Raw genomic sequence first — 137,524 nt, forward strand, 5'->3', positions numbered from 1 at the left:
TCCCCAGCTTTAATAAACATACTGTCATAGTCACCTGGACTTGTGAAATTTTTCCTGCACCAAAGCAAGACCCCTCACACTACCGGCCACCCTGAGGCAGACCCGCTCAGGGCCAGGTCCCCTGACCTGTAACAGTACAGCTCTGGGCTCATGTTTTGGTGTGAGAGACACCAATAGGACAAGCCCTCCTAGTCCGACCTCTGCTGCACTTTAAACTGACCTCTTACTTGGGCATATTTTTTTTGGGGGGGTGGGCATATTCCAGTCCTTAACTGGTGGGACTTCACACCGCTGGTGGGCGCCCGGCTCTTGACGCCCTGTACTGCTCTTTCCTGAGAGCCCCCGCTGTGCCCTGGACGCTGCCCCATGACGGGGGGCAGGTGGCCATGTCCTCTTCTCACTCTCCTTGCCGCCCACCTGCCTTTGCACACCTCCGCTGGACTTTCCCTCTGCCGCCTCCTCCAGGCTGCTTCCCAGGGTTGTGCCCTCTACCATCTCCCACTCGTCTAGAGCCGGGCTTGGGCCATTCGGGGGCGCTGGGGTTTTCAGCACCTTCCACTGGCTGGCGACCTCCAAATCCATGCCTCCCACCCCGTCTCGCTGTGGGCAGGACAGTGCACCTGAGAGGCAGGTTCAGAAATGAGTTCAGTTCATTCACGTCCTGGCCCCGCAGAGCCGCTGCAGGGCCTCAGCTCAGCCCTTAGGGCAGACTGCCTGCCTGCGGGCACCTGCAGGCGTCCTCTTAGGCGCCGTCTCCCCAAGGTGCCTTCCCTGACCTCCTCCTTGCTCCTCTCCCCCCGCTTGCAAGACGCAAGGTGCCCCGGTTTCGCAGCCAGCTGCCAACAAGACAACCCCAAATCCACTCCCGAGCTACTCCAGTGCCCTGCATGGCCCGGCGCACACAGCAGGCGCTCAGTAAGTGCTGCGCCTCCTTGGCCTGCAGCGCCGCGTGGGAACCCTTGGGGGACGGTGGAAACTCGGGGTCCGCGTCGTCTCTGCCCAGAGGCCTGAGCGGCCCGGGGTCACGCTGCACAGACCCGGGGCGCCGCTAGGGGGCTGCGGAGCTCTGAGCCCAGAGGGCTGTGAAGGCCCAAGATTCCGTGCGCGCGCGTGAGCTGGGCGAGCCAAGCTCCCAGCAGGCTTAGCGAGTCGCTGCGGGGCGGGGCGGGGCGGACTGCACGTGGCCCTGGCGTGGGCTCTGGCGCACTCTGATTGGAGGGCCTGGCGTGGGGCGGGGCCTTGGGCACGTCGTCTACGCCGAGCCGCGTTCCCGCCGTCCTCCCGGAGTCGTCGTCGTCAGGTGCCGCCGCTCTGTGGGGCGGTTGAGGCGGCGGCGAGGCCGGGCTGCGACCATGCTGCGCAAGCTCACCGTCGACCAGATCAACGACTGGTTCACCATTGGCAAGACCGTGACGGATGTGGAGCTGCTGGGCTCGCCGCCCGCCTTCCCGGCCGAGGCGGCCAGGGACGAGGCCCAGCGCCGGGACCAGGCCCCTGAGGCCGCCCACGCCGCCCCGGCCCAGGCGCAGGCGCGGGCCCAGGCGCAGGCGCAGGAGCAGGCGCGGCAGGGCGCGTGGGGGAGGTAGGAGGCCCGGCGAGGCGGCGGGTGGGCGCGGGGCCCGCACCGCGGGGACTTGGGGCCCGTGGGCGCGTCCCTGGCGCCTGCCGCCCGGGTGGTGCCTGGCCGTACCTCCCAAAGCGAGCTGGCCGCAGGCGAGCCCCCTCCTGCCACCCACACCAGGCCGACCTTTCCCTACCGGAAGCGGAATTCTAGTTTTTTATCAATAGGCTGTTCTTCTAAGAGCAGCTTAGGTTTACATAAAAATGGAGCACAAAGGACAGTGCCGCGCGCTCCTCCTCGCCCCCCCCCCCCCCCCCCCCCCGTTGCCAACGCTGCAGTGCGCTGCGTTTGTTACAGCCGATGACCCGGCGTGGGTGCGTGATTAACAACGCTGGTGGGTTTGGACAGACGTGCGAGGACGTGTGCCCCCCGTTGGTGTCGCGCAGAGCAGCTGCACCGCCCCGGAAACGCCGCTGCTCCGCCCGTTCGCGCCCCGCCCCTGGCGGCCGCTGACCTTTCCAGCGGCGAGGTCCCCAAGGTCCTCCCCTGGGCGTCCCGGCGGGCAGCCTTTTCAGATTGGCCGCTTCCCCATTGTCTTTCCGTGGCCGGAGAGCTCACTCTTCTTTTTTTTCTTTAATCCTCACCGAGGATGTTCTCTCCGCTGCTTTTCAGAGAGAGGGGGAGAGAGAGATGCATGTGAGAGGGACACATTGATTGGCTGCCGCTGCAGGTGCCCCAGGCGGGGCTGGGGAGGGAGCCTGCAGCCCAGGCCCGTGCCCTGGGCCTGTATGAACCCAGGACCCTGCAGTCCTAGGGCCCACACGCTCTAACCACTGAGCCAGACCTGCCAGGGCTCACCGTTTTTTTTTAAAAAAATATCTTTATTGATTTCCGAGAGAGGAAAGGAGAGGGATAGAGAGAGAGAAACATCAATGATGAGTCATTGATCGGCTGCCTCCTGCACGCCCCAGACCGGGGATTGAGCCGGCAACCCGGGCATGTGCCCTGACCGGGAATGGAACCCCAATTGCCTGGATCCTAGGTCGTTGCTCAACCGCTGAGCCACGCCCGGCTGGGCGGGCTTACTTTTCTCCAAGGGCTCAGTAGTACTCCATGTGTGGCTGCACCACAGTCTATCCCTCACCCACTGAAGAACTTGGTGGCTTCCAAGTTTTGGCAACTATGAGTAAAGCTGTTGTAAGCACCCACGTGCAGGTTTTTATGGGGTCAAAAGTTTTCAACATGAGTAACCACCACGGAGGGTGACTGTTGGATCTTTGGTTCGGTTTTATGAATGCTCGGCCCCTTTCTATTATTTGACTTAAGTAGCTGTTGTCTGTTCATGTGATTTTGGTGGAAATAAAAAGGCATTAGAAGATGCCCTCTGTTTTTAGAAGACCTAGATCTCTCTGGTGGGTAGAAACATCTGCTCCCTCTTTCAAGGCCCGGTGGGGAAGCACCTCTAGCTCCAGAGTATCTGCCTCGCTGCTTGGCCCCTCCCCCCGAATTCAGCGCCCTTTACCATTCTTTGAGAGACTGGGTTTTGGTTTTCGATTTTGTTAAGTTGATCTTGTCTGTTGCTCTATCTGATCTGGTGGGTCAGGTTTTCAAGGCCTGTTTCAAGCCTTTGCAGAGTCAGGTGCGGCTTGGGATCTTCGGTGAACTTGTTTCCTGGAGGCAGGGAGGGGACAAAGAGACCGTGTGCAGCTTTGAAGCGGCTGCTCTGTCCATGCTTTTGCACACTTGGTTCCCGAGCACTGCTCCGCTGAGTGACCCCGCAGGCTGCTGCCTCACTGCCTCCGCTTGCTCCCTAGGCTCAGAGGACCAATTGACACTGCTGCCAGCCACTGTGACGTGGTACTGGGAGTTGCTGACCTCTCAGAAACTGAAAGTACATATTTAAGTGCCTCTTTGACTACTAAGGGCCAGGTTTTAGAATTTCCAGTCCTTTATGGAATGAGACTTTTTCCCCCCCAAATATATTTTTATTAATTTCAGAAAGAGGAAGGGAGAGGGAAAGAGAGAGACATCAATGATGAGTCTTTGATCTGCTGCCTCTTGCATGCCCCCTACTGGGGATCGAGCCCACAACCTAGGCATGTGCCCTGACGGGGAATTGAACCGTGACCTCCTGGTTCATAGGTTGACGCTCAACCACGGAGCCATGCTGGCCAGACTGAACTGAGGCTTTTGTAAAAGCAATAGAAATGAAATTTCAGAGTAATGAAAAGACAAAATACAAGCCCCATTTTAAAAATTATTACAAGCCTGGCCAGGCGAGGCTCAGTGGTTGAGCATTGACCTAGGATCAAGGCGATTGGGGTTTGATTCCTGGTCAGGGCACATGCCCGGGTTGCGGGCTCAATCAATGACTCATCATTGATGTTTCTCTCTCTCTCTCCCTCTCCGTTCCTCTCTCTGAAATCAATAAAGATATATTTAAAAAAAATTATTACAACAAATATTTTAAAAACCTTTTTGTCTAACATTTAGTTTATTGTTATTAGGTAACTTTACCATTAATTAAAGTATTTGAGTATCCATTTTGTACCTCCTACCCATAGCTGGAGAGGAGGGATTGAGAGGGAGACAGGAAGAAGACAGGTAGCAGAGCTACGTCAGGAGTTGTCTTCCCTCTCTGTGAGCACTTCGCTGGTCACCTGAGTAGTCAGCCCTGGCTGGTGGAGGGCACTGGGGTTTTGAGTAGAGCTGTGATGTGGTATGACTGCAGCTCTAACAGGGTCACTGCTGTGTTGAATGTACTGAAGAGGGCCTGGGACAGAAACTGGAGGTCAGGGAGGAGTTTGTTGATACCACCTGTATCAAGGTTGTGTATCAACTTGGTTGCTCCATGGTGTGCAGATAATTTGGTCAGATATTCTGGATGTTTCTGTGAAGGTATTTTTTGAATGAGATTAACATTTAAGTTGGTAGGTTTTGAGTAAAGCAGATTACTTCCCATAACCTGGGTGGGCGTCATGCAGTCAGTTGAAGACTTGACCTCCCCGTAGCAGGAAGGAATTTAGATCTCAACATAACTGCTTCCTGGGTCTCCAGCCAGCTGGCCCACCTACAGATTTTGGATTTGCATCTTTACAGTTGTGTGAGCTAATTGCTTAAAGTAGACCACTCTCTCTCTGTATGCACACACACATCCTGTTGGTTCTGTTTACCTGGAGACCCCACCAATACATCATCCAAGCAAGAGATAGGGTGGGGCTTAGATCAGGATGGTGGCATGGGGGGTGGTGAGCAGTGGTGGAATTTGGGATGTTTTCTAGGAGTGGCAAGGACTTTGTAGTTGGGTCAGATACAGAATGTGAGTGAGGAAGCAATCATGGTTGACAATGAGGTCTCTGGCTGAGCAATTGGAAGGTGTTGCCATCCACTGAGAAGGGCAGGATTGCAGTGGACTGGTGGATGGTGGAGTCCCAGGAGTCTGATTTTGAACATGTTAACTTTGAGATTCCTGTTAGACTAACAGTAAACGTGGCTGAGGAAGGAAGTCTGGGTGGAGCTAGACATTTGGGAGTTTAAGGCTTTGAGACCAGTTAGATGAGGTCACCCAGGTTCTGTGTGATAGATCCTGGTGGGTGGGTGCAGAGAGGAGAGGTCCAAGGATCCACTTGAAGCATTTGAACGTTTAGAGGTTAATGAGATGGGATGAGCAAAGGAGACTGAGGGACAGCTCGGAGGTCAGAGGAACACCAGGTGAGGGAACCACTTAGGTAACAGCTCTTGCTGTGTTTTGCACGAGCATCTCTTAGTGCTTTTATGAGGTTGCTTCATCTATTGTTTTCCCCACCTTAGAACTTCTTGAGGGTATAGATTAACCCCCAAATCTCCATTCTTTGTTCCTGGCATATAGTAGGAATTCAGATATCTGTAGGATGAATGAACTGCCTTAGTATGTCCTGATTATTGACTGCTTATGACATACCAGGTCCTTATTCTAGATGTGATGAAAGTTGGCTTTTTCCCTAAGGCGTGTGTGTGCAATCAAAAAATATCAAACTATCCCGGCAATTCTACCACACATATTTCCAGAATAAGAGTGTCTCACTGTTTACACTGCCAGCAGCTGAACTAAATAAACCACCATCATCTCTGGCCTGGATCGTTGCACAAGTCTTTTATTTGTGGTTTCCTGGTATCCCTTCCTTGCCCCAGTAATTTATTCTAGCACTGAGAAGAATGCCTGGCCTGAGATAGGTACCCAGTTAATTTGTTGAATGAACAAATTCTTGAGTAAACATTCACACCTAAGGTTTGAGCTCAGGTGTGACTTTTGGGGGGATAGATTGCTATGGGAATGAAATTTAGACTCATTGTGGCTTACTGGGCAAGTGTCCGTCCCCCTGGCACCTTCCTCATCTGCTGCTCCCTTCCTCTGCTCTCCCACCACGTTGGCAATTTTCCTGTGTCTTTTTCTTAAGATTTTTAAAAAATTGATTTTTAGAGAGAGAGAGAGGGTGAAACATGGATGTGAGAGTGAAACATCAATCAGCTGCCTCCTGTTAGCAGCCGTGTTGGAACTCTTGCTGGCTGCTTTCTGGTTTTCTGCCCAGTCAGCAGCTGTGTACGTGGGGGACATCAACCTGTCCCACAGAGAGTTCCCACTCTGAGAAGTCTTACAGCAGCCAAGGAAGCCACAGGCAGTTACGAAAACTGAAGGACGGAGCAGGAATGAGAGGTGTCTCTGTTTAGATCACTTTGGGTTTCTCATATGCCTGTCATCAAACTCTGGTCAGCTTGACCCCTTTTATTACACGGTTAGGACTGAGACCAAAGCGAGGCCCTTTCAGTGGTGTGTGGGGGGAACAAGTCAGGAGGGGTTTTGAAGCCTATTTAGCTCCAGTCTTGATTTGTTCCTTCTTTTTAGATGAAACCCTCCAAGTCTCCAAATATAAAGTTACAGACATTAGGTTCCTTGGAATTATCTTTAAGAGTAGCAGAGCTCTAGCACTGGATCATAAAAATAAATATGACTAATGAATAGTTTTCTATTTTAATGAAATTATGGAATTTCAAATTAGGTAGTAAATATTTTGCTTTTTTTGGCTTTGTTAATTCTCACATGGGGATATTTTTTCCATTGCTTTTCAGAGAGAGTGGAAGGGATGGGGGGTGGAGAAAAACATCAACGCAAGAGACACCGACTGGTTGCCTCCCTGCATGAGTTCCCACTGGGGCCAGGGGCGAACCACAACCCAGGTACGTGCACTTGACTGGGAATCCAACCTAAGACCCTTCTGTGCATGGGCTAGAGTTCTAACCATTGAGCAACACCGGCTGGGGCTATTTTGCCATTTTAAACAAGCACCCTATTGGTTTAAAGCATATGTCAGTATTGTTTACTTGAGCATAGCAGCTACTAATGTTAAACCAGGCATCTCTTTTTTCCTGATAGGACACAGCTGTGTTTTTATACTTTCCCTTAATCTAGTTGAGATTAAAACGAATGTGAGTGTCAGGAGGAAGCTTTGTCTTCACACTGCTGCTGTTCCTGCCTCCTGAGTCTCCCCTCCTGCTGAGAGGGTGTCAGTGTCAGAGGAGAGAGGTTCCTTACCACTCATCTCTCTTGTTCTACTCCTACCTTCGTCTTAGAATCAAAGTCAGGGTTAATGCCAAAGTTTCACACTGAATCCGCCAGATTTCATGCTAAATAAATAAATGCCTTAGTTCCTGTGAGGTGTTGGGAGATGTAAGAAAATACTTCAACATTTTCTTCAAAATATTTAGGAAACATTTTAGTTTTTAAGAAACATTGCATTTTTAGAGAGGCTCAAAGAGGAACATGGATCTAAAACACAGGACACATCCTCAAGCATTTTAACTTTGACCTCACAACAGAGAGACACGTGAAGTCATATCACCTTATTCTGAATATAAGCATCTGAGGTGCAGTGGTCCTGAAATACCTCTGGTCAGACAGCCTAACGGGGCGGGTAGTAATACGGCAGGTTCCACGCCTGGTGTGAGCATGTGGGCAGCCTGTTCTCCGTGTGTCTGTCCACGTAACTGGAAACAGTGGGAATCTCATCCTTGTCTGAACTTGGGGCGCTGTCCCCTGGGCATGCAGGGTGAGCAGGGCCCCCCACGCCCCCTGCTGCCAGGCCCCCCAGCTGCCTGCCTTTCTCAGAGCTACCCAGGGCGTCTTCCAGAACTTGCTTGAAGATGTAGACGATTTCCCAGGGCAGCACATCATTCTCTGCCAGGACTTCTCGAAACCTAGAGGGAAGGCAGTGATGGGTAATCAGTTCAGACAGTTCTTTGCCATTTCCCTTTGTCTCTGGCATGCAGCTATGTAACGAGACCGTGTAGCGCTCCCCACCTCGCGGGTGTCTAGTAAAGAGACTTCAATGTGATTTGAACACATTTCCTAGCTGGTGAGATACCAACAGATATTTCTGTCCAGCCTCTCAGGGGTTCCAGTTGCTGGGAATTTGATACATGGGATGAAAGAGTTTACATGATAAAGGACAGTTTCTAGTCTGAATATGTGAGGTGTCAGACTGATGGGACAAGTGTCGCGCGGAAGAAGGTAGGCTGTTACCTGCTGAGGATGGTCCCTGTTTGGCAGGGCTGCACTTGTGAGCAGAGTGCTTCAAGTTGTCTTTGCTCCCTTGCTGGGATGGTCGTGTGGGGGTTCTGGTAGGTTCTCAGCCAGGTGTAATCCACGCCTGTTCTCTTCACTTTGTGTTCATCACTGATCTCTTGTATTAGTCTCTCTCGCTCCTTCAGATGCCATTGTAGCTCCCGGAGCAGTGTCTTGGTAACTGCATCCGAGCCAGGGCGGTGTGTGGGTGTGTAGGGGTTGTGTTTTGGCCATTTCATCCAGCCAAAAAGTGGCATTTTTAGCCTGTGGAAATATTCTCACTCATTTATTTGCATCATATGTCATGGTTCTGATGAGCAGATATTTGTCTCTTCATAATAAATTTGCCAGAAAAGTGAATGAATTTTTCACTCGTTACATATACAGGTCAAAGTAAGATTAGAACATGGATTAAAGTCTTTTGATTTCTAACTAGGTCAGTGCCAGAAACCAAACTTTGAAAATACTGTCATGTAGCTAAGCAGAAATGAAATATACAAAGTTAGACATAATCTGCAGACTGAACGTTTTTGAAAGTAACACTTAACACTTGCTTTAAAAGTTCTTAGGAGGCTTTAAAATATTAATGTGCAGTAAAGTGCCATCCTTTACTCAGGCTCTAGACAGACAGGTGTAGAGCTTACCTGCTACTTGCGGGTCCGATGTGGTGGTGGTGACTGGTGATGCGGCGGGTCTTACTCCTGCACGCCTGCTGCTCCTGGCTGTGCCCCTGCTGAAGGATGAGCTCCTGACTTACCCACGGAAGCTGTATTTGAAATAAATAACTTTCTATGTTAGGAATGAGGTTGTGAAGTCTTCCTGTGGAGAGAATGCTTATTAATTCACCTTGTAAGCAAGCTCGCAGAAACGACAAAAATAACTTACTACCGAATCTTCACCAATTATATAACGGTTTGCCTTTTGAATGTGGCTCAGTCATCTGGAAAGATGCCGGCAGCTCTGGTTCTGGACCTCGATGCGTTCGGACATGTGGGGTAGGGAAGTGAATGCCAGCACTGTGGATGTGCCCCCAGGACGTGAGGACTGTCGCCTGCTGCGCCGCCTGCTGTGTGCTGCTGCAGGTCACAGTTCAGAGCTGTATTTTTGTGCCTCTGGAGCTCTAAAAATAGCCATGTTGCTTTGATTCTTCAGTTTAACTTTCAGGCCAGTTAGAAGCCAGGTCACTGTCCTCTGTAATGAAAGCAGGAAAAACAGATCAGACTTGACTATTGGCAAAATGCACACACTGAGAAAGCTCCTTATAACGGAGTAAAATAGGCAGGGATGCTGAGCTCAGTTGCGTATGAACTATTCAGTAGATGTGGCATCTGTACTTGCTTTTTTCCTAAATGGTGGTGTGTTTAAGCAGGTTGTAGTTCTAGAGGACATTGTATGCACGTACGTAGATAGCTGACAGACATTGTAATCTCTCCATAGACGTGGCGATGAGGCAGAAATAGATTAAGGTCAGGAAAAATGGAGATGTGAGAACATGATTCATTGTAACGGTCACCTCCTGTTGGGCGAGCACCGTGTGTAATGGGCGGGGGCTATCTGCTGAGGAGTGGACAGGACTTCTGCTCTCCAGTTCTGTGTCCCCTGATGGCTGTGGCTTTTCCTTCTATGATATTTAAGAACATTCTCTCTTGCCTTTTCCTCCAAATGAACTGTGAGGAATGGACACAGTTCACGTTAGACCTGCGTGTCGTGCGTGATAGGGAGTGATGTGTGTGGCCGCCCAGCAGCTCCCACTGCTCACGGGGTAGAAAATGCCAGATGTCAGACTTGGTTATCTTCAGCCGGAAGGTTTTCACATTGTCCACGGTTCTTGGAAAAGTTGTCCTGACAGACTGTCCTATCAGGCCTCCTCCTGCAGGACTGTGACCCCTGCCACTGCTTCCTCTGAGTGACCTCCTTCTATTGCTGCATTTTCTATGTTTGTCTCAGAAATGATAAAATCTCGGGATGTGTTGGATGTGGAACAAATATGGGGTTTCTGCTCAGGGCTCTGTGCAGTCTTGCCTCACCCCTTCTTACATGGCCCCTTCTGCTGTGCCCAGGGCATGCCTTTTGTCCCGGCCAGGCCTGGTGCCCTCATGCGCTGTGCCCTCTGCCCCTCCTTCGGCTGGGTCCCCGTGCAGACCTGCCTGGCCTCTCATTTCCTTTCTGACGTTTGCTGTTTGTCACCTTATCATCCTGCCGGCATTGCGTCTCTCCTCGCCCCCTCATCTCTGGCTGCTGCTTCTCTGGGGACCTGTCACCGTCTGACACACCGCGCTACCTCTCTTCCCAGCCAGACTGCAGGCTGCAAGGACAGCATCTCGGGACAGTGCTGGCCTGCAGTCAGACCTCAGTGATGGCTTCGCTGAGTGAACTAAAGAGTAGATATCAGGGAAATGGTAACCAAAACAATGCTGAAGGGCCATTAGTATCACATAAGAGATGACCCTAATGCAAGCAGCATTTTACTAAAGTGAACCTCAAACTTACTTATTTTTCAACCCTCACATCACATGAGGACTTCTTCCACTGCTTTTTGGGGGGGGGGGGGGGGGGGGAGAAACATCGATGTGAAAGAGAAATTGACTGGTTGCCTCCTGCAGGTGCCTCAACTCTGGGCGGGGAGTAGACTGCAACCCAAGTATGTGCCCTTGACCAGAAATTGAACCCGAGACCCTTTAGTGTGTGGGCTGACGCTCTAGCCACTGAGCCACACCAGCCAGGGCTCAAATTTCAATATTGGTATCACAGTCTTTTCTCTGACAGCAGTGAGTTCTAGTGAGACATTGCTCACAAAAACCCAGTTATATTTATACATAATTTTCATGTCAAAGTGCAGTTTTCTCACTGAATGTTTTGGACATTTAAAAAAATTTGGTTTTAGAGAGAGAGAGGAAGAGGGAGAGAAAAAACATCCATGAGTGAGTGAAACATTGATCAGCTGCCTCCGGTATGGCCTGACCAGGGATTGAACCCACAGCCCAGGCATGTGTCCCCACCAGGAATCGAATCAGCGACTTTCTGGTGTATGGGATGACGCTGAAGCAACTGAGTCACACTGGCCAGGGCTGTTTTGGACATTTTTATGTATTAATGTGAGTACAACCTCACATGGCATTCTTTAGAAGTGATAGATTAAGTAAGAGTATGCCATAGTTTATCTTGTCCCTCTGTTAGAGACTTTTTTTTAGGCTTTACTATCACAGATATGATGAAAAGGTACCCTTCCTTCCTGGAATCTCTTAGAACCCTCCCTGTCACAAGTGATTATCTGATAGACCTGTTATACCTCCTTCTCTGGGAGGACAGCTTCATGAGGGCTAGTATCTGCTTTGTTTACTGTGTGCCTCTGGGTCTGAGACTGTGCCTCCCATGTGCTGGTGACGGCCAGCAATCGCTGAATGAACCGAGGCTTCGGTGCTGGCCTCTGCACACGCCTCTTGTTCCCATGTGCAAATACTGCTCTGAGGAAGACACGGAGGGGACAGGTGCTGTCTGCAGAGCTGTGGGTTCTAACAGACACCGGCAAGTGGCCCTCCCCTCTGAGGAAATGTCAGACCCATTTACCACCTTCCCCATAATCTAAAGGTTGTTGTTGTTTTTTACCAATTTGAAAGATGAAAAACATGATTTCTCATCATTTAAATTAGCATCTACTTGGTAAATGACTGGGTTTGAGTGTATTTTTACTTGTTTATCAACCATTTGCATTGCTTCTGTGACCTAATGAAAAGCATTCGAGAGTTCCTCTGGTGCAGGGGGATTCCGTGGTGTTTTGGAAACTGTACTAACGCGTGATATTGTTGCAGGCCACTTAGTCAGAAGAGTAAGGAGTTGGAGTACATTAGCAAGTACAGACAGCTGGAAGCACAAGAATTTGACATGCATGGTAGTGACCACTCAGCCAGCGGGCCAGGTAATGGGCATCGTTAGCTGTTCCAAAATAGGATGTGTGAGCTATTTACACGTTAAAACTCTAAATTCTTTTTTAAAGTTGAATTTATTGGAGTGACATTGGTTACTAACATTATATAGGTTTCAGGTGTACAGTTCTATAACACATTATCTGTACATTGTGTGTTCATCACCCCAAGTCAAGTCTCCTAAAACATTAAATTCTTAAAAGTCTAAGAAATGTAGTATTTTGGTGAATTCACACTGCTTGTTAATTTGGGATTTTGGGGGCTAAATTAATCATTTTTTTCTCTTTTAAATATAGTTCCTGAATAGTCTGTTCTTTGGAAGATTAATAATGGTTCTTTGCTACTAATTAGAAATTTATTTAAAAATTGGTATTGTTTTTTTTGTTAAGTCCTCACCAGAGGATATTTTTTCCATTGATTTTTAGGGAGGGAGGGAGGGAGAGAGAGGGAAACATCAATGTGACAGAGATGCATCGATTGGTTGCCTCCTGCATGCGCCCTGCCTGGGGATGGCAATTTACCTGCAATTGAGGCACATGTTCTTGACACAATCAAACCAGTGACCCTCCGGTGTGCAGGTTGAAGCTCTAACCACTGAGAATGCCAGCCAGGGCTGTAGAAACTTATTTTGAAAATTTAATTTCATGGTTAAATCAGTAATGCAGGAATTAAACTTATTTTCTATAACAAACAGTGTCTAGATTTTAAGATAAGTAATGTTAGTATGTTATCCAGTTAAAACCCATCACATCCTGTTTGGAACCTCTAACCACTGAATTTTTATGTTAGACTTCATAGTGGAGTAGCTTTGTGAACAGAAACTAGCATGTTTTACATTTCCAGATTTTTCTAGTTCATGTAAAATATTTTAATGTTAATGACCTCAGATAAAGAGACAACAGAAAACTAAACAGCACATTTTGAGGTTGGGGTATTTCTCGTGTCTTTGACATGTGTGGTCTGTGATTTGCCTTAAATTATCCATTGTCTCGTCCTTGAGAGTATAGCCCCAGGGCTTTCCCCCTCTCCTGCCTTTGGCTTGCTGCTGTCGCTCAGATGAGAGCCTCATAGCAGTGAACACTCTCTGGTCCCTGTCCTCCCTCTGGCGCTGGACAGGGAGCAGGCTTGATCTGTGCTGGTCTGCTTCCGCCGTGACCTGGAAATGCTGGCCTGCCTGGTGTTGCGTGGAGGGAAGAGCGTGGTGTAGGCACCACGTTAGGGCTTCTGGGCCTGCAGTCAGGGAGGTTAAGTCCGAGGTGCTGTCAGGACGGCGCAGTGGACCAGGGCTTCAAGGCTCAGCAGAAGTACAGCTGCTGCCTTTTTGTCAGCGTCTCTCCCTTTGGAGAGCCCCTGCCTCTCCACGCTTGCCTGCACCCTGTCTTCCAGCAGAGTCTGACCCAGGAGCCCTTCCCTCGTGTCCTCATTTACCCGCTGGGTGGATTCTTACCCTTCCATAGATCATGTGAAGAAGACCTGTTATTTATTTTTCTTAGCTTTATTTTTAAATTATTTATTGATTTTAGGGAGAGAGAAGGAGGGAGAGAGAAACATTGATTTGTCGTTCCACTTACTGATGCATTCATTTTGATTCTTGTGTGTGCTCTGACTGGGAGCGAACCCGCAACCTTGGCATATCCAGACAAAGCTCTAACCGACTGAGCTACTGGGCCAGGGCCGAAAAAGGCCTGTTATTGATCAAGACACCTCCAGCATCAAGAATGGGAAGGCGTGTGTGTGTGTTTCCCTGTTTTTGTAAATATCTCTGTTGTGTTTGTGGGCTGGCCTGGATACCCAGCCTCCATTCAGAGTTCCAGATGCTTTAATGACACATAGGAGCCCTTTGTAAGTTAGCAGATGTTCACATGTGGGGTTTGCTTATACTCCGTGTTTGAAGGTAGTCTGGTTGGCTTTAAGGACTCTCAGCTGAGAGTGCTTCTGGAGGGGGACTGGGAGAGGCTCATGAACCAGCTGGGAAGACAGGGAGGCAGCGCTGATTGTGTCTCACAGACTGAGAGGAGTCATGGAAAGAAAGTGAGGTGTGACAGTGGGAGAAAATGCTGGTTGTGGAGAGTTTGGCATCAGTAGTGAGACTGAAAAGATTAGAAAGCTGTCCAGGGCAGGACGTAGTGGGTGTCCCCAAAGTCAGTGTTCTCTGATGGCCCAGAAAGAACACGTATCCACAAAGAAGCTACATTTGCTCTGAGAGATTATAACAGCTCTGGCTTTTATTGATTTCAGAGAGGAAGGGAGAGGGAGAGAGAGATAGAAACATCAATGATGAGAGTGTCATTGATCGGCTGCCTCCTGCACACCCCTTGCTGGGGATGAAGTCTGCAACCCGGGCATGTGCCCTGACTGGGAATCGAACTGCGATCTCCTGGATCCTAGGTCAATGTTCAACTGCTGAGCCACTCCTGGGCCGGGTGAGGACCGTTTTTAATCAGCGAGTACTGCGCTTTACAGGTTGCGTGTCGCTGAAGGTAGTGCTGATGCTGAGCCTATAGCATCGGTGCTGTGACAGAGGGTTGGAGAGTGCACTACTGACATAAACTACAAGTAGTGGGGACCCTGCTCACACTGTTCCCTGTCGAGTGTGTCTTTTTGTATGTGTGAGAGAGTATGGTGTATGTCTAGGTTAGAAATCACATTGGGTTGTTTGCCTTGGTTTTTTTCAGATAAGAAATAGCATTGTATTTGTTTGTTTTGTCTGAATCCAGGTCCAAGGCCACCTTTGACTAAATTAAGCAATGTTACGTGCATCCCAGAGACAACGTATAAATATCCCGATTTGCCTATAAATCGATGTAAGGAAGAGGTAAGAGTATTCTTGTCATGATGTGATTTTGCTGTGCGAATAAATGCTGAGGCCCAACACTTTTGTTTTATAGTCAGAAAGTGTCAGGTGCCAGGCGATTGCCCTGGTGCGTGCAAGGCTCTGTAGAGCAGAGGTGGGTGCCCTGGGTGGCGGGCGGAGGTGGTTTGTGTGAGCACCACGTCAGGGGGCTTCCTTGGGCTGTGCTTAATTTGTTCAGCACCCGGAGCTGGTCTTCTCACATTTGGTTTGTTGTCTAGTCTTCCCTCTGGAGTAGCTCCGAGCAAACACCTGCACACCCCAGGAGAGTCTCACTTGATTCACTGTATGTACTAGTGGAAGACACAGTCACAGATAGAACACAAATAAGTGTTCCAGATTTCATTTTTATTTTGCTTTAGATTGCACCACACAAAGTTGGTAGAGTAGATACACTTCATTAGTTTTTATTATTTTTTAAAAATCCTCACCCGAGGATATTTTTTCCATTGCTTTTTAGAGAGTGGAAGGGCGGGGGTGAGGGGGAGAAACATCGATGTGAGAGAGACACATGGATTGGTTACCTCCCACAGGCACCCCGACCTTGGCCGGGAATTGAGCCTGCAACCGAGGTACGTGCCCTTGGCAGGAATTCAACCCGGGACCCTTCAGTCCCCGGGGCCGATGCTCTAACCATTGAGAAAACTGGCTAGGGCCACTTCATTAGTTTTTAGAGGCCAGTGCTCACATTCAGTGGTATTCCTTGACCACAGCACTCGCTGAAGAGAGAGGAGCTTACAGAAGTGCAGGGTAGCGCAGGGCCCTGGTGGGGGAGCTGGAGTTAAGGATGCCCCTTGCTGACTTTAAGTGGGACAGTGGAAGTTAGTTGTTTAAACACGTGTCTGGAGGGCTTTAAATGGGATTTTAAAACCACTTGAGTGTAGTAACATCTGTGTTTTCATGTTTTTCTCATTAGAATTTCATGTTTCTCAGTAGAATTATTTAAAAACTTTAGAAGTTTAGACTTAGAGCTAGAGAAACCCCACTTCGGGGGTTTCATTTTTCTAGATGAAATTGGGATGTAGAGAGCTGAAGATGTAGAGAGCTGAGATATAGAGAGTCTGGCTTTCCGTAGCGTAAGGGTTGCTGTTCATGGTCACGCTGGTTTTAAATGTAGTGAATGTGTATCCTTCTTGCTCTCCTTTGTGATGTTTAGGTGATCATTAATTTAGCTTTTAAAGATGAAAGGAAGATAAATCCTGAGAGTCTTCTCCAGATAAAGCTTCAGTTCATAGGTAACACTGTGTTGTTAATTTGTAGCAAGTCTGAAAGACTTTTTTTCAATTCCAGGTTATTTCTTTGATAGAAAGTAATTCTGTGGTGATCATTCATGGTGCCACGGGCAGTGGTAAGAGCACTCAGCTGCCCCAGTACATCTTGGACCACTACATCCAGTGCTCTGCCTACTGCCACATCGCGGTCACCCAGCCCCGGAAAATCGGGGCCAGCAGCATGGCCCGGTGGATCAGCAGAGAGCGCGCCTGGACTCTGGGGGGCCTGGTGGGCTACCAGGTGAGCTAGACCCAGAGAGAACCACTCTCTCCTGTGCACATTTTATCCAGTGTGAGCTGATGGTGGGATCTCATTATTCCCTGCTATAAAGTAAAACAAGTCTAGTTGATTATAGAGCAGAACGATGGCATAATTTAAAAAATAATGAAACTCTGCCTGGCCGGGTGTTGCTCAGTGGTTGAGCATCAACCTAGGATCTAGGTGATCGGGGTTTGATTTCCAGTCAGGGCACATGCCCGGGTTGCAGGCTCAATCCCCAGTAGGGGGCGTGCAGGAGGCAGCCGATCAGTGACTCTCATCATTGATTTTTCTATCTCTCTCTCTCTCTCTCCTTTCCTCTCCCTGAAATCAATAAAGATATATTAGAAAAAATAATAATGATGAAACTCTGAATTTCTTGAAAATAACCTTAATTTTCCCCCCAGTTGAATAGGAAAGAAGTGGGAGTTTTCAGACTCACTACTATAATTTTAGAGTTTTAGTTATATTTTTGTATGTAGATGTCTTCATACACAATTGTCTTAACGTAAAAATGATATAACCAGTGTGACTAGACAAGCCAGGCCCCCTCCCACCCCAAAATGGGAAAAATCAGCCAAATTTTACCTTTAATTTGAATCCTGTATTTTTTGTGATCGACAGTTGTACTTGATTCTGTGTCTTTCCCCCATGATACAATGGACGTGGCCTTCTTTTGGAGTTAAATGTAGCCATTTAAACCTGAAAAGTTTCTCTTTTCCCCTTTCCTTCCCCAAATCTAGGTGGGGCTGGAGAAAGTCGCCACGGAGGACACCAGGTTAATTTACATGACGACGGGGGTCCTACTGCAGAAGATCGTCAGCGCCAAGAGCCTGGTGGCGTTCACACACATCTTCATAGACGAGGTGGGTGCTCGCTGTCCCTGCTGTGTTCCCTTCAGGGTCTCAGTCACAGGAGAAGCTGGTACGGGGACCTCCTGATGCATGTGCGAAGTGGGATCCTGGGGCCAGCCTGGTGACCCGGGGAGAGGGTGGGTGTGTCAGGTAGGAACTCCAGAGTGCGGAGGTCGTGGGACCTGACTACAGAGGATAGGCCATTCTGGGGCTTTCCATGATGGGGCTTTTCTCAGATACGAGAGAGGATGTTCTGGAGTCTGTGGGTAGAAGAAATAAGAATTTATAATGGCATTATTAGGATTTCCAGCCATTACACTTGACTGTTAGGTACCATCTGTACTTTCCTCTGTACTACCACCCCACACTCTGCTTCAGTGGGACTCGGAGGTGGCAGGACCCAGAATGGTTGCCCTAGACCCAGTCAGCAGGCCTGTCACACCAGAAGAAAGATCTCCTGCTCTCACATGCAGCAGCTCATCTCTCCACTTTGGCAGAGAAATGTCCCACAGTAGAATCTTACTGTCCCCGTGTGTCCAGGTGTTCAAGTGCTAGAAACATAGCCCCATGTCATGGCCCTTTGCTGTCAGCTGACTCTGGGACAAGGTGGCTGGGGTGGCTCCAGGTCCTTGGATAGGCCCAGCCATGAAGGCCTCTGTGTGATGAGGGCCACGGAGCAGGCGCTGTTCCCTGCACTCTGCAGCCCTCTTGACTGAGCGCTGCCTTCAGGGCCAGCCTCCCATCAGTGGACCTGCAGTCCACCAGGTCATGGGATAGGTCCTGTCAGGCAGGGCACTGCTGCCCCAGTGCAGCTCGCACCCTGCAGGCACTTGCTGAAGTAACAGTGTGACTTGTACCTGTAGAAGCGTGGGGCTGGTCCAGTGGTTCTCCATGCTGGGGCCAGATGGGGGGAGGATTTTGGCTGTCACAGTGACCCAGGACACTGTTGGCATCGGGTGGGCAGGGCCAAGGATGTTAAACATCACTCTACCCAAATGCTATTAGGGTCCCAAAGAGAAGTGCTGGGAGACAGGGACCCACACAGCCCCTTTTAGGCTCTTTGGTTTATGGTTCCGTGATCTAGAGAGCTGACTCAACACCGACCCCCTTCCCCACTCACTCAGCGATGTCTGTGTGCTTCTGGGTGCCATGTGTGGTGCCCTTTCTTATTTTGTAGGTACATGAGCGAACTGAAGAAATGGACTTCCTGCTGTTGGTAGTCCGGAAGCTTTTAAGAACAAATTCGCGTTTTGTGAAGGTAAATTTGATTTTTGAATAACAGAAATATTTAGTATTAAGATTTACTGTGTAGTTTTGTTTCTCTTTATTTTAACATAAACAGTGACTCTTAAAATTCGCTGCCATGTGTAGTGCTCCAGATCTTGCTAGCAGGCTGGCTAGGGTGTGTGCTCCTTAAGGTTAGAGTATGGAATACATTTTGGTTATTATGTTGCACTAAAAACTTTCTACAGCCTGTAAAAATGATCTAGTGATAGCTGACTATAATAAAATGCTATGAGCACCACAATTTTAAAGTTGTGAATATGTCTGCAATCTCTGTTTTGAAAATAGCACCAAAGCACGTGGAAGTTGGAGAACACTCAGATGCACTACTATTTCAGAGACTTAAGTTATGAGTTAACTGAAGGGTTCCTGGGGGTGGTAAATATTGTTTACACAAACAGGAAGGTGCGAACTAGGCCAAAACAGTGGAAGGTTTTAGTAACTGCGTCTGGATGTAGGCCTGCCGCATTGCCAACAGAGGCCACACAGAGGCCCTTGGGAGCCGCCTGGTGAAGGGTGGCAGTGACTGGGCTGTCCTGTCACTCATGAGGGGCTGGGAAGGGCCAGCTGTTGGTGGAAACCGTGCTAACTCCAAAGAGTTTGTGTTCAAGTGTTGCATTGTTGATTGGTTTAGGGAAACATTTCTTCTCTCCCCACCCCCAAGATGGGAGCCTTTAGCCTTCGGTGTTCTCACCTGGGGAGACTAAAACGCCGGAACTGACATTTGCAAGGCATTGTCTTACTGCTCAAGGTGACTGCAAAATGATGGGAGAATTTTGCCATTACATTCCTTTTGGAATTTTAACTTAAAGGTGACGTTAAAGATTGTTCAACAAATCAGAGCATTTCTTGATTGTCATTTTTAAGACCTTTTTGCTCTAAGATAATTACTTGATATTTTAAATTTTATTAATTTTCAATAGTAAAGAGAGTTTAAGAGTGTCATGGGTCTTTAAAAAGTTGCCCCCCTGCTGCATGGTGGCAGGACTCTTGCACCTGCTGTATAAGTTGTAGCAAATGGCTTGTCAGTTTCAACATCTTTATGGTTTATTTGAAAATATATGGAGCAGAGTATTTTCTAAATATAGAACCTTTATATAGGATGTATGTAGTTGGCCAAGAAATTAGAATTCAAGTTCTACATGGTTTTATAATCAGTTTTTTGAAACTCTCAAAAATTCCTTTCTTACTACTTTTTAAAAAGGGATTCAGGTGCAGGAGCTCGGTCAGGTGGGCCTTTACACTAATCTGTGGAGGCCACTGGCTCTGTCCACTCCCCAGCCCATTGACCCCAAGGTCGCTGCTGGCTGACCGACTCAGATGGGCCCCTGGACAAGCAGGTGTCTGTCTGAGGAGAGGTGAGGGCCACTGGGGGCGCGAGGGGCTCACATGAGACAGGGCCAGGGCAGAGCTGCTCTACGTCTCAGTCAGCCTTAGGTTCGCATCATCTGCTGTGACAAAGTGTGTCCTTTGGGGCCACTCTAACACCCAGGTGCTTCTCAGAGCCTCCTCTCCACCCTATCTCAGAGTAAGTCCTGTTGATGTGGTTTTTACCATTTGTCTGAAACGTTAAAGGGGAAAATACAGGTGTTTTGCTTACCCAATAGCTGTACTGATAATGCTTACATTTTACCTTCCCACTGAGATTTACATGGCAGAATCCTAACTGCCAGGTGCACTAGGAAATCAGTAGCCAGCAGGTGGCTGTGTTCACCCCCTACTGGGCGTTTGGAGTCTGTGAGTGGCGTGGACCCTTTGTGGTATGCTGCAGGGCTGCTCCTGGCATTCTTGGCTGTGTTTTGTAAAGACATTACCACTCCTTTTGGCAAAACCGAGTACTGCAGTCTGCAGGTGTGGGGGCTCCTCTGCTGCTGTACGGCTGTCTCCTGGGCAGTCCTGTCCTCTTGGCTGCTTTACTCCCTCCTTTTTCTGGAGTGCGCGGTCCAGTCATTTGTTCTGTTTAAATTGGCTTTGAATGCACAGTTTCCTTTTAGAGAAACAGTTACAGCTTTATTAGAAATAGTGTAATTTCTCACTTGATCAGTAATTGATTAAAAGTTTGTATCTCTGAGCATTCTTTAAACTACAGTAATCGGTGCCACAGGAACGGGTTAAGTCGGCATGTTCTGTTGGCATCTCAGACATCAAAGCAGGAGACCAGCCTGGGGTTTGCCGAGCATCACGTTTCAGTCCTTGTGATTCTCACTCTGCTTCTTCCACGGTACCCCTGCAGGTCATCCTGATGTCAGCTACCATCAACTGCAGGGAGTTCGCCGACTACTTTGCGGTTCCTGTTCAGAACAAGATGAACCCCGCCTATGTGTTTGAGGTGGCTGGGCAGCCCCACTCCATTGAAGAGTTCTATCTCGGGGACCTGGAGCACGTGCCACGCAGCCGGGTACACCGCCTGCCCTCAGGGCTCTGCTCTCTGGGGATTCTCTCTGGGGGATGGTCCCTGAAGAGCCTCCAGACTACTCTGAGGGTTTGATCTGCATTGGAGATGTTTGTGATGTCAGGGAGCAGGCACGTCTGCTGCAGTGAGGGGCTGACCAGGACTCCCCTCATGTAGGAGGAAGCCTTTTGTCAGATTACGTCAGGGAGGCCCAGTGATGGCCATTAAAATGCAGGGTGTTTTTTCAACTTTTAAAATGACAATAATGCAAAAGAACAGGAAAGTTGGGAGAATTTTGTAGTGTGGATTTTATCTGCGCATCGCCTGGATCCTACGGCTCACTTGTACACTGAACCGGCAGGGTGAGGGCACTGACACAGGTGCACACAGTCCCCACACTTAAGTGTGTGGTGCACTGCTATCCCCGGATGTCCTTTACTGTCCCAGGACCCATGTTGCTTCCTGTCGTCATGGCTCAGAGGCCCTGGGCTGAGGATTTCTCAGACTCTCTCACTCTGGGTGACTGAGTGTCTTGGGACTTCTCTGCTGTAGGACGCCCGCTCTGGGATGGGCCTGAGGCCGTCCTCACGGTTACACTGGGGTTATGGGTTTGGGTTGGAACCACAGAGGTGAGGTACCACTTTGTCCCTTCACTTACCATCTGGGCTCCTCACTGCTGCGTAGATCGTGTTACAAGTTTTTGACATTACAGGACCTTGGTTAAAGTCCCCGTTTTGTTGTTATTCCCATGGCCACTATCCCTTTGCTGAGGCGCACTATCTGCCCCTGGGAGCACCAGCCTCTCCCCTGTGTCATGCTAGTCACCCGCCTCCTCCTGAGGGACCTGATCTGTTCACTGTCCCCCTCTCCTCACAACGAAGCTCCTCTCTGCTCCTTTTCTTGTCCACATGTAAACAGAACTGCGTGTTTCATCTTTTAAAATATATATATATATATCTTTATGGATTTCAGAGAGAGGAAGGGAGAGGGAGAGGGAGATAGAAACATCAATGATAAGAGAGTCATCATTGATTGGCTGCCTCCTGCACGCCCCCTACTGGGGATCGAGCCTAAAACCCAGGCAGGTGCCCTGAACTGCAGTCTCCTGGATCATAGGTCAATGCTTAACTGCTGAGCCACGCTGGCCGGGCATTTGCTTCATCTTTAAAAGCACCTCATAGGTCCCATGGTTCTCTGTAGCTTTTCCCAAACTTTGTCTCAGCTCCCAGCATTGACCCCCCCCCCCACGTGTTCCTCACTCCCTGCCCCCTCCTGCACTCAGCTAGTGGCCCCACTATGTGCACAGCTCTCCGCCCTGAACTTGCCTGACCTCTGTAAGGGACCACACACTGTTGGCCCTTTGCGTTTCATGGAAAGTCACACTGTCCTCTGGTCCCATGGTGCCCTCTGGTCTTTCTGGCACCCTTTCTGGCTGTACTTTCCGTGCCCTTCCCTGTCCTTTCCATGTCCTTTGGAGGGTCATTTTCATCCTTTGTGTTCAACTTTCTTTATTGAGAAAACAAACACCTTTAGGAAGTGCATGAATTCTTAGTGGTTTGTGATCCTGCTCCGCTGCAATCCTTCCCTGCCACCTGTCCTTTGGCTTGTTGCTGACTCCCATGTGCTGATGTCTCTCGCTCTCCACTGGGGACGAGCTTGCTGGCCTGGCATGATTGTCTCCTGGGGATGGCAGCGTGTAGGGCACCGAGATCCTAGCTCTGGACAGGAACCCAGGTGCTCTGCCCCATCTTGTTGACAACAGAGTATGTGGACTCTGCCGGTGGGGATGACAGGCTCCCCCCACCTTCCTAGCCGTGCTCTCTGCTCTGCTTTTTCGCAGCACTGCATGTTGCTCATCTGCCTGTCGGTCCTCTCTGGCCATGCTGGGTTTCCTCCCGACTCCGCACACGGAATCATGTGTTTCCTTTGTCATCTGGGTCAAGGTGGCTGAGAGACAGCAGGCTGTGGCTGGTGTCAGCAGTGTGTCTCCAGCGTTCTCTGGGCTCAGGTGCTGAACTCCGGTAAATTACTTGTGAAGCGAGGACATACTTTTCTGTGCTTGTCTGTTGGAAGCAGTTCTAGAGGATAGCTCATGGTTGGAGTTTGAGAGAACTACCTTTTTCCATTTCTTTTTGTACAGTGTGTTGTAAATATTGTTTGGATAAAGCGGAAAATTATTTAAGGTAAAGGTTGACCTTTAAAAATGGACTTCTTAGACATGCTTCTTCTAAAGTATTAAATAAATGTCCATTTGTGATATGTTAGTAGAACTGTAATAAAAATGAAAATGGAGTGTTTGACTCTTAGCCAACTTAATTGACTGTGTTTGTGGTAACGTCTGATCCCCTGGAGGGTTCTTTTGAGGTGTCCTTGAAAAAAATCAAATGTGGCGTCTTATACACAGTGCTTGGTAGTAAAATTATCAAACAACAGAAGTTTTCTTACTCTTGGGAAAAACCCAGTATGGCTATAAAATAGATTTTATGGAAGTTCTCGGGAGAGACTTGCTCAGTGGAGGCCTCAGTCCCATGAAATCTATCAGCTTAGAATGTAATTGTCACCTCACTGGGGGTGCAGCGGGGCTGCCTCTGGTCGAGCCCCAGTGTTCGGAAAGGTGCCTGAGGGCAGTCAGCGGTGACCAGGGCTCCGTCTGACTTCAGGACACAGTTCAAAGTGTCTGGTGACAGCGACTCCTAAACCCTTGTAACACGCTACGTGCAGCAGTGTTACTGCTGTAAATTGGCAGGTAGGTGGGGCAGTCCCTTCTTCTGGGACTTGTGATTTTTAAGGATGAGGTTGCCATCTTGGGGCTCCTGGAGGTGAGAGAAGGCAACTCTGGGGTCACAACCCCCGGGTTCCATAGGCGTTTGGAACAACTGATTCTGTCTCTTCAAAGTTGGTTCCCTGGAAGACCCTTCCTTCTGATCTTAGACTCTGACCCACCCTTGCTCTAGGGGTGGGGTTGGGAGTGTCCTGTGTGTGCCGTGTGTTGTTGTTCAGATGCTGCAAATGGTACGGCTTTTCTTTGGGGCATTTGTCACAGCGACACACTGAAAGGAGAGCTGCCCATGCAGCCTTGGTGCCCTGGTGACCCACTTGTTCAGCTGCTTCTCCTCCTGTTTCAGCTTTCCCCCCACGTCCTGGAGGAGCCAGTGATCACGAAGGACATGTATGAGGTTGCCGTCTCCCTGATTCAGATGTTCGATGACATGGACATGAAGGAGAGCGGGTAAGAGACCCTCCTGCTGCACTGTGTTGTAATGTGCAACAGCTCAAAGGTCAGGCTACTCATTTAGAAATCTTTTGTGTTTTTTAATGTTAACATTTAATTGTAGAGACTTTTTCAGGAGTCACTCTCTATATTTAAAAATTAAGTTAGCATCTTGCAAATTTTCACTAGAAATTTACACTTTAGAATTAAAACCATGCCAAGTGTGGTTTTAGGACCGAAAGTTTTGAAAGCTAGAAACCACAGCCTGAGGACGGTTTTCCAGACCCAAGACACACTGTCTGTTGCAGTCCCAGGGGCAGACTGCAGACAGCCCCTTTCCACAGTTTGCATCTCTCACATGGGTGGGTTCCCGATGCCGAGACTCCTGTGGTCTAGACGGCTGCTCGATCCCCTGGCTCTTCGGAACTGGACACATTTCCCTGAAGAGCAACAGTAGGTTATAAGTGGTGGTCACAGTGTGCAGTTTTGACGATAGGATGCTGTATTCTGGACCTTCACTGTGCTCATGTCCCTAAACTCATACATGAAGTTTGTACATTGGAGCAGCACCTGGTGAGCATGCAGATCTCACCTCTGGTGGCTGAGGCACTGTCATTGTGGGCTGTGGAGATACACACACCTGCATGTCCCTTCTTGTCACCAGTTGTGAAAGGTAGACAGACTGGTGTGTGCAGTTACTTAGTGTCCTGTGTCCCTTTTGGGCTTACTCCAGCCACCCCTCCAGCCCCCGTGCACCTCAGCGCTAGTTTATCTCTTTCTAAAATTCCCACAAGTTTTTGTTGTTTATATCATCAGTTGCTTAGATTTACCCAAATGGATACCGTTTTATTGACTCAGAATTCTGTCTTACAGCCTAAACTCTCCTTCATTTTCATTCTTCCTAAAGCATATCCTTCAGAAGCTGCTGTAACAGTCTTTCGGTAGCCCTGACTGGGTAGCTCAGTGGGTTAGAGCATCTTCCCGATAGGCCAAGGTTGTGGGTTCGATTCCTGGTCAGGGCACATACAAGAGTCAACCAATGATGTATCAATAAATTGAACAACAGATCGATGTTGTCTCTCTCCCCCTTCCTCTCTCTAAAATCATTAAATAAAATTTAAAAAGTCTGTTGGTAAATGTTAATTTTTTTTTAGCTGAAAATGTCTTTATTTAATTCTCATTCTTGGAATGGTTTTATTAGGTATAAAAATTTAGGTTGCTATTTAATTCTTTCCATACTCCTGCTTTTTCTAATTTTTTATTTGACTTGATTGAGATATAATTCACATACAGTAAGCACACTCTTTCCTTGCTTTGGTGGTATTTTCCCATAATTGTCTTAGGGTGAGGAGTCACCTTTTGGTCTGCCTGTTCCTGTAGGAAAGTGCTTTTTGGTTTGGCTGACTTCCAGCCACATTCTGTCTCTGGTGTTGTGCAGACTGACTGCTGGGGGAAGCTGTGGGTTCCCTCCGCTCATTTTCCTGCCCCTGCTGTACTCACGGAGCCTGAACGTGGGTGATGCTGCCAGACAGCCTTTCACCTGATTCCGGTGCGCTGCGGGGCTGCTGGGTCAGCTGTGTGACGTTAGTGTTCTGATTTTATCACTTGTTCGTATTTATTCCCGGGGCCATTCTGTAAAGAGGAGCTTCCCTCTCACTACCCTGCCTCTTTTCTCCTCAATGCTCTCCTCTCTCTCTCTCCTGATGTTACAGTGGACTCATGGGTTTTTCCCCCTTTAGACTTTATTTTTAGAGCAGTTTTAGGTTCACAGCAAAATTGAACAGAGAGTAGAAAAAGTTTTCATATTCCCATACAACCTCCCCTTTTGTCAGCATCTCGCATGGGAGCATCATCATTGCCCAACGTCCATGGTTTATACTTGGGTCGCTCTTGGTGGCGTATGTTCTGTGGGTGTGACAAGTGTACAGTGATATGTATCCACCATTGTGGTATCACTGGTTTCACTGCCCTGAAAATCCTCAGTGCTCTGCCTGTTCATCCCCCACCCCTGTAACTCGTGGCAACCATGAATCATTGTATTATTAACTTATTTAGTCCATACCCGAGGACATGCTTACTGATTTGAGAGAGAGAAAGAGAGAAACATCAATCAGTTGCCTTCCCATATGTGCCGGGACTGAGGACTGAACCTGCAGCATTTTGCTGTGCCAGGACCATGACCCAGCCAACCGAGCCACACCGTCCAGGCCCATTGATTGTTCCGTTGTCACCATAGTTTTGCATTTTCCTGAATGTCATAGAATTGGAATCATAGAGCACGTAGCCTTTTCAGATTGGCTTCTTTCACTTAGTAATATGTATTTCAGGTTCTTCCATGTCTTTTCATGGCCTGACAGCTCATTTCTTTTTATGGCTGAGTGTTATTCCACTGTCTGGTGGACCACAATTTGTTTATTCGTCACTTACTGAGGACGTCTTGGTGGCTTCCAAGTTTTGGCAACTGTGAGTAAAGCTGCTGTAAACAGCTTCTTTGAGTAATTACCAAGGAACATGATTTCTGGATCCTATGGTGAGAGCAGGTTCAGTTTCGTAGGAAACTGTCAGCCTGTCTTCCGTGGCTGCCCCACTTGCATTCCCATCAGTAGTGAGCGGGAGTCCCTGTTGCTCCACGTTGTTGTCAGCACATGGTGGTGTCAGTGCTCTCAATTTTGGCCATTCTAATACCTGTGCAGCGGTGTCGCATTGCTTTAATTTACAGTCCCGATGATGTGTGGAGGACATTTTTTCATGTTTGTCATCTTTGGTGAGGGGGTGTCTGTTCAGGTCTTTTGGCCATTTTTAGTTATGTTTGTTTTCTAGTTGTTGAGTTTTAAGAGTTCCATGTTTTAGATCACAGTTCTTGTATGTCTTTTGCAAATGTGTCTCTGTGCCTTGTCTTCTCATTCTCTTAAGATGTTGATTTATTTCAAGTGTCAAAGTTAGTTACAGTCAGTTTTCTTTCTTGGCAATCAGTTGTCCTAAATCTGGCCAGTAGGAGCCTTTGTAGCTGGCTCCTGTGTCATGTGAGACGTGGTGTTTTCTTGCTTTTGGGCATCAGCGGTTCCAGGCTCTTCACCTTATTTTTCTCTACAGTAGATCAGGGATCAGTGTTGCTGTCTTTTCAGAGAGCTAGGTTTTGGCACAGGGGGCCTGCCAGGCTAGCAGAGGAAGGTCCTCACTGCTCATGGTGGTGCAGCGGTGGGAACCTGGGAGGCCGGGGGTGGGGAGCGATTTGAGATCTTGCTCTGTGGAAGTGCCTCCTAGTGATGGTTTGGGCCCCTTAGAGCTCCTCCTACACACTTCTGTTGGTTTTAGAGAGAGGGGGAGGGGAGAAACATGGATTTTATTGTTCACATGTTTATGCATCATTGGTTGACTTTTTTTTAATCTTCACCTGAGGATATTTTTTCATTGCTTTTCAGAGAGAGAAGAAGGGAGAGAGAGAGAGAGTAACATCAGTGTGAGAGACACTGATGGGCTGCCTCCCGAATGCACCCTGACCAGGGCTGGGGGGTGGAGCCTGCAACAGACGTATGTGCCCTTGGCCAGAATCGAACCCGGGAGTATGTGCCCTGACTGGGGTTGGAACCCGCAACCTTGGCCTATCAGGATGATGCTCTAACCACCCGAGCTACCTTGCCAAGGCATAGAGTTTATTTTAAGTGTTTTGTATTTGAGGTTCTGGATTATGATAACTACATTTCAAGGAAAATTTTTACAGATAGTTTTTATAGGAGAAAATAATGGGAACCAGAGGCTTGGGGTCCCCAGTGAGCCTGGGGCCTAGGACTCATCCTTGGGACCCTGCGTTTCCTCATGTAGAGAAAGTTCTTTGCATAATGCTGACAAGCGTCTCGGGACCAGAAGCTGCAGTATTAGGGATCTGGAAAAGCAGTGACTGTCTCCGCCTTGGTTAATATTTGCACACCTCACACTTTCAACAGGAACGAGACCTGGTCGGGCGCCCAGTTTGCGTGGGAGCGGGGCAGCGTGTTGGTATTTTTACCAGGTGAGTAGTTCCAGCCTTTGGGACCTGGAATTGTAATGCCCGGGGAGAGGCTCAGCGTGTGTCCAAGCATGTGTTAGGAAAATTGTGTTCTCCGTATGGGCATATTCTTTTAGACCCTGAGAATGGGAACAATTGTGATTTTCAGTTTGACTTGTATTGTCACCTTTGTATTGCTTAAAAGGTTCACAAGGAAGAGTTTTTTTTTTTAGAACTTTTTTTTTTTTTTTTAACATTATTGATTTCAGAGAGAGGAAAGGAGAGGGAGAGAGAGAGATAGAAACATCAATGATGAGAGAGTCGTTGATAGAGCCCACAACCCGGGCATGTGCCCTGACCGGGAATTGAACCCCAATCGCCTGGATCCTAGGTCGACGCTCAACCGCTGAGCCACGCCTGGCTGGGTAGAGTTAATTTTTTGAAGGCAACCTTACAACCCCTGTAGAATTTTCAGTAAAATACTTGAGTTTGTTAAATTTGTTTTGTTACATGTATGTGGTTATAAATGTGAGGTAGTTGTCATCAATCTATGTTTAAAGTTTATTTCATAATATTAAATATTGTTAAAGCATAGTTTTGTTATTGTAATACCATGAGATTTATTAGGGTAGTCCTTGAATTTCTTTTTCAGTATCTGAGAAAATAGACTTCTTAAAATACCCGAAAAGATTAATTTATGTTAAATTGTACTTTTTCAAAGTGATGTGTTTGATTTTTTAATGGAGTGGCACAGCTCAATAACACACTGTGATGGTAACTCGGCAGTTTTGTTGCTGAAGATTCTGTATGAGCGTGTGTCTGTTCCAGTGCCAATGGGGAAGTGGCATGAGTGACAATCACTGCTGACTCTGGAACCAGCTTGAATGTAAAGCTCTGGTCATGGCTGCTGTGGTTGCTGTGAGTTAGGGTTGTGCCCACAGAGCACTGTTAGCCGACAGTGGGGTGGAGCTGCATTTGCCCTGAGAAACGTTTATGAGAAACTTCTGTGTGCATAATGCTGTGTCGGAGAGAAACGACGGAAGCTGTGCCGTGGAGGTGCTGGCTGAACACCTGGTGTGAGATCAGTGCTTTGTGTCTGCTGAGCATGGCCTGAATCATGTGCTTATAAATGATGTTCCTAGTTTGGTTTGTTGTCTTTCTGTTACGTGTTTATGGGAGCTCAGGTTTCCCATTTGCTTATTTTATTAATAGATCTTGTGTGAAGGGGTCATTAGTTTCCTGGGGCCCCTGTAAAAAAAGCGCCTCAGACGGAAGGCCTGAAACAAGAGCAATGCATTGTTCCCCACTCTGGAAGCCACAGTTCAAACTCCAGGTGCCCGCAGGGCTGCGCTCCCTGCCAGGCTCTGTGGAGACTCCATCCCTGCCTCTTTGAGCTTCCAGAGCTGCAGTCCTCGCAGTCCTTGGTGTGGGGCCACAGTATCTGTGTCTCCACCTCCACCATTACATGGCATTCTCTCTGGCTCTCTTCTTAGAAATTTTAACATTTAATAGTAATACTATTTCATAGTAATAACATGTAATACTTTTGAACTATTTTTTGGTTGTAAAATTTTTCATGCTGGTAGGAAGTTAGGTAAATCAATGGAAAGAAAAGGAAACATAAAATTATGTGGTTGGCAGTCACGGCAGCCCCTGCTGTGGGAAGGAAAACACAGAGGAACATGTGTCATCTTTCTGAGTGTCCAGCACATCTTCACTTGTTTTGACACACTTAGCGGAAAGCAGAAAGTGAACAAGTGAATTGGTAGGGCCTTCCTTGAAGAAGATGTCCTCTTAAAGGTTGGTTTTTACAATAAATACAAATCTTTTCTTTCTCTCCCCTTTTTTCTTCCCTAGGTCTGAGTGAAATAAACTATATGCATGAACTTCTCACAAACATGATTCAAAAAAGGTGTGTTTAATGATATTGCTAATTCTCACTTAGAAGCAGTTGTATGTTTTTGCCTTAAATAATGTTGGTTATCTCAATGAGTAGTTACTCATTTTTGTAAGTTCCCATGTATACTTGTGCTTATGGACTTGTGCTCCATTTCTTTGTTTCCCAGGCTGCAGGTCTATCCTCTGCACTCAAGTGTGACTCTGGAGGAACAGAACAACGTGTTCCTGAGCCCAGTGCCCGGGTACAGGAAGGTAGGGGAGCAGGAGCCCCTGCTGATGAGGGCGCTGGGTATGCTGAGGCCAGTGTTAGTCACCTAAACAAATGCTTGCTTGATGAGCCAGGCCTTGCTTCATTTTGTCTTTGACTTTCTAAATCAGTTTTTTAGAGTTTTTCAATTTCCTCTGTCATTTCTCAATGTGTGGGACTGTTCTGGTGTCCCTGGCACAGCTCTGGCAACTTTGGTGAGAACCCTCCTGGTTTAGGAGGGTTTCTCTAATCTCAGCTTGTGCGTGAGCAATGGGGTTGTTGCATCACAGCCCTAGAGCTGCCTGTGGTGGTCAGGGACCCTTGGCTCCAGCTCTGAGTCTCCAGGGCAGCCTTGACCTTGCTGGCATCCCAGGGCTGCTATGGCCGCATGGGGATCCAGCTTGGTCGCCTCTGCCCCTGAGAGTGATCCCCTGGGGCAGGTGGTGCTGCACTGAGGCGTAGGGTTTGGAACGAGTGGAATTGGGCAGGTGACTTGGGTCTCTCAACTGTAGTTGTGTGACTTTGAGCAAATCACTTCTCTAAGCCTAAACTTTACGGTTTGAAGGTCTAGTCGGTGATGTTTGTACTGCGGAGTTGTTAGGAAGATGAATTAGTGTGTATGTGCCTGCACATACCTGTGGCACCTCAGTGCCTGACACAGGCAGTGCCCAGCAAAGGGTGCCCACACCACTAGAAATACCTGCCGCTCACCGAATATCTGGCCCATGCCAGGGTGGTCTGAGCACTTTACAGTTATCAACACACTTGGTCCTCACAGCAGCCCCAGGAGGGTGGGTGTCACCAGTATCTCCATTGTACACACAAGGAAACCAGGTGAGTGACCAGCCCAGGGTTCCATGCTGTGGAGCAGAGCTGGGGGTGGGGCAGGGTCGGCTGTTGCGGCCTTGTCCCCACCCCAGGACCTTGATCGAGGGGGTCGTGGATAGAGTAGAAGGACCCAGTTTAGAATCTGAGTCCAGTATTTACAGTAAGAAGCTTCTAAGCAATTTTTGAGTTTAAGTTTTTTAACTCTGCCTGATGGGTTCCAGTGTGTGGTAAGAGTGTCGGACCCTTTCTTTGATGTTTGACAGATCATCCTGTCCACCAACATTGCGGAGAGTTCTGTCACGGTTCCAGATGTCAAATACGGTGAGGTGCCTCCCTTTCCTCACGGTGGGAGCTGGGGTGGGGGGGCTCCTTCGCCCCGGGCGCTGTGGGAGCCCGTCTCTGAGGAGGCACCTTGGAGCAGGACTTGAGCTGCGGGGGGAGCAACGTGCAGGATGACTTCTGATGCGGGGACAGGTGCGGCTGGGACAGAGAGCCGAGGATGGGCTTGTCCTGTGCCAGGGATGCTCTGGTGCTAGAAGAGCAGTAAACAGAGGTCCTTGTTCTCATGAGACACTCAGGTGGGGGTTGGAAAGATAGGCAGTGAGTGAGACACAGATGTGCAGCCCATTACGGGGTGTGGAAGAGGAAGTGGGGAGCCTGGGGCAGGGCCATGAGGAGTAGAATTAGAGCTTCAGTTCTGCTGAGTGATCTGAGAAGATAAAACCCTTGGAGATGGGGGACCGTTGGGCAGTTTCCAGACTGGGAGTGATGTAACCAGTGATTGGTCATCAGAGTCTTGGGGACTTGACCTCGAGGCACAGGGAGAGGAGGGAGATGAGCAGGGCACTGCACTGTCAGGGAGAGGTGGACGGTCCAGAGCAGGACAGTGGCTGCAGGAGACAGAAGGAGCGGCTGGTTTTGGGTGGGTTCTGAAGGCTTTGCTGAGGGGTCTGATACGGGCTTGTGAGGGACTCGGGGGTGATGCTTGGCACCTGCGGCCTGAACTGAAGGTGGAGGCCGAGTCCGTGGCGGAGACTGGAAGGCCGGGGGTGGCAGGGCGAGGAGAGGCCTGTGTGAGCCTGGATGTGGGGTGGAGTGGCAGGTAAAGAGGAGCTCCTGGGGCAGCCAGTGGGGCCTGGACCCCGATCAGAAAGCCTTCGCGGATGTCTGTGAGCAGGCGCGTCCTGCTGACAGGTCGAGGTCAACAGAATGAACATGGGCTGAGGGATTTAGCCACTTGGTGGTCATCGGTGACCTTGACAAGCAGTTTTGGTGGAGGCAGAGCCCGCCAGGTATGGGCTCTAGGAAGGACAAGGAAAGGGGGGAGCTGGGAGCTGGGCAGACTGCCGGGCAGGGGGGCCAGAGAGAGAACTTACTTCCTGGCAGGAGACCCAACATGTTTTTGTTGAGTGATGGGAGCAGTGCAGGGGACGATGCTGGAGAGCTGCTGGCTGCACGGGACAGGGCCGTGGTAGGGATGTGGGGTGTACTGGTCACAAGGAGGACAGCGGGAGTTCTGAGGGCCTCCACTTCCTCGGGGACCAGAGGCACGGTTGTCAGTCTAGAGTGATGAGGGAGAAGGCGGTAGAGGCTCGAGGGGAAGGCATAAGATGGTGCCCTGAAGAGAGGGGCGGAGTGGATGGGGTCTCTCTGTGGGCCACTGGAGACTGGTGACCAGGAAGCAAAGGGACAGGCAGCCTGTTGGCTATTTGGTGGTCTTGGTGTGGGTGGACAGCTGTCACTGAGCAGGGCTGGGCCTGAGCCAGGTGTGTAGAGCAGAATGCAGGCTGACAGTGCTCTGGGTAGGAGGGGAGTGAGGCCTTACGGGGACACGGGAGGGCAGACAGCAGGTCCTCATAGGGACCGATCACAGGGCTCCTTGAGTCCTGGATCCGAGAGGGATGCTTGGTGTTGAGTGGAGGAGGGGAGGGGATGTGGCGGTGGAGAGATGAGGTGGCTTATGCACTGCTGGTAGTTGGCTAGTGGAGGCCGTCCAGGAGGGTGGGACCTGCGGCCCCTCAGGCTCCATATGAGGGAGTGGGAGAGCCGACGTTGCCTGCTGCAGACACCCTTCTGTAGCCAGCACGTGCTGACGGACAGGTGGGAGATGAGTAAAGGAATGCAGATACTGCGACCAGGGACCAGGCGCTCCACACATGCGCGCGTATGCGCACACACGGCACACTCCACCAGCATGTGTGCAGCATGAGTCTTCATAGATATGCACACGCTTACTTTAAAATCCATATGGAAAGGTCAAGTGCAATGGCTGGAACACTTGGGATTGGAGAGCAAACTGGGGGGGGCTTTCCAAGAAGAGTCTCGGGGGTTTCTGTCATCTGGGTTTACAGATGAGGACATGGAGGCACAGAGAGGCCGAGCAGCTTGCCCCCCAGCCCCTGCCATTCCTCTGCCCTGCCCCGTCCCCCAGGCGCCATGGGCTCTCGGGTGTAGCCCAGATGGGCTCGTCCTGTGACACGTCGGGTCCTCAGGCATCTGTCCTTGATGCCCAGAGACCCCCGTCCTTGGGAGAAGGAGCCACCACAGTCCCCGCCTGGCCCTGCTTTCCTAGAGGCTCTGCTTAGCTGTGCTTTCTGGTTGTGCACTGTGGTTGTTACACAGCTCTTTCTTACTACATCGCGCTTACGTTTCTTTTTTTAAACGACAGTTATAGATTTTTGTTTGACTAGAACTCTGGTTTGTGATGAAGACACGAATTATCAGAGTCTGCGCCTGAGCTGGGCCTCTAAGACCAGCTGTAACCAGAGGAAAGGTAAGCTTGTGTTCAGTTCACTCACACGCCTGTCTTCAGATTTGTGTTTTCTGTGTTTTTACTCTTACTCAGACACTTCCTCTATTAGAACAAGTTTTAATGTTTAAGCAACAATATCTCACGCTGTAAGACTTCACTTAACCCTGTGGCCGCCTCTGTCCATCGAGTTAGGGAACCGTCTCTGTACACACATAATGGACTATACAAAGTGGAGCGTAAACTGCTGGTGGATAGTTTCGGAAGCCATGTGGGTCTCTTTGTTAGTTTATGGTGATCCTTCCTCTTACTTTCCTCCAAGGGTTGGTCTTTCTATGCTTTCTAAAGCCTGGGTGTTGACTAGAGTAGCTCCATCATTCCTGCTTTCTCCTCAGGAGAGTTTATGAACTTGGGCATAGAGGAATTTCCACTCCACCAGCCCTATGGTCTTGCAGTGGAGTAGCTGTTCTGTGGTGGCCCTGGCCTGGTCCTGAGCTCTGCATGGACTCGCTCGTTCACTGCGCAGCAGGTGTCCGGGACAATGGAGACCACAGTGACTGCCTCCTGCACATGCCTCACGTGCAGCCACGTCCTGGGAATGCTGCAGCTGCGTCACCATTGCTGGTGACCTCTGTATTTTCACCAGCATGACTGGGCCACGGTGGGAAATGTGTGGTACTTAAAATGTGTTGATTTAGCACTTCCTCTGAGGGTAGAGGTGACTTTCAGCCCAAGGTTCTACAGACCCCATCTGATAGGAGAGAGGTTTCTCGTGGTGGGTAGTGCTTATCCTTGCATGTGCCTCTGTGCCGACACTGAAAAAACTAATGCTGAATGCCCTTCGACTTCTTTCCTATGAAGGCCGAGCGGGACGTGTGTCTAAAGGCTACTGTTACCGCCTGATACACAGGGATTTCTGGGACAACGCCATCCCCGACCACGTCATTCCGGAGATGTTGGTAACAAGCTCGGTCAATTTCAAAGTTCATTTTTTATAGACAGTTTTACTAAACAGTTTAAGTGATGTAATTTTAAGAGTTTGTAGATTCCAGAAAGCTCATGTCTGACCAGTCTGCAGCCACAGTAACCGCTCACTATCGAGCGTGGGGTGCTCTGTGGGCTCCCACACCCCACCTGTGGAGGCAGCGCCCAGCCGTGAAGGCTCTGCTCTCCCGCATGTGGGACGGGTGCCTCCCCTCTTCCGTCTCCCTCCTCCTCCCCTGCCTGCTGGCTCTCCTCCCTCTTCTCTTCTGTCTCCCCCTTCTCCCCTCCTGCTCTTCCCTTCATTTTTTTTTTTTTTTTTTTAATATATCTTTATTGATTTCAGAGAGGAAAGGAGAGGGGGAGAGAGAGATAGAAACATCAGTGATGAGAGAGTCATTGATAGGCTGCCTCCTGCACACCCCCGACTGGGGATCAAGCCCACAACCGGGCCTGTGCCCTGACCGGGAATTGAACTCTGATTGCCTGGATCCTAGGTTGACGCTCAACTGCTGAACCATGCTGGCCGGGCTCCCTTCATTCTTTCTCACCTGCTCTCTCTCCTTCCCTTGCCCCCTCCCTCTGTTTTCCCTTGCTTTCCTCTCCTCCCTCTCAGCTCCCTCTCTGAAGTACCAGTCATGTCACCAGGTTTATTGATTCAGTTACTTTATTACATCTGAATGGAAGTCTTGTCCTTTTCAGCGTTGTCCCTTAGGAAGCACAATACTGAAGGTGAAATTACTCGACATGGGTGAGCCCAGAGCTCTGCTGGCCACGGCCCTGTCTCCGCCGAGCCTGAGCGACATCGAGCGCACCATCCTCCTGCTGAAGGAGGTAGGCCTGGCTCCACTCGCCACTGTGGGGCAAAGGCTTCTGTGCTCAGTTGTGAAAGTTTCATAATGGGGATAGCTTTAAGGTATTTTGTTGTAAATAATCAGCATTTGCTTAAAAATACGTGTAATGATTAGTTAGTGATTCCAGGTTCCATACATGTGGTTTATATAAGCTTGGTTAGGTGTAATGCCAAAACTGCATTGCTTTTCCTCTCCCTTCTCCCACACTGCATCCTGCACCCTCTCCCCACACCCGGTCTCCACTCTCCCTCACAGTGTGCAGTTCTGCAATGAGACAGCATTGGCGATACTGAGTCGCTGTTATTAAACATGTCTTTATGCTGATAGTGAAGTAATTAAGCCAAATGGCGTGTGAATGTTCATCCCGTGAAGCCCGTGCGGACGAGTGTCTGAGGCTGCAGTTTTGCCACCTGATGCCTGCCCACCACACCCGACTCAGGCTGTGCTCTTGCTGCTCTACTTGCAGCCAGGACCTCGAGCCCAGATGCACCCATGCACCTGCTCTTTGTTTGGGCTCTGCAGGTTGGCGGTGCCTCTGGTGTTTTACCTTTATTTTGACATCTGCTTGGGTTTCTGTGAAATAGAAATGCACTTAATCAAGTTAAGGCAGCTCTTCTCTGTACATAGTTAATGTGTTTTGCTGTGAGTGCCAGCATGATGTGCTAATGGGATCTTTGGTTAGTGTTGTGCAGGCCCCGCTGTTAGATTATGAGTCACATAGACATTCGTGGGACTGGCCTTGAGTGTTGACGTTCTCTATAAAAATAATAAATGTGTTCTGAGTTCCAAAAATCAAATTAAAAATATTTTTTTGTAGCATCAGTCTTTCCTAAGTCGACATAGATGTCTTTTAGAGCCTGTATTCACCAGACCTGGTCTTCACTTTGTGTTTTAAACTCCCTGCCTTAAGGAAAAGGAGTGTAAGTCTGTGTTTGCTTACGGCACCACTCTGTTTACAAAGGTGGGTGCCCTCGCTGTGAGCGGGCAGAGAGAAGACGAGAATCCCCACGATGGTGAGCTGACCTTCTTGGGGAGAGTGTTAGCCCAGCTTCCCGTCAGCGAGCAGCTCGGTAAACTCGTTGTTCTGGGCCACGTATTTGGGTGTTTGGACGAGTGTCTCATCATAGGTGAGCGCAGGCGTGGAGGTGAGGGCGAGGCGCTCACCTGGGATGTGCTCTCCTCCTCACACTGGTTTCCCTTGTCAGCCGCAGCACTGTCTTTGAAGAACTTTTTTGCGATGCCTTTTAGGCAGCACCTTGATGGATACAGGTATCTAACACTCACATTGTAAAGAGCCACTTTCTTTTACTGATATCGAATGACACTGTTTGTTGTCCATTTATAGGAACAAAGTGTATTTCTCTGGCAATAGTAAGAGTGATTGCATCGCCCTGGTGGAGGCATTTAAAGTAAGTTCTCTGTGGGGGCCGGGAGAGCTGCTGCCCGTTGTTTGTAGGTTTTCACGCTATAAACATTTCTCTGTCGAAAGTATGGTCCGGGCTGTTGATGTCTAATATTAAAAATAAGCTGTTGGAAGACATGGATGTTGGTGGGAGTCCAATTTTATGAAGGTGATTGAAAATTGGTACATTGTCTGTGGTCCAACTGTGTTGAAATTGGACTTTTAGAAAAAAGTTCAAGTTACCCGTAGAGTATTTTGAAACTGAGGGTCATTGTTTTTTTAGACTTGGCAGTCCTGCAGACAGAGAGGGGAGCTGCGGCATCCAAAGGTAGGTCTTTGCATCCGGCCATGGGGGGCAGGGAGGGCTTCCTGAGGCTGCTCTCTCGCTCAGCCCAAGCTGCCTGTGAGATGGGGGAGCCTGAGCCTGAGCCAGGCCACTGCACTGTCCTCTGGTGGGGGCAGGCCACACACAGACCCGGCTGCCCTTCCTCTGGGCAGTCGTGACCCTTTTGAGTGTCCAGAGCCTCTCCCACTGGGGCGCTCACTCCTGCTGGCTCTGCTCTGAGAACCTGAAGCCTTCCCTTGGCTGTTTTTTGGATAATGGGCTTAAAAGAATTCAGCCTGTTAGTTCCCCTGCCCCCTTTTTGATCAGATTAGTTGTTCTAAATGGATAAGGCTCAGAAGGCTGCTGGTACGTCTGTGTGTGTGTGAATTTGCCAGACTTCAGGTGTCCTCACAGTACTGAGTCACCTGGCAGAGCCTTCCTTTACAGAGTTAGTTCTATTATTTCTTGGTTGCTATGTATTATTTTTGGTATGTATTTTTGGATGACAAGCATGTATTACACTGGCCAAATTAGCTCTGATTTGCTACATTAATGCTGAGTATTATGCTTTTATGTATTCAAGGATGAACTTGACTGGGGACGGTTAAATTACATTCAGATCAAGAGAATTAGAGAGGTAAGTTGTAGCACCCAGGGCAGTGAGGGTGTTCCAGGAAGGGCATCCCGCTTCCAGTGCCAGTAGGATTTATATATGTGTATGTTACCTATGTAAATATATTTGTGTAAAGTACTAGTTATGCTTTATGTAACTCACACAGAGTTATCTAGTTACCTAGATTTAGATAATGCAGTTACACACAGTTTTGAGTAATAGTCCGTTTCAGAAGCGGTAGCATCACCCTTGCCATTCTGAATGTTGGGTACTTGTGTCCTCTTTGTTTCTTGATTAGATTTGTGTGCTGGTGGGCTTGTCCCTAGGACCACCCTTGGGCTCAGGGATTGGCTAGAGGGACCCACAGAACTCAGCACAGCTGTTGTACTGTGGCTGTGGGTTCTTACAGCGAAAGGACAGTGAGGGAACCAGCAGGGGCGGAGGCCTGTGGGGGGTCCTGGGCATGACTGGCTCCCCCAGCAGTGACGCGGGACACCAGGACCCAGCCCTGCCAGCCAGGGTGCTCACCCCAGCCTTGGTGCCCTGGGTTTTATTGAGGCCTGGTGAGGGAGGTGAGGTAGGCATGGGGTGCACGTGGCTGGTCCTAGTGACTTAGCTTTAGCCCTCGAGAGGCCATGCTGAGACTGCCTGGCCCAGGCCCCTCCGTGCGTAAGTGACATGTGGCCATGAACTGCTGTGTGCAAGGCCGCAGCTGGGCAGACACTCTTGTGAGGCGGGAAGTTCCGGGGCTCAGGGGTGTCCCAGGAGCCGTACCTTCGTTTGGAATGTGCTGGGTGAGGACTCCCCAGGCCCGCTCAGTTTGTGCTTTACTGCACAGTTTACAGGGTGCTTAGCCTGCTTTACTGTGTTTTCAGAGAACTTACCCCTTTTTTTGCTGTTCATCTCACTTGAGGATACTTTTTCCATTGATTTTTAGAGATAATGGAAGGGCGGGGAGAGAAGAGAGAAACATCGATGTGAGAGGGACATCAACTGGTTGCCTCCCGCACACACCCTGACCAGGGCCGGTGATTAAACCTACAACCCAGGTACGGGCCAGTGACAGGAGTTGAACCCAAGACCCTTTGTGTGCAGGTTGGACTCTAACCACTGAGCACACCGGCCAGAGCTCAGAGGGCTTACTCTTTGTTTGATTGTACTGTGTAGATTTTTGGGGGGAAGGGGAAAGGCAGAGGATTTTAATTGATTTTTGCTTTTTTATTACTTTAGTCTTCATGTCTCTGGGTTTATTATTTTAGTCTTCCTGAGTTGGAAATTTAATTCATTGATACATTAAGTGTTTGTAAGGTGAAGCCATGAATTTCCTGTGCCCAGCCTGGACCATGTCCTACTGTTTTGTAGTGTTGGTTTCCTCCTCAGTGAAAGAGATTTTTTTTTTTTTTTAAATATATCTTTATTGATTTCAGAGAGAGGAAAGGAGAGGGAGAGAGAGAGAAACATCAATGATGAGAGTCATTGACCAGCTGCCTCCTGCACGCCCCCGACTGGGGATCGAGCCCGCAACCTGGACATGTGCCCTGACTGGGAATCGAACCCCGATCGCCTGGATCCTAGGTCGATGCTCAACCACTGAGCCACGCCTGGCCGGGCAGTGAAAGAGATTTTTAGGAGTATTTTAGTTTCCAGGGAGAGAAAAATGTTTTTAGATATTTTATTTTGTTGCTAACTTATGATTTTATTGCATTTGACCAGAGTAAGTAACTTGCATAATTTTAAATTGATTATTAACTAGGTTACGTGTGACTGTAGCTGTATAGGAAGGTGTTCAGCAACCCGGAAATGCTCGAGCTGCACGTGGTGGCTCAGCTTCTTGCCTCCCAGTCTTCCCTCCCTTCTCATGGCTGCCTGTCCAGGTCCTTTTAGTTGTTTTTCTAGTTATGGTCCCACTTGTGGTTTGTGTGGTGTTTACTCTGTAATTTGTTGATAACTTTATGGTGACTTATTTAATGATTGGCTTGGAGGCGTCTGGAGCTTTGTTCTCGTGTGTGTGCACTCGAGGTTTGGTGTTTGGTGTGAAACGTTTATATGGCAGCGGGATGTTGTTCAGAGTGACTGTTGGGTCTCTTGGCTTGTTTTTAATCACAGGAGCAGTGCACAATTGTAGCAGGGGTTTGGAAGTGTTCAGAGGACTTTAGAGCAGACGATGTGGTCCTGGTCACCTGCCCTTTTGCTACCTCCAGCCAACTGTAGTTGTGTGTTCTTGGTGGTTTCACATGTGCTTGTGTTTGGACATTGGGACATTGGGATCACAATATGTAGGAAGTTTGTGTCCGAGCATTTTTTATTCATGTTAGTTAATCTTTATAAGATGCCTGTGAGCACAGCAGCGCCTACCCTAGGTGGACCGGTGCTCTCCCTATGGGTCATGGTGTTCTTACTGCTCAGAGTGCACGGGTGCTCTGGGACGTCACAGGTCCCTCTGTTTGCCTTAGGTGGCTGAACTGTACGAAGAGCTGAAGAGCAGAATCTCCCAGTTCAACATGAGTGTAGGCTCCCGGCGGCCGGTCCTGGACCAAGAGTACACGTACAAGCAGAGGTTCATCCTGCAGGTGACGGCAGGGGCCTGTCTGCAGCGGGTCTAGTTGGGAAGCTCTCCCTCCCCTTCCTGATGCATAACACACTGCCTCACAGTTTGGGTTATACATTCACTGAGCTGATGACCTTGACCCCCTCTTGATCTCCATGGTGTTTTCACACACAGCTGAGCGACTGCTCTGATAGAGCCTCCAGTTGTCCAGAAAGTAAAAACCCTCTTAATATTACTCACCCTGTGTAGCTACTTACACTGAAAATATCATTACAACTCGAAGCTGTGGTCTGATGGGCTGGTCAGATGGAACCTTACAGGGACTGCAGAGGGAGTGTGTCCTGGAAGGTGGCTGAACCGTCATGGAGCATCTGGGGAGGGCATCTGCACGTGTTGGCATGTCAGCACGTTAGCTGAGACAGGGAGCTGAGCTTGGGGCCATTACTGGAAGAGGGGTGCATTTGTGCTGGTCAGGTTGCTGTAGGGCAGGCGTATGCCTCAGAGAGTATTTTTACTGAAGAGGGACCTCTGCAGAGTGCTCTCCACAGGTGGACCTGGTGGGGCTGCTGCTCTGATGTCGTGCACTTGCTGGGTCCCATACCAGCCGCGGGAGTGCCCGGAGTGGGAGTCCGTACACGGCACGCGGGGCTGCACCTGCCGCATCCACTCACCTGTACCCAGTTCAGCTTCCCACCTTCCCTAAAGCTCACGTCAGAAGTACTCAGGCTCCTTCGAGGGGAGATTGTGCCTAGTGCTTGCTGTTATGGTGAAATAAACCAGAATTGTGACTGTGCCTGAGTATAAATGGTCTGGTTTTTATAAGAACTGACCTTTTACCACATAGGTGTCACATCTTCTGGGAGGAGTGAGATGGCTGTAAAGTGGTGCTGTTACTTCATGGAAATAAATTTCTCTTCCAGGTTGTGTTGGCAGGTGCTTTCTATCCAAACTACTTCACTTTTGGGCAACCGGACGAGGAGATGGCGGTGAGGGAGCTGGCCGGCAAGGACCCCAAGACGACCATCGTGGTAGGTGGGGGGCAGGCCGCCATCCCCAGGAGAGGGGCTCCACCTCAGTGTGGCCCACACAGCATCTAGGTTCACCAGTGGTTTCTGTGTGTGCAAGCCCTCGGTGCATTTCCCATTGTGAACGTTAACAGCTTGCTGGCCTGGCATAGACGTCTTGCTCTTCTGCACACCTGGCCTTAGAGCCTCAAGAAGTTACGTGCTCGTGGCTATTGCTGAAGCCATGTGCCATTTTGGAGGGATTAAAGCACTTCTCTGTGAGGTTGAGCACATTTTGCTGATCCACAGCTTTGTTTCACACAAAGTGAAAGGTGGTTTGTTGGCTGCCTGGCACTGCAGTCTGTACCATGGTCCCCAGACCGGAGCGCCCCTCATATTTGAGGGCTTCACCCACAGTTGCCAAACTAGAAGGTGTGGCCCTGAAACAGCCTGGACCCCTGTGGGGTTAGGGTGAATCTTATGATCAGCCCCAGGGACTGACCATCAGGCCAGCCTTGTGGACGTCTCATCAGGCTGAGCCCATGATGGCCTCACCTAGTGTGGGGCTGCGGCGGGCATGCGGGCGTTGCTGGCTCTTCTTCCTGTCACTATTGCATCACCACTAGTACAGAAAAGGTGGGGCTGGTGGGGAGGGGTCACAGACGGGGAGCAGCACAGGGACCTTGGCAGAGCACAGACGGGAGTTGGTGCTCAGGTGGGACGATACACAAACCCCCGGGAGGGATGCTTACCTCACAGGGCGTGGGCTTGATCATCAATGGGCCCGGCCTTCTGCTGGCTTCCCCTCAGCCCTTCCTGGTATGTCTCCCACCTGGGCACAAGGGGTGGGCTTGCCTCCTGCACCCACCATGCACGCTGGGGTCCCAAATTACCTTCTGTGCGCATTATAAACACAGGGATAGCTGGAGTCTACTTTGTGAAGTGCTCCAAGCCCCTCACCGGCCCTCTGAGTGGGGATTCGTCATCCCCCATTCTTTGTGCTGTGGTTGCTAAGTCCTAGGGACACTTGGTGGGGCAGGGTTTGCACTCAGACCTGCTGCCTCTTGTGGAGCTGGAATCGGCCTTAGATAAATGGGACCTGGTTGCAGGGCAGGGACTTCTGGCTTAGGACAGGACAGCGGAGGCTGCACCGGGGCAGAGGGCTTGCAGCTGCTCATTGTGGGTCGTGGTGTTGGTTTACTTCTGGCCATGCAGAGCAAATCAGTCTCTCAGTGCTAGACTTTCCAGCTGTCTTAACGGGCGAGTTAGCCTTTGTTTAACATATTTATTAAATTTAGTTACAACTTAAAAGTCACTAGTGTTTAAATACACTCATCTATGGAGTCTGCATCTCTGGTTGGCAGCAGCGGCAGCCGTGTGTGTGTGTGTGTGTGTGTGTGTGTGTGAGAGAGAGAGAGAGAGAGAGAGAGAGAGCGCGAGCGAGCTGGGGTGCATGCAGTAGCCTTGCGCGGGCGGCGGCCCGTGGCTCTGAGGAGTGCTTGCTGTTTTGCAGTTGAAGCACACGCCCCCCTATGGCTTCCTCTACCACAAGCAGCTCCAGTCCCTGTTCAGGCAGTGCGGCCAGGTCAAGTCCATCGTGTTCGACGGTGCCAAGTAAGTCGTGGGTTTCTATAACCAACTGCGGTGATGAGAGAGCCATGATGTCTTCATGGTCACAGGAGCCAGTTCTGAACACCGAGTGCTTGTGGGTGTGGGCCGGAGGCAGATATGCGTGGTAGCAGTCAGGGAGGGCAGAAGGGGCTTAGGGTGGGGGGCAGGGAGGCGGAAGGTTCCAGAGGTGTCCCCTCCATTCCTGTGAGGCCCATGCTGTGCCTGACTGACCTCTTCCTGGCTCCGTGCCCTTCTGGCAGTTGGGCAGGGAAGGGGGTGGTGATGTCCTGACTCAGGCATTTGACAGTAGGATACAAACCCATGTAAACTTGAAAGGGATGTATCGAGCAGGCACCTGCAGCTTGACTGCCCCCCTTCTGGGGTGACCAGGGAGGGGTGTCCATCAGCTTTGCTGGGTGATAAACTTGGTATTTGGAGGGAGCTCACAAAGATCCAGCTGCCCATGTGTGTGGTTTTCTCTTGTCTGTGTTTTATTTTACAATAAAATAGAAAAGCCAAAAACCTGCCATTCTGTTCTAATTATGAAAATTAAGATTTCTTAACTGAAAAGCCCATCCGTATATCACACAGAACGGTCCTTGGTGCTAGTTTAATGATGCGCCGTTGTAGTTTCATTTGTTCTGAGTGAGTGAAGAGTCACTGGTGTTTGAGGAGAGGTGCGAATGAATGTGCCTCATCTCGGGAGGGGTTGGTGTGCACTTTTCCAGGTCCCTGATGCTTCATTTTACTCACATTGCGGAGCAGGGCCTTTGTGGAGTTTTCCCGGAACCCGACAGAGAGGTTTACGGTTCTCCCTGCGGTGTACATGGCGGCTAAGATGTCTCAGCTCAAAGTTCCCCTGGAGCTCAGCGTGCACTCTGCAGAGGAGATCGAAGGCCGGGTGCAGGGAGGCGCTGTCTCAAAGCTCAGGAGCACAAGGTATTTGCAGAGGGAGGTGGGCAGGACCCTGCATTCTCAATATTTTTAAATGACTAACCTCACTTAAGCTCCCGCTAAAAGCACCGGCCGTGAAGCCAGGTAGCTCTGCCTTTGAATCCCGATTTTGTCTCCTGGTCGTGTGTACTCGGCACGTTCCTCGACCTCTCTGAACCTCAGAGCTTTTCGTCTTTCCCCCCGTTTCACTGGATACATCACTGTGTGAGTGGAAGGCGTAGGCATGAGGTGTGGTTTACCTGTGAAGGGATTTTCACAGAGGCCCACTAGCATCCCTCCTCCCAGATGGGTACAGGGGGGAGAGAAGAAAAACAACCTCCTCGTGACAGACCTCGGGACTTACTGTTAACACCTGTCCCGCCTGCCGCGTGGCGGCGTTAGCGCAGTCACCTTGCTGTGTGTAGGTTCCGAGGATGTAGGATCTGTAGCTGGGCCTTTGTATCTTCTGAGCACCTTCCCCCCTCCTCTCCCCCGCCTTCGATAACCACAAGTCTGATCTCTCTCTACAAGTTTGTTTTTGTGGGTCTTTTTGTTTTAGGTCTCACTTAGCGTAGTGCCTTCAAGGGCCATCACATTGTCATGATGATAAGATTTCCTCGTGTTTTTGTGGCTGAATAACATACGTCACAACTTCTGTACCTGTTCATTCTCTGTCGACCGCCACTTAAGTTGTTTCTGAGCCTTGACTGTGGTGAATATGGGGGTGCAGATATGTTTCAAGTTAGTGCTCTCATTCCCTTTGGCTAAATACCCAGAAGAGGGGTTGTTGGGTCGTATGGTAGCTCTGTTTTTAAGTTTTTGAGGACCTTCCATACTGTTTCCACAGTGGCTGCACCGGTTGGCAGTCCCTCAGCAGTGCGTGAGGGCCCCTGTTCTCCGCGTGCTCAGCAGCTCTCGCCTGCTGTCGTGATGATGCAGTTCTGACAGGGGTGACGTGGTAGCTCACGTGATTTTGTCTGCACTTCCTGATGACTGCTGATGCTGAGCACCTGCTCACGTATCCGGTGACCTTTGGGGAAATGTCTGTGCAGGTCCTCTGCCCATTTTTTAGTTGTTTACTCTTTTGTTTCTGAGCCACCTCTGTGTAATAAATACGGTGTCAAGGGGATTAATAGGGCTGCTGAGGGGGTTTCGGGAACTCATTTATGTAATGTCCAGTTGAGACAGTAGGGGTTCAATCTAAGGTTAGTTTCCTTTTTCTCTCCTTACAGCCCTCCATTTCCTCTTTCTGAGCAAAGTGGGGTGTTCTCTGCTCTCAGCAGACAGACAGTGGACAGGGTGGAGGACCTCGGAGCACCTGGTCACTTACCCCCACAGGCTAGCCCTTCCCTGTGAGTGGCCTTTCCATGCCCTGTTGGAGGAGGGGCGGGGCTGCCGCTGGGTCTGGTGGCTGCACTGTGGCACTCACTGCTTGGCAGCTGCCATTAAGCATGTGGATTTTCTTCTCTTGGACCAAATTAAATCTCCCGTCAGCATTGTTACAGATCACTTCGCATTGGGGCCAAGTCCTCACGGTGTGTGTGTAGGAACCCTCCATCATTTCCTGTTTGAAAGTCTATTCCAGAGGAACTTGAGGACCTGGTGAGGGTGGTGTGTGCCGTGGAGCCCACCCAATTGGGGCTGTCTGGACTCAGAGTTGGGGTGTGTTAGGGTTTGGACCACAGAGAAGACCCGTCCAGCTGAGTGATTTCACCTGAGTTGCTCTTATTTAATAAGTAGGGGCTGAAAACTGGGAAGAGAGCTGGACCAGGAGGGATCTCTGCTGTAATTCTTCCTCCTCACATTAGAGTGAAAGCCTTAGGAAGGGAAAGTTGTTATCAGCAAACTTGTATTTCATGTTCTTGAACTTTACTGTCTTACTGGATGAGTGCTGTTTCCTGGGTGTATAGGAAACAGGTGTGTGTTTCCTGTAACGTTGGACCCGGCACGGATTCCTGTCATTTCCTAAAGGTCAGAGACACTCCCCTCTGAACCACATGTTAGCAGACATCACAGGCCCTGGATTTAGAATCTACACCCTCGAGATAGAGATTCTGTAAGCTATATCCCTGCAGGGCATGTGACTCCGGTGCAGACCTCTCCAGGCCACGCAGGAAGCCAGCAGGAACTCCAGTTTGAGAGGGGTCAGATTGGTTGTCTCTGGCCTGTGCATTTAATTAGCGTGTTCCTGTCTTTTTTTTTTATTCTTCACCTGAGGATATTTTTCCCATTGCTTTTCAGAGAGAGTGGGAGGGAGAGAGAGAGAGACATTGGTGTGTGAGAGACACAGTGATTGGTTACCTCCTACACATGCCCTAACCAGGGCCGGGGATCAAGCCTGCCACCAAGGTACATGCATTCGGCTGGAATCAAACCTGGGACCCTTTAGTCTGCGGGCTGATGCTCTAACCACTGAGACAAACCGGCCAGCATGTTCCTGTCTTGTAGAGACAGTGGGCTTGTTCCTGCAGTACCTTCATATATCAGTGTGTTTTCTTTGTAACACTTGGCATTTATTGTCTGTTTTCAAAACTCCCGTTGAACAGAGTGAATGTGGATTTCCAGAAGCAGACAGTGGACCCCGTCCAGGTGTCCTTTAACACGGCAGACAGGTCCCGGGTGGTGTCAGATCTCTTCCTGACGATTGACATCACAGAGGTAGGGGTCGCTGGAGCTCTGCTCCTTCTGGAATTGTCACGTGATACACACACACACAGTGTGCACCATAGTCATCGGGGGGTGGGGGTGGTAAACCAAAACGTGGCTGGGACACAAAATGAAACACAAATATTCTTTCTAGATTCAAAGTTGAATTGAATTTTTAAAGTGTTAGATTCATTTAAAACCCTAAAAGTCAGTTTAGTCACAAGCTGCATGTAAAAATATTAATTGGCATAATGGAATATGCCTGTAAAATGGAGTCTGTCAGCGTCAGCACCGGCACCATTGCTCTGTAGGGTGTGAGATAAAATTTAAGTTGAAGTACAGGCGCTTCCTGGTGAGGCTGTAGCTGCACTTCATGGGGAGATGCCACATGGAAACTTGGCTTCAGGACAGCCAGGACCCCAGCAGTTATAGTCCTGGCAGTTGGATGGCCACCGTGGGCGGGGCTGCCCGGCGGGCCCTCTCCCTGGGACAGCCAAGCCCCTTTCCTCCCTGCCCATCGTGCTGTGGTGGTGGCGACGAGGCTCGCATCTCCAGGGCAGGGCCAGGGTGCACACGTCCTCACCTTGGCTGACCACAGAACCCCTTTCTCCTGCGCTGTTAGAACCCAGTGGTTCCTTGTGCGGCAGGGAGTATGGTTTGTGGGTGTTGGCCTGCAGTTGAACGGGTGGACTTCACCTTGCCGCGCCCTCCTCTCGTAGGTGGTTGAAGTGGGGCACTTCTGGGGGTACAGGATCGACGAGAAGAACGCAGTGGTTCTGAAGAAGCTCACTGCTGAGATAAACCACCTGAAGCTGGTGCCCCTGGCCGTCCACCCGCACCCAGACCTGGTCTGCCTGGCACCTTTCGCCGACTCTGAGGAGCAGAGATACTTCAGGGCGCAGATCCTGTATGTGTCTGGGAGCTCTGCCGAGGTGCGCTCTACAGCCTCACTCGGGGCGGGGCACTCAGTCCACGCGGTCTTCTCTGGCTTCATGTGGAAATTAGATATAGACTAATCACAGTTAGCAAAGTGCTCTGGTAGGAAAGTTCCCCCCTCAGTGATATGTGGGTGAAGCTCAGGCCCCAGAGTCCTGCGATTGTGGAGCAGAGGAGATGACCACGTGGAATGAGGGGCAGGGCGCGGGGCAGGACATGGCCCCTGTCCCCGCACTAACGTTTGTGTGCTGCCTTCACTTTGTAGGTGTTTTTTGTGGACTATGGTAACAAATCTCATGTGCACCTGGATCTTTTAATGGAGATTCCCTGCCAGCTTCTCGAGCTTCCATTCCAGGTATGGGGGGCAGGCTCCTGTGCATGTTAAAGCCAAGGGGGGGGGGGGGAGACACTTCTTGGGTCACACCAGCCAAAGTGTGTTTCTGCTTTTTTCCAAAAATACGTTGCTGTAGATATATCTGCCAGTATTGTTTTGGGAGTGAGTTACAGTTTATGGAAAGTTTTACAGTTAGTAAAAGGTTTCTGGTCATGTTGAAACCAGACAGAACTTCGGTGGTCGGGAGACACATGACACACAGCCTCTGTCAGGGTGAAGACAATCATTCTGCACCTTCATTGATGCTGAAGCAAAAGCAAGTTCCTTCCCAGCAGCCCTCACTCAGTAATGATGCTTCATAGATTTGCTTGTTTTTTGAAATCCTCACCCAAGGATATTTTTTTTTCCAGTGCTTTAAAGAGAGTGGAAGGGGGAGAGAGAGAAACATTGATGTGAGAGAGACATCAATTGGTTGCCTTTTGCATGAGCCCTGACCAGGGCCTGGGATCGAGCCTGCAACCGAGGTACATGCCCTTGGCCATAATCGAACCTGGGACCCTTCAGTCCGCAGACTGACGCTCTAACCACTGAGCAAAACTGGCTAGGGCGTAGGTTTGGTTTTTTTAAATACATTTTTTAATTGACTTCAGAAAGAGGAAGGGAGAGAGGGAAAGAGAGAGAAACATCAGTGATGAGAGCCATTGATCAGCTGCCTCCTGCATGCCCTTGTTGGGGATCAAGCCACAACCAGGGCATGTCACCTGACCTGGAATTGAACTGTGACCTCCTGGTTCATAGGTTGATGCTCAGCCACTGAGCCATGCTGGTTTTTTTTTTGTTTTTTTTTTTATGTAATACTTTTTAATTGATTTTAGAAAGAGGAAGGGAGAGGGAAAGAGAAATAGCAACATTCATGAGAGAGAAATATTAATCGGCTGCCTTCTGCACACCCCCTACTGGGCATTGGCCCACAACCTTGACCAGGTATCCAACCGGCCATCTCCTGGTGTATGGGACCGGCTCAACTACTGAGCCACACCTGCTGGGCTACAGCTGGTTTATGATGCAAGCCCTGTGAAGACACAGGGCGGGCCCTTTGCTGTGGCCTGTTTATAGACTGGTTCTGCCCTCTGCCCGCAGGCTCTGGAGTTCAAGGTCTGTAGACTGCGCCCGTCTGCGCGGTCCCTGGTGTGCGGCGAGCACTGGAGCAGTGAAGCCAGCCGGCGCTTTGCCACCCTGGTCAGGGGCCGTGCACTGCTCGTCAAGGTCTTCTCTGTGGTGCACAGCGTCCTGCATGTGGACGTGTACCTGTCCTCGGGGCTGCAGGACTTCGTCAACGTCAGGGACGTGCTCATCGAGGAGGGCCACGCTGAGCTGGCGGAAGAGTGCTATGAGTCCCGGGTACTCAGAGGTCCCTGTTGCAGGGCGGATGTGTGTGCAGGCCTGGGAGGGTGCAGAAGGAGGGGGCATGTGCGTCCCTGTGTTAGGACCACAGGTGCCGTTTTCTGTCAGCTAGGTTTCTTTGAGACTAAGTTATGGTGACTGGGTGGTGTGTGTTGGTTTCCCATGGTTAACCTATTTTTTCTTCCTGGAATGGAAATTAGAAGAGAAGATGTTCTCTATTTGGGGAGTTTTTTCTTTTGCTAATCCTCACCTGAGGATATTTTCCCCCCAATGCTTTTTCAGAGAGAGTGGAAGGCAGGGAGGCAGGGAAGCAGGGAGAAAGAGAGAGAAACATTGATGTGAGAGGGACCCATTGACTGGTTGCTTCCTGCACACCCCCCTACTGGGGTTGGGGAGCGAACCCCCAACCCAGGTATGTGCCCTTGACCAGGAATTGAACCCGAGACCCTGGTGCTGCATGTGCTGGCGCTCTAATCACTGAACCACACTGACCAGGGCCTGAGGAGTGTATTTTAAATGGATTCCAAGATTTATCTTCTCAGTGTAAGCAATTAATAAAACATTTATTATGAGTATTTCAAACATTTAAGATGTCTTTCAACTCTTGCTTTTCAAATTGGTTCTGCAGCTGCTTCTCTTGGTCTGAGGGTTCAGAGGCCCCTGCTGTTGAAGGTGGGATTCAGAATCACAGTTCGTCCTGTGATTTCTGTGGGGGTGCTGGGGTGGGCAGATATGAGAGAGAGCTGCCAACTGTCATTTCCATCTGTGAAAAACACTTCCAGCCCTCGTAACATTCCCTGTGAAGCAAACATCTTATGTACAGAAAGCTCTTCAAAAAGTGTTTCTCACTCCTCAGTGCTCAGATGGTGGGAAGGTGGTGAGGCTAACGAGCCGAGCCCTTGTGAAGCGGTCTTACTACTTGTGTTTGAATTTAAAATGCATTTGATAAAGTTACCTCCTGACACCTAAGTTTGCCAGAGATCAGCTCGGGGAAGGTCATACATAAAACATACTTTGATTAGTTTGGAATAAAGGGATTTTAATACAGATTTTTCTTTTAGTAAAACAAACTTTCATTATTTTGTTCAGCAAAGCCATGAAGCTCTCAAGGGTCTCTTTTCCAAATCAGTAGAGCCTGGGACAGACATATGTGCACCGCCCCCCGTGAAGGACAGTGAGAGGCACCTTATCCGGGTCCTGCTGGACAGCTTCTCCTCCAATAAGCTTGGGGCCCCAAACCACAAGGTAAGACCTCAGCTCGCTCTGTGGACCTCTGTGCAGGGCACATGTGGGGCGTGGGCACTGCTGTTCTGCTCTTAGCACTGGGCCTTTCCTCATGAGGGAGCCTGGTGAGCAAGAGGAAAGCCTAGGGTTGGTTTGCTGTAGGGAAATACTTGGATTAGTCTTTTTTGAACCAACCTTTCCAAAGGCGAGCTGGCCTGTAGGGGGAAGGAACAGCACAGCTCTGGTTTCCTCCTGCCCACCTGTTTGGAGAGGGACTGGCTGGGCTGTCCTCTCCCTGTCTGTCAGGGACTCAGCTTCTCCTGCACCCCCGTGCTATGGCCTCTGCCCGCTCATCCCACAGGCTGGTCTCCTATAGCAGGAAGACGACTCGGACTGACACGGTTCCAGTGCCGCCTTTTGGGCACAGGCTCTGTGCCATGTAGTGAGTGAGGCCAGTGAGACCGTGGGTTCCAGAAAAGTCCTGTAAGGCAGTTTTCCCACCAAGGCTGTGACCAAAAGCTATGACAAAGACATAGCTTTTTCTTTTTTAAAATATGAGCTGACTTTTGGGCTTTTAAGTGTGTGTTAAGTGGTATCTTGCCCTGTGTAATGTTCTGTATGTTGTGTGTGTACAGGCGATACTTCATGGGCCTTTCAACCCTTATGAGCTGAAGTGTCATAGCTTGACGCGAATATCCAAATTCAGGTATGATTCACTTACGTTTTTCATGAAATTTTACTTTTGCTTCTGTGTTTACAGAGCTTGTCAGAAGCAAATCTCTTTCTAAAGTGTGGGCTCGTGTTGCCTTTTCTCACTGCTTCTGACTTCTCTCCCAGCTCAATCTGACCCCCCATCTGAAAGCCATTCTGTGTAAGATGTTTGAGTATCTTTCATCAAAGACTCTATGTTTTCTGTTAATATCATCATTGTTACTCATTCAGCAAACCTGGGGCTGCCTGCTGCATTCTGAGGACTGCACAGTGCAGTCAGTGTCCTCCCAAAACGACAGGTCTGGCATGAGGTTCTCAAGAGAAGGGTGGTTATACAGCAGGTTGATGAGGGCCTTGTGGGGCCACAAGCACTGTGAAAGAACTTGGCGGGGGGCACCCCTCAGGGAGGATTCCAGAGAATTCGAGGCCTCAGGACGGAGAGTCGCCTGAGGTGTGGGTGGGAGGAGGTGAGGGCCAGGTGGAAATGGTCCAGTGGCAGGGTTGGGCCTTCATGGGAGAGTCTGTACTAAGTGGAGGTGGGTGGAGGGTCCAGTGGGAAGCAGAGGGGCTGCAGAGCTGGTGCCAGGTGGGGGTGCCAGTGGGAATCCCTGCTGTGCACATTTCACTGTGGTCACTCTGGCTGCAAGGGAAACGCTGGCTTCTCACGCCTCGGACCAGCAGTGCAGGTGTCCCTGGGAGCTCATTAGACGTGCAGAGCTCCCTGCCTGGGCCTGCTGGCCGAGACCTGCATTTCCAAGCCGTCTCCAGGTGATCTGTGGCACTTTACAGTTTGCATTGGATTTAAAGGCAGAAGGGTCTCAGAAAGGAATACCCTTCAGAGGCTGGTCTCTGTCACCCAGGGTGGGAGCGTGTGGCTGCACTGAATCCAGGACAGACACTGAACCCACCACTCTCCCAGAGCTTGTGGGTGTGGCATCGACATGAGAATGGGGGGCGGGGGTGAAGAGGAGGTTGCCCTAGCTCAGCTGTGCAGGGCCTCTGCCAGAGGTGAAGGAGAGCTGGGTGGACCACTCAGAGTTTCCACGGCACATCCCTCTCTCGGGTGACCTGCCCCAGATGGAGGTGGTGGCCATCACAGCTTAGGAGAAGGGACAGAGTCTGGGGAAAAGTAGAGATTGGGGCGTTGTCAGCGCATGGGTGGTTCCTGAAGCCAGGGTGTGGTTGAGATCATGTGGGGGTGTGGGAGGGAGAAGGGGCAGCTGCAGGACTCGGGGTGAAGGGCTGGTGGTCGGGGGGCAAGGAGGTGCAGAGGACGTGGATGGCAGTGTTCGGCAGTGTTCATCTGTTGGTCACTGCCTTTGTGCGGGTGACCCTGTCTTTGGAGAGGACCCGTCACGGGACGGCACCCCATGAAGTGCAGGCAGCACCTGCAGCTCTGTGCGGCCTCCTTTCAGGCGCGTTTGGATCGAGAAGGAGAGCATCAACTCTGTGGCCATCAGCGACACCCCCGAGGACCTCCACCAGAGGGTGCTGGTGGCAGCTTCCCTCTCAGTGAACGCAACTGGTGAGCGGAGCTGTTGGCTCTCGCGTGCTCTTCTCTTCCCTCGCTGCTCAGTTAGGAGCACCGTCTGTCCTGAACTCATGGACAGGTGTATGTGTCCGGGCTGTTTTCTGAGTGATAGGCTGGGGCAGGTCTGAGAAAGGGAGCACTGGCCCCTTCCTGTCATGCAAGGCTGCGGACAGCAACTCCTCACTCTCATTCATTCCTTGTTTACTCACTCCCTGCACTTGGCTACAGAGAGGAACAGTCCGAGCTTGTGGTCCTGCACAGACCTGATAGCCTAACGGGGGAGGGAAGGAGGGAACAAGGAGAGGTCCCCCGAGACTGCGTGCAGGTTGAGCGTGTGACAGGAGTCTGTGGGGTGCAATGCGAGACAGCAGGGAGCACTCTGCTGCGGGGCGTCTGTGGGGCCAGGTCAGCGGAGTCTGGGCTGGAGGGGGAGTGACTCCACACAGTGTGATCACAGGCCTGTCTGCAGGGTCCACTATGCTGCTGAGGGAGACCTCCCTGCTGCCACACATCCCCGGCCTGCCAGCCCTGCTCAGCATGCTGTTTGCACCGGTGATGGAGCTCAGGTACCACAGGCTTCCCTAAGATGAAGACCAGGCGGGAGGAACGGGTGCCTCTTCTCCTCTTGGGGAGAAGGCAGTTGTCGAAAACCCGGCTGTGAGGCACCTGTTGCTTGTTGGTGCCCCTGTGCTGGTGGACTGAGGAGCCTTTGAGATCATGGGTGGTGCTGTGCCTGACCCAGGCAGAAAGCAGCTCAGGGGCCCGGGAAGATACACGCAGCATCACATGGGAGCTTGAGTGAAACAGGGCACAGGAGACGGGGGGGAGCCAGGAGCGAGGCTCAGACGCCACGGCGATGCCACGCTGTGGTTGCTTAGTGGGCTTGAGAGTGGCTCTAAGTTTTCAGCAGGAAACCTGACCAGTGCATCTCAGGGTAGTGACTGTGAGGCAAGAAGACAGACCCCTTGCCCACTGTCGCTCCTTTGGTGCCCAGATCCACAGGACCTTGTAGAGGCTGCAGTGAGAACATTGGTGCTGAGCCCAGCTCTGCGCATGCATTTCCTGTGGGGCAGCACTGATCTGCTCTGGCGGAGAGGTGGGGGCCAGAAAGGGAATCAGGTCTGGTCGTGAGGAGCCCACATTCTGGGGGCCAAGACGAAGTGACTGCGACAGACACGGGCGTGGGGCCTGGTGCGTGCGAGGGGCTGTGGGCTGGTGAAGGGCCCTTCCTCTGACCCACTCTTTCCCAGGTGGGTTTGGGGTTGTGGGCAGGAGGAGCTCTGCCTCTTCCTCAAGTTGGGTGAAGGTGGCTAAAGGGACCCTGCTATTGGCTCGGTCCTGTCTGCCATGGCGCCTGCTCAGAATTTACTGTGCAGTCTCAAATGTTTAGTGCTTTTTTCAGTTTTAAAAATAATTATGTGTATTTTTCCCCCACTAAAATATATGTGCTGTTTAGAAAAATCTGGAAAAAGCTGAATGGGGAAAAAATGAACATGACCTTTTTTAAACATTTGGTATGTTTGTTAGACATTCAGTGTGTTTGCTTTCAGAGCTCTTATGGGCATTCACTTTACTTTGTTTTTAGGTTTGGTTTGGACGTTTCTTACATTGATGTTGTCATACTACTTCCTTTCCCACAAATACAAGCATTTTCATTCTTACGCCATCTTTGTAAATATTCATTTGATTGCATCACGTGACACACGGGCTTTTGTAAACAGTGTCCTTGTCTCTGACCTGCTCTTGTCCCACAGTCGGGGACAGGGCGCTGGTGCCCGGAGGGGTGAGTGTGTGGCAGACGGGGATACGGCTGGTGCTCTGTGAGTTGTGTAGTGGTTTCAGGATGGGAAGGTGCTAGACCCCTCTCCATGCTGGGAGTACGTGAGCCTGTCCTCCAGGAGTCTTGCCCAGAATACAGCCTTGGAGAGACTCAAAGGTGGGGGAGACCACATGATAGAAATATTCCTACGCCATCTTACCTGCCGCAGTGAGAACCAGGACTCTGGATAATGGATTAGTAAAAATATCTAACTTATAACTATATGTACTCTGTTATATCTGGTGTAAAAACTGGGTAAGAAAATGCAACCATGAAACTGGTTGCTGTGCCTGGGCTGTAGGGTGTAGGATGGGCTCACTGGTGAGTTCCATTAACGTTGAGGCAGTCATCACCAACTTGAAATACTAACTTCCTCATACGTCTCATTTAGGGTTGACGGGGACGGGAAATGCTACACAGGAGTCCTGTGTGGTTTGGGGTGGAACCCCACCACAGGGGCACCCATTCTGCCGGAGCATGACATGGAGCTTGCCTTCGACGTTCAGTTCAGCGTGGAGGATGTTGTGGAGGTGAGGCCGCATGTTCCTCTCTGGCAGCGGGTCTTGCTCACTCATCATGTTCTACTTGGACACCACGTAATGACGAGTGCAGTGTCTGCCATGGAGCTTTAGCCACAGCGTGGCCCTTGGAGCTGGAGGTGTCCATGTCTCTCGCCTGCCTGTGTTACCGAGCTCTGCTGTGCCAGGACCTGCGCCCTGGATTCTTGTCAGGGTCTCCTGGCACAGGAAGCTTTCCTGGGTGACAGATTGAACCCCAGGCGCTGTGAGTCTGTCCCAGTCTCCTTCCAAGGCAGGCTGAGATTCAGGTTAAGACAGAGGAGTAGGAAATGTGTTTAATTAAACAGTAAAAATCTTTCTTTCTGATTTTTAATTTTCCTTTTGTTGGTGTTAAGTTATGACAATGGTTATTGATGTGACTCGTGTTGTGTTAATACTCTGCTCCAAGACCATATGGATGGAAGCCGAGAGCTCCAAGAGTTTCTGAATGACTTAAACATGGAGTGAATCAGTTATAGTCGAGCCACATGAGTATTTCTGTTGCCGTTTGCAGATCAATATTCTCAGGGCCTCTATTAACAAGCTGGTGTGTGATGGGCCAAATGGGTCTCGGTACCTTGGGCCAGAGAGAATCGCGCAGTTACAGGACAGTGTTCGCCAGAAACTCCTGGGGTGAGTGCTGTGACGTGGGCTCCTCCCCTCCCCTCAGCCTTCTAGCTGTCGGGACCCTGTTTCAAGTTGTGGGGGACGTGGTAGACTGATGGTTGAAGTGGCTCCAGGTCCTGAGGCAGTGTCCAGGAGGTGCTTGGTGTCAGCACCAGCTGCTGTGGAGTAGTCACCTATAACCTGTGTTTCAGCAGGACCCGAGCAGGAGCTGGGGAGGACCCTCACGTGGGGTAATTTGAGAAAAATGGAACAGAGGGACCCTTTCAAGGAGTGCGGGCAGGGCATGGGAGCAACCAGGGTTACCGTGCCTACTGTCATCAGCGGGTCCCTAAGGGACCAGGGGAGGGAGAGACCTGCAGGCTGAGTGTTTGCCTCTGTAGAGCCTCCCCCGGGGAAGGAGGTCGGGGATGAGCATCCTGACCACCTCCTCACCACTGGCTGGACCCCCATGGCCAAACCCCACTGGATTCTGAGGGCGCGAGGCACCATTGGAGCAGCCATGAGCCTTCAGCCTGGGTGACATACAGGAGGTGGGAGTGGGTGGTGGGGAGGGGCAAGCAGGCTTCCCCCAGGCCCGTGCTCCTGCCTTACGCAGCTTCCCTCTCACAGCTCCCAGGCTGGTGGCAGGTCCCTCGGGCTGAGACGGCGTCCTGAGCTGCTGGGGCTTGGGTTGTGCACCAGCAGGGGGTGTCTGATCTCATTTGGGTGGATTTCTCCTAGTTGTATAAGCCCTTTAAAGGGTAGTCAGTGTACGGAGCTGTCTTAGCAGTTGTGGGAAAGGTTGATTTTAGTTTTGTCTCCTCACTTTTCTTCATGTGCATGCTTCTGCATAAACGTGGTTTTGACATTTAACACCTCAAAGGTGAAGGTGACCTGTTAGGTGCACGGGTCACGTCCGTGTGTCTGCACAGAGTGAACGGGCGCAAGCCTGGCACCTGGGCAGAACTGGTGGTGTCCCTACTGGTCATGGCTGCCCAGAGCTAACTCAGGAGGGGCACCCGCACGTGGTGGAGGGACCTGGGGGGTGGGTTGGCCTTGGAGACCTGCCCATGACCTGGCGGTCCTGCTCCAAATGCCAGTGGTTAGAATGTCCTCTGGTCACAACTGGACTGCATTCTGACCTTTTATTTACTTTTTTAAAAAAAATACATCTTTATTGATTTCAGAGAGAGAAAGTGAGACAAGAGAGAGAAATATTAGTGATTAGAGAGAGTCATTGATCGGCTGCCTCCTGCATGCCCCCTACTGGGGATCGAGCCTGCAACCCGGGCATGTGCCCTGACCAGGAATCGAACCCCGATCTCCTGGATCCTAGGTCGATGCTCAACTGCTGAGCCACGCCAGTTGGGCTACACTTTTAAACTCAGTGTAGTTACAGTTCTGAGGGACGGTGCACAGGATTAACTTTTCTTAGGAAAATTACAGTGGTGTTTCAGTTACTAACACAGCATTAGGTGACTTAATTCTCTTTTTTAACTTTTAGTTTGTTCTGTCAGTTGAAACCGAGAGAGAGAATTGTCCCTAAGTGGCCTGAGAAGCCGTATGAGTGGAACCAGGTGAGTGAATCGTGGGACGTGTTGTGAGCAGCTGGCCACCAGCAGCCCCAGGGAAACAGACCACTTGGGAGCTCTGCACAGGGTCTGGAGGATGCTGGGAGCAGGCAGGGCTGTAGGCAAGGGGCCTCTGCTGGGTAATGAGGACGGCACAGGTCACAGACCTGCAGCCTTTCTGGATGGGACACTCCGGGTGGTGCCCCAGGGAGCACCAGGCCCCGGTCTCGCCCTGGGGCTCTGGGTGAAACAGGAAGTCCGGGCCATGTTGGGGTACACTGGCTGTCATCTCTGTACACTGGCTCGCGCTATCATAGCCACAGTCCTTCCATGGGGCTCACCAGCAGACATTTTTTTTTCTCATAATCTTAGAGACTGGGAGTTGGAAATGAGGGTGCCAGTGTGGTCAGGCTCTGGTAAGGACTCTGCTCCTGGCAGTGGACGGCCACTGTTGTGCTCTGTGGCAGGGAGAGAGCTCTGGTCTCTTCCTCTTCTTATATGGGCCCTCACCCCGTCCTGGGGTCCCACCTGCACAACCTTGTCCAGCCCTGGTCACCTCCTGGCATCATCTGGTTGGGTTCAGGGCTTTGGCAAGTGAACCTGGGGCCCAGCTCAGCTGGCAGCCTTGCGGACTGGGCAGAGCCCACTCTGGCACCTTGGCATCTCCTATTTGCAAGGTTAGAAAATGGAATAAAATGTGGTTTCAGGGAAAGGAACCAGGGAGGAATTTTAAGCTTTAATTTTGGAGCTGGATGTCTTGATAAAGCAGCTGACCAGTCCCTCATCCTCTGGCAAGTTAATGAGGAGTGTCTCCCATCCGAGTCCTCTGACCTGCCTTCTCTCCGCATGCCCTCAGCTGGTCTCCCTCAGCAGAGCCCTTGGGAACAGTCCCCTTGCTCAAGCCAGTTCTGCTGTGACAGGGCTCTGTGGGTGACCCGGGCAGGGCCCAGCCACCTCCTTCAGGCTCCCAGTGTGAAGCTCAGCAGAGTTTCATTTTGAGCTTGTTCAACATTTTAGAAAACATACTGCTTTGTGTGCCTGTAATGAAGTCACTGTCATGTCTCCACGTAAGGAAGGTGTGCGGGTTCCCGAGTAAGTGAATTTGAAGATGGATGATCACATCTATAGGGTTGACTGTCGTCAGAGTAGAGAGCGCTCTGTAAACATTTTTTGGAAAAATCCAGGACTATTTCATGTTACCTTTCATGTCTTACTCCTCCGTCCTGTTTTACTTTATGCCGATGCCGAGCCTGACAGGTCCTTTTGTGCCCACAGGTGGACCCAAAGCTGGTCATGGAGCAGGCGGACCGGGAGGGCGGCCGAGGGAAGAACACCTTCCTGTACCAGCTGCACAGACTGATCGTGCTCAGCTCCTAGCTGCCGGCCCCACGGCAGCCGAGGGGCAAAGCCGGCTGCACACACGCCGTGTCCACGCTGCACTGAGGCGTCTCCGCCCGGCTCCTTCTCTTCACAGTTGGTGGACAGTGGACTTTCTGTTCGGTGGGAAGGGTGGGAAACCTCACCTTCTGTAGAAACAAAGTCACTGTGGGAGACGTTGGGGAATAGTCCTGAAAGACGCACTCGGACAAAGAGCCGTATTTTGCTTTAAACTGGCTAAGGGAAAGCTCGGTGCCCGCATGCTCCTGTTCTGTTCCTTATGGTGATTTTGCCCCTGCCCCTCTCCCACTCTACCACATGGCAGAAGCTGTTTCTCAAAACCATGTGGAATTTTCTGGTTCCTTTTCCATGAGGGAAAATATCTAATTTTGGTAAAAGTAACTTTAGTTTGTATGTTTTAGGTTTTTATTTAAATTACAATTCTTAGTCCACATTTTGGAGATCAGAGATTACCTGGCAACAAGTATATCTATTAAGACAATAAAAGCATTAGACTAAATTTCTGTTTCTGACAGTTTTTAATCAGGAGAGAGAAGTGTATTTTATCCTTAAAAAGTCCAGATTTTTAAAACCAATAAAGGATTATAGATTTTTTATTTTTATTTATTTTTAAAAATATGTCTGTATTGATTTCAGAGAGAGGAAGGGAGAGAGAGAGGGGAATCGTACCAATGACCTCTTGGTTCATAGGTCGACGCTCCTAGACTTTTTTTAAAAGTCAGCTCCTGTTGGAAGAACGGAGCCCTGTAACCATGGTGATGAGAGAGGCATGCTGGTTCTTACCTGTGGGGGTGCAGGGTGGGGGTGGTGGTGGGGGACACAGCAAGGATCTGGGAGGGCAGGAGGGAGGGTCAGAACCGCACTGTCAGTGGAAGCTTGTGAGGAAACACGAGAGGCGCACGTGTTTGGTCATCAGCAAGGGGTTGTGACCAGGACTTTCAGTAAACAGGGTTTTTGTAAACAGGCCAACGATGCCTGAGGGTTCCTGGCAGCATCGTGGTCTGTCAGTATCCCCATCGTGACCCTCTGACCCTGTCTTACTGCTTCTGGGCCCATCTCTGAGGGGGGACCTGGGTGGTGGGCGCCCCCGCCTCGGACAGGAGGTGCTCTGCTACCAAGATAGCAGCACACCGTCCTTCGAGATGCCCAGGGAGCCAACATGGTGGTCACCTGGAGGCTAAGTCCCTGCCCGCCCTTCCAGAAGGAAGCAGGATGGGTGACCCCGTGTCTTCTGCAGGAGTGTGAGTAGTGGTCAGAGGGGTCAGCGGGGGGCCAGCTTGGGACAGTCCTGGGCAGCCAGCATTCTGCTGGGCTGTTTTTCTTTTCTGTGTGACAGTGATGTAATGTGCTTTACTATTTGTCGTTAGTCTTCACCTGAGGATTAGGTCTTCCATTGCTTTTCAGAGAGAGTGGGAGGAGAGAGAAACATCGATGTGAGAGAGACATCGATGGGTTGCCTCCTGCACGTTCCCCGACTGGTGGCAGGAATCGAACCTGCAACCAGGTATGTGCCCTTAACTGGGAATCGAACCTGCAGCCCTTCCGTGTGGGGCCGACTCTCTAGCCACTGAGCCACACTGGCCAGGGCACGATGGGTGTTCTTTGGAGTTTCCTTAAACGAGGGTGCACTTTTGGAGACCCGAAATTAGAAACTGCCTGTCATTGCTTACATAACATTTTCTTCCTTAAATCGCCTTTCAGAGTGAGCTCCTTATACTTGGGTTTCAGTAAACCAATTCCAGTGTAGGGAGCCGCCTTTTCCTCATAAATGGGTATGTCAGGGACAGTGACACGCTGCCACCTGCCTACTTCTCAGGATTGCGGGTTTCTCCCACAGCAGGACTGAAAGCTTCCCTCACGTTAGCTCACGAACGATTAATAGTACCTTATAATAATAATACCTTATAAGTGAAAAAAGCTGGAAATATCGACGAGAAATTTAGACAAAGCAGGACTTCCAATGCTGGGGAAGCATTTTATAAAATATGATTTTATTGATTTTAAAGAGGAAGGGAAGAGGGGGAGAGAGGAACATCAGTAATGGGAGAGTCACTTCCCGGCTGCCTCCTGTGCACCCCTGATGGGATCGAGCCCACAGCCCAGATACATGCCCTGACCGGGAGTCATACCACGACTTCCTGGTTCACAGGTTGACGCTCAACCACTGAGCGCACTGGCCTGTCCAGAAGCATTTTTATAAACAGTTTGGAGAATCGTTACATACGTGTGTTGTGTGTGTGTTATTGGTTGTTTAGGTTTATTCTGGAGTAACTTTCGGTTTAACAAAACTAGGGGACATCAGCAGGGCTCCCTGGGTCCCCTCCTTTTCTGTAGAGCTCTAAACTGGAGGTTCTTTCTCTGTTTTCAAGTTGTTCAACATCTAATTTGCGTACAGCTCTGAGTCCTGGTTCATTGGATTCTGATGAACCCGCACTCAGTGCAGCCGCCTCTGTAGGTGACTTCCATCACCACAGCAGTTCCGCCCATGGTCTCATCCCTGTCACCGTGGCCTCCTCCTGCTTGTCGTACAAGTTCGTGGACGTGGAATCCTGCAGCACGTGCTCCTCCGTGGCAGGTGGCCTTTGCGCAACACGGGGTTTTCAATCTTCATTCTTCCTCCTACTGATGGACAGCGACTTGTTTCCAGTTTGGGCCCATTGTGGACAAAGCTGCCATGAACAAGTCTATAGACAGACGTTTTCTTTTCTCCTGGGTCACATACCCGAGAGGTGGGATTACTGGTCCTCAGGTGAGTGCTGCTCTAGTTTTCTAGGACACTGGCACGTTTTCCAGAGGGACTGCAGCACTCACACCCCGGCTGGTTGGAGCCTTAGCCTCTCGCTCCCAGCCGCCTTCCTGCCGGACCTGCACACGGCTGCTTTCCGGGGTGCAGTGCCAGGCTGTGCCAGCAGGGGCACTAGAGGGCACTGCCGCGGGGAGGGACAGCGGGCTCCTGCTGCCTTCTGCCCTCTGCCCTCTGCCCATCTGGGGCAGCCTCCTGCCCCCCAGCCCCAGCCCCGCACCTCCCCAGTCAGTGCTGAGTTGTAGGAGCTCTTTGTTCATTCGGGACACGGGTCCTCTGCCAGATCTGTTTGGTGAATGTTTTTCCCTAGTGGGTCTTGCCTGTTCATTTTACTGCAGTAAAAACACAGAGTTTACCATCTCAGCCATTTTTAAGTGTTGTGTATATTCACGTTGCTGTGAGATGGTCTCCAGGACTCCGCCCGATAGCACCCCCTCTTGCCCTCCCCAGCCCCCGGCTCCCACGTGGACCTTCTGGCTCGGACTTTGCATACTCTAGGTCCCTCATATAAATAGAATTAAACAGGAGCTGTCGTTTCGTGACTGGCTTATTTCACTCAGCATGGTGTCCTCAGGGTTCATCCTTGTGGCAGCGTGTGACAGGCTTTCTGAGGCCAAATACTATCCCACTGTGTGGACACAGAGCACGTTTTTGTTTTCCCACTCATCCTTCAAGGGCGTGGGGGCTGCCACCTCTCGGCCCTTGTGAGTAGTGCTGCTGCCAGCCTGGGGTTTCAGCACGTCCTCAGGGCCCTGCTTCCAGTTATGTTGGGTACATCCCAGAAGTGGGGTTGCTGGGTCATAGGGTAGATCTATTTTTTAAAAAAATATGTGCTTATTGATCTCAGAGAGGAAGGGAGAGGGAGGGAGAGAGCAGCATCGGTGATGAGAGTCATGGATCAGCTGCCTCCTGCACACCCGACTGGGGATGGAGCCCTGACCGGGAATTGAACTGTGACCTCCGGGTTCATAGGTCAACACTCAACCACTGAGCCACACCGGCTGAGCTAGGGTAGATCTATTTTTAGTTTTATTGAGGAGCCTCCACGCTTCATAGAGGGTCACCAGTTTATAACTCCGCCTACAGTACACACGATTCCCATTGTCCACATCGTCGCCAGCACAGTTTTCTGGGGGGGTTTTGGTGGGTTTTTTGCTAGTAGCCTCCTCACAGGTGTGAGGCGATGAGCTTGGTGCATTGGGTTTGCATTTCTCCGACGGTTAGTGACGTTGAGGACCCTCTCATAAGCTTTGTTGGGACGTCGCGTATAATCTTTGGAGAAATGTCTGAGTCCTTCGCCAGTTTTTTAGTTTTTGTTTAACCCTCACCTGATATTTTTCCCATTGCTTTTCAGAGAGAGCGGAGGGGGAGAGAGACATTGATGTGAGAGAGACATCAATTGGTTGCCTCCTGCACCCACTGGGACCCAGGCAACCGAGGTACGTGCCCTTGGTCAGAATCGAACCCAGACCCTCCTGGGTCGACACTAACCACTGAATCAAACAGGCCAGGGCAAGTTACTTGTTTTTTGTTGTTGTTGAGTTGTAGGAGTTCCTGTATTCCTGGTACGGCCGCTTTATCAGGTACGCGATTGGCAATATTCTCTCTCATTCCACAGGGTGCCTTTTCACTCTTGATTGTGGCCTTTGATGCACAAAACTTTTAAAGCTGATGTCCCATTTGTCTGTTTTTGCTTACTTTGCCTGTGCTTTGGGTGTCCATGGAATAACTCCTTGCCAAGCCCAGTGTCATGAAGAGTGGTTCAGAGAACACTGTAGGCTTAGGGAGCCGGGAGCAAGTGCAGTGGGAGCAGAGCAGGAGACCACGGCGCCTGACCCGAAACCTGGTGGGCTTGGCTAGCACACCCCTGGGGAAGCTGCTGTTAGGGTAGCGCCAGAGTCCCCTGTCTCCTGGGTTCAGGGGTGGCTCCCCAGAGGGAGAATTGGGCACGTGGGAAAGCTACCTGCCCACAGCCGGGGCCAGGCCGGGGCTAGGACCCTGGGGAGGAGCCCGAGGGCAGACAGGCCTGGAGCAGGACAGAGACCTGAGGTGCTAGGGTCCCGGGGGAGGGGCTGGACACTGCCCCCCACCCCACAGTCACATGTTGAAACCCTGACCCCAGCACCTCGCAATGCACCTGCATTTGGAGATCAGACCTTTAAAAGGACCATTAGGTTAAACCGAGGCCGTTGGAGTGGGTCCTGGTCCAGTCCACCTGGGGTCCTTGGAAGAGATTTGGACCCAGAGACAGCAGGGATCGCGTGCAGAAGGAGGGCCGTGGGGACGCGGAGGAGAGGGGCCTCCGGAGGGGCCAAACCTGCCCGCACCCTGCGCTCGGACCCCTGCGCTCCGCACCCTGCGCTCCGCACCCTGCGCTCCGCACCCTGCGCTCCGCACCCTGCGCTCGGCGCCCTGCCCTCGGACCCCTGCGCTCGGCGCCCTGCCCCCGATGAGACGAGCCTGCCGCGGAAGCTGCGGCGGAGCCCACGGTACAGACCCCGCCCCACGGGGCAGTTAACACGAGACTGACTCTGCCGCGGGTGTCGAAGGCGCTGCGCGGCCTCAGGAGCGGGTATGGAGCAGTCGCGTCCCCACGAGGTCGGGTGCGGCCGGGTGCCGGCGCCCCGGGCGGGCAGGTGCCACATGTGTCCACCGCGGCCGCGCGGCCGCCGTCCTCCTCTGCGGGCCCTCGCCCTGGGGTCCCCTTGCGCCCTTGCGGACGGGGAGCGCGGGGCGGGCTGGGGCCTCTGCCCACACCCCGCCGCCTGGGAGTGGACGCCGAGGGCGGTCAGCAGCGCCGGCTGAGCTGGGGCACCGGGGCCGCCGGCGTCCTCTGGCACCGCCGCCTGCGGCACGTGCCTGCGCCCGTGTCACAGAGGCTCCAGCCCCGGGGCCGCCGCCACCGGAACTGGGATCCCCGAGGCTCGGGCCCCGCCCCCGAGCAGGTGCCTCTGCGCCCGCAGGCCCCACCCTGGATGGGTCCTGACCTCCGCAGTCCCTGCCCCCCTCTGGTGCCTTCGGGACAGACCAAGCTCCACGCGCCCCCGCAGGCCCCGCCCCGCAGGCCCCGCCCCCGCAGGCCCCGCCCCTCCCCCGCTGCCCCGAGAGCGCTCCTCCGCCTCCGCTCAGTCCCGGGTCTCGGTGCCCACAGCCCCCCAAGTCCCCTGAGCCCCCTACAGTGCCCGCAGCCCTCTCTGGTCCCTCGGCCCCGGGGCCCTGGCCGGCATGGCGCGCGCGGCGGGCCCCGAGCGGCGGCTCCTGGCCGTCTACACCGGGGGCACCATCGGGATGCGCAGCGAGCGCGGCGGTGAGTGCGCGGGGCGGGGGGCTGCGGGCGGGAGGGGGTCCTGCGCCGCCTTCCCGGGCCCGGGCGCAGCCGAGCCCTCGCCGCGGTGCCGGCACCTGCCGGGCAGGAGGAGCGCGGCCGCTCTCGCCGGGGCTGCCGGCCTCGGGCCCCAGCACCCAGAGCCCGAGCACCTGCCCCACCCCGCCCCCGGCAGGTGCCTAGGGCCGCGAGGCCTTCACTAGGACCACTGCGCGCTGTGACCCCCACCCGTCCTGGCCCCTGGCCCCGAGGGCTTTGACGCCTTTGGGGACGCGCTCAGGCGCAGGTGGCTTTGGGGAGCAGTGGCGTTTTGTTTTCTCTGCCTCTGTGGCATCGGCCCGATTGGAGTCAGCAGGGAGTGACTGCCCTGTGTGGGGGTGAGGGTCCCCCTGGGGCACCCAGTCCGCAGGTCGCTGGGGCAGGGGTGCTGCCTTCAGCCAGGGACCCAGTGCCGGGGTGGGGGGTGAGGGATGGGGAGTGTGGGGGGAGCTGGACCCCCAAGGAGTGGGAAGAGCATCGAGAATGTCCAGCATTCCCAGGCGGGCAGGACACAGGGTGTACCTTCCCCAGACGCTCCTCTAGGCCCTGGACGTGCTGCGCCCCTCCCCAGGTGGGCCAGGGCACACCCTCAGCCTCTTTCCCGGACCTCTTCTCCCCTCTGCTGTCCCCAGTTAGCTGTCCCTAAGGAGTCCTGTTCCCACGGGCACTGGTCCTTCTCTGCCTCCTTCCTCCCGGCTCCCTCTCTCTAACCAGCCGCTCCTCCCTGCTGTCCCAGGTGCGAGTCTCACCTGGGGCAGCCCCAGCACCTGGCCCTGGGGAGTCCTCCCACTCGGACCCTCTTCCAGCAGCCCTTCCATGGGCCTTGTCACCGCCCCCAGCCCTGACCTCTCCCAGCCTCAGAACTGACTCAGCTCCTGCACCCCCACCCCCACCCCCGGATCTAACAGAGAACACCCTCCTTTGCCCTTGCCAGTCCTTGGGCTACTTCCTGTCCCTTCCTCCCTCCTTCCCAACCCCTGTCCACTGAGCAGCTACTTACCGCCCTCTGCCCTCCAACGGCTGCTTCTCGGTCCCTGGTCCATTAGTCCATCTGCCACATCCAGTGGTCAGTTCACAGATGTTCTTGAGCCCATGGTGTGCTGGGCCCAGGACTCAGACCTGAGTAGAACCCTGTCCTGGAGGGGCTGAGACACCCGGGACAAGGCTGTCCATATCCGGGCCAATGGCTCGCCTGGGCTGCCAGGAGCCTGCCATCAGATGCTGTGCCTTCCACATCCTGATCTGGACAGTTTGCTGGTTGGTGGATGCCCGGAGGGCCGAGCGACACTCCATCCGGCCCCAGGGTCTGCTGGTCCCTCAACTTGGACCTTAAACCAGCAGCTGCACAGGATTAAGGGGCTGGTCACAGAGGCAGCCTCTGGGGAGCCTCATGGCTGCGGGCACCTCACTGCCGGACTCTGAGCCTGAGTCAGGGAGGGGTGGACCCGGGCAGGGGAGCAGGGCTGGGGTATGAGGGCAGCTGCTCCCTCGAGGGCTGGCCTGCTGACTCCGTCTGGGGCCCTGTCCACCCTGCCTGCCCCTCCAGGTGTGGCACGCGGCCAACTGCAGTTCCGTCAAGCTCAGCACCTCCTTCCCGAGGGTCCGGGTGAAGGGACGAGGTGGGCTCTGGCCCTGCTCCTGCCCACACCGCGTCTTGTCCATGTCGTGTCCCAGCCGTGCCCCCGTCCCTGTCCCCGATGGGCTCCAGGCAGCAGCCCTGTGGCTCCAAGTTTCCCTAAGAGGCTGCTAAGGTCACACGTCTGAAAGGTGAACCAGAGGCCTCAGCATGAGAAAATGGGGCCCATGGGGCAGGGTCTTATGTCCCCCAGAGCCTGCTTTGGCCACTGGGGTTGTCAGGCCCATGAAGGGGAGGTCAGCAGGTGCCTGCTTGGAAGCCGCTGTAACCCTGGGGAGACAGGGCCTGACCCGCAAGCTCCGAGCAGCCTGCCTACCCCAGCCGTAGGGGACGCCAGTCTTCTGAGCCCTGGGGTGTCGGACAAGGCACCCCTCCTGGTCCACTGGGGTCACGGCAGCATCTTCGGCTGCTTGCTGAGGGCTCTGCTTCCAGAAGGAACTGGCCCCTCAGCAGCTGGCCTTCGTGCCACCTGACCCCACTGTCAGACCCTTCCGCTCTTGGGAAGGCTTCAGGTAGCCCAGAGGTTAAGACCAGGGGATGAAGGAAGAAGAGACCTGAGACCTGTCCCTGCTGTCCCCCTAGAAGAGGAGCAGCTAGGGGACCTGGGTCCAGGGCCTTGTGACCCTGACCCTGGGGGACATCAGGGAGGCCTCAGGCCTGCTCTGAGGTGTGTCTGGTGCCCAGTCTTCGGGGACACACAGGTTGTGGTGACCTTTCTGCATCCAGAGATGAACGAAGAAGCCAGGCCTCGGGAAGCCCCTGCCCTCCAGCCCGGTGGGATGATGAACTTGGGACTGCAGGCCCCGCCGGCCCTGGAGTTCCCATCAGGATGGTGTCGATGTCAATGGTTAACTGGCCTGGCACTGCTGACGTGTGCCCCGGTCCCCGGGGGTGGTGAGGGCAGTGGGGAAGGTGGCCCAGCCGCAGCAAAGCTGTTTGGATTGTCACTGTCCAGAGTGTGTTCTCGCCTGCTGGTAAACAGTGTCCTGCAGGTCGCACGGCCACACAGCCACACGGCTGAGCCCTGCCAAAGGTCAGGACAGTGGGGGAGGGCAGAGGGTGGCAGCTAGGGACACCCCTTGGCTTGTCCTGTCCCTGAGTTCATCAAAGATGTCACAGGTCAAGGGGCATCATGAATCCAAAAACAGCAGATATGCCCAGCCGGCGTGGCTCAGTGGTTGAGCATCGACCTATGATCCAGGAGACCATGGTTCGATTCCCGGTCAGGGCACAGGCCCGGGTTGCGGGCTCCATCCCCAGTAGGGGGCGAGCAGGAGGCAGCCCATCAATGACTTATCGTTGATGTTTCAACTCTCTCCCTCTCCCTTCCTCTCTCTGAAATCAATAAAAATATATTTAAAAAACAAAAACAGAAAAACAGCAGATACCCCAGTGGCAGTCGGGGCAGCCTCAGAGGCTGAGGAGCCCAGAGCCCCTGGCATCAAAGTTCTGCCCCACCTGCCTTGGGGTGAGCAGGGCTTCTGGGCCGGGCAGCCAAAGGTGCGGGATGGCCTGGGAGGCCGCAGGAGGTCCTGACCGCGGATCATCGGTCACAGCAATGTGGCATCTCTGTCCCCGGTCCGGATCTCCTTCTTGAACATGGTTTCACAAGCTCCCAGTTCTTGTTTTTATGGCTGAAGCTACAGGTGGGACCTGATGTTCTGGGGCAAACTGTCCCTTACAGAGGAGCCTGACAGGTGCAGAGAACTCGGGCCCCGAGTGTGCGGCTCAGGGCCGGGGCCCAGGCAGGGCAGGCTCTGGTGTGGCAGAGCCTGAAGCCTGGGGGCCCTTGTTAAGAAAAATAATACAATTTACAAAATCAGATTTAGGCGTGAAAACGGATATTTATTTAGGATGGCGAGGGAAATCACATAAAGCCAAGAATATCACAACACCCAGAAAAATATTTGTTTCTTTACATATGTTTTTATAAATATGTTCTTAAATGATTATTAGAGAAGGGAGAGAGAAAGAGAGAAACATCGATGGGATAGAAACGTTGATCGGCTGCCTCCTGCATGCCCCCGACTGGGGATCGAGCCCCAAACCTGGGCACGTGCCCTGACCGGGAATCAAACTGGTGACCTGGTTCATGGGTATCTGATGCTCAACCACTGAACCACATCGGCTGGGCTTATTATTTTTTTAATAGCTATTTTTTTCCATTACCTTTTAATATTTCTTTGTTTTTCACAGAGAAAACATATGTATGGGGACCCCACATACATGAGAGAGTTGAAGACCCACCCATGCTGGGAGGTTCAGAGACCAAAAGGGAAGGGGGGGTAGGACAGACGTCCTAAGTTGGGGACAGTAGAGCGGGTGTTTAGTAAATAGAAGTTTGTCCTGCCCTGTGGAGAACAGGTGTCTCTGATCGTCTCTTCTTAAGGCCCCTCGTTTAAGTTCCAGGTCGTTAAAGGAGGGGCAGGCGTCTCTCCTGAGCTGCGGGTAAAGTTACCTTTAGCTCAGAGCAGTCGCACAGCACAGAGGCACGTCTTGGGGTGGCCGTTCTGAACCCCCACAGTTCTTCAGAACAGTCACCTTCCAGGAGCGGCTGGTGGATGGCCCGTATCTCACTAAACCAGCTTCGGCCTTGAGAAAAGTCAAGTTCGATGGAAGCCGGGTCTCATTTTCGGAGGCTGCCGGCCGGTGGGCTCCCAAAGTTAAGCCTGTGGTGCAGGCAGCTGGGGTTTAAGGAGGCATCTCTGTGGGAACCGAAGGAAAACTTGTTCTGTGGCCTCTGCTCTGGCGCGAGGTTGTGCCCTGAGGGTCTGGAAAAGGAGATGCTCTGACATTTCAAAGGAACTTTATCTTAGATGCAAAGAAGTCAATCACAGGCTCAGTTAAGGTGAGGACTGACCTTTGTCAGGGGAGATACAGGCCTAGGATAGGACTACCCGCCGTGACCTGCTTGTAGTTAGGAATTTTTTAATTTCAGACCCTCCTGTGTGGTTACTTTGGTCTCTGGGTTTGTAAGTCCGACACCAAGGCCTCCCCCAAGCTGTCGGGTTAGCCTGTGGCCCCTTTCCCATCCACACAGCTGTCTAGTTCTCTTTGCCTAATTTGGGAACCCTCACTTCCAAGTGCGCTTTTAACATGATTTTACCTGATCGGAACAGTTCTCGTAATTGCCGCTGTCATTTTGGGCTTTAGCTTCCCCTCGGGCTGCGGGCGGGGGGGCAGCCGTGGGTAGGACCCTTGCCGTGGCTGGAGCTGAGCCTGCGTTGCTGTCTGGCCACATTTTGGAGCTTCCATCCTGATAGTTCCCCAGTCGAGTCCTTAAGATTTAGGGGTTTTTTTGTAGGACTTCGCCATTCCTTTTTAATTTTAAAAAATTATTTTATTGATTTCAGAGAGAGGGAGGGAGAGGGAGAGAGAGAAACATCAATGATGAGAGTCATTGGTCGGCTGCCTCCTGCACGCCCGCCGCTGGGGATCGAGCCCGCAACCCGGGCATGTGCCCTGACCGGGAATCAAGCTGCAGTCTCCTGGATCCTAGGTCGATGCTCAGCCGCTGAGCCACGCCAGCCGGGCTCATTCTGCTTACGTGCAGGACAATCAGCTTCCCAATGTCCTAGCTTTTACCCATCGGAAGACAAATAGGCCACGGTCTGAGCGGACTGTGATTTTTGTTCTAACTCCTGTCCTTGCATCTCACTGACGGAATCTTAATGACTAGTTATTATACCAACAGGAGAGCTTTCCAAGGAAAAAGTTTCCCTGTTTTCAATGGAGAAGTTTTTCCAATTAAAAGGGTCCGTTGTCAGGCCTCCGCGGTAGGATCTATCGAACTCAGACGGATGAACCCTTCATGGGAAGCGAGAAAGTGGAGAAAGCGAAGCCTTTTGTTTTCGGCACTAACAAGCGACAAAGGCCCTTTGTGGGCTGGGCCCCCCGTGACCCACGCTCTCCTGGGAGCTGGCACGGTCGGACAAAGCAGGGCTGGAACCCCAGTCTATCCGACTGGCCGCTGGGTGCATCCTGGTCGGTGCACCTTCCAGATGGTGGAGAGCAGAGAAAACACTGTCCCTGGTCCTAAGACCAAGCTGTCAGGACACATAACAAGATGGAAACAGGTGCCCCCGGTGGAGGGCGAGGGGCGGGGGTGCAGACCTGCTGGGAGCTGCAGGGCAGGAGGGACATTTGGGGTGGGCTGCAGAGGGCCTGGGGCAGCGGGCTGAGGGGTGGGGGCCTGAGCTCAGCTGCTGTCCCTGAGGGAAGAAGAGAACCTGGTCCTTAGCCTGGAGAAGACAGATCCTCAGGGGTGAGGTGAGCGGGCATTCGGGCCTCTTAATGGGAAAGGTGAGGCAGAGTGAGGTCAGAGAGATTCGAAGCGTGAGGACTCGACCCACCATTGCTGGCTTTGAAGACAGAGCCGGGAGCTGGGCCGCCTCCAGAAGCCGAGAATGGCTGCTGTGCACAGGCGGCAAGGACAGTGGTCCACGCGGGGAACCGAATCCTGCCAATGGCCGTGGGAGCCTGGACACACTGCCCCAGCACCTCCCGAACTGAGACAGCAACCGCTGCTGTCTTGGCGGCCCAGCCTGGGGCCATTTGTTACACAGCAGTGCGGCCTGATTCGCCCGGCAGGCTCCAAGGCCGGGAGCAAGCCTGTCACCCAGGAGTGACCACTGACCTTGGTCCTGAAGGTCTTACATATTTTAGCTGAGGATAGTTTTTTTTTTAAAAAAAGTGTCTTTATTGATTTCAAAGAGAGGAAGGAAGAGGGGGAGAGAGAAACATCAATGATGAGTCATTGATCGGCTGCCTCCTGCACGCCCCCTGCTGGGGATCGAGCCCGAAACCCGGGCCTGTGCCCCGACTGGGAATCAGACCAGGAATCGAACTGTGATCTCCTGGATCCTAGGTTGATGCTCAGCCACTGAGCCAGGCCGGCCGGGCCCGAGGATACTTCTTGATGGGGCAGGGGGGAGCCTTGCTGTCCTCGCTGCTGTGTCCAGGTGCCCGGCACAGCCAAGCACATGGGAAAAGCCCCACAGAGCCTGGGTGAGGAGTGATTGCGCCCAGGAAGTCAGCCGCCTGTCCGAGGTCACGGTACCTGTAGGGAGCAGTGTGGGATGGAAGGCTGTGCTGAGGAGTCATTTGTTTCAGGGAGACACACCTGTGACCTTTTAGGGTTTGCGTAGAACAAGCCCCCCCATCTGCCAGGGCCTCCATGAAGGTGTTTCTGGGACATGGAGGCTGCAGGCAGAGGGCCTGGACTGCACCCTGGAGGAGTCACACACAGTCCAGCAAGGGAGCAAGGGCTGTGGAGGGCATGTGGGAAGGGCACCAGGGCTTGGACATCAAGGAGGGCTTCCTGGAGGTGGTGCCCTGAGCTGGGGTGAAGCACCTGACAGGTCAGAAGAGGGCAGGGGCAGAGGACTTTCTGGCAGTCCTCTGACAGCATGTCTGGGGATGTTCTGGAGACTGGGGGCAGAAGAGTGGGCACATGAGGAAAAGGCTGCAGACGGCCAAGGCCCCTTGAGCCTCACCTGGAGACGGGGCCCTGTGGCAGCCGAAAGCCTGTCCACCTGGCCTCTGACTTCCTTGAGGGCCAGAGCTCACCTGGGCCAGCCCTGGCCCCTGCCCACACCCCTGCCCAGGCCTGGCCCCCAGCACAGAATGGAGGGGCCAGTGGCTATGGGAGCTGGTGGCGGCTGCCCACCCCTGACACCACCCCTCTCCCCGGTCTGCAGTGCTGGTCCCTGGGAAGGGCCTGGCCGCCGTCCTGAGGACACTGCCCATGTTCCATGACGAGGAACATGCTCGGGCCCGGGGCCTCCCTGAGGACACCCTGGTGCTGCCGTGAGTGTGGGCTCCCTGGGGTCTCGGGCAGGGCCACACAGCCAGCTGTCCCGGGGGAGGGCCATCGAGCAGCCTGCGGTCACTCAGGGCCTCCAGGGGAGCCATTTGCAGGAGGCTGTCACTAATGGCCACTTCCTTGGCTTTAAACTGACCAAAGTCCCCTTTTGAGAGAGCCTCAGACCCCCACCAGCTCAGGGGGTGGCCAGCCGGCCCCTTCTCCCCACAGCATGAAGGGCCCTGTTTCTTGGCTCTGGGCCCAGGCTGCCTGTGCCCTTCATGGCTGGCAGGCTGCTCCAGGAGGTGCCCTCCTGGTCACTGCCCTCCCTCCTGCCAGCCACTCTGCTCTCAGGCTGTCTCCTGGCTCACCCGGGGCTGGGCCTGGCCTGCCTCCGAGCTGGTGGTGGGAGGGTGACTGTGCCCCGGAGCAGCCCTTCCTGGCCCATCCTTGGCCCCTCTCAGCCACCACGGTCCCTGTTCCTGGGGAATCTGGTGGAAGGGAGGCCGGGCCCTGTACTCAGGATGCTGAGAGTTTGTGGATGTGCAGAGCCCAGGGACACAGGGCCCTGGGTGCAGGAGCCCTGCCAGGTGGAAGGGAGCAGGGTGGGCCAAGGGGGGAGGGGTCAGTGTGGGAGCCACCCTTCTGCCTCCTGCAGGCCAGCCAGTCCCAACCAGAGGGTCATATACACGGTGCTGGAGTGCCAGCCCCTCTTCGACTCCAGTGACATGACCATCACCGAGTGGGTCCAGATTGCCCAGACCATTGAGGTAGCTGGGGAGCGTGGGTGGGGATGGGACTGTGGGCCGGACTATGGAGTCCCGCAGGGCTACTGGGCTGGGCAAGGCCAGCACACAAGCCTCTTGGCCTGTGGTGGGTCTGCAGCTTCAGAAAGGTGCCAGGCCCCTTGGGTCACCCCCCAGCTGCAGGGAGGACTTTGCCCCTGCAAGGGGAGAGGGGCAGTGAGGGCCATGTCCTTTCTGGGGAGAGGAGAGTGCCAGACAGCGGTTCTGGTTTTGTTCCTGCACTTGGTTTGTTCCAGTTGCAACTTCCCCGCAGTGTGACAAGCTCCACACCTGGCCCGTCACCCTTTCTCCACTGCTCACCCACCCTGGAGCCATGGTCTTAGTGAATTTAGGACCCACAAGAGGGTGCAGGACCCCGCAAGGGCGTGTCTTGGCTTACAGCACCCAGTGCACATGCCTTCCTGGGCCAGAGCCCCTTCCCCATCCTGCACAATCCTGGTCCTGGCTCCCCAAGGTGGGGGCCTTCCCATCCTCTAGGCCCATTTCTCACCTGCTCCCGAGGCTCATCCCAAGGCTCCCCTTCCCTGGCCGCCAAGGGCATGGGCCACAGTCACGGGCTTGTCTCCTGCCTGGGAGATAACAGCCTCCTGGTGCTCACCCCACCTACCCTTTCACTGTGAGCGTCTGGGACCGTGTGCGTGGCCCTAGGCCTACGGGACCCCTCGGCTACCAGTAGGCATGTCTGCGGCCATTGTCTGGGCCAGTCTTTCTCCATGAGGTGCCTGAGCGCTTTGCTGAGCACGCAGGACTGCTGTCCTGGCTGCAGGGTCCGGCCACCACGGGACTCAAAGGGCCTGTGGAGCCTGGTGGCCCCGTCTGTGGCCGAGCCCTGCATGGCCGGCAGATGGCGCCCCAGCCCGCCTTGTGGCTCAGCTCTGTGGTTCCAGCCAGCTTTCTGGTCTTTCAGTAACAGTCCCCTCAGGAGGGGCTGGGCCCCTTGGCTCCCATAACCAGGCCCCTCGCAAGCACACCAAGGCTCAGTCTTGGCTGCCCTCCAGGAGGTGGTGGCCGGGGGATGTCCCCGCAGCCACCCTCACTCCTGCAGAGCTGGCCAGCATGCCTGGGAGGGCCCTTGCCCCGTTTGCCTGTCAGCATCCCCTACTGACCAGTGTCCTTGGGAGTCCTGACTGGGCATGACCTGGGGGTGACACTACCAGGAAGTCTAGAGGGGGCCCCTGCTTGTCCTCAGGGAATGTCCACAGGCCTGCAGCACTGTGGGCTCATGCCAGGAGCTAGGGAAGGAGGCCATCCTGGGGCAGGGAGAGCGGGGGGGCTGGGACTTAAAGAGGGGGCCTTCCACAATCGGGGTCCCACCGACGCCCACCCCACCCCACTCTGCATCTGGGGCCTTCCGTTTCCTGGGGGTGGCGAGGACCCGGCTCCCTGTCCCAGGAGGCCAGCAGTGGTGAGGGCCGCCCTGCCTGAGCCCGCGCCCCTCCCCCCACAGAGACACTACGAGCAGTACCACGGCTTCGTGGTCATCCACGGGACCGACACCATGGCCTTTGCCGCCTCTGTGCTTGCTTTCGTGCTGGAAAACCTGCAGAAGACCGTCATCCTCACGGGTGCCCAGGTACCACCCGGCTCTGTGGGTCAGGCCTTCCTGGGGCTTCAGGGGAAGCTGGTGGGGGCCCAGGGGTCCTGGCTTCTTGCTCAGCCCTGCAGCTCCAGAGGGAGCCCCAGCACTGCTGGAGCCGTCCGTCCATCCGTGTGCTGGTCCTGCCTGGGGCCGGGGGGTGCCCCCTGGACCAAGGAGCTGGCTGGGCAGTGGTGGGGTCCCCCGGGGGGTGGGCAGAGCTCCTCCCAGTGTGGGGACTGGCAGGGGGAGCAGAGGGCCGGGGGGCTGGCCTGGGCGGTTATGTTCAGCAGAAGCCGCTCTCCTGGGGCAGGTCCCGCAGGCCCCTCTCCCACCGCCTGAGCCCGCCCCAGCCCCCCTCTCCCCCAGCCCCCGAGGGGGCGCCGGGCTGGGCCTCAGCTCCTGCCCGTGACCTCTCCTAGGTGCCCATCCACGCGCTGTGGAACGACGGCCGGGAGAACCTGCTGGGGGCGCTGCTCATGGCCGGCCAGTACGTGATCCCTGAGGTACCCTCCCCGGCGGGGGCGGCACTTGGGTTTTGAAGACCTGCCCTTCCCCCTGTAAGCGCCATACACGGAACGCAGGAAAAAGGGGAAACAGAAAGCGGGAGGGGGCGTCCCCGCATCTCCCTCCCGGTGACATGTATTTCTCTTTACACGTGTGTAAGTTTCCATGAAAACACACGGGTCCACAGAGTGCTGAGTGTCTTTTCCCCTCTTCAACATCATTCCCAGGCACGTGGGACACAGGAGTCATTTATGAGATTGGGCCCCTCACATAGCAGGGGAGGGGACACCCGGGAGGGGCTTCAGGGAGGGGCATTCGGCCCGTCTCACACCGCTGTCCCTCGCCTCCCGCAGGTCTGTTTGTTCTTCCAGAACCAGCTGTTTCGGGGCACCCGGGTGACCAAGGTGGACACGCGCAGGTTTGCCGCCTTCTGCTCCCCCAACCTGCCGCCTCTGGCTGTCGTGGGCGCTGACGTCACAAGTAAGCGGGTGTGATGGGTGTGATGGGGCCAGCGGGGAGAGCGACTGTGGATCCTGCGGGGAGCTGGGGTTGGGAGACGGCCCGACTGGGGACACTCGCTGCCCCGGAACTGGGACAGCACAGCTTGGCTCTGCCCTGGGCTTGGGAGAAGCCAGGAGGGGGTGCTGCTCCGAGAGGGTGGGCTGCATGGGCTGTCCAGTGGGGGGCCCCAGCAGGTAACCCCAGCTCGGGCCAGGGGTCGCTCCCCAGGAGGAGCAGGTTTGGGGGGTTTTCCCCTTGTGTGCCCCTCAGGCCATGTGGCCCCCAGCCCAGGCGTCCCTCGCAGTGACTGGCTCTGCCATCCTCCTGAGTCCCTGGGACTGGCTCTGCCATCCTCCTGAGTCCCTGGGACCTTCTCTCTCTGTTCCCTGCGCCTGGCAGGCAGCCCAGCACCCCTGTGTCTCCAGCAGGTCATGTGTCCTGAGACTCCCCGAGGGAGGACACCCCACCCCTTGCTTTGGGTGTGGGGGCTGCTTCCGGCCAGGCTGTTGGGCCCAGAGCTCTGGCCTCGGCTGACTCAGGGCCACCTCAGTGGCCCAAGGAGAGTCCCCTCTGTCTGCAGTCCCATGGTGTCTCCCACTGTCCGGGCTGAGGCGGGCGTGGCCAACTCCTCCCATGCCCCCCTAGCACCCTGGCAGCCCTTCCCTGGGACAGCCGGACCGTCTGCTCCTGTGACGTGTGGCTTCTCTCCAGTTGCCTCGCCACCCACCTGGCCCGGGTGTGTGAAGGACAACCCAAGCCTGGCCTGTGTCTTTTCACTTGCTGACTGAGCCAGGGCCCTGGAGCACCTTTCCCGCCCCGGCCCCACCCCCAGCTGTGGTCCCTGGGTCAGGGTCTGGGCAGGGCCTTCCTGTGGGGGTGTTTGGGGCCTTGAAGCCTTGCTCAGGGTGGGGCTGCTTCTGTGGGACGCGCAGGACCCAGGCGGCTCTTCCGGTTGGACTGCTTGACCAAGCGTCCAGCCCTCGGAACAGCAGAGGTGGCCTCTCGCCCACTCGGGCTTCTGCCTGGGCCTGCGGGGCCTGGAGGGGGCAGTTCCTGGAGACCAGCCAGGGAGGAGCCCCTAGAGGTCTTAGTGTGAGCAGGTGAAGGAACGGGCTCTTTCCTGGCAGGGTGGGGTGGTCATGTGACCCTGAGAGCCCCCAGCACCTTTGGATCTCAAGTCAGGCGGTGACTGGTGGGCTCTACTGGCTGCCCGGGTTCCTCTGCCAGGAGGTCCAGGGTCCTGGAGGAGACCCTGTGGTAGGAAACCGAGGTAGAGAGGGGAAGGGCCACACAGGGAGGCACTGGCTTGGCCCTGAGCCCTGAATCCCATTCCGGTGCTCTGACCCCACACTTCCCGTCCCCAGCCTGCCCAGCCCGTTCTCCCAAGTGCCTTCCAGGGGATGCGAGGCCCAGAACACTTTGGTGCACCCCACATGTGTGCAGAGTGCCCAGGGCTCCAGGGACCAGGTGAGGTCCTCCTGCTGGCTGGGGACCAGAGCAGTACAGGAGGCTTCCTGGAGGAGGTGGCTCATATGCTGGTGCTGATGGATTGGCTTCCCTGCCTCTGCTGGGTGGTGGCACTCAGCCCCTTCTGCCCATGTGCACCACCCCAAGCCAGCTGAGGAAGGAAGGAGCAGGGCCCCCTCCCCCATGGGGACTGAGTCACGCCTTGTATGGAACTCAGGAGTGGAGCCTCTGGGGATGGAGCCCACGGGCAGGTGTGGAGTTCACTGGATCCCAGGGCTGGGCTGTGTCTCGCCAAGCCCGGGCAGGCCACGGGCACAGGGACGCCTGCTCTGCCAGGCCCAGCAGCTTGGCGGGTGCAGGGCTGAGGCTGGCCGGAGGGAAGAGGCCCCCTCGGTCCCCAGGCCCGTGATCCCCGGCTGCTTCCCACTGAGGGGGTGGGGGGGCGTGCGGGTGTGAGAACCCGGCCCCGCCCGCCCAGGCCTGTCCGGTTTGGCAGCTGGTGCTGAGAAACACGGAGCTCTGCCCAGGCCCAGGGTGTGGCTGGCGGGCCCTTGGGCTCAGGGTGTAGTCAAGGCAGCCAGAGGGTGATGCTACCAGCAGGGTCCCCCCTCAGGGGCTTCCTGCATCTTCACTGCCCCCTGAGAGGCCGCTGCAGACGAAGGGCACAGGCTCGGGGGCCACGTCCTCTCTTTGGAGGCCCCACCACAAGCTCCTCCTACCGTCCCTCCTCCCCTCGGCCCCTCTGGTTGTGGGACGGTCGGCTCCAGGCCAAGCAGAGGACTTGGGCTCCATGGGCTCTCAGAGGGGCGGGCCGTCTGGGTGGGGGTGGCCCTCTGTCTCCGTAAACCCCTCTGCCATGACTCCTCCGTGGTGTCAGCCCCACCCGCCGCCGTCTTATCTGCTCACCCGGCCGGGGCAGCGGGCCCTAAATTAAAGGATGCGTGACTGGTGCCCTGGCCCGGGCGTCTCCTGGCCTCAGCATGGCTAGCTCCTCGCTGCTGCCCACCCTCCGGTGCCCGCCCCCTCCATCCCCGTCTCCCTGAGGGCAGCATGTGCCTGGAGTGTTTCTTAGTTCATTATCATGTGTGGATTGCTCCGGGGACAGCAGGGGCACTCAGGCTCACACCCCCCCACCATGGGGGCCGGAGGAGGCCTGGGTGGAGGTCCGGGAGCCCCCGGCCCCTCCTGCCTCCGCGCCCGACTCTCTGGGCAGCCTGTCTGGGACCGGGGTCTCTACGGTGCCCGCAGCTGGGATAGGCCGTGCCGGTGGGGTCATCCACCTCCGCCTCTGCCGATCCAGGCTGCCGAGGGTCTGAGAGGTGGGCCCCGTGCTCGGCGCTGGGCTTCTGAGGTTTGCAGGCAGGACTGCTCCCCAGTCCTCCCACCCCCACCCCGTGCACCACCTGTGGCTGGTCCTCGAGGTGCAGCAACCCTCGGACTCTGAGAGACTGACCTTCTGGGGAGCTCCTCTGCACGGCGGGCTCAAGGGACACCGACCCCAAGAATCTGCCCCTCTCCATCCACAGGGCTAGGAGCTGCTATTACCCACCCTGGCATGGGGAGTGGGTGGACTCACATTAGGCATCTGAGACTTCAGGGTGTATCAGATTGAGGCTTTCTTTCCCCAAAGGTGAGGGGTCCAGAAGACTCTTCATTCATTCATTCATTCATTCATTCATTCATTCATTTGTTGGGTAGGTGCAGGGTAGGTGCCCAGCAAGGGGCAGGTGAGGCTGACTGTGCTGAGAATGCCACCCGGCTTCTCCCGGGGTCCAGGGCAGCAGACTTTACCAGGGACCCTGCAGCTGTGCCTCATCTGCTGTGCCTCCTGGCCTTTGCACGTGCTGGTCCCTCTGCCTCGAATGCGGTTCCATCCCTGGGGGTCCTGTTCGCCCCTGAGCACCACGCCCCCCACAGAGCCCGACACAAGCCAGAGCATTGGAGGGCTTGGTGGCCAGGTGAAGGCTCAGGGCTCTGAAAACACCAGAGAGAGGCAGGTGGCGCAGAGGGTCTGGGCTGGAGTCTTGGCCTGAAGGTGGCTCTTGGGTCCCACATGGTCCCTCTGTCCTCACAGTCAACCGGGAGCTGGTGCGAAAGGTCCGAGGGAAGGACCAGCTTGTGGTGCACAGCAGCATGGAGTGTGATGTGGGCCTGCTGCGCCTCTACCCTGGAATCCCCGCCACCCTGGTAGGGCCCCGCCCACCCGAGTGTGCCCTCCACAGCTCCCATGCCCCCCGTGGCTCCCCAGTGCCTGCACAAGCTGGCTCTGCCCTGCCTGACTTCCCATCCTGTCCCCTTCTCTGCTCCCCATTCCCACCACCCCGAGGCTGCCCTCAGGCCCAGGCACATGGAGAATTGCAATCGCATAGCACCCTTGTGCCTGGAACCCTCGCGTGTCACAGGGTAGGGGCGACCTGCACCCTTCCCCCATCCTTGGAAGCTTCGGGACCCAATCTCACCTTTTTTGCCATGCGCGCTTGTAACAGGGGAACCCTGCACGTGCGTTTGTCTGCAAGGCCCTTTCTCCAAACACTGGCGGCTAGGAGCATCCTGCTGTGTGTGGATCGGCAGGGCTGTGTGCTGGACGGATGGGGTGGGCCGGGAAGGATGGGGGCAGCCTGCTCCCCACGACCTCCTCTGACTGTTTCCCCCGTATTCTGCTTCTCTCCACACCAGCCATGGCCTCAAACTTTTAAAAGGGACCCCGGATCCCATTGGGGGGACTCAGTGGGGAACAGCCTCTCAGGGCTCTCCATGCCCTGGCTTGGGGCCTGGCCACCCTGGGAGCTCGGCCACCCTGGGGCACAGCAGGGAGCCCTACTGCGTCTGGCTGCACCCAGAGGGGCAGGGTGAGCCTGGGGGTCCGTTGCTGGGGAGGGAAGCAAAGGCCTCACCCCCGCCCGGTGCCGCAGGTCCGGGCCTTCCTGCAGCCCCCCCTAAAGGGCGTGGTCATGGAGACCTTCGGTTCGGGGAACGGGCCCACCAAGCCAGACCTGCTGAGGGAGCTGCAGGCAGCGGCCGCCCGAGGTCTCCTCATCCTCAACTGCACCCACTGTCTGCAGGGCACCGTGACCTCGGACTACGCGGCGGGCATGGTGGGCGGGAGCCGGGGCCTGAGAGGGAGGGCGCGGGCGAGGGCAGGGCGCCCGCTGGGCTGGGACCCGCGCCCCGCTTACCGCTGTGCCCTTTCCGCGCAGGCCGCGGCGGGAGCTGGCATCGTCTCCGGCTTCGACATGACGTCCGAGGCCGCTCTGGCCAAGCTGTCCTATGTGCTGGGCCAGCCCGGGCTGAGCCTGGACGACAGGAAGGAGGTGCGGGCCCCTCCGGTGTGGGCACGGGCTCCGAACCTGTGTCGGCGGGATCCTGAGGGTGTGCTGGGGTTTGACCTGCAGGCCATGGGGCCCCGTCCGGGGGTGTGTGCCTGAGTTTGGAGAGGGGGCAGGGATCCAGGCCTCCCCAAGGTGCAAAGGGCCTGCTCTGAGGCCCACGCTCCTGCACCCTTTGCTGACCCTGCCCTTGGGCTCCACTTGTCCTTTCACCTTCTCGGGGAGCCTCAGGCCTGGCACCCCCGAGGTTCCCCAAACTGCTCCCAGATAGTCCCCAGGCAGGCCTCAGACACAGCCGCCCCAGGCCCTCTGATTGGGCCGAGGCTACTGGGGCCTTGCGGGCCCTGAGCCAGTGGGGCTGGAGGGTAAGACCGGCCTGCGAGGGCCTGGTCTGGACCATGCTCAGGCCTGAAGGACGGAGCCCAAACCGAGTGTGAGGCCCAGGGCAGCCCTCACCGGCGTCCACCTGGGGCCCTGGCCGCGGGCTGGGCTGGGCTGCCGGCTCAGGGCCCGGGCCTCCTGCGCTCCTCCCCAGCTGCTGACCAGGGACCTCCGGGGGGAGATGACGCTGCCCGAGGCGGAGATGGACGAGCGCCGGCCCTCCCTTCAGAGCAGCACTCGGGGACTTGGGGTGGCCCAGCTCCTCAGCCTGAGCCAGGTACTGCCCAGTGCGGGTGGGTCCCGCGGGGTGTGCCAGGTGCCCGCCACAGCCATTGTCTTTCCAGGGTGCAAGCAGGAAACCACCAGGCTTGGCTGGGTTCTGGGCCCGGGTCCACCTGGTTCTGGGCTTGGGTCCACTTGGTTCTGGGTTCAGGTCCACCTGGTTCTGGGCCTGGGTCTATCTGGTTCTGGGTTCAGGTCCACCTGGTTCTGGGCACAGGTCCACCTGGTTCTGGGTTAAGGCCTATGGTGGGAGGGTTTGCAGGGTTCATGGAGTGGCATGCGAGGAGGGGCTGGGCAGTCTAGGGGAGCCTTCACAGTGTGTTGATGGTGGGCAGAGCACAGCTGGCCACTTGGCCAGATAGTTGGGGACAGTGCCAGGCTGGCCATGAGCACTGGCCCTGGCCCTGGGTGCTGGGGCCAGTGAGGTGGGGGCACTCAGTGAGGTGAGGGGCACTCAGGTCCTGGGTGCTGGGAGGGAACGCCACCTGCTCAGGAGTCTCCCAGGCTGTGAGCACGGGCTTCACGGGGTGAGGGCTCCAGGCCCCCTGGCCTTTCCGGCCTCAAGCTCCCCTTCTCCTTCTCAACCAGGCTGCCCGGACCCAGGAAAGGGCAGAGGAGCCAAGGATGTGCCTCAGGGTCTGGGGTTGGGGGTTCAGGCTGGACCAGGCCTGCAGGGGAGATTGGGGCCTTTTAGTGTCCCATCACACACCCAACCTGGCCTCTGTTGAAGCGTCCAGCCCTGGCATGGGAGCCTAGCAGGCGACAGAGAGCTCTGAGTCCAGGGTTGCCTTGGATCACTCCCTGTGCCTCAGTTTCCCCTCAGCACAGCAGGGGTGGGGATGGACTTGTCGTGGAGAGCTTTGTGGTGTTAACTGCAGCTTACCTGGGGGGTGATGGTCAGATGGGAGGTGAGGATGTGTATGGCCTGTTATTAGGGTGCAGCTTTGTGGTCAGGCCTGGCCATACATGCAGGCTGAGCATGGGCTGAGCCAGGTGCAGGGCTGCCTGCGGGGGCCTCTGCTGGGACCCCTTGCCCTCTGGCATCGGGGGGAGCTCCTAGATAGCCCCACATGTTCCTGGTGCTGGGGAGCTCTGGAGACGTGTAGAGCAGGGTTCTTTCAGGAGAGGGGCCTGGCCCAAGCCAGTGTGCCCCAAGCCAGTGCCTCGGGGTAATTATGTCCCTGTATCCTGGAAGGTGGTGCAGACAGACCAGGATATGGGTCTCAGGGCCAGGTAGTGGGCCCTGGTCACACAGCTGACGAGGACAGAGCTGGATGGTGGCCTCATGTCTTGGACTTTGCTTCTGGGGATGCTGGGACCCAGGGAAAGGCATGGCCCCAGGTGTTGCATTCCCCACCTAGGAGACAGATGCTGTTCGAGACGCCCTGGCCCCCAGCCTGGCCTGTGCCGCGGCGCATGCCGGCGACCTGGAGGCCCTGAAGGCCCTTGCAGAACAGGTGAGCCCCCAGCCCCCTTGGCAACCAACCCCAGCCATGCCAGGCTTTGGGGGTGGCAAGACGGTCTTTCCCTGGGACCCCCTCACTCCCCCGTGCCCTGGTCCACCAGTCTGGGGCCTCATTGCAGCTAAAGGGGGCACAGTGGTTGTGCTGAGCCCTACCCTCGGGTGCACCCTGACCCCTTCCCTGTGGTCCACTTGACCCTGTCCAGCTCTTCCTCAGTGGGAGACATGTCCTTGTGTCCCTCCAGGGCAGTGACCTGAGCAGGGAGGACTTCAGTGGTCAAACTCCACTGCATGTGGCCTCCCGGAAGGGCCATGCCGGGGTGGTTACCCTGCTGCTGCAGAGAGGGATGGACCCAAACGCTTGCAACGAGGATGGCCTCAGCCCACTGCTGCTGGCCGTGAGGGGCAGGTACCAGGGGTACTGCGATGGACATTCGGGCAGGGGAGACACCTGGGGTGGGCTTGGACCCAGCTGCCTGTGGGGGAGCTGCCTGTTTGCCTGTGGTCCCACAGCTTCCTGGGGCAAAGCTGGATGGGGTGGAGGACACGTGCTTCCCCGAGCCTTGCCCGCCCCCAGCCTGGAGGGCTTTCTGGAGAAGGCGGCCTTCAGCTGAGCCAGCAGGCCCAGAAAGACCCTAGGGGAAAAACAAACGCTATGAACAAAGTTCAAGGGAATCTCATGTTTGTTCCCCAAATCTACAAACACCTGGGAGCTGGGAGGGGTGGGCAAGGGGAGAAAACCTCCGCCCAGCTCTTGGGGGGGCAGGCTGCACAGTGCCAGGTGTCAGGCTGGGGTGGACACAGGTGCCTTCGGGACAGGCTCAGCCTGCAGGGTAGTGGAAGGAGTTCCCCCAAGTTGGCCCCTCCCCCTGCTTCTTAAAGGCGGGGTCCCAGCCTGAGACATTTGGGTGTGCCCAGTGGGTCTCCTTGAGGGTGGGGGCAAAGGACACTGGGCAGAGAGTCCGTGGGGATGTCCTGCCCTGCAGCCAGGGCAAGGCTGGGGTCACTTGGAGGTCTCTGCTGGGGCTTCCTGACCCCATGTACCTGCTGTGGGCTGTACTTTGCCAGGAGCTGTGAGGACCAATGTAGAAATAAAACGTGTACAGGCTGGTGGTCACCAACCAGAGCTGCCCAGCTCTGACCCTTTCCCCTTGGGGTCGGCTGAGTGGGCCTGGGGCCTGGGTGTGGGGGCCTGAGGACGCCCACATACCCTCTGGTGGGGCATCTCCTTGCCTCCCCAGGCCCTGGCATCTCTCTGAGGGCCAAACTCACCTGCTCTGATGGACAGTCCAAACTCGGTGGGGGAGGGGGGTGGCCAGGAGGTGACGGGGGTGTGGGACTCTGGCCCATGGTCTAACTGCCTCCTGGCATAGAAGTTACTGGGAAGACCTTCCAGACAGGGTGGGGCAGGTCCCTCTGGCGTCCCTCCCCATTGCCCATGCGTGTGCCCGGAGCAGCACTGGACACAGAGCTGTGCGTGTGCACACATGAACACGCATGTGCCAGGGCAGGGACCAGGCTTTGCTCTTCACCGTGGGGAGTCTTCCTGTGCCCAGGGCAGAGCCGGTCTTACATAGTGTCTGCAGCAGCCCCGGACCCGCCTCCTGGCATTCCTCCCAGGGGAGGGTGGGAACCTGGCCTGCAGGATCCCGGGGTATTTCAGGGAGGGGTGCTCATGAGTCTCATGGGGGGGGTGTTTGTGCCTGAGCCACCAGACCGTCAGGGTCAAGTCCTGGGTGCCCCCCTCTGCCGTGAGCCCTGGGGTGCATCACCCTTGGTGAAGGGGTGATGGGGCCACACCTTCCTTCCCAGGCTCCTGGGAGCATCGGGTCCTCAGAACGGGCCTGGCAGTGGGCGGAGGGTGAGGGGCTCTGCGGGGTGCACCCCAATACCGGGTGATCTGGCTGGAGATTGCATCCTGGGGTGTGGGTGGGAAGCACAATGAGCTCACTCCACCCGGGGCCCACCCCCTCATCCCCACCCGGCTGTCACAATACCCCCCAAACCGGTCTCCCAGCCTCATTCCCCAACCCGGCCCTGCTGTGCCCTGGAGTGGCACGGAGGGGCCAGCCCACCAGAAGGGCTCTTTGGCAGTGGGGTGGGTAGCAAGGCCTGGGGTCCCACCCTCCTCCGCAGCCTCCCTAAAGGTGTGGAGACCGTGGATTTATGGTCTCCCCTGACACTCTGGGGAGAGGGGTCGGTTAGCGGTCATGCGGCCAAGGTCTCTGTCCCACGGCAGCAGGCTGTGTGGCCTTGGCCTTGCCGAGCCCCACCCCACCCCACCTCCCCCAGGCCCCGTCACCCCACTGGCCCAGGTGATGCGGCCTCGGACACCTGCCGACATCTAGGCCCTGCACTGCGCCAGCTCGACCCTGGTGTTCTCCCCTCCCCACCCCAAGGGCAGAGTCTGGGCCCCATTGGCTCAGTTTCCCCCAGGCCCAGCCCTGGCCAGGGTGAGTGTGCGCAGTGTGGCTGGGCAGCTTGGCATGGAGGCTGTCCTCCAGGATGGGCTGTCCCCAGGTACTTGTGGGGTGCCACGACCCCCAGATAGGCAGGGGAAAGTCAGTGGGGAGGGTGGAGGAACTTCTGAGCCAGGGCTGACTGACCCCCACCCTGCAAAATCAGAATGCCCTGGACAGCGCTGGGCGTGGGGCTCTGATCTGGGCCAGGTGGGCTCCTGGTCCCCAGCACAGGCCTTGAGGCCCCGTCATGTCTGGGCAGAGGCTGCCAGGCAGACGGTCAGCATGCCCTCTTCCGTGGCAGGCACCAGAGTGTCATCAGGCTCCTACGGGCAGCTGGGGCCTGCCTGTCCCCCCAGGAGCTGGAGGAGGCTGGGACAGAGCTGTGCAGGTGAGGGCTGCAGGCATCTGCTTTCCCGGGGACCTGGGGCTGAGGCTCCGGGAGGGGAAGCCAGGCTTGCGGGAGGGATGGTTGGCTGGGTGGGGGTTTCATAGGCGCGGCCGTCTGCCACCAGTGACCAGCCGCCAGCCGCCACAGCTGTCCTGAGCGACCATCGCGGCGGGCCTGGGGGGACAGGCCCAGGGAGGTGTGGGCCCTGGAGTTCCCTGGTGAGGGTGCTGGAGGTGCACTGGGCAGACGGCAGCCCGGGGCTGCAGAGCTCAGTCCCTCCCTCCATCCCTGGGGTCCCTCCCCATGGTGCTCCTGACACCCCGTCACTGCCTCTCCCTCGCTCGCCAGAACTCCCGTGTCCAGCCCTGGCTGCCTGCGGGGGGTCTGAGGCAGTGGAGGGTGGGAGGAAGGAGCCGAGGGGGGCAGTGGAGACAGGAGGGCAGAGGCCTGTCTGGCGTACCTGGGGTTGGGGTGCTGGACGTGGCTGGGGTGTGCATCCCTGAAACTCAGAGCCCCCTGGCCCAGGGAGTGGGTGACAACAGTGGGGTCTCAGGGTGACCGGCTGGAGTGAGGAGGGGTGAGCTGCCTGCTCACAGGAAGAAGAACCTGAAGCTCTGACCCCCCATCCCACCCCCATGACTGGGTGCCAGCAAAGCCTCACTGGGCCCCAGAGGCCCCGGACACATATGGGGTGCGGTGGAAAGACCCCACTGGCCCCCAGCCTCTCCCCTCCAGCCTGGTCTTCAGTGTTGCTGGGGCTCCAGTCCAGCTGGCGGACTCGCCCCCTGCCCACTGTTCTCAGGAAAGACTGTGTGAGGTTGGCGAGCAGGTGATGGGGGAGGGGCTTGGACTGAACCTGTGGGGCCTGGTCTTGGCACTAAGGGGCTTCCAGTTCAGGGCTGCACCCCCAGGTGGGCCTTGTTGGCTTCACTGACAGACAGGGAAACTGAGGCAGAGAGAGGTTGGGTCAGCCAGGTCCCACGGGAGCTTTTTGACTGGATTTGGGGGTCCGGGGCTGACCCTCCCCAGAGTCTGGTGTGCGTGGGGGTGGCAGGAGTCTGGGAGGCAGTCCCAGGGGAGCTGGTGGTGTCTTCCAGTGCAATGCACCCCAGCAATTACCCAGCGTCACAGTGGGGACTGCTGCTGCTGCTCCTGACTAGGAATTGGGTCATTAGGGCCACTTTCGGGGCAGCCCTTCCCCCCAGCCCCACACCCCCAGCCAGCACACCTGGCATGGGCCCTTCCCCATGGGGGTGGGCTCCTCCAAGAGGGTGGGAGGTTGAGGAGGACCCTGGGAAGTGCCCCCCTGCACTTCTCCAGGGCAGGCAGGCCCAGGACCCTGTCCCCGCCAGGACCCCTTCCTGCAGCCTGCTGGGCTCCAGCTCCCCGTGTCCTCTTTGAACCTCTGGTCTCCTCAGACTTTCCTGGGCCTCTGGGCCCCGCCCAGGGAGAGCGGTGTTGTGAAATGTGAAACTGGCGTGCCGCTCTCAGCAGGTGGGGTGTGAGCGTGAGCCCGTGCCTGCATGCCCGTGTGTGCATGCTCGTGTGTGTGCGTGTGTGTGCACACCCATGACCTGAGTCACAGTCACCTCCGCTGGGTGAAACTAGGCTCCAGGCTGCCCCACTCCTGCGCTCCTGCCCCAGGGCCCGGTGCTGCTGGGTCAGCGGTTTGGGGCTGGCTTTGTAAAGATGCCGTGAGGCAGGCAGGTGGGCAGATGGACTGGATGGGTGGGTGCCCAGCAGGCTCTGATGGCCCCCCTCTTTGGCTCCCCTCCCAGGCTAGCCTCCAGGGCGGACAGTGAAGGTCTGCGGGCGTGGTGGCAGGCGGGGGCCGACCTGGGGCAGCCAGGCTATGATGGGCGCAGTGCTCTGCTCATTGTGAGTGCCACTAGTGCTCCAAAGCCACCACCTCCTCCAGGAAGGCCTCCCTGACAGCTTCACCAACTCCCCTTCCTCTGCCTCTCCCACAAATACCCTTACTCTCCTGGTGAACACACTTCACATTTGGGAGCCCCGGGTGAGGGGGATGTCCCCCTTCTAGTCCCCAGAGCTGTGGGGATGAGAATGAAGATGGGGGTCCTGTGTGCTGGGCAGGGGGTGGGAGGCAGGGAGGGTCTCCTGGACCAGGGAAGGTTGGGCGGAGGCAGGGCTGCTGGTCAGTAACCCTTGGACAGCTCCTCCCTCGGGCTCCCTCCCACAGGCAGAGGCCACTGGGAACCTGGAGGTGGTGACTCTTCTGCAGAGTCTCCAGGGTGGGGCTGGTGTCCTGGACCCAGGTCCGGTAAGTCCCCCCAGGCTGGGCTGACCGCTCCCAGCCCTGCGGCTATGCCCTAGCTTGGGTCAGAGCCCCTCCTGTGGGCGGGCACACTGTGTGGGGGAGGTGAAAATGCCGGAGGGAGATGGGAGCAGTCAGGGAGGGCTTCCTGAAGGAAAGGCCACCTCAGACCTCCTGGATCCTACCACAGCACTGGAAGGCCCCAGCCACAGCCAAGAAGGTCCTCGAGCCCGGAGGGTACTCAGACGCCTCTGCTGTGTGTCCTGCCCGCCTTGACCCACCTATCCCAGGACCCACCGGGCTGGGCGCCCCTGCCTGCCTCCCAGGCTGTGCTGGCCAGGCCCCAGAGGACAGCCCCACCCCCACTCCATCCCTGGAAGATTCTCAAGGCTGGCAGGATTTGTTCAGTCCTTGGGTCCCTCCCTGATGAAAGGCTGGGCCCCACTTGCAGGCGCCTGGGCTTGTCTGTTGGCCCGGGGGCTCAGGAGACCTCTCATTTCAGGAAGTGCTGCCTGGTGTCTAACCTGAAGCTGTCTTGCTGCGACATCAGCCATTCCTTCCTGTTTGTGACCTGCTGGAGGGACTGTGGGCACCATGGCTTTGACTGAGATGTATCCCCACTGCTGGAACTATGGCCTCAATGTCTCTGTTGGGGGGAGTGGCAATAAAATCTCTCAGGGAACATTCCCTCCCCAGGTCCCCAAAGCCTATTCCAGTGGGTCTGTCTGGGGCCCAGCACTGTGTGTGTGTGTGTGGGGGGGGGGGAGTCTGGCCGAGACTCTGGTTCAAAGGGTGGTGACTTCAGCACCCTGGTGGTGAGGGACACTCAGCCAGCCTGTCCCCAGGCAGCATGAGTGTGTGAGCCAGGCCCTGTGGGGGAGGGTGAGCTGTCCCCCTTCCCCCACTGCCGTCTCCCTGTCTGCTGGGCTGATCCCTCCTCCAGACAACCTCTGCCTCATCTCCTCTGTCAGAATCCTTCTCATTCTTAAGGTCTGGAGTCACCTCCTCCAGGCAGCCCCCCACCAACGTCTGCTCCTGCGTAACTCTCCTGGCAGGGACGTCTCTCTTGGGTTCACAGCCCCTCCCTGCTGCTGTCTGGTTTCTCAGGGGCCTGTGCAGCATGCTGGCCCCTCAGCAGGGTTCATTCCAGCCCCTGATCTGCCTGAAGGCCCTGACCTGCTACCTACTGTGAGCCAGGCCCATCCAGGCCGCCTGCCTCGACGGGCCTGTGGCCTGGCAGCCTAGTGCGGTGTGGGCGGGTGACTTGGATGGGCGGGTGCGGTTCTCCAAGGCCAGCGGGCAGCTCCTGCCTTGTCAGAGGCCCAGCCAGTCCTCTGTCCCAGCTGTCAGCAGTCCAGTGGGGAAGGGCATACCCTGGGCTCGGCCCCACATCCCCGGCCTGGGCTGCCCAAGGACTTCCCTCTGCCCTCCCCCCACATCCCCGACCTGTCCTCAGTGGGCCTGAGGAGTCACAGGGGCTGCCTTCTCCCAGGTTCCCCAGCACCTTGGTACCTCTTTAACTGCCCGTATGAGGATTGTCGTCTGTCTGTCCATCTGTCCACCTGCCCCCTGGGCTGAGAGCCTGTGCCCTGTAGATTTTGGGCTAAAGTGTGAACCCAGAGCTTGCCCTTGGCACCCACCGTGCAGCCAGCCAGGGCCTCTCCCAGGTGGGCCAGGCCGGGGGCGGCCCCAACCGCACCTAAGGCTTCTCAGCCTAGTTCCCAGGCCCCAGCTGGCAGCCTTCCAGACTCTCACTCAGCCTCAGGTGTGTCAGGGTCTTGCACAACCAGGTGACACCACATGAACATGGTGGGTTCCAGAGGCTTTGCCCCACACCTGATGAGTGTGTGGAGGTGTCATGGGGGATGTGGTGGGGAGGGGCTGAGGGGCTGGAAAGCCAGGGGCTCCCCCTGTTGCTGGTGGGCTGGGACTCTCAGAAGGCTGGAGGGGTGTCAGGACAGTCAGACCAATGCCTGGTGGAGGCCCACAGCTTAGCACTCCAGGTCCTCTCCGGGGCCCCTGCATATGGCAGCCACGCTCTGCCTCTGGCTCTGCTCTGGAGGGAAGGACAGAGGGACCGAGGGACTGGGAACTCCACAGCACACTCAGCAGGGCTCCCGGGCCCTGTGCAGCCTGACTGTGAAAGTGGCTCCTGTCACTCCACATGGCACCGCCCTCCTAGAGCAGGTGCCAGCCTGCTGTGCAGAACCGTGTCCTGGTAGGATCCTGCCAGCCTAGAGACGCCCACTGTCTCCTGTGTGTCCCACGGAGGAAAGACTGATGAGCTGGCCTTTCTCCAAGTGGGTCACTGACGGCAGGGGTGGCCTCCGCCAGTGGGCAGAGTCGGGGTGCTCCCCACCAGGGCTGGCGGCCCACCCCCATTCTCGGGCCCCTCCACACATTGGGGAATGCAGAGCCCTGCGGTGAGCAGCTCCTGGACGGGGTGTGTGCCTCAGAAAGCTTGGGGAGGTCACAGGCACACATCTGGGCCATTCTGTGTTCCTGGGGTGAGGTCAGCCCCTCTGAGAATCACCGAGTAGCCATAGGGGATAGACTGGCCTCTGGGCTCCGAGGACACCGTGCAAGGTGGAACAGCCCACAGGCGACGAAACCATGTGTACCTTATTTCGTCCTGTATGCCCCCGAGCGGGCCCTGGCTCACCCCACGTTACAGCTGAAGAGAGGAGGCCCAGCCGATACTCAGGTTTCCACGCTGCCCGGTGGGCTGGCGACGAGCCTGCCTGTTACCAACGAGGGCAGCCTCCTCACGTCTTGGTGATGCCACCAGGAGACCTGGTATGGGGCTGGCGTGAGACACGGGAGCAAGGCCTGGCAGGGCAAGTGCTGGATAGACGTGGGAGGCGGCCCAGGCCCCTCAGGGTCTCCGAGGGACCAGAGCTCACACCCAGTAATTTCAGTGTGGGTGGGGCTTTGGCTCATCTCGAATCACCCAGATCCCAGGGCTATCTCTGGGAAATCTCTCTCTCTCTCACCTAGGCCACTATTAAGATTACCCAGTTTTTTCTATCATAAAATCAGACTTCTCGGTTAGGCCGCACCCCCAGGGCCACCCCCACCCCAGCTACAGGTAACTGATGTCTCCTTCATGCTAGGAAGTTCCCTTTCTGGTCGCACCTCAGTTCTTCCTGCTGCAAGTGTCGGCCGCGTCTTCCTTCTCACCAGTCCCCGCTGGTGCTGGAGACATGACTGTGTGTAGGGAGGGATCGGCCTTGGACTGCGCTGCGCCAGGGCTTGGAGTTGGGGACAGGGGAGGTGGGTTCTTCTGGCCCACGAGGCCATGGTGGGGGGAGGAGTTCCCAAGCTCCTCTTCTGGGTCACACACCTCTGGGCCCATCACACCCCTACCCCCTGCCCCAGCGGCACCCAACCCCACACACTCAGGCCTGTGGACCAGGGCCTGGCGGCCCAGCTCTACCACCCAGCGCTGTGAAACCGACAGGAAGCCACTGCCCCTCTCTGAGCCTCAGTTTCCCCAGTGTATGGTCCTGGGCTTGGGTGAACGGTTAGGACCCTGCCGCCCACCCCCACCCCATGTAGCTGCACCAGGGGCTGTGGCTCAAGATGCCGGCTGAGACCTTCTCTTTCCTAAAGCTTGAACCCCCACCCCAGCCGGCCCCCTGCGCCTCCAGAGGCAGCCAGGCTGCGACAGCTCTGGGAGGCTCGCTGGCCCCTCAGGCCCCAACATCTCCAGGTGACCGCGTGGCCGGGCCAGAGGGCACTGGGGCAGGGAGGGGCTACTGCCCAGTGTGTGCGTTTGGGGGTCAAGGCTGGGCCCCCTGTGGAGGGAAAGGGGGCAGGGTGGGGCTCCCAACGTGGGTCCTGCCTTGGGGTTCGGCCGCCCGCCCTGCCCTCTGCGAAGACACCGGGTCTGGGACCCAGAAACCTGCTGGGCGCGTTCTCGCCAACCTCTGGTTTCACTTTCTCTTCGCGCCCCTCCTCCCCTCCCACGAAGTTCCCTTTGAAGCGAGAGGGGCCGGGATGGGCGTGCGCGGCCCTCGCCCCCTCCCCTCGGGGTGCGTCTCCCGGGCCCTGGGCACCGGCGGCTCGGCCCGTGTCCCCCCCCCCCCCGCCCCCGCCCAGCAGGGAGCCCGGGCGCCCGGTGCCGGCCAGACAGTGGGTGCGGCCCCCAGACCCGGAGCGAGACCCCGGGGACGCCAGGTGCGCCGGGCGGGGCGCGGGGCGGTGAGTCAGGGCCGCCCCCGCACGGGCGCGCCCGCGGGTCCCCGGCGCGGACGACCCGCCGCGCGACCCACGGGCCGGGAGCCGCCCCGCCCGGAAGAACCGGTCGGGCGAGCGCCGCGCGGGCGCATTCCCGCGGCGGGGGAGGCGGCTCCGGCTTAAAAGGCGCCGCGGCGCGGGCCGCCGACCGACGCACCGCCGCCACGCTGGGAGGCGGGCCGAGGGCGCGCGGCGGGACGCGGGACCCGGGACTCGGAGGCCGCGGCGGCGGCGGCGGCGGCGGGTCGGAGGCTGCGCTCCCCGGGGCCTCGGGGGCCGGTCGGAGGCTGCGCTCCCCGGGGCCGTCGGGGGCGCGCAGACGGCGGGCCTGTCTCTGCACGGCACTCGCGCGCCGGGTCCAGTGGTTCTTAACAGTTCAACAGTTCTGTAGCGCAATTGTGAAATGTTTAGGACCACTAGACCCGGCGGGCCTGGCGGCGGCGGCGGCAGCAGCGCGACACCGACGGGGCGCCCCGGTCCCCCGAGCTCCGTGCGCGCGCCGGCGGGCCCCTGGCCCCGGGTGGAGCACCGCGCGCTGCCGGGAGGTGACCGGACTTGGCGGCGCCGAGCGCTGGGGACCGCTGGGCACCGCTGGGCACCCGTGGGCACCGCCTGGTGAGGCGGGCGGCCGCCCCCACCCCCCCTCGTCCTGGCGCGTTGCCGGCCTGGAGAAGCCACCGCCGCCCTTCTGCGCCCAGAGGGCCCCACCCTTCTCGAAACTGCGCAGAATTCCCAGCCGGGACCTGGCGGTGGGCCCCGCGGGGAGAGGGCGCGCCCCTCGCGCTGGCTTCCTGGGCCGCCCGGCCAGCCGCTGGCCACCCCAGGGCGCCGGGCTCCTGGGCAGCGGGGGCTTGAGCAGCGGGAGCCGCTCCTCCCCGAGGGCCCTGGGGGCGAGCGCAGGGGTCCAGGGGGTGTGGAGGGAATGAGGGGTCCCAGCGGCGGAGACGGGGTGCGGAGGAGGGTGGGACGCCGGGTGTGCGGTGCCGCCTTGGCCAGAGCGCCCCTCTCCGGCCCTCGGGCCCCTAGTGAGGAGAGCCTGGGACCCCTGTGGGGGCCGGTGGGGGCCGGTGGGGGCCGCTCTGGGGGCGCCGGCGCAGCAAGTGCCATTCCATCCCCACCTCTGGCCAGGCCGGGGGGCTTCTGCCCAGGGCTAAGGCGGACCCGCTGGGGCCGGCCTGGCCCACTGGACTGGCCGCACCCTCTGGGCAGGAGGGGTCCCCTCAGGTCCTTGCCCCCTGGGCCCAGTGCTTAGGGGAGCTTCAGGGCAGCCTGGTGTGGGTCCGCTGGGCCCAGCAGGGCACTTGCTCTCCCTGAGCCCCAGGCTGGAGTGAGGACAGGAGAGGGGACGTGGGGAGCCCTGCGGGGCGCCCGGGCTGCTGGCTGCAGGATGTAAACCCAGGCCGGGCGGCAGTGCCCGGATGGGAAGGGAGTTTATTCCCAGGAGGAGGCCCAGCCCTTGGCGGGGACCTTCCCCGTTTCCCAGCAAATCCCACTGGGGCCCCTTGGGAGCCAGCGGCATCAGGCCTCGGCCTCGTCAGATGCCATCCCACGGAGCTCCCCCTGCGCCGGCACTGGGCCCCTGCGGCTCAGTGAGAGGGGTTCGGGCTGGGAGCCCCGGGTTCCCGATTCCGTGGCCTGGGTCGTTTTGTTCTCGGTGCGTGTACCCATTATGGTTGATGGAAATAAACACCTGCTCCAACTCCTAACCGTGTGCTGGGGCTCCGTCTTTCCTCCCCCAGGCGGCATCGGCCTCGTGGTCTCTCCCTGTCCCTGCTCATCCCAGAGGAACAGAAATGGGCCTGGCTGAGCCCTGCCTCCGGCACTGTGGCCTCCAGGAGGCCCCCACCCCTGCCACCAGTGTCCCCTCCCCCGGGGGAGGGCTCTAGAACTCAGCAGCCCCTCTCCCACCGGGCCCCTTGCCATCCCTTCTGCTTGGAGCTGCTGCCTCAGGGAGCAGATAGGGAGGGGACCTGGGCCCCAGGCCTGCCCGCCTGCTCCGCTCTGCTTGCAGCCTCTCCCTTCCTGGCCCCCTGGCTGGCTCCCACCCATGCCCGGCTAGAGGCCCGGGTCCCCAGAGGGGGCAAGGTTAGAGGGCTTAGGGTTGGAGTGATGGAGGACCCTCCTCTGCCGGTTGCAGCCCCCCCCCTTGTGCCTGGCATGACATAAACTGAGTCAGTTGGGGTTCAAATCTCAGCCCTGCTGCCTATAAGCAGGTGCCCTGGGCAAGTCCCTCACCCCTCAGGGCACCCATTTCTCTCTCTGGTAAAGAGGACATGGCGCCCACCTCAGGGGGCTTGCTGATTGTCCACTGGGGTGATGCAGCCCAGCCCCCAGACGCTGACCTGGGTCTGAGCTCACACTTGGTCTGGGACGGTATTACCTCGTGGTGGGAGGGCTGGGGGGGGAAGGCCCCAGGGGGCAATGGGGTGGGTCTCAGAAGTGGTCCCAGGGCCTCTCGAGGTGGTTCCTACAAGCCCAGTCCCTCCTGACCTCTGGCCCCTCCACTCCCAGCCTCTCCTCCCTGCCCCTCACTCTTCCGGGGATGGGGCGGTCGGATCCCTTCTGCTTGGCGATGGACGCGCCTCCTGGGCTGCTGGCTCGGGGCTCTGCCCAGCGCTCCGTGAACAGAAGAGGCAGCTGCGACTTTGGGTCTGCGCCTGCCCCCTCCTCCCCATCCCGGGCTGAACCAGGCCACGGAGGAGCCGAGCCCACTCTGGCAAAGCGGACAGAGGGGCCACCTGAGACGGGGACTGTCCAGCTGCAGCACTGAAAGTCGTGTCCTGCGAGCCCCCTCTGACCCGGGCAGGCTGCAACAACTGGTCACCCTGCCCTGGACCAGCCCAGGGGATGCACTGCCCTAGCTCCTTGGGCCACTTGTCTTTTCCACAAGAGAAATAAACCTTCTGTCTTTTCCAAGCCTGTTATTTTGGTCTCTGTGAAAGTAGCTAAACCGGTATTCTGAGCCAGGGATCCTCAAGCTGCTGCGTGTGGCTGAGTTGCCTGGAGGGCTGGTGAGGAGCATGGAGGCTGGGCTCAGGGGAGAACGGACTGGGATCTGCGGCTGTCCCAAGTCCGGGGTGACACAACAGAGGCCTGAGGCCAAGACCCGCTGTCTGAAGTAGCAGACCTCAGCCAGAGAAAAGGGTTGGGTCTTTTGGAGATGCCCTGAGTCCTGCCAGCACCTCTGTCCCTGAGCAGAAGAGCCCACAGCAGGCCCACAGCATCCCTGCCCGAGCCCCTGCCACACAGGCCACCGGTGAGGGCTTCTGTCAGGCTACGGCCACTGTCATTCCAGACACCTCTGTGTGAGAACAGGGGACATTTCCTTACTTTCTCCACACCCTCGGTGACTAGGTGAGCCCTGAGGAGACAGACCTGTCCACACTGGAGGGGCTCCGGGGCCATCTGGCACTGGCTGGCTGAGTACCTGCTGTGGTTCTAAGAGGCTTTTGGGGACACAGTGGGGGGACATGGATGGTGGGGACATGTCCAGGCAAGGTTTCCTCGAGCCCTTGCCTTTGAGGATGACCTTTCTCTTTATATTTCCAGTTTATAGAGGTATAAGTGACGTACGGTTACGTGTACACGTTAAAGTGTACACTGAGGACATGTGTGTGTACCCGTGAAGCCATCCCACAATCAGGAAACCAGCAGCTCCACCACCCAAAGTGTCAGTCTGGCTCCTGTGACTCCCTGCCCCCTCCCTTCTCCAAGTCCCTGCCCTGGAGGGTTTTTTTAATGTTGCAAGACTTTCAGCTGCAAATTCAGCATCTTTAATAGACAGGACTATTCAGGTTCTCTCTTTCTTCTCAGGTGGGTTTGAGCAGTTTGTATCTTTCCAGGGATTTGTGTACTTAATCTAAGTTGTCAGATTTATTGGTATAAAGTTATGAGTAAAACTCCATTTTGACTCTTTTGTTGCCTGTAGGCTGTGTGGCAATGTTCCATCTCTTACTCTTGATATTGACAATTTGTGTTTTCTCAGCCCGGCTAGAGGTTTATAATTTTTTTTTTTTAATATATCTTTATTGATTTCAGAGAGAGGAGAGGAGAGGGAGAGAGAGATAGAAACATCAATGATGAGAGAGTCATTGATCGGCTGCAGCCCGCAACCCAGGCATGTGCCCCGACCGGGGAATCGAACCCTGATCGTCTGGATCCTAGGTCGACGCTTAACCACTGAGCCACGCCCGGCCAGGCGAGGTTTATAATTTTTACTGATCTTCTGAAAGAACCAGCTTTTGGTTGGGTTGATTTTCTCCACGATTTTTCTGTTTTCTGTTTAATTGACTTCCACTCTGATATCTCTGTTATTTCCCTTCTTCTTACTTTGGGCTTCATTTGCTCCACTTTCAGCCATGTGACATCCCATGGCCAAGGTGACACCCCATGACCAAGATGACACCCCATGGCCAAGGTGACACCCCATGACCAAGATGACACCCCATGGCCAAGGTGACACCCCATGACCAAGATGACACCCATAGCCAAGGTGACACCCCATGACCAAGGTGACACCCCATGGCCAAGGTGACACCCCATGACCAAGATGACACCCCATGGCCAAGGTGACACCCTATGACCAAGGTGACACCCCATGGCCAAGGTGACACCCCATGACCAAGGTGACATCCCATGACCAAGGTGACACCCCATGACCAAGGTGACACCCCATGGCCAAGGCAATAGTTGGTCATAGGTTTTGCAGAGTCTGGCCTTTTTAGTCTTGCTTTTTCTTGCTTTGTGATACATGCATGAGGACTTACTGCTCCTTTGGGGCCGCTTTGGCTCCAGGCTGTGGGTGATGATGAATGGTACTCAGCTGCTTTCCTTATAGTTTCCATCGGGACTTTCTCTAGGAGTTATTCAGAAGAATATTTTTGCTTTCGTTTACATTTCTAAATTAAACTAATAATTTCTTTTAAAATGAAATTTAATCACGTATATAATATAAAAAGTCAGTAATTATAAAGCTTGTTAAGGAAAGCAGGGGCCTCCTACCCTAAGTGTTCCCACACCAAGTTAACACATGTGATCACAGCTCCTTCCTGGTACAGCTTTTTAAAAAATATATATATATCTTTATTGATTTCAGAGAGAGGAAAGGAGAGGGAGAGAGAGAGTTAGAAACATCAATGATGAGAGAGTCATTGATCGGCTGCCTCCTGCACGCCCCCGACTGGGGATCAAGCCCGCAACCTGGGCATGTGCCCCGACCAGGAATCGAACTGTGACCTCCTAGACCCTAGGTCGATGCTCAATCGCTGAGCCACGCCCGGCCAGGCCTGTACAGCTTTTTAATTTTTTTAAAATCCTCACTTGAGGCTTTGTTTTTATTGGTTTTAGAGAGAGGAGAGAGAAAGGAAGAGCAGCTTTTAAAATTAAAAAAAATAGTTGCCATATTTTAAATTTTGTACAGTTTTCTAGTAATTGTGAATAACTCCATGCTCTTTGATGGAAGTTTAAATCTCTTCTAAATGTGTTTGAATACATAATCTATTTCCTCCCTCCCTCCCTCTCTCCCTCCCTTCCTTCCTTCTTCCTTAAGGCCTCCCCGTGCAGTGCCCACTCCCATCTGCACCCTGAGGACTCGGCTGACACCCTTAAACCTCCACTCACCCCCCCACCCCCCGGAAATGCTCTCAATCTCTTTCCTGGGTTGGCTCCCATTTCGTTGATCCCACACACTCCTTTTTCTTGGCTTATTTCCTTGTTTGCGGGAAGCCCATCTGCCAGGAACTTTGAGAAAGGGAAAAGGCCAAGTTTTTCATCTTTGCTCAGGCTCAGTTGGTAGTTTGGCTGGGTATAGAATCCTAGCTGGGGAACCACTGCCCTCAGTCTTGGAAACTCCACTCCATTGGCTTCTGTCTCCACTGTTACTGCTCAGTTAGATGACGTCTGCTCCTTGCTTGACACGTCCCCCCCACCCCCAAGCTTTTAGAATCTTCTCTTTGTTCCAGGGATTGTTTTGAAATTTCACAAAGATTTTTTTTTTTTTTTAATTTTTAATTTAATTTAATTTTATTCTTCCAGGCACCAAAGATCTGGAGTCATTAGTTCTTGGGAATTACTTTTTTTTTTTTTTTTACATGATTTCCTCACTCATATTTCTCCCATTCTCTTTTTTCTGGAATTCCTATGATCAGACACTCAACTTCCTACTCTAGTCCTATAATCATTTCCTTCTCCCATCTTATTTTTTCTTTCCGTTTCTTCCACTTTCTGGGAGATTTCCTTGACTTTCCCTTTCATTCCTTCTTCTGAATTTTATTTCTATCTTTTTATTTTCCAGCTGCTTTTCTTATTGTTCTTTGAATTGCATCTGTACTTAAGTTTGTAGAACTCAGTATCTTCTATTCTTTGTCTGCAAAACCCCCCCATGGTCGTGCTCCAGGTGAGTGTGCAGATGCCCCATCCTGCAGGGCTGTGGGGCTGGTGGTTCTGGAAGTGAGGGGTTGTTCTCGACACGCTCAGTGGTGTTGCCGCCTGCAGGCCACCCAGGCCCCGATCTTCATTTATACAGCAGATGCGTCACACTGTGCTCACTCTCTATGTGGTACAGCAATGCTGTGTAAAGTATATTCACACACACACACACACACACACACACACACACACACACACACACACACAGAGCTGATATCCACGAGGCCACCTTCATGCCCAGCTCAGATCCTTGCAGACCCAGACCTGAGCTGGACTCCACCTCTGCCCTGGAGAGTGGTGGGGGTGATTTGTATGGAAGACCCACCCCGAAGGCTCCCTGGGAAGCAGCAAGGCCATTTCCGGGGCAGTTGCCCTGAGGGCTTTCCCAGAGCTTTTCAGATTACACCCTCAGGCAAGGGGCCTGGGGAACTTGGTAGGACTCCTGCCCCCGTAAGTCCCTCTGTCCTGCTTGCTTCCGGTCCTCAAGCTAGCAGCTGAGCCCAGGACTTGGACGGTCGAGGCAGAGGGATCAGGGACAGGAAGGGAGAGGGAAATCAGGGGTGTGGGGTGGGTGGGCCAAGGCCTGTGGGATGGGGTGGACACAGGAAGGGCATGGAGGGGATGCTGGGGAGGCCACAAGGCTGGCAGGGCCTACTGGCACACCTCTCACTCTCAGGGGTCTGGGGCTGCCCGGCCCCTCTCAGGGCCTCACTGCCCCTCTGTGCCTGAGAGGGCACCCGGGCCAGGGGATCTCTCAGATACTGATCCTTCGCCCAGAGACTGTGGCCCAGGTGCGCCACCTGCTGGCCACACTTGGCAGTGTCCCCATTCCAGCCGTGGCTCCTCAGAGTCCTGGCTCACCCCGTCTGACCCTAGGGAGTCCCGAGGAGGGGGTCTGCTCCTGCTACCTGGCCACCCTCCTGCCCGGCTGCCTGCCTTCCTTAAACATTCTCTGACACCCAGAGGCGAGTCTAATCCAGGTGGGGCAGGAGCACAAGGACCAGGGGACTCCTTCCGCCTGGGGCTGGGAGCCTCTCTGGAAGAGGTGGCGCCTGACTTTGACGTGAAGTTGGAGTTGGCCAGCTGTGAGGGAGAAGTCCAGGCAGAGAGGGCGGGCGACCTGCGAGGGCTTGAGTGTTGGGGGCTTGGCGGGGAGTTTAGGCAGCTGCACCCTCGAGTAGGAGGGGGTGGGGGTGATGGGCCCAGAGAGCTGGAGATCCCAGCTGGGCACCCTGGCAGGCTGGGCTGAGGGCCAGAGCACACCCCGTTGCAGTGGAGGGGTTTTGGGGACAACTCAGTACCGTGCCACTTACATTTCCTCCCAGGAGCTGGGAAGACAGCAAGAATGCTTCCATCTGGGCCAGAAGTGACCTCCTGCTGGTCAGCCAGACTGACCCGGGCTGGGCTGGGTGCGCCTGGTCAGGCCATCCCAGGGTCAGGGTCTGGCACCGTGGCCTTGCTCTGAGTGGGAGGGGAGGGAGGAGCCAGTGCAGAGACCCAGGCTGGGGTGGGGGGCAGACGAGGGATGGAGGGCAGGAGCCCCCCAAGTGGGAATCCACACAGAAATGGGCAAGGAAGCCTGTGCCTGGGGCTCACTGTGCCTTAACTTCTTCAGCAAATACTGGTGGGTGTCTCTCCTGTGCCCAGGACAGGGAGACAGCTGGGACTGGGGGACAAGAGAAAGGGGCACATTTACGGCCGGTTCCGAGCAGGTGTCAGAGAGGAGGACTGATGCGGTGGCGGGCTGGGGGACGCTGGGCGGGCGGAAAGTTTCGGTGGGGTGGGTGGGGGAGGCTTTGCTGACAAGGGAGCTTCTGGAAAAGGAGAGAGCTTCGTGGATGCCCGGGGACGGCACCCCTGCAGAGGGAACAGCGGCCGCAGTCACCAGGCGGCAGCAAGGGGGCCTGCGGCTGGAGCCCAGCGAGGGGGTCAGCGGGCCGGCAGGGCACCGGGGCCCACGTGGCCTGAGCGGGAAGCACGGGGGCTGAGCAGAGCGGCTCAGTGACCTCCCGCCTTCTTAAATGCTCCCGGGACCGCGGGGCCGAGACGGGAACCGAGGGGCGGCGGTGGGCGCAGAGCCCCCAGGAAAACAGGAGGGTGGCTGAGATGGGGCGTGAGCAGCACAGGCTGTGAAAAGAGGTCTGGCTTCCAACGTACCTACCAGACCCCGGACGGGAGTCAAGGCCGACTCCAGGGTGGTCGAATTGAGTGAATGAAGGAGCAAGTGAAGGATGGGTCACCTAAGGCCCCTTCTGGGAGCGGTCCCACCCGGAGACCAGAGGAAAAGCCAAGGGCGCTGGCCCAAGTGCTGAAACCGGGGTGCCTGCGGCCAACTGAGCGCTCTGGGCCTGGGGCTCCTCTTCACTGGAGGCACCGGGTCGGGGCGGGCAGAGGGCAGGAGGGGTGGTGGGGCTGGCTCAGTGACCGGTCCACAGAGAGTCGGACTGACCCTGCTGGCCTCTCTCTCCGCTTGACAAACCCTTACCCTACAGTCGGCTGTGGGGCTGACCATCCTCTGCACCTGCTTCCGTCCCCCCCCCCCCCCCCCGGAGCTCCCAGGTCAAAACCGCCTCCTGCCCCTCACCGCTGCACCCCTGCGGCCAGGCCCTGGGGCTGAGGGGGTGAGAAGGCAGCAGGACTTAGGGGATACAGACTCGAAGCAGACGCCCCAGATGAACTCTGGCAAGTCGCTTCGCCACTCTTAGTCTCTTCATCTGTAAAATGGGGATCATAATACCCCATGGTGCTCCCCCCAGCAGCAGACGCCCCTGAAGGAGGACTGGTGCAGGGAAAGCAGCCCCCTCCCACCTGAGACCTGCCCTCAGAGCTGGGGGGGGGGCACAATCTGAGCAGGAGGCCCTGCCCTGGACCAGGACGGGCCTCCCTCCTGGACTCGCGGGGCTGTCCTCACTGGCTGCTCTCCTAGCCACATCCTTCCCCCCCGGAGACATGAGCCCAGCCGCTGGGAGTGGTGTGACCGGGGAGCCCGGCGAGCTGGCCAGACCTGGGGACATGTGGGCCGGTCCTGAGGCTTCCTGGAGATGAGGGGAAAGGTCTCACCTCCTCCCACCCTTGGTGGGGACGAAGGGTCTGTTCCATGCCAAGTGAGGTCCGGGTGCCTGGACCTCAGCGCTGTTACGTCAGTGGGGGGGCCCTCCGAGCCTTCCTTAGCTCCTTGTTAAATACTAAACTTTACGGTCAAAACCCCACAGCAGTTCAAATCAGCCAGGAGGGGGTAAGGCGGAGGGAGAGCCTCTCCCGGAGCCCACTCTCTCCTCTCCCCAGAGGCGACGACCCTCACGGGTCTCTGTGTGGCCGCAGGGAAGGGCCCAGTCCTTCCGGGCATAGATGCTCCCTACAAACACGAGCCCGACCACGCTGCACATTGGGTCTGGGGTGATTTTCCAAGAGCTGCGGCTTTTGACCTGCGTCCGCTGTCGCTGAGGATGTGTCAGGATTCGTTGCCCATTTCCCTCCGGGTCCGGCTTCCCGTTGTCACAGTGATGACTGCTACCAGGCGCTCACCTCCCGCGCACCGTGGGCAGCCTGTGGGGCGCCTTCCCAGCTCTTCACGCGCCGGCTGAAAGGGCTGGTCCCTTCCTGGAAAGGCTCGCTGGGAGTGGGCCCAGGAGGGACTGGCCTGCATGTGTGTGTGGGGGGGTCCCAATGTCCCCAGAAGGTGGGGGTGAGAAGTGGGGTGGTATGAGGACCCAGGTGGTATGAGGACCCCACGCCTGGTGCAGCAACCTGGCCACTCCAGCCCAGTGTCCCCCGCCTCCCTGAAATATTGCCACCTGGGTCTGATTGGAAGCTGAGTCCGGCAATTAATCCCGTCTGAGCTGCACTCAGCGCAGAGGAGTTTCTGCTGTGCTCCCTTGGCCTAGATTTCCCCGGGGACAGCTCTGACCGCCGCTGCGTGCCTGGTAAATTAAATGTTCGAAAAAATCCCCACGATGACTTTAATCAATCCACTGAGGTGGGGGGAGCCCCCTCCCTCGGGCTCAGGGTCCTGGAGGAGAGGAGGGTGTCGGGACAGGGCTCCAGGGGTGCCTGCCTGCGGAGGAGGGAGGAAGGTGAAGGGTCTCCAGGAGCCTAGCTCTCCCCAGTCCAGACCACAGGAGCCCAGAGGAGGTGGCTGCAGAGGGACAGGGAGGAGGGGAGGGAGGGCACTCAGGCCCCCCGTGTGTCTTGCCCTGATCTCTGCCCCAGGCCAGGGGTGCGCATGGGGCAGGGCGGGGGCAGCTCCTCTCCGGGTCTCGCGTGGGACCCCAGGCCTGGGTGGGGACTCTGTGGCGCGCAGATGCGTTTGTGATGAGCGGGTCCGGGGCAGGTAGGAGGAGACAATTCCTCCAGCGGCCGCTTGGGGGAGTCAGGGGAGGACCCCGTGAGTGGGGGTGGGGTGGGGAGGCTCCACGGTCCTTCCCGGCCCGCAGAGTGCGCGCGGGGCGGGCCCCGCCTTTGCGCCCCGGCCAAGCTGCCACGTCCCGCCTCCTGCTCCCGGCGCCCCTGAAGGGGCCCAGCGTTCTGCCCTCCAGGCCCCCCTTTCCCAATTTTCTGCTCGCTGGCCGCTTACCCTACGGGTCCCGTTCAAGGCCCATCCCCCCCGGGCAGTCTTCCCTGGCGCCCCCTTAACTCCCCAAACCTTCCCCACGGGCCTAGGTGATTTAGGCGACCCTGCCTCCGCGCTCCACCTTCCCCGAGCGGGCGGCTGGCCCTCTTGGCCTGCGCCCGCCAGCACGCGAGACCGGTGAAGGGGGCGCGCACAGCAGGAGCGGGGACCCGAGCCTGAGTTTGTATCCGGACAGAGCGCCCCAGCCCCAGATTCCGACCGCGACTTGGCCGCGTCAGGAGACGAGCCCGAACCCTCTCCTCCAGGGAGTTACTGGAGCGGCCGGAGGGGCCGGGGGCGAAGAAGGCTGCGGGTGGCTGGAACCCGGCTTTAAGGTGGAGGCACAGAGGGGCGACGCGCGGGGGCCTTGGGGGTCCATAGGCCGAGGCTGGGGCGTGGGGTGGGGCTAGCGAGGAGCTTCTCCACACAGGGGCGCCCTGAAGCATGGGCAGAGTGGGGGAGCTCAAGGTCACTGTGCTCTGTACACGTCCCCAGGGACTGAGACCCCAAGGCGCCGAGCGCCCCGGCCCACGGGAGGGGAGGGGCTGCGATGTGCTCCCGGTCGGCGGAGGCTTCTCCGAGCCCAGCGCAGCGGCGCGGCCCCTCCTTCCCTGCGCCTCGGGGCCAGGGCACCGGGCAGGGGCTCGCGAGGCGGGGGGTGAGCACCCACAGCGAGGGGGCCCTGGTCCCCTCCGGACCCTCCTCCTCGGGCCGCGTGTCGGGGCGTCTGGCGCGCCGCCAGGGCGGAGGGGGGCGCTGTCGGCGCCGGCGGGCGGGGCCGGAGCGCGGGGACGCGCGGCGCGAAGCGAGCGCAGGTGCCGCGGGCGCGGGCCGGGGAGGATTGGGGGCCTGGCGGGCGACTCCGCGCCGTGCGGGGCGCAGCGGCGGCGGGCGCGCGGCCAGTGCACGCGCGGGCGGGGAGGCGGCGGCGGCGCGGCGGCGGGAGGAGCTCGGAGCCGCTCCCCGCGCTCCGCTCCTCCATGGCGCTGCCCCGGCCGCCCGAGCAGCCCCGCGGCGCGCCCCGCAGGGCGCCCAGCCTGCTGGAGATGGGGGCGCTCTGCCTGGACTCGGAGATCATCCTGGGCTTCACCAGCCACCTCCTGAGGCGGCGAGCCAAGGTGAGCGCCGGGCGGCGGGACCGGGATGGCGGCAGAGGCGCTGTCCCGCGACTTTGCGGCGCGGCTCCCGGGGAAGGGGACGCGGGTGCTGAGCAGCGTCCCGCAGCCCGGGCCGGGGACTCGCTGGCTCACTTTCCCCCATTAGTGCTGCCCTGTCTCCCGCTCCCCTCAAGGCTGCATCCTGAGCGGGAGGCACTGGGCCGGGGCGGAGAGCGCAGCGCAGGGACTCGGGCTCCCACCGCGCGTCTCGCTGGGGTGGGCGAGGCGCGGAGTGGGGGTCTGGGGGCTGAGCCTGAGTCCCTGAGGTGACTCCAGATCCCGCGTGCGCCTCTTGGATCTGCGGGGGCTGTGTCCCGGCCCCCCTCTGGGGAGCCGGGTGCGGGGCGTGAGCGTGCGCTTCGCCAAGCGCCGCAGTGGTGCGTGCGGACGACCGAAGTTGCGGGCGTGGCTGGCCCAGGTCTTAAGACCCGGGCTCCGCGTCGGTGTTTCTGGGAGCGCATGTGGGCAGTGAGTGCATGTGCGTGTGTGTGTGTGTGCGTGATAGACAGCCGTGCTCCCCGGGCCCGGAGTGTGTCTGGCCCAGAGCAGTTGGGCGGCGGGAGCGGTGCTGCGGCGTCGGCGGTGTCCCGGCGTCCCGGGGTCCCGACATCCGTTTGGGGGCTGACGCCCGTTGTCCTCAGGGAGGCTGCGACGAGACAGGAGATGGGGGTGCTTCTGGCCGTCGGGCCGGGTGCGAAGGGGGACCGCAGAGTGCGAGTCCACTTTATTCCTGCCCACTCCCGCCACGTTGCAGGCCAGAAAGGACTCGGAACGCCAGGAGGAGAGGATCCGCCCCTCTTTTAGGAGGAGCGCGTGCGTGGGGGTGGGGGTGGGGGTGGGGGGGAGGACTTTCCAAGTAAAAGGGTGGCGGGCGAAACGTAATGAAGGTAGCTTTGGGGGCCTTAGGAGAGGCGGGGAGCGACTCGAATCTGTGTGAGGGTCTCACCGTTTGCGCGGGGAGCTGCGGGCCGCGTCCTCCGCCTGAACCACCGCCCGCCGGCCGCCCCGCTCGGGCTCCGCAGCTTCTGGTCCCCCGGGAGCGCCCCTGGCCCGGGACGAGCGGCGCCAGGTCTCTCCAGGCGCCGGGCGGCGGTGGCCAGCAGGGGTCGCTCGCGTCACGGGAAGGGGGCGTCCTCTCCCGCCGGCCGGACCCGGGTTTCGGGCCGATCCGACCCGAACGGGGACTCGGAACCTCTCGCCGCCTCGGACGGCGGCGACCCTCGGGGCCGGGCTGGAGCGGGAGCAACTGGTCGCCGGAGAGGGAGGGGGAGACCTCCCGGCCGGAGACAAACAGGCAATTAATTCCCGAGCCAAGTTCCCATCTGCCAGGCCGGCTGACAACAGGTCCCGCGCACACCCCGGGGCCAGCCGCGCCGCCGCCTCCCGCGGCCGCCGCACGCAGCGCGCACACCCCCCTTCGTGCACACGCGCGGCTGCAGAGACACGCGGGCTGCTCGCAGACACGCCTAGACACAGACACACCGCCAGGGGCATTGCACGTTCCGAGGCGCAGACCGCGAGTCATTCACCCACGCGCGACAGTCAGAACCAAAGGGTGGCCCGCGACACGCGGAGTGCACCGGGATTTGCAGGAAAAAAGCGCCTGGGCATCTGGGGGGCCTGGGTTCGGCCCCTTCCTCGTCCCACCTTGGGCGCTGTTGGGCAAGACCTCCCCGGCCTGGCCTCGGCGTCTCCCCTGCAAGGTGAGGAGTGGGCGGGTGCCTCCCAGGAGACGCGCAGACCCCAGGGTCCCGGCAAAAGAGCAGGAAGGCGCATGCGCGAGCGCGCACCGCGTGGCCTCGAGCGGCCCCCGGCGCCCCTCCCCGCGGCCGGGACTCGCGCGGCAAGTTGGGGTCCTTGGAGTGGGAGGGGCCGCGCCGCGGTCAGGGTCCCCTCCCCCACGCACCGTCCGGCCGAGGGCGGGGGCGGGGCAGCCCCCCGGCGCCGCCCCGCAGGCCCGGCCCCGCCCCGCCCCGCCGCCCGGGCGCGCTCTCCGCGGCGGGCGCACGCTCTCCGCCACTCGCCTCCCGCGCCTCCAACTTCGGAGCGGCCGGCGGGACCATGGGGGCGCCCCGCGGCCGTATCACGTAGCCGCGCGGCCCCGAAGCTCGCGCCCGGCCCTTCCCGCGCCCCGGCCATGGGCGGCCGCGGCGTCCCCCTGTGCGCGGCGCAATCCGCGGTACGCGCGGCCGGGCCCCGGGAGCGAGGCGGGCGGCGGGGGGCGGCGGGGGCACCGCGGGGCTGAGTCCTAGACGCCCGGGATGGTCGCGGGGTGCGGGGCGCCCCCTCGGGACCCGGCCTGGAGGGGGCGCGGGGGCTGCCGGGCCTCCTGCTGGGAGGGTCAGTCCCCGGACCTACTGGGATGGAAGGAGAGGGTGGGCGGCAGGTCCGCACCCAGCGCTCCTAACTTTGTCGAGCGTCCCACTCGGGAGTGGGGGTGGGGGTGGGGGTGGGGGTGGGGGGCGGGACGCGCTGAGGTCTGGAGTCACCGGTGCTGGACGTCGGGACTGTGCCGCAGTGGCCGAGGCTTACTGTCCCCTTCGACACTCCCTTCCCGCAGGTGCCAGAGGGTGGCCCGGCCCGGGAGCCGCTGCAGCTGGTGGAGGTGCCCCCCCGCAAGAGGCTGCCCGCCGGGCCCGAGCACGACCCATGTGGCAACCGCCCTGCGCCCGAGGGCGCCGGCGCCGGCGCAGAGCAGGGCCACTTGGCCGTTGGAGGTGGCTGGTGCCGCCACTGCCACACGAAGCTCGCCGAGCTCAAGCGACAGGCGTGGAAGCTGGTCAGCGGGCCCGGCACACCCCTCCGGGTATGTGACCTTTCCAGTGGTTTTGGCTAGCCCCTTCTCTCTGGGCCTCAGTTTCCCCACCTGGAACAGTGGGTGTGAGTTGGGGTGGCAGGATTGGAGGGGGTTGGGTGGGCGTTTCTGCCAGAGCTGCAGGAGCTGCAGATGTCCCACAGCTGGAACCGCAGTCTGTTTGGGAGGGGGAGGGGAGAGAGGGAGGTAGATGGCAGGGACTCCACCCAGGGCAGGACAGCTCTTGCCCTGCCAGCAGCAAGAGGCTACTTGGTGTGTTGCTGCCCTTGGAGCACCTGGGCCCCCAGCCGGGTGTCTGGAAATTGTATACTTGGCACAGGAGGGCTTGGAAGACCAGAGGGTGGCCCTGCCTGCTCCCCCCTAGCATCAGGGATAAGAATTATGTGTGGGACACAGCCGGGGCTCTGTCACTTTAGGCAAGTGGCCACTCATCTGGGAATTGAGTGGCTGGGCCTCTGGGTTCCCCAGGCTTCCATCCCAGCTGCCAGGGTGTTTGCCACGGGTGGGGGGGGCGCAACCTCCAGCCAATGGGCTTGCCTGGGTCTTGGAAGGAGCTGGGACTATTGTTCAAGGAACAATGCACCCTGGAATTTGCAGAGCCTGGGAAGGTGGGGGTCTCCAGAGGAAGCCCTTCCCGCCTGACCTTCAGTGTTTCTGAAAGCGTTCCTGGGAAGTCCGCATAATCCCATTGAATCTAAATATAGTTCTCCTAGGAGGCCACGTGGCCTGGGGGTGGGGCGGAACCCAGGCTCTTGGGGTCCCACGTGTTCCCTGTCTGGGGCAGGCAGGGTGGCCTGAGTCTGGTTTCTGCTCTGGGCACTCTGTGGCAAATGGAGGGGACCTGTGGCCTGTCCAGGGGTGGTGCTGGACTCTCCCCCCATCTGCTGTGATCAGGGTGAAGCCTCTCCAAGCTCTGTGCCCCAGATGTCCTGCATCTGGTTGAAAAGATGCCAGCGGACCTTCAGGCCTCAGGAGGGTGTGGTTCGGGACAGACTCCCGGGGGCTTGTCAGAGCTGCAGAGCTGTCTTGCTTCCCCATCTGGGGAGACTGAGGCCAGAGAGGAGAGGGACTTTATGACAGCTGGGCTTCGCCTGGTTTCACTGGGCATGTGGCCAGCTGGCCGCAGGGGGTGGGGGATCCTGGTGGAGAGAGCCGCAGGTCACACCAGTCACTGGTGAATTCCAGGGTCCCTCTAGGGGGGTCTTAGTGGTCTCTTTCTGCAGACAGCTTATCAGGGAAGCCCCCAGACCACTCATCTCCCACCTCCCCTCACCTTTCCCAAGTTTGGTGTTTGACGCTGGATACTCCTCAGTGCCAGGTGGGGCTCACCCCCTTTCCCTGCCTTCCCTGGCACCCAGTGGCCTGCTCACCCAGCATACCAGGGTCCCAGGCTTTGTTCCTGCTCTGTGGCCCCCCCCCCCCCCCCCCCCCTCCGCTGCTTCCTCCTTTGTGAGATGAGGGTGATCTCCAGGGGCTGGTCTAGGAGTGCTGTCCAACCTGTAGGGTGCTGTGTCCCAGGGAAGGAAGACCCATTGTCCACTGCTTGTCCAGAGAGGATGGAAACAGGGCCATGGGGGGCTTAGCCACCCTGGGCCATGGGATGTGGGGGGTTGGGCCAGCAGCCCTGGGACGTTGGTGGGCGTCACTGTCCTGTGTGACCTGGACTTCCCCCCGTGTCCTGGCTGACTTGCAGCCTGCAGCTTGGCCCGGCCTGGCCCAGAGCTTCCTCCAGGGAGGCGGGGAGGCGGTGTCCGGATGGACGCACACGCAGCTGCTTCTGCTTCTGCTTCTGGTCTGGAAGGGAGGGCTCTGTGGGGCAGCCGGGGTGGGGAGCTGACAAGGCACGGGGCACATAGACCTGCTGTCTGATTTCCCTAGGGACCTTTTCTTATTTCTCAGCATGAGATGAGCTTCATGAGGACAGCACTTCACAGTTTACAGAGAACGTTGCCTGTGTTTTCTCAGTCCTGGGGGCTTGCTGGGCTCCCACAGCTGGGGTGGAGCTGGAGCTGGGGCCACAGTGGCCTGTGGGGTCCATGCCTGGTCTCAGGTATAGACCCCAGTTGGCTCCTTGCCCATGCTCCTACCAGCAGACAGGTCTCTGCTGAGGGACCTTGGGCAGGTCCTCTGAGAGCTTGGGCCTCAGTTTCCCTCTCTGTACTCAGGACAGCCTTTGTACCGATTTCACAGGTGCATTGAGCAGTGCCCAGCAAGGGCGGCTTGTACACCTTAGCCCTGGTTGCTTTTGCTGGGATGTGGGCTCGAGGGTCACGGCCATGATGGTCTTTGGTGGCTGGGGGGTGGGGGCGGGTGGTCTGCCAGCTATCAGTCAGCCTGGGTGTAAGGCCTGCCTGTCTCCTGCTGCCCTGTGTTCTCTCCTCCCTGTGTCTGCCTTGGTTTCCCTATCTGGGCAGTCAGGGTGACTATGGTCCCCACCCAGGACCCCACTCAAGATAGGGCCGTACCCTGCCCCCTTTCTGAACCCTGATGCCCTGGAGTGTAGGGAGGGGGCACATGCTCTGCCACCCAGGCTGGAACCTGGGACACTGTCCTTCCTGAACTGAGCATGACAGGTGGGGCTTCCAGGCTGAGCACCCCCCACTGTGCCACCTTCTGATCTTGCCAAGGTCTCCGGGTGACCCCTTCAGGACCCCTGCGTGTCCTGGAGCCACACCCTCTGGACTGTCCTCCTGAGGCCTCTATGGGCCCCTCTCGCGGGCCCTGCCCCAGGCACCCTCCTCCTCTCCCGACCCCCAGCTGCCCTGGGTGTTTCCTGCCAGTTCCTGTCCTTAGCCCTCTGTGCCCCTCCAGGTGCCCCTGCCTCTGACAGGTCTCTCTGGGAACTCATGGCGGCCCCCGCTCAGGGTCCAGAGCCAGGCCCCCTTCGGCTACACCCTAGTGCCCCAGCTTAGCTCCGGCCTATGTCCTCCTGTCCCTGAGCAGAACCTGGCGCCACCCAGCCCTTCTCGCCCCATGTTCTCACCCAACACAGCGGACTGGTCACCAGCTTCCTGCTGACCCCTTTCCTTGTGTCCCCAGCCCAGCCCCCAATGCCTGCCCACTCCTAGCTGCCCAACCTCAGGGCAGCCGGGGGGTACTCGCCCAAGTATGGACCTAGCAGGAGGAGTCTCCGGCCAGTCCCTGGCCCTACTGTCCCAGCCTGGTCCCACCCGACTGAGGGCCTCACTCTCACTTTATCCCATGATGGTTTGTCACAAGCACCCCTTTTGCAGACCCCAACCCCCCTGTCCTCCCCATACTCATCTGGCAGAACCACACTTAGGGTCACCTGGTGTCCCGTGGCCTGGTACCTGTGCAGCTGACTGTGGCGGGGGACTCTGACCCCGCTGACCTGCCTCACTCTGAGTTTATGGCCTGGAGCTCTGGCGCTCCCCACGTGCATCCAGGCTCCCCACCCTCCAGTTCCACCCGCCCCTCTTCCGAGGCACCCCTGGTTCTCAGCCTTTCTCAGCCCTTTCCACACTCCTCGGCCACTGTGTGGACTCTGTGTCCAGGGTGCCACCCCCAGGTGGGAGCTCTGCCAGGGCGGGTGCAGGGTCCAGGTCACCCAGCAATGTTTGTTGAATGACTGAGTGACCAGGCTTTTCCTCCTGAGCCTTCTGTGTTCACCCCAGGGCTGCTGGGCTGATCCCAGCTCTCTACCCCGCCCCCCACCGAGGTGACAGCCCCATGGAGGATGGTGGTTCCTGTCTCCTGGCCGCAGTGGAGGCAGGGATCCTGACCTTGGGGATCTGGTCCAGCTGCCACCCAGATGCCTAATGACAGAGGTGACTGCTCCTCCAGAGACCCATGATATTCGACATTCGAGGTGTCAACACAGGTGCAGAATTGATTAGTGCCCCCGGAAGTGATCAATTCTCATTTAGCTCTTGCAGATCTCTCTCTCACCTCAGCCAGGTGACAGCTTGCCCCTAGTTACAGCTCGGTGACGTGACCTGTCCCTAGGGCTGGAGGCTTGGAGACCGTCCTGTTTCTGGGGCCTGGCTTGCGGGGGGTGGCCCTGCCAGCTCTCCCTTCCCTGATCATCACCCCCAGGAAACTTTCCCGGCCCTCTGTTCCCACAGCTGCCACTGTGGGTGTCACTGGTGCATGATGGTGGGGTCCTGGGGCTATAGTCTGGCCGCTGTGGCCCTGGGTAGGCAGGGGCTGCTGAGCGCAGCCTGTGTTGGCCTTTGCTGCCTGGGAGAATCCCTGGCCCCAACCCCCCACGCTGTTTGGAGTCTGGCCTGAGCTCCAGCAGCTCCTGGGACCACCCCGAACCAGGGGAACCAGGGCCATGGTGTCTGCCTTGGGGCTCTGGAGGGTGGGGCACTTGGCTCTCAGCAGTGTTCCCCAGCTGAGCCAGGTGTTGGCAGGCTCCAGAGGCAGCCAGGGAGGTGTGAAAGAGGCGGGCACTGCCTGGGGCTGGCTGTTGGGCAGCCTCCCAGCTGGCACGGGACTGGATGACTCAGCCGGGAAGGGATCTGTCTGTGGGACTCCAGGCCTCTAGGCCACTCGGGGGACTGAACCTGGCAGGCGAGAGAGGAGGCTGGGCAGGCCTGGCTTCTTATCCGACCTCTGCGAGACCTCAGCCGGCCCCTCCGCAGCCTGGCTGGCTCCCTCCTTCCTCCCTAGATGGATGGTGGTCTAGTTGGTTCTCCATGTCCCTGGGGACTTACTCGGTCCAGTGATGGAGTGACGGGCTCCTTGTGGTCAAATTTTTGCTGGTTCCAGGGTTTCAGGGTGAAGGTGGACAGCGGGGGTGGGATTGAGCAGGATTGATTACCTCCCGACATCAGCCAGGGCAGAGGTGGGGCATCAGGAGCCAGTGGAGGTGCAGGAGCTTTGGTTCTTGCTGGAGGGGTCCAGCTGCTGTCAGAGGATGGGGCTAAGCAGAGACCTGAGTGGTGACTGACCTCGCTGCCCCTCTGCTGAGAGGGGGGGAAGGGCTACAGGCCACCCCTGAACCTCAGGCTGCTCAGAGGCTGCCTGGGGGTTTGTGATGGGTTAAGGGAACCAGCCTGCAGCCTTCCCAAGGCTCCCTCCAGTGTCCAGAAAGGATCTCATATTTGAGAGTTTGAAGAACTGGGTTTTTTCTAAAATAGTGAGGGAAGTCTAGTTTCCCTTTTCCTTTGCCTGCCAGGAAACTCACAGCTCTTCAGCTTCCACCAACCACATGGGCCCTTTCTCACATGTCTTATGGGCACCGATCACTGTCATGGTTCTAATGTGACTGTCTGTGGTCATGTGGTTCTGTCTTTAATTTGCGCTGTGTTCCTGGGAGCCACCATGCAGGTTTTGTGCAAGAAAGTTTGGGGTATGGTAAATAAATGGAGTAAAAGTTGGTTGAGTGTCTGGCCTCTGTCTATGGTGAAGGGGAGTGGCAGTCAAGGCCAGGCTGTCCCTTGTTAGGTTCCTGGTGGCAGCCAGGCTGGGTGGCCCGGCCTCTGGCAGCTACTTCTTTCCTGTCTGCCCCGAGCTCTGAGCTCTGGGTTCTCTCTTCCCTCCAAGTGAACACAGGGCTGACGAGACTCTCCTGGGGGAGAGGAGAGGCTGGGGCACCATCCCATGGCATGGTCACTGCTTTCCAGGGTCTCAGCCTCCCCATTTGTGAGCAGGGTCCTTGGACTGACCGTGTCATTTTCCCTCCTCCCCCAGGTTAGGGCTACTCTCACTTCTGGTGTCATGTTTTGTGGCTGGGGAACCCCTGTGGGGCTGGGTGGCCTGAGGGATGTCTGCAGGGATCCTGGTGCTCTGTGGGAGGGCCCCCTGGCCCTGGCCTCTTGGCAGCACCCCAGACTGTGGGGCAGGGTGGGTGGGCTCCGCCAGGCGCCTGGGGCTGGTAGGTTTATGGTCCTGCCTGCTCGGCCCAGCGCCAGCTGCTCCACGCCCGCTGTGTCCGGTCTCAGGTGGATGTCCTTACACCGCTGCACGTTACCTCTGACCCCGTGTTTCCAGGTGGAGCGTGCCAGGCACCGGTCCTGCCTCGTGTCCTGCTCGGGTGTGGGCTGCAGGCTTGGCCCCTCCCTAAATGTCTTATTCTGGGCTTCCCTGTCCCAGTCCTGCCCTCCACAGCCCAGCTCTGCCTCCTGGAACTCCCACCAGCCATCAAAACTTGGCCCATCCAAAACCCAAGGAACTGTCGGGCAGCCATCTCGGCTTGGCCCGCCCAACAGCTGCCCTTTGCTCAGCCACAGACCCTCCTGGTCTTGTTCCTAGGGCCCCCTCTCCTTGGCCCCCATCCCTTCCTATGCCTCCCACACTTTGAGTCTCAGCTCTGCTGTGTGGCCTGAGCCAAGTGTCTTAGCCTCTCTGAGCCCCAGTCTGTAAAGGGGGCATGCTCATGGTAGCCAGCATGTAAGGGGGTTCCCAGTGGGGTGGGTGTCTGCGGAGGCGGGTGCCCTGGCACTCTGAGGGGACTTATCCAGCCAGCACAGGGGGCTGCAGGAGCCTGGGGGTGCCTGACAGTGGTAAGTCTGGGTGTTGGGTCTTGAGATAGTGACAGGGGCCCATCCTGCCTGGTGTCTGCCTTCTCTTTGGGGTGATTGTTGAGGATGGCCTGCAGGGCGATGCCCCCTACCCTGGAGGAGAGATCTGTAGCCCATGTTCAGATGAGGAGATGAGCCATGTTCGGCCCACGGAGCTGGGCTGGAGCGTGTCCGGGTGAGTCCAGGCCCCCGAAGCATGCCAAGCCCCTCCTCTGAATGGGGTGTCCTGATGGAGCTGCCTCCCCGCTACCCCCACCCCGCTAAGGCTGTCCTGCTGGTCTGGCCTTTAGCCCCCAGGGGTCCCTTTAGTGGCATCGGGCAGAGGACAGGGGGGACCATTGACGAGAGGAGGTCTCAATGGACTAGTGTGTGCCCCCAGCTGCCCAGCTGGCTGGCGCCTGGCACAAGGCCTTGGGGACGGGTGCTGGTCAGTGCTGGGTAGCTAGGCTGGGCCCCCTGCTCCCCACCGCTCCCCCAGCAGAGAAGGGAACCTGGGTCAGCTCCGGGCCTCAGAACTACTGACCAATGGGGCTGGAGTGTCGGACAGGAGAGGTCTGCTGGGGGTCTCTAGGTCCTCCCCGGGAACCGGCAGGCTCAGGCGGGCAGGGCCCTGGGCTGGGAGCCGGGCCCTCGGTGGGAGGGAGTGGCCTGAGCACAGTCTGGCAGTTTCTAGGCTGGAAAACTGAGCCCTGATCCCTGACCTACCCCAGTCCCGCCAGGCTGCACGCGACATAGGAATGTCCTCAGTCCTGGACAGCAGCGCTCGAGAGGCGGTGCCTGGCCCAGCGGCCAGGGGTCCTTTCCTGGACCTGTTGTCAACTCCGGAAGCGGTGGATGCAGGGTCACTGCCTGCACAGGGCCACTGCCTGCATGGGGTCACTGCCTGCACGGGGTCACTGCCTGCCTGGGACCGCTGCCGGCGTGCTCTGTTTGGAGGGAAGAGGGGGTGAGGCAGAGGGATTGCTGCCAGTGAGGACCCCAGCTCCCTGCCCACATGCATGCTCACCTACACAGTGTGGCACCCGGGGAGGGGAACCCCGGGCTCGGGTGCTCCTCCAGACTGGGCATCTGGTCCAAGTTCCCTTCCAGTGGGTGCTGGTGCCCTCTTTCTAAAGACGGGGTGATGGGGGCTCAGAGAGGGTCGTCTCATAGTCCTGAGGTCTTGGGGCTTCTCTGAGTTGGGGAGCAGACCCCTCCCGTCCCCCTCCCATGGTGGCCTCAGCTGGGGATGTGGTCAGCTCCTGTGGGACCTCATGGGTGGGCCTGGTAGGCTGGGCTGGGGGAACCTCTCCTGTTAGTGGTGATGGGGCAGCAGGTCCTGGTGAGGTCCCTCTGGGCCCCCAGTGCAGGGAAGATGGAAGGATTACTTACAGTAACTCAGAGACCCCAGAGCTGCAGCGAGGAATGGGAAGTCATCTCAAAGGGGGGAGGCTCCCTAAAACTGGGCGGCGTGCAGGTAGGTGGTATGCAGTGCTAAACTGAGTCAAATTAAGAAAAACTCTTTTTAAGTGCAAATAAAATATCTGTTTAATTAGACCATAAAGAGGAAATTAAAAATAATATTTTGCAGCCAGGTGATTACTGTTTTTCTGAAGGTGCTGGGCTCCAGGAGGGAGGGGTAGGGGGTAGGCGGGGTGGGGGCTGAGCTTTCAGGGCCTGGCATTCCTGCGATCTGGGCTGTGACCCTGCAGGGGCTGGGGCCTGTGGACCCCCTGTGGCTGGGAGAGACCTGTCCTTTCAGAAGGGATGGGGAAAGGTCAGTGGCTCCTCAGGTGCCTCCAGCCTGCTGTGCTGAGGTCTGACACTGTGGGCCTGTGCTGTGGAGGCCCAGAGAGGGCTGCCCAGGGCCTCGCGTGGTGTGGAAGGTGGTGTCTGCCCCTTGCCCATCCTGGGCTTGGCCAATGCCAGTCCCTGGGAGAAAGCCCCCCCCCCTCACCCCATCTGGAGTCCTGAATGCTGGGCCAGGGTGCTGGGGTGGAGAGCCCAGCGCTGGGTCTGTCCTGCCCAAAGCTTGCTGGCCCCCAGGCTGGTCAGACAGACTGGAGAGGTCTCGGGTGCCTCAGGTTCAGGGTGCATGGCTCTGAGTGACCTGCTTGCCCTGAGAGTTGCATGCTGCTCAGGGGTCCAAGGTCTAGCCCCAGCTGCCTGGACTGCCTGCGAGGCTTGGGGCAGGGCTTTCAGCCCCACTGGGCACCCATGTGGTGGCCTCAGGCAGGTCTCTCCTGGGGGGGGGGTTTTCTGCCATCTCCAGTGTGTGACCTGAGACAGAGGTTGGAGAGCTGGCCCCTGCCCCACGTCTGGAGCCCCTACAGCCAGGCTGTCTGCAGCTGTGATTGTGGGGGTCCCTGAGAGGGAGGCTTGGTGGCCAGTGCTGGCTGGGCTTTGATCATGGGGTGGGGCCCTGGTGTGTCTGGGCGGGGCCTCCTGCAGCCTGGAAAGCAGGGCTCCCTCCCCTGTGGCTGTGAGAGAGCAGGGCTGGGCGGGACCTGGGGGGCTGTGAGCACTAAGCCCCCCGCTGTGGGCTCGCTGAGCAGGTGACCAGGCCGCCGGGCTCGTCTTTCTGTGACAGGGGTGCTCACCCCCCAGGGCTTTGATCAGTGCCCCAGGCCTGAGTGGGCCGGGGCCTCCCTGACAGCTGCTGTCTGAATTCCTGATGACACAGCTGGGCGGGGGCTAAGGGGGCTCGGCTGGGGTAACTGGGGCGTGCTGCCCTGGCTTCCTGTGGCCTCCCCCCCAGCCTCTGTGCCTGGCTGGCTGTGTGGGGTGCTGGGGGTCTGGTGCATGCCCAGGTCAGCCTCCCCCTTCCTGCCTCCTCCTTTGTAGCCCATGGAGGGGGGCTGGGGGCTCCCCAAGAGGTCTGAGGCCCCTAAGACAGGCAGAGGCCCTAGAACAATGGGCTGCTGGGGCCCCGCGGGCAGGGGCTGGGCAGCCTTTCAAGTTGGGTTAATGGCTCTAGCAGGCACTTCCTTCCCCTCATCCCGGCCACCATTAGTGGCCTCCTGCTGAGTGGAAAAACCAGAGTAATCAGAGCCAGGACCTGGAAAACAGGGGGAGTGGCAGGCCTGGGGGACAGGGCGTCTGGATTCCATCTGCGCCAGGCCGGCCAGCCTGCCAGCCCGAGTGGGGGTTCCTGCAGAGTGTTGCCATGGCCCCCCCTCTGCAGGGCTCCCGAGGCCACCTCGGTGAATTCCCGCAGGGCTGCAGGAGGGAGGGGGTTCGCTAATCTGAACCAGGCTCACAGGCACGTCAGAGGCTCAGAGGCCCTCCAGCCCAGCTGGAGAGAACCCAGGCCTTCCGGTGGCCCGTCTCAGGTAGCTGGACTCGGCATGGCTGGGTCACCCTTCCATTTGACCTGTCTGCCTGGGTGTGGGGGGACAGTTCTGTGGCCTACACTGCCTGGAGCATGGGTGGTCCTGGGGACATAGGTGCAGGAGGACCTCTTGCTCACATTGGACTGGCAGTGTCACCTCATAGCAAGGCCACCACTGTCCCTTGAGCCTTCCCAGGCATCTGTGGACACGGGCTCAGCCGCCACAGGTCAGGCTCGGGGAGCTTGGGTAGGTGGATGAGATCCGCCTTCTTGTCTGAGAAACGGTTGTGTTGGGGAGGCCCTGGTTCCTTTTGTGGTCAGCAGGGCAGCTGGACTGGAGCAGGCTGCCCCTTGGGTGGTGTGGCCAGCGGTGAGCAGGGCGGCCCGGGGCTGGGGAGGCAGGAAGCCCTGGCTCTACACTCCACACGTTTGCTGCAGGTTTGGGCTGGGGGCTGAGGGAGGGGTTCGGGCTGGCGAGGCGACCAGCTGCTGAGGTGGAGACAAGGGGCCTGCATTTGGGACCTGCTTTGCTGGGTTGGCACTGGGACAGTCCTGGGTGGTCACAGCCGGTGCTCCATTGAGGGGCTGGCCCCAGCTCAGACCCTGACCCCTGTAGGGCTGTCCTGGGAAGTGGTGAGGTGGAGTCGGGTGGGGCGGTCGAGGGGCAGGGGATGGGCCCTCCAGTTAGGTTCTTTCTGAGAATTGATGCCTGCTTCTCATTCCAGGGTATCACCTCCTCCAGGAAGCCCTCTCTGACCTCCAAGCTAGGCAGGGTCCTCTAGGTTCCCCTGGCTCCTGTTCTTAGTCCTTTCTGGACACCAGGCTCATGGTCAGGGAGACTTGTGTGTCCCCCCAGTGTGGGGGAGCAGGCGCTGGGCTGCAGGGGCAGCTACCAGTCAGCATGGCTCCGTGATGGAGCGTGGTGGGCACCGAGCCTTGCCTCCCTCCGCCCTGCTGGCTGGCACTTGTGGCCCCGGACTGCCCGGCTCACTGCCGCGTATCATCGTAGGACATTGATGCAGGACCACATTTCATTTTCCTCCTGCTCCCTCCCGACTAGGGCCGGAGACTTCGCGGAGGCAGGGAGAGGGTCCCCAGCCGCCCAGGCCCGCATCGGCCGGGGCTGATCCGGGGAGGCCATTGTGGCTCTGGAATAGACGTGGCTTTGCACGGGGGCCCTGGGGTGCGGGCCAGCCCAGCCTCGTGGAAGGCCCTGGCGGGGGGGGGGCCTGGCCCTGCTCTGCGGCCTCCTGGCGGCTCCTCAGCTGCGTGGCCTTGGCTGTTCGTGGCCGGGTTGCCGGGGAGCACAGATGTCATGTTAGCATGAGCGAGCCCGGTAGTGACGGCGGGAAGGTGGACAGTGTCAAGGGCACCGCGGGCCACACTGTTCAGTCCGATAATTATTTTCCTGCTGGGCGCGTGCAGACGAAACCATTCGGGGCTTATTAACCAGTTATGGATTACGCCACGGCCGCAGCAGGCGTTGGCTGCAGCGGGGGATGGGGAGGATCCGGTGGCCGGTCCTGGTGCCCGGGCCCTGACCGCCTCTGTCCCTTGTTCCCCCAGGACCCTTGCCTGTCTGCTCTGCTCCTCGATAAGCTGCCGGCGCCTGGGGCCCTGTCATCGTGCCACCCAGAGGCCGAGGGCCGCTGTGACGCCTGTGCCACCCACCTGAACCAGCTCACGCGGGAGGCCCTGCAGCTGCTGCAGGCGCCTGCCAGCCATGAGGACCCTGACGCCCCTCATGGAGGCCCCAGCCTCACGCTGTCCAGCCCCAGCACTGTGACCAGCCCGAGGAATGGACCGATGGTGGCCGGCGCGGCCAGCAGGCAGCCGGGCCACATGGGGCCGGACAGGAGGAAGGGGCTGGCCTGGCCACCCGGGCCCAGCGTCCAGGTGTCAGTGGCACCTGCCGGCCTGGGTGGGGCGCTGAGCACGGTCACCATCCAGGCTCAGCAGTGCCTGGAGGGCATGTGGAGCGTCTCGAGGGTCAACAGCTTCCTGCCTCCGTCGTGCTTGGTGAGTGCCCTGGACGGGGTGTTGGCAGCTGGGTTCCCTCCTGGGGGCCTGTGTCCACCCCTCATGGGCAGTGCTGGGCTGTGGACCTTGGACGATGCCCCCAGCCAGTCCTAAGGCCGCAAGGTCAGTGGTGGGCAGCGTCCTTTCATGTCCCCCAGAGCATCGCATCCATGGCACCAGCACATGTGGCGAGGGTGGTGTGGCCTCTCTTGCCTCCTAGGCCACGCCTGGCACTGCGGGCTGATGGAAGGGCCTTATGGGCTCCTGGGACGAGGTCAGATCTTCATCCTCGGGGCTTGGGGCTGGGGGGATGGGGACATCTCCGAGTGGGGTGGGGCCCCAGTGGTCCCTCCCCTCCAAGCTCTCCTGCCATATCAGGCTGCCCCCAGGGGCATGGCCAGGGTGACACAGACCTGCCCACAGACAGGGGCATAGAGCCTGGAGCACAGGGAGGCCTGTGTTCACTACTCACCAGGCCTGCTCTCAGGAGCCGCCTCTTTTCAGTTGACTACAGAATGCTTCTCCCTTCCGAGGCTCCCCCTCCTCTGGCCACCAGGTCGTCACCTCAGCAGTGGGCATGGCTTCTGTGGAACCAGCCCTGGGCACGGTGGGTGCTGTGGGTGCCATGCACCTGGACTGGCAGTGTTAGCCCCACAGTCCGAGATGAAGCCAGCTCTGGCTGAAGGGGGTCAGGGGACCCCGCACTTTCCCATCAGCCATGGAGCTCAGCTGGTAGGGGTTTCTCTTGTGTGTCCTCTGTGTCCCCCAGTTTTCCATTGAGGAGTACCACCAGGATGGGGTGTCAGGAGAGGGTGGGTTGTTGGATTTCCCAGGGGTTTCCTGGGACAGCTGAAGAAGTTGGTGTGGGGTGGGGCCAGGGCTCTCTCAGGAAGACCTGTCCCCAGAAGGCACCTGGCTGCCCTGCCTGAGTCTTGCATGACCAGGGGACCTCCTCCCGGGGATCACATGCCTTCAGACGCACCCGCCTGCTTGGTTGAGGACTGAGAGGGAGAATCCTGCCGTGTTCAGGATAGGGGCTCACTAGAAACAAAGTAGGAAGGACTCTCCAAGCAGAGGGAATAGTCAGTGTGGAGGTCTGGAGCTGTGAGGCTGGAGCACGGAGGCCTCCCTGGAGGTGGGAAGCATGAGGCCGTATCAGGAGACAGGGCTGGGGGAGGGAAGGGGAGATGAATGTGGGGCGTGGACCAGGCCAGGTGGGACCAGGTAATGGTGCTGCACAGGTGTGTGTAGGTACATGGAAGAGCCCACCCCCTGCGTGTCACCCATCCCCACGAAGCCCAGGGACAGGGAGATGGATGGGAGGCTGTGAAGACGTTTGCTTGGTATGTGTTTCAGCCACTCAGCCAGCCGCTCAGGCCTGCCCAGCAAGTGTCTGTGGCAGAAGTGTTTGCCACAGTCTGTGCCCGGTGGTGCTGCAGGGCCAGAGGGAGGGCCCAGCTGCTGGGCAAAGCCCTGCGCAGTCTTAGTATGAGAGAGACTCGTGCTTGCCCCTACCCCTGGGCTTGTCGATCACTCTGAGGTCAGTGAGATGGGGCTGGACGTTGCCACTTTCATTGTGGCCCTTGGTGAGGTCTTGCCCTTGCTCAGCATTGGCCCCCATGACTCGCTGCTGTCCTTGGGGTCCCCTGGCTCCTGGTGGCTTGGGGGTGGGGTGCATGGGGAGCTCTTGGGATGAACTTCTGGACCTGAACTAGTCTCCAGGTGGTGTGATGATGTACCCTGGGCATGGCCTCACAGCTTCCTACTCATCCATTTATTCTTTCTGGTGTGAGGGCAGGAAGAGAGAGGCCAGCGCCCACCCTATCCCTGGTGCTTCCTGGCCTGAGGGCTGGGTTGCTCGCTGGGGACGAATGTGCAGGGGGCAGTGCCGAGGAGAGGAGGAAGCAGCTCAGGAGAGCTGAGCAGCTTCCTGGAGGAGGTGGCATTGATCTGGGCCCAGAGGGAAGTTTCAGAGATGGAGGGCCCAGGGCAAGGTGTGGTGGGGACAGTGGAGGCCTCTGGAAATAGGCAGAGGGCTCCAACCTGGGGAAGGAGCCAAGTGCATGTCTTGCCGGGGCCTCGAATGCCAGGCTGAAAGGGGTTGGCCTTTTCTCTGAGGGTGCCCAGAGCAGAGGAGGGATGCGAGCTGGTGTAGCCGGAGTCTGTGCCTGGGTGGGGTCACTGGCCCCTTGCTGGGTGGCCCTGCCTGCAGCTTGCACACCGTAAAACGTGGGCATTTAAGGCTCCCTCTCGTTTTATGGGTGCATCGATTGCGTCTGGGTGGGTGGGAATGGATTTATAATTAGACGACAGCCATGGTGATCGATAGGGAGATTATTAGAACCGTAAATAGAACTTAGGACTCAGACTAGGTGACTTCCCCTGAACCAGGGCATCGATCATTAGCGGTGGCCCTGGAATGTAAAATACCACGTTAGGTTGTAGAACTAAATGCTTCTACATTTAGTATTCACGGGAATGTGCCGTGAATCTCCAACACAGCCCCATCTGTGGACCAGGGCCTGTGGGGTGGACCGGGGTCTGTGGGGTGGCTCAAGCAGTAGCTTACCTGGTTTCGGGCATGGACAGGAGGTGCAGGAGGGGCAGGATGGGTATGGGACGCTGGAGGTGGGACCCAGAACTCTGTGGGCCCAGAACATTCTGGGAGCTGTGGCCGGGACCCTGCCTGGTGGCCTGCTGGGGGTCATGCTGGGGGCTTGGCTATCTGGAGAGCCACATGTCCAAATGAGGCAGCCCTCAGCCAGCCACAGCCGTAATCAAGCCACAGCCCACTCTCCATGTTGGTGGCACAGAGCTAAGCCCTTTCTGGGTCATTCCACCTCCTGCATGTCTGGTGAGGCTCCCAGCTGTGGGGCCACCCAGTGGGGCAGTCCAGCTTTTGCTTCCCAGACTGCCAGGTGCCCATGGGAGCTGGGCTCTGGCCTGTCACCCATATTGCTGCCCTGAGAGTGCTGGGCATGGCCATGGGGATGCCCCAGATCCCTTGCCCTGCCCCATCCCCTGGGACACGGCTGTGAACTGCGTGCAGTGTGTGTCCCCCATGCTAATACAGTGCCGGTCAGATGCTCCCAGGACACCTGCTCTCATTTGACAGCCAGGTGCCAGGATACTGAGGCTTTGGCCTCCTGACCCCACAGTAGGTTGGAGGCAGCACTGGCTGGGGGCCAGGCCTGCGGGGCCTGAGCAAACCTTTCCGAGTCCTATGAGCACAGGTTGGGCCCTACCTGGGGTCCCAGGGCTCATAGTCCAGGGAGGATCTGGAGCAGAGGGTTTCTGGCCCGCCAGGGGGGCTGGGCCACTGGAGGCCTGGCCTGGATAGGGATGATGGAGGGCTTCCTGGAGGAGGTGCTGCATGCTGCTTTGATGTGCACAGTGGGAGGCGAGGCCATTTTGGTGGAGCCAGGGGGAGCCAGGGTTTCCTCTATCCTTAGAGGTTGGGTGGCACAGGCTTGGGGGTGTTGCTCCTGCTGCACCCCCATGATAGCCTGCTTTGTCCCCGCCTCTCTGTGAGCCCTGGTGGGGTCCCTGGTGGTTGCCCACCTGTCCTCAGGGACGTAGCTGGGATGGTGGGGTGTGGGTGGAGCTTTGTGTGGGTTCTGGCCTGTCTCTTTAACGTGACCCATTGCTGGTGCTCCCCTCCAGGCCTCAGTTTACCCACTGTGGAGTGGAAGTTGGACAGGGTGGTCCCCTCTCCCTGGTGAGGCTGCAGCAAAGCTGCTTCTATGACGGGGCGGGCGAGGCACCTGCAGGGGGTAGGACATTCCCGGCTGGGGGCCCTCTGGGTGACCAGGTGGAGCTTTGAGGGGGCAGCCGGGTCTGCCTCACTGGCGCCCTAGTGCCTGGTACATGCCCACTGAACGATGTCCCTCGTGCCCTGTGCGGGGTTGAGACTGTCTGCAAGATTTAGCCTGGCTGCCCCGTAGCCCTGCCCCCTCCGGCTCTCCCCCCTCCGGGCACAAAATAGCCCCCAGGGAGGTATTTGACCTGAGACGCTGGCGCATGCTGCCCTCTCAGGCCAGAATCTGACCTGTGTGGACCTCAGGCCCAGAGGGTCCCTAGGAAGTGGGTGAGTGTGGTGTTTCCCAAACTGTGTTCCGTGGAACCGGTGGAGACCTGTGGGCAAGGCCGCCGGCAGGAGCCCTCTGTTAGCTGTCCCCTCCGGGACGGTGGCCTCACGCTCTCCTCTCGCTTTTCTTTCGTTGCTGCCCTGGCACCTCCATCACGTTTTCTGTTTGGCCACCTGCCCGCTGCTCGCCCCTCTGTCTCCTGTCCCCGTGTTGTGGTCTTCCCTCCTGCCGCTCCACCCCCCCTCCCCGGCTTCTTTTGGCGTGCCCGGGTTCTGCTTCTGGCAGGCGTCGGCAGCGGCCGTCCCAGTGGCTGGAGCCGCGGCTCGGCAGCTCGTGGGACGGTGGAGCCGAGGCGTGTGCGGGACGCCCGAGACAGGTCAGTGTGGGGGGCTCAGCGCTGCAGGCGTGCCGGTGGCCTGCACCGGCTCTGGCGGGAGGTGGAGGTGCTGCATGAGCAGGTGGGGTGGCCGGGCTGTGGAGGGGCGCGGCCCTCTGCCCTGCCCGTGGGACGTCGCCTCGTTAAACCCCTGCTCACCAGGCCTGGGCTGCACCCCTGTGCTGGGGCTGGCTGGAGCCAGCGTGGGGACCAGGATCCCGCCCCGGCTGTGCCCAGCTCTGCCCTGAGCAGGGCAGGCCCTGGTGGCGACATCGATGTGATGTAACTTTCAAATTCTTCCCTGCACCTTGTCCTGGGCGAGGGAGAGAAGAACTTTCGTAGGGAGCCCGCATTGAACGGTGGAAAAGGAACTCAGCTTCTGCTTCTCGTTGCCCAGCCTCGGCCTGGCCGACCCTCCTTCCGGCATGTTCCCCATGAGCTGTGCCCACTCTGCAGCCCCCTTGTCCTCTGGTGTGGGGCTCACCGCTCAGCGGGGGGCTAGGTCTGTTTTGGGTCTGTGTCCCCAGGCTGTGCACTCTTGGAGGACAGGTTTAAGGAACACCTGGCACGGGGCTGTGGGAGAGACCACATACCTCTGGGGCCTCTTGTTCCCAGCTTGCTCTGGGTGCCCATGAAAGTGGGCAGGATGGAGGATAGGGCTGACAAGTTGAGGTTGGTGGTTACTCTGGGTGAGAAGCGCTAGACAGACAGACTGGGGGAGCTGAGGAGAGGTCAGAGGGCTCAGGGAGGCCAGGGCAGGGCACCTGGGGCCGGAGCAGGGAATGGCCTAGGTTCTGAGGGATGCATGGGAGTTCCTGCCCGGTAGGCAGTGAGAAGGTAGGTGTCAGGGCCTGCTGTGCTGGCACAATGCCCGGTGAAGGCCTGGGCTGTCCCAGGTGTGCCCTTCTCTGCTACAAACCTTCTTGCAGCCCTAGGGGAGCAGCCGGTGCCCTGGGAGCCGGGTGGGGGTGCTTGGCTTCCTGCAGCCTAAGGTTTGAGGGGCTGTCTGTGAACGTCCTGTGCAGAGTTGTTTCTTCTGTGCCCCAAGAGGGGTTTGGAAGCTGACTCTGACCACAGGCTGGGTGGGGTGGAATCCGCCACCACGGTGAGGAGTAGTGGTGCCCCGAGGGGGCAGGACCTCCTTCTAAACATTCCTCCTGGGACCCATGTGTCTTGTTCTGCTGAAGTGTCCCCCTGGCCTCTGGCTGTGTCCCTGGGCAGAACCCGAGGATGCTGGGCCCTCCAGAACGTGGTGCTACCTGGGTTCTTCACCCGCAGGGTCCCTGCCAGTCCTCACAGAGGGCATCCCGGGCAGTGGCTGTCACCAGTGCTCGGGGCTGGGCCACGGTGCCTGGGAGCCTGGGAGGCTGGGCACGGGGGCCTCTGGGGCAGGCGCTGGGCTGGCGGTGGCCAGGCTGAGGCCTGGGGCCCAGGACCGGACACGTGCACACAGACGTAATGCACGGCGGTCGGGTCTCCAGTGAGCCGGCGCCGTCCCCGGAGCACGTAATCACATTTGTGCCTCATTACGAGGCTGTCCTCCTCTCTGGGATTTATTTTAGCTAATTAGCGGGAAATGCCAGGGTAGTATTTCAGACATGGGAACCTCATACATTATCATATGCGGGGCAATTAGCGCTCGTGACAAATATTTATTGTGGTTCTTCTCTAATTATGCCTTCGGGTGCTCCCAGATGGACAGCTGGGGGTGAGGGGCACAGGGTCCCTGTCCATCTGTCCTGACCGCTGTGGCCACTGTGTTTCTGGGCCTCAGTGGGGGAGGGGCTGCAAAGTCAGGCCCCAGGGTGGGCATTTCCTACCCTCCCTGGGGCAGAGCACCCAGCACCCCGAGCTGGCAGGGCCCTGTGTGCAGGGCCTGGGAGTGGGCTGGGCAGGTGCCCGAGCAGCGGCGTCTGTCCCTCACGCAGTTCTCTCCTTCCCGCAGGCGGAAGCGGCGGTGGCCGCGGTGGCGGTGGCAGACACAGTCCGAGACGGCCCTCCCCCCGTGGGCCCTGATGGCGTGTCCAAGATGTGGGGTCGCAGCGGGTCCTGCGCAGCAGCCCTGGTCTCCCCGGCTGGCGGCTCCACAGGCCCGTCGGCTGCAGCCTCCTTCTTCGTCAGGTACACCGCCTGGGCCCTCGGTTTCTGAGGGTTCGGGGGCTGACGTCTGTGCAGCACCGAGAACAGTTGGGCCGGCATGAGGGAACCCAGCTGTGGGTCCCAGGGCCTGTCCTGGGCCAGTGTGGCCGACACAGGCCTCAGGGCAGCTCCCCTGCAGTCGGGGAATGGGGACTGGGAGTGGGGGTGGAACAGGGCCCAAGGGAGCATTTCTGGGTGACAGGGAGGAGATTGGGGTGAGCAGGGAGGGTCTCGGAGGTCGGGCCGCACTTAGGACCCACCATCGTCATCCCCCGAGCAGCTGCCAGTCAGCTCCACAGCCAAGAGCCCAGTGGGTCCCTGTGCCAGGCCTGAGCTCTGGTGTGTGGGAGTGACTGGAGCTTAGGGTTTGCTCTCTGGGTTCCCAGGGTGTCTGGCTGTGGCCCTGCAGGCACCGGTCTTGGGGATGTCAGCTGGGAGGCCTGTCCGGGGGGGGGGGCACTGCGTGAGCCAAGGTGTGGAGGTGGGAAGTGGTGTTTGGGGCAGCAGGGCTGGCTTCCATCCCGCAGATCCCGGGATGGAACGGTGGGAATGAGCCATATGGGAGGCCTGGCCGTGGGTCACTGTCCCATTAGCGGCCCCGTGGTGCTGATGAGCTTGACCATGAATCATGCATGGTGGCAGGACTGGTGCCTTATCGGGGTCTGGTGGGCTGCTTGGCCTGATTGGGGGGTGGCGGGGGTGGTGTGTGATGGGGGTGTTGCCGGGGTGCAGGCCCCGGTGTCCCAGCTAGTGGGGCCCACTGCCCCAATTAAGTGCCGAGATTGCGGCTGGGACCCTCTGGCTGTGGAGTGGGTGGAGGCCTGCCCGGCGGGCCCAGGAGCCCAGGTGGGGATAGCAGGGCAGGGACAGGCCAGCAGCTGAGAACGTCCTTCCCAGTTAGTCTCTGCCTGCCGTGGTTGCCGGATGAGTCCACACCCGAGACCCTCTGGAAAGGAAGCGGCCCGGCCCCAGGGGTTGGTCCCACGTTCTGGGGGCCACACTGGCTCATTAGCGACCCCCTGGCCCCGCAGAGTGAGCACGCCACCTTTTGTCTAGAGCCTGGTAAAGCTACTTCCGACCTTGGGAAGTTACCATGGAAACAGGCACGCTGGCTGGGATGGGGAGGCAGGTTTTCCGGGGGTCTGCAGGGAGGGCGCTGTCAGCTGCCATTACTTCCAGCTGTTGAACACCCCGAATCCCAGCAGCTTCTGAAGGGTTATGGGCCCAGTGGGGGGCGTGTCCTGGCCGGGAACACAGTCCCCAGCTCCTGCCTGACCTGGGCCTGAGACCTGCTGTTCTTTGGGGCTGCAGCACCCTTGCCATCGGGTGAAGTGGAGTGCTCCAGAGCTGCACCCCCTCCCTCGTTTTGTGGAGCCTGCAGCTCAGAGAGGGAAGGGGCTTGTCCAGAGTCCCCAGGAGACGCGGGGCTGCTAGACCCTGTCGGAGGCCAGAGGTTCCAGCTGAGCTATGCTTGGTGCTTCTGGGGACTGGAGGGGCAGAGCTGACCCCAGCCCATGACTTGTCCTGCCCTGTTTCTAGCTAGTGGGGGGCTTGTCTGGAGGTGTCCTTATGGCAGCATGGGATCTGTGAAGCAAGTGCTGTCCACAGTGCTGTGTACCACAAGTGGGCTTTGAGGGTTGAGTAGGAGTCTGGTGTTTGCCAAGGGGAGGCAGAGTGGTGTGCGGGTTAGGAGTTTGGATTCTCCACTGATCCCTGAGCATTCCCAGCAGGTCTTCTTGAGGACCTCTGGGCTCCTTACCTCTGTGCCCGGAGGCTGAGGTGGGGAATGTTTCGTGGGTGCCTCGGAGCCCAGGTGTGAGGCCTGGCGCCCTGCACCCCTCAGCTGGGTCTGGGTGGGTCACTCGGGCACAGCGGCCACAGCTGCAACAGAGCTCCGTGCGCCAGCCCCCACCAGAGTTCTGGAAAGGCTGGGCCTTGTGGGTCAGGCACCGTAATTACATTTTCTCTGGAGGCTCTGGTGACCTTGATTCCCCCTTCCTGCATACTCCCTCTCCCGCTAGTAATGTCCCTGTCCTTCCTGCCTGTGCAGCCTCCCCTCCTCCCAGATGCCTCCATTAGTACTCTCTCCTGCTCGCCTGCCCATCTGGGCCTTTCTGGGGGGTCACCTTCCTGAGTCTAGCAGGTGTGGGAGAAGGGGAATGCTCTCCAGGTCCCCTCCCTGCCCCAGTGTAGCCTCAGGGCAGCCCCTCCCTGGAGTCTGCCTGCATGCCCAGCCCCGGAGCATCAGGCCTGGCACCGAGCTGAGGTCCCGAACCAGAGCTGGTGCTGCCTGAGGCACACGGGCTGCTCTAGCTGGGCGCCCAGAGCAGGAGGGCCGTGCAGGGAGGGGTCCCTTACCTGCATGGTGGGGCTGAGGATGGCTCCCAGCCTGTGGGTGACATGGAAAATGCCAGCCATGACAAGGGCCAGGGTTTGGGGATGCTGGGAACTTGTCCCGGCTTCAGGGGTCTAGGGCCCCTTTAGCAGCTCTGTACCCATGAGTCCCCGATGGGCAGATCGTGGGTCTCTCAGGGCCTGTGGGTGGCAGCTTCCCGGGGTGGACACAGGCGGGTGCTTTGGGTGTGGCCGGGTTCACCAGCCACGTCACTGGCCAGTTAGGAAGCCTTGGCTTGCCTGTAACTGACCTCACACATGTCTGAACAGGCCTGTGTACCTCCTTGGGGTAATTGAGGGCCTCACCATGAAGGCTGACTGGTTGCCTACAAAATTACCTTCTTGTTGGTAAGAGGTACTTTTTCTTTGTAAAAACGCAAAATATTTCTCCTTCCGTTTACATGAATCAATGACCAAGGCTGGTGAGCCCAGGAAAGAAAGGCCTCTGGATTTGCAGTGAGGGGCTGGTGGATGTTCCAGGAGCCCACTTATGTACTCACTCATGGCTGTGTCCTGAGCTTCCCCTGTCCAAGGCCTTGCTTGGCAAACACCTGCCTGCAGATCGGGGGAGCACAGCCATGTCAACCAAAGTCTCAGGGCAAGGAGAGTTCCAGTAGTAGCAGGAATCACATGGCCTGGCGTGGGGGCACCAGGGCAGGCTTCCTGGAGGTGGTGTCCTCTGAGGAGGAGGAAGGCTTTGTATGTAGGTGAAGTTCCTGCTTTTTCAAGTCTTCCCGTAGAGCCAGACCATTCAGACTTGCCCATACTCCCCCTGCATGTCTCTCCCAGCATTCCTCAGCCCTGCAGGCCCTGCCTTGGGCCCCCCACTCCGCAGCTGTTCAGTGGACATTCATGGTCCTGAGTGTGGCATTGTGTGTTCTCTCAGTCTCTTTGAGGCCTGGTGTCATCGCAACCCCCATCTTCCCCTCCGCTGCTCAGAAACCAGATCTGTGCCCCTAAAAGGCTGGGGCCCTCGAGGGCAGAGCAGGCCTGGCCCCCCAGAGAGCCCCCCAGAGTCCCCTCCCCAGGCCATGCCAGCCGAGGTGCAGGGAGCCAGTGGCTGACAGGTTTGTCCCCGTTTACAGGGGCCTGGATTTCATCAAAGGAGAGAGTGCCGTCCCGGGGCCTTGTTAATGCGGTGATGTGCCTTTGAGTCATGCCAGTGACGCGCGCGCCTGTGAGAGCAGGGACCTGGGGGCTGGGCGGGCCAGGGCACAGCTCCTCAGCTCCCAGCCCCTCAGGCCTGGCCTGCGTCAGGCTGGGATGGGGAGAGAGGGCACCCAGAGTTAGGTCAACCCTCGCAGTAGAGAGGCCCGGCCAATAACATCCCAGACTCCCGGGGCTGGCAGGACCTCAGAGGATGGGTGCTGGTCTGTACAGGTGGGACCTGGGTGTGTTCAGTGGGGAAGGACACCTCCCTGTGTTCCACTGCTGGGGCCCGGAGGGTGGCCCGGGTGGAGCTGAGGTCTGTGCTGCCAAATCCTGGCTCCTGAGAGGGTCACAGGGTTCCGAGCCCTCAGTGGCCTCACATGTGTCCCACAGGGCACAGCCCTGCCCTCAGTCTTGGCCTCTGCAGACTAGAGGCTCCAAACAGTGTCACTTGGTCTCCTCAGGCACCTCACCCACCCGCCAGGGGTCCCCGGCCTCCACACCCCCAGAGGCTTGGGGGTGTGGGTTCAGGATGCTCTGCCCCCCACAGCCTCAGGGTCCCTGGCTGACCCTGTTGAATGAACCTGGGGTGCAGGGAGCCAGCTTTGGGGTTGGGGGGCACACATCCCCATGGCTGTTTGCTGACCTGTCTTGTCCACCTGGGGGCCACGCCAACACGTTTTAGCTCAGGCTGGTGCCCGGCAGGCCCTGTGTGCTGTCCTTCCTCAAATCCCAGGGCCAGGTGCCACTGTGTACACGGGGCTCCTTGACCTTTGCAGGCCAGAGTCAGGTCCAGGCCCCGTCTCCCTTTCACAGCCTGCCCCACCCCATCTAGGCAGGTGTGGGGGGCTCCACCTGCACCTGCAAGCTCTGTTCTCCCGTGTCCCCCTGGGGCAGTGCCAGGCCCGTGGGGTGGGGCTGCCTGCTGAACTCTGTTGTCCTTCCTCCAAGTCACACCACAGCTTCTTTCCCCCAGGTGGTTGGCAAAACCCACGGTGGTTGGGGTCCCGGGCAGGAGGGCAGGGCTGGGCCCTGGGTGGGGCAGGGGGAGCCCATGAGCTGAGGCTCTGAGGCAGAGTCGTTGTAGTGGGGGGTGCGGTCCTGCCCAGCCCTTCTCGGGGCTCCCCGGCCCCGACCTCACCCTGTGCTCAGGTGATGCTTGTGGCCCCTGTTCTGCCCGTGACCTGTGTGTGGCCTCCCAGCAGAGGGGGATGAGGGGGACAAGGGGGGACGAGAGGGGTTTGGGGGGACAAGGGGGTCTTCTGTGTGGAGGCTCAGGCAGGAATCGGGTTGATATCTGCTTGTGGCCGAGGGCACCCTGCGTTGTCCGGGCGCCTCCTGAGCACTTGTAGGGTCCACTCCTAGGGTCCCCTCCTGGGACCTCACCCCCACCCCTGCTGGGCCGCCGTGGCCCCACCACCGCTCTATTAAGGACCCGCTGCGCATCATAGATTACTTTTATTTTCCACGATGACACCTCACCGGGAGGAAAGCCATCCCTGGGGTCTCTTAAAAGACAAGTCCTATTAAAGATGAGAGGAGTTAAGTAAAGCGCCGGCCGTAGATCTCGCCGAGCGGGAGGCAGGCGAGAGGCTGCGCCGCCTGGCGGCTCAGGCCCGCCCGTGGCCCTGGCAGGACAGGACAGGACAGGCTGAGAGGTGAGGGGCTGTGGGGAGAGGTGGCGGGCAGCATGGGGTGCAGCAGACGTGGGGGCGCCTGGCAGGCAGGCTCTCCACCCTGAGCCAGGCTCCTCTCCCTCCCGCCCTTCCGTGGGGGCCCCACCTCTGTGAAAGGTGCACCGGCTCGTCAGGGCCACACTCAAGGGCCTCTGGTGGCCGTGTCATCCCACGTTAGAGATGGGGAAACCGAGGCACGGAGAGACTAAGTCAGCATGTCGGGGTCACATAGCCTGAGTGGCTGGCCTGTTCTGCTCCCCCAGCAGCTGCGGGATTGGGGACACAGGGCAGGTAGAGGTTGGTGGGAAGATGAGGCATCCAGTGCAGGTGTGGGAGGGGCACAGGCCCTGGGTCTGCCTGCCTGTCACCCCGCCAGGTCTGCACTGGGCAGAGCCGCCAGGGACCAGACTCGGCAGCCCCAGCTCAGCCCCGGGGGCCCTGCTTCGAGCGGGTAGAAATGAAGTTGGGGCTGTGCAGATGCATTTAGGGTGGGGGGACCACTCTGAGCGCCCCGCCCACCTGTCTGTCCTTCTCTCCCCAGGGCTGCCCAGAAGCTCAGCCTGGCCTCCAAGCGCAAGAAGCCACACCCACCGCCGGCCCCCGCCTCCCGAGGCACCTCCACTTACCCCACGGACTTCAGTGGGGCCCTGCAGTTGTGGCCGCCCCCTGTGCCCCCCTGCCTGCTCAGGGCTGCCTCCAAGGCCAAGGACAACCCCAGCAGCGTCGGAAAGGTAGGCCCAGCCTGGATTTGGGGGTGCCCTCCCGGCGGGGTAGGGGGGATGAGTCCAGGGGTGTTTGAGCAGGTGTGGGGAGGGGGTGCAGGAGACAGACCTCTGCTTCCTTCCCCCAGGTTGTACAAGGTGGTCATCGGGGGTGCAGCTGGGGAGACTGAGACCTAGGCCAACCTTGTTGGCTCAGGGTGTCGGCATAGAGCCTGGGAGACTGGGGGTGGGGTATAGGAAATGGGTGGGGGGTCCCAGGGCCATATGCTGGTCTCGGTGTGGGACGGGGCAGCCAGGGCTTCCTGGGACTAGGGGTTGGGGTCTGACCCCAGGAACCCCTTTGCCTTGCCTTTGCTAGTACTCAGCCCTCTGGTGGGTCTGGGGGCAGGGGTGGGACCCCCAGCTCCCCGGATCTATGGCAGATCCCAGCTGTAGCCCACTGTGGGAAAAGAGGGAATGTGTTTTGGTTCCAATGGGAAAACTGAGGCCCACAGGGGTGAAGGGCCTTGCCCAGTCACGACCAGGCTGGCTGGGTCCTGGCCACCCTGGCTCTGACCCCTGGCCCGTGCAGCCTTGTGCTGAGACTGGGTTCCGTCCAAGCCCTGTCTGGGTTCCCGGTCATGGCATTGGAACCCTGTTCAGGGCCCTGCGTGTGCGGGATCTGAGTGTACACTTGGGTTCATGGGCCCGTTCAGTGAGCTGGGCTCTGTGTCCATGGAGGCATCGCATCAGTGGCCCCCAGGAGCCTGCTGAGTGGCGACCTGAGCTCTACCTGGGCCAGTGGGAGGACACTGCGAGCTGGACAGAGCAAATGGGCTTGGGGAGGGCCTGGCTTTGACCTTGGCCTGGTCACTTGGCCTCTGGGTATTGTCTGGGCTTTGTCTGCAGACGGGGTGGGCAGGGGCGGGCTGGTGTCTGGGGTGGGCAGCTGGAGGGTTACCCACTGCAGCATGCACCCTGGGTTCTTGCCGGGTTACATGAGGCACCGGGCCCCCCCTGGAGCCAGGCTCCCACCCAGGGCGGGTCCCTCCTTCTCTGTGGGGGACTCTCTCCCTCTGCCCCTGGCCACCAGTCAGTCCGGTCACCGCCCACCCAGCGCCCCTCCCTGCCTCCCCGCCTGTTATTTGCACTAACATCACCATCAGAAATGCCTCCTGAAAGGCATTTAATATTGTCACAGAAGAGAAGTTAGATTACGCTTGATTCCTGACATTAACGTGCTTCTTAGGGTAATTCATCATCTCCCTGTATTAAAGAAGACATCCCCGTGTCACGTGGGTGTAGCGCACTTCCCCCTGCTGCCTGGGCCACAGCTTGGGAGCCAAAGCCCCTTTTTTATGCAAAATATGTTTTTTTTCTAACCAGCAGCTATTTGGTGGGGCTTTGTAATATCTGAACATTCATGTTCGGAGACATTGTCATTTCCCCACGGCAATTGGCAGGATCCTCGCAGACAATGGCTGGTGCCTTTAGCTGGATGGCCGATGTCCCCCCGCCCCCCCACCCCTCCACCGCGGCTCCTTGAGGGCTCTGCCCGCCAGGAACCCTCTCCTCTGCAGAACCCATTTGGCTCCTGAAGTGGTCGGGGAGTTCACGTTGAGAAAAATGGCCCCAAACGACTGGGCAGAGCACATGTTCTCCGCTTGGCAACGGCGTTTGGAAATGAAATAGTTTTGTTCGGTGGCCGGGGAATAAAATAATCGATTCTGGGCTAATGGAGCCGGTGGAGGAGCACAGTTGCAAAGTGCTCCGCGTGTCCCCGAGGATGGGGCACGTGCTCCTTCCAGGGCAGGTTTTGCATGTCAATGTGCCACCCGCCGAAGGGGCGGAGATAGTGCCCTCGTGAACTGCCCAGGGTGGGCCATTTCTGGGGGTGTTCTGTGTCTGTCACTTACAATTAAGTCCGTGAAAAATATTGGCTGTGAGATGAGTGTGGTAACTTGGTTTTTACACCGTAATGGAGAAATCGGGCTGTGGACGAAGGTGCCTTTTCCCAGGAAGGGCTCTGGTTCAGGGGGGCGCCCCCACCGGACCCTGCCCTGTGGTCCTGGGCTGTACGGAGGAGGCGCTGTCTGGGGGTTGTTTTGGCGCAGGTTTGGGGGCATCTTGGTTCTTGGCCACCCCTCCCCTCCCTCCAGCCTCCTGTTCCCTTAAAGGCTAGGGCGGTGGGGCCGGACCAGCCTCCAGGAAGCCGAGTCTCCTGCAGGAGGGACACATTTTTGTGTCTGTTTTTGTGTTTTTTGGAAACAAGAGCGGAGGCTGCCTGGTCCTGGGCTGGCTGAGCTCAGACTACCCTCCTGCTCTGCTCTGTCCCTTCCCTTCCCCACTTTGGCCCCCAACCTGGCCTCCCAGTCTCTCCCCTACTCGCCCCACCCGAGGCCTTCAGGACTCGCGTCTCCACGAGGACTGTCACAGTCTCTCCCCAGTGTGTCCTCCTGGCTTCCTGCAGACCCGAACCCTGACAGCGCCTGGGTTTCCAGAGCCCACTCTGGGCGTCTGTTTCCAGGACTCGAGGTGGCAGCTGTGCTCAGCACCCTGAAGGACTCAGGGCCTGGGGCTGGGAGGAGGGGCCCCAGGGGAGAGGAGGCTGCACTGAGACATCTGGGGGGCTGGGGCCCCCCCTCTTAGCCTGGAGTGAACTGTGCTTCGGGGCCTGAGCGCCCCTCTGCCGTTGGGTCCCAGCCCCAGTCCAGGGACGTGCCTCCTCCAGCTGCGCTTTCACGGAGCTGGTCCCCAGGTCCGGAGTCGGAGGGGCCCAGGGTGGGCTGAACAGCCCCCCCCACTGGGTGGAGCACAGGGGGCAGGGCCCAGCTGGGAGAGGCCTAGGCCAGTGTCTTCCTTTGCGGGGGGTCTTGCTGCCCCTCTGCTGGCCTCTCTCCCTTCCTCCCTGTTCCCTCAGATTTAGGGTTTGGGATTTCAGGAGACCACTCTCAGGCTGTGTGACACCAGCAGGACAGCTGACCTCTCTGAGCCTGTTTTCTCCCTCCTTGAGCTGTAGTGGGCCCGGGTGGGGTGGGGTGGGGGTGCATGTGGCTGCTGCACCCAGGAAGCTGGCAGAGCTGTGGGTGCCTGTGAGGGCGATTTGCTCTCAAGCTTTCTGAGCCTCTGGGGTCACCTGGTCTTGTGTCAGAGTCAGCGAGAGGGTGTGGATGGACCCCACATTGAGGGCAGGTGGGGACACTTGGGTACAGTCCCTGAACTTCTGTCCCTCTGCCCACTGGGGTGTCCAGAGCCTGCCCCCTGCTCTGTCTTCCCTCTGTCCTGTGGCCCTGTCCTGCCCAGTGTCGATGTGCCTGGCACAGCCCCACCTTTCCTCCAGCCTTGCTCCCCGCCTGCCCCGCTGACCTCATAGGGGGCCCCTCCGGCCCGGAGCAGGGGCGCGGGTGCCTGCATTCCTGTGGCGGATCCTGTGCGGGGGCCCGGCCCGCTGTCCCAGCTCCCGCTTGCGCCCGGCTCCCCCGCCCTGTAATTATCACAGCCGGGCGGGTGGGCGGCTGCTTCCACGCCTCTCCCCCTGCCTCCCCAGGTGAAGGTCATGCTGCGGGTCTGGCCCGCCCAGGGGGCCCAGCGCTCAGCCGAGTCCACGTCCTTCCTGAAGGTGGACCCCCGGAAGAAGCAGGTGACCCTTTATGACCCGGCTGCCGGCCCCCCGGGCAGCGCCGGCCCCCGACGGGCTGCCACCACCTCGGTCCCTAAGATGTTTGCCTTCGACGCCGTCTTCCCCCAGGATTCCGAGCAGGTGAGGGCGGTGCTGTCCTGGGGCCTGGGGGCTGCCAGCTCAGGGCCAGGGGGTCAGAGCCAGGAGGCCCAGAGCTGCGGCGCAGAATAGGCCCTTGACGTTTCCTTTCCACGTGCCCCCCCCAACCTCAGGGCGTGTGTCGGCCCCCTCCCCTCCTGGCCTGGTTCTCAGACTGTTTCCAGGAAGAGCCCGGCCTCTGCGGGAGCTCTCTGACCCGTCGTGTGTCTGGCCCTGGATGGGTGTGAGCTCTGGGAGTGCTCCCTGCGTGTCCTGTACATGCCGGGACCACGTGTGTGCTGTGGCCTGGGTCCTGCTGTGCCCACAACGGCAGTGTACCTTGTGTGCCTTGCGTGTGCCTGTCAGTCATGTGACTGGCCGGTTCCTGCTGTGTGTGCTGTGTGTATCCATTCCTGTCTGTGTGCGCTCAGTGTGCACGTAGAGATCTCTGTGTCCTTGGTCACGTGTGTGCCAGCCTGGCCACCCTGTGAGCTGCCTGCCTGCATGCGATGGGGACAAGACGTGATGGGGGCCCGGAGACGATCCCTTGACTCTGGTGCTTGATGACTCCACGTCCCTCCCCCAGGCCGAGGTCTGCTCCGGGACGGTGGCTGATGTGCTCCAGTCAGTGGTCAGTGGGGCTGACGGTTGCATTTTTTCCTTCGGCCACACGAGCCTCGGTGAGCACCCCCATCGTCCATCTACAGTCCCTGGGCCCCATTTCTGGGAGGGGAGGGGGACAGGGGCATATCCCACATGGGCAGTAGGGGGGGCACTTGGGGTTGGGGACTCTTAGAGAGGAAGCCGAAACCCTGCAGGCATGGAAGACAGGGTGGCCTTGGAGCTTGTCAGAAGAGGCCCCTGTGGTCTCAGTGGCCCCAGGTTGGCCCTGAGAGCCCCAGGCGAGGCCAGAGAGGCAGCTACTGGGTGAGCTGGGCTCTGAGGGCTGGTCAGGCTGATCGTGGGGTGGGCCCTGACCCGTTTGCGTGGCCCTCAGGCAAGTCTTACACCATGATTGGGAAGGACAGCTCGCCCCAGAGCCTGGGTGTCGTGCCCTGCGCCATCTCCTGGCTCTTCAGGCTCATTGACGAGCGCAAGGAGAGGACTGGCACCCGCTTCTCAGTCCGCGTCTCGGCCGTGGAGGTGTGTGGCCGGGACCAGAGCCTGCGGGACCTGCTGGCCGAGGTGGCCTCGGGCAGCCTCCAGGACGCACAGTCTCCGGGTGTGTACCTTCGGGAGGACCCTGTCTGTGGGGCACAGGTACGCGAACGCCTCCCCAGTCGGTCGTGCGGGGTGGGGGTTGGGCTGGGGGGGCTTCATCTTGGCTCCGAGCCACTGAGGCATCGTTTTCCCCTCCTGGCCCAGCTCCAGAACCAGAGTGAGCTGCGGGCACCCACAGCCGAGAAGGCGGCCTTCTACCTGGACGCAGCCCTGGCCGCCCGTAGCACCAGCCGGTCCAGCTGCCCGGAGGACGCCCGGAGCAGCTCCCACATGCTCTTCACTCTGCACATCTACCAGTACCGCGTGGAGAAGTGCGGCAGGGGCGGAAGTAGGTGTCCACTGCGCCCGCGGCCGGGGTCGCCGTCGGGGCAGGGTCACTGTCCCGGGGCTGCGCCTCACCCACCGGCTCTCTGGTTCCAGTGTCCGGAGGCCGCAGCCGCCTACACCTGATTGACCTGGGCAGCTGTGATGGGGCGCCCAGCAGGAGCGGGGACGCCCCTGGGGGCCACCTGAGTCTATCGGCCTTGGGCAGTGTCATCTTGGCCCTAGTGAGCGGAGCCAAGCATGTGCCCTACAGGTGAGCAGTGGGCTCCTTGGTGGGCACTGGACAGGTGGCCCCTGGGGACCAGCCAGGTGCAGGTCGGGCGGGTCCGTGTGTCTGGCTCCCGAGCTCGTTAGTTCTGTTTCTCCACCACCTGAGGGCCTCACTACCCAACAGGCCTGTTGGGGGTCCCAGTGCCCACGGAACAAAGTGGGGCAGCAGACCTGCCCCTGGCGATGCAGGCACTGCCCTGGTCTGGCGAGAGGCCTGCCTCCCCCACCGCAGCCCTGCACCCCATGCTGGCCTCTTGTCCTGACCCCCCTTCGCCCCCAGGGAACACCGTCTCACCATGCTGCTGCGGGAGGCCCTGGCCACCACCAGCTGCCACACCACCATGATCGCCCACGTCTCGGACGCGCCGGCCCGCCATGCCGAGACACTCAGCACCGCGCAGCTGGCC

The 137,524-nt window shown here is 57.6% G+C and overlaps 4 protein-coding genes across 7 annotated transcripts in view; 3 read left to right on the forward strand and 1 right to left on the reverse strand.

Annotated features, from left to right (window-relative positions):
- Positions 1–1,352: 1,352 nt before the first annotated feature.
- Positions 1,353–59,415, forward strand: TDRD9 (tudor domain containing 9; the record flags this gene model as incomplete). The annotated part of the gene is made up of 36 exons (XM_081137532.1): positions 1,353–1,573; positions 11,969–12,075; positions 14,800–14,897; positions 16,224–16,445; positions 17,207–17,329; positions 18,495–18,575; positions 20,835–20,999; positions 24,119–24,222; positions 28,149–28,213; positions 30,047–30,101; positions 30,256–30,340; positions 31,427–31,484; positions 33,832–33,936; positions 34,774–34,871; positions 35,596–35,727; positions 36,709–36,874; positions 36,953–37,016; positions 37,093–37,156; positions 37,433–37,477; positions 38,058–38,111; positions 40,541–40,657; positions 41,556–41,663; positions 43,153–43,253; positions 44,016–44,189; positions 46,730–46,841; positions 47,549–47,761; positions 48,031–48,120; positions 49,240–49,500; positions 50,593–50,748; positions 51,363–51,433; positions 52,854–52,963; positions 53,439–53,535; positions 55,180–55,318; positions 55,860–55,978; positions 57,456–57,528; positions 58,798–59,415. 36 exons carry the CDS (start codon positions 1,353–1,355, stop codon positions 58,897–58,899), a joined length of 4,155 nt encoding a protein of 1,384 aa, XP_080993658.1. The 3' UTR covers positions 58,900–59,415.
- On the reverse strand, positions 7,498–8,416 carry RD3L (RD3 like; the record flags this gene model as incomplete). Its single annotated transcript, XM_081156598.1, has 2 exons — positions 7,498–7,792; positions 8,118–8,416. 2 exons carry the CDS (start codon positions 8,414–8,416, stop codon positions 7,498–7,500), a joined length of 594 nt encoding a protein of 197 aa, XP_081012724.1.
- Positions 59,416–64,840: 5,425 nt separating the features above from the next.
- Positions 64,841–88,656, forward strand: ASPG (asparaginase). 3 transcript variants are annotated; one of them, XM_081121268.1, is made up of 16 exons: positions 64,841–65,030; positions 72,423–72,531; positions 73,185–73,296; positions 74,780–74,905; positions 75,331–75,414; positions 75,769–75,895; positions 79,458–79,570; positions 80,296–80,478; positions 80,581–80,694; positions 81,245–81,367; positions 82,734–82,829; positions 83,080–83,243; positions 85,598–85,684; positions 87,463–87,562; positions 87,885–87,965; positions 88,462–88,656. In XM_081121268.1, exons 1-16 carry the CDS (start codon positions 64,949–64,951, stop codon positions 88,480–88,482), a joined length of 1,722 nt encoding a protein of 573 aa, XP_080977394.1. In that variant the 5' UTR covers positions 64,841–64,948; the 3' UTR covers positions 88,483–88,656. The 3 variants fall into 3 exon arrangements, with proteins under 3 accessions (XP_080977394.1, XP_080977395.1, XP_080977396.1); XM_081121269.1 differs by having other exon boundaries at positions 64,879–65,030; positions 75,787–75,895; XM_081121270.1 differs by lacking the exon at positions 85,598–85,684 and having other exon boundaries at positions 64,879–65,030.
- A 15,557-nt stretch (positions 88,657–104,213) lies between these two features.
- KIF26A (kinesin family member 26A) overlaps positions 104,214–137,524 on the forward strand; it is a gene marked incomplete at its 5' end in the record, with an annotated part of 39,243 nt that continues 5,932 nt past the window's right edge. Inside the window, 11 exons of one of the 2 annotated variants that reach the window (XM_081129364.1) lie at positions 104,214–104,351; positions 106,951–107,196; positions 118,570–119,022; positions 125,432–125,607; positions 131,386–131,575; positions 135,093–135,305; positions 135,889–135,982; positions 136,300–136,562; positions 136,668–136,851; positions 136,944–137,100; positions 137,398–137,524. The exon at positions 137,398–137,524 is cut by the window's right edge and continues 36 nt beyond it. In XM_081129364.1, coding sequence (XP_080985490.1) covers positions 104,214–104,351; positions 106,951–107,196; positions 118,570–119,022; positions 125,432–125,607; positions 131,386–131,575; positions 135,093–135,305; positions 135,889–135,982; positions 136,300–136,562; positions 136,668–136,851; positions 136,944–137,100; positions 137,398–137,524 — 2,241 coding nt within the window. Of the gene's footprint in view, positions 104,352–106,370; positions 106,570–106,950; positions 107,197–118,569; positions 119,023–125,431; positions 125,608–131,385; positions 131,576–135,092; positions 135,306–135,888; positions 135,983–136,299; positions 136,563–136,667; positions 136,852–136,943; positions 137,101–137,397 lie in introns of those variants that run through there. The other variant, XM_081129365.1, reaches the window with a different exon arrangement.

Source organism: Miniopterus schreibersii (genome assembly GCF_964146895.1).
Source record: "Miniopterus schreibersii genome assembly, chromosome: 1".
NCBI classification, from domain to species: Eukaryota; Metazoa; Chordata; class Mammalia; order Chiroptera; family Miniopteridae; genus Miniopterus; species Miniopterus schreibersii.

What these genes read in the sequence shown, in the direction of transcription:
- ASPG (XM_081121268.1), top strand. Translation starts at nt 64,949, where the DNA reads ATGGCGCGCGCGGCGGGCCCCGAGCGGCGGCTCCTGGCCGTCTACACC. An exon ending in TCATCCTCACGGGTGCCCAG is followed by an intron (nt 74,906 to 75,330) that starts GTACCACCCGGC and finishes GACCTCTCCTAG; the next exon opens with GTGCCCATCCACGCGCTGTG. An exon ending in CGTGGGCGCTGACGTCACAA is followed by an intron (nt 75,896 to 79,457) that starts GTAAGCGGGTGT and finishes CTGTCCTCACAG; the next exon opens with TCAACCGGGAGCTGGTGCGA.